General features: G+C 43.5%; 4 protein-coding genes across 4 annotated transcripts; 2 read left to right on the top strand and 2 right to left on the bottom strand.

The window, feature by feature from the left end:
• The first annotated feature begins 11124 nt into the window (after positions 1 to 11124).
• On the top strand, positions 11125 to 18713 carry FAM237A (family with sequence similarity 237 member A). The gene is made up of 2 exons (XM_075528927.1): positions 11125 to 11536; positions 18154 to 18713. The coding sequence occupies exons 1-2, from the start codon at positions 11125 to 11127 to the stop codon at positions 18291 to 18293; spliced, it is 552 nt and encodes a 183-aa protein (XP_075385042.1). The 3' UTR covers positions 18294 to 18713.
• Positions 18714 to 29683: 10970 nt separating this feature from the next.
• On the bottom strand, positions 29684 to 76288 carry DYTN (dystrotelin). The gene is made up of 12 exons (XM_075529011.1): positions 76270 to 76288; positions 72229 to 72303; positions 70078 to 70279; positions 67510 to 67595; positions 66873 to 66973; positions 62363 to 62434; positions 61541 to 61704; positions 57335 to 57446; positions 54710 to 54861; positions 39123 to 39282; positions 35995 to 36484; positions 29684 to 29787 (listed from the first exon to the last, which is right to left on the bottom strand). Exons 1-12 carry the CDS (start codon positions 76286 to 76288, stop codon positions 29684 to 29686), a joined length of 1737 nt encoding a protein of 578 aa, XP_075385126.1.
• A 16905-nt stretch (positions 76289 to 93193) lies between these two features.
• MDH1B (malate dehydrogenase 1B) lies at positions 93194 to 108168 on the bottom strand. The gene is made up of 10 exons (XM_075529066.1): positions 108147 to 108168; positions 105597 to 105709; positions 102538 to 102672; positions 102219 to 102361; positions 100537 to 101030; positions 97494 to 97635; positions 96687 to 96850; positions 95065 to 95204; positions 94729 to 94766; positions 93194 to 93245 (listed from the first exon to the last, which is right to left on the bottom strand). Exons 1-10 carry the CDS (start codon positions 108166 to 108168, stop codon positions 93194 to 93196), a joined length of 1443 nt encoding a protein of 480 aa, XP_075385181.1.
• A 203-nt stretch (positions 108169 to 108371) lies between these two features.
• Positions 108372 to 123139, top strand: FASTKD2 (FAST kinase domains 2). The gene is made up of 12 exons (XM_075529421.1): positions 108372 to 108565; positions 109897 to 110723; positions 113926 to 114029; positions 114713 to 114821; positions 115113 to 115236; positions 115465 to 115604; positions 116825 to 116997; positions 118124 to 118287; positions 119313 to 119528; positions 119932 to 120013; positions 121806 to 121920; positions 122942 to 123139. Exons 2-12 carry the CDS (start codon positions 109944 to 109946, stop codon positions 123059 to 123061), a joined length of 2127 nt encoding a protein of 708 aa, XP_075385536.1. The 5' UTR covers positions 108372 to 108565; positions 109897 to 109943; the 3' UTR covers positions 123062 to 123139.
• Positions 123140 to 144179: the final 21040 nt, after the last annotated feature.

The following is a 144179-nucleotide window of genomic DNA, read 5'->3' as shown; positions in this document are numbered from 1 at the left end:
CCTTATTCAGTGTCCAATTTTACATGCATATAAGACAATTGGCTTGGATCAGGCATACCGGAGTCCCCAAAATAACTTCCTTGCTTTCCAGTATTTTAAAGAGGCCTTGTGCAGAAACTTTACCCAATGAAATGCAGCTTTTGTTGTCTTGACAGCTACTTCATTGATTGTAGATCCATCAAGACACAAGCCTTGATAACTTCAACCTGTCCTCTATTAACCATGATGCTACCTATGGTCCAGTTGTGAGGATTTTGGTTCTTTACCCTGAGCTGTAATCCAGACTGACGGCTGCAGTCCTTGATCTTCTTCAGCAAGTGCTTCAGGCTCTCCTCACTTTCAGCAGCAAGGCTGTGTCTTCTGTATATTGCAGGTCATTTATAAGCTTTCCTCCAATCCTGGTGTCCCATTAGTCTTCATGTCATCCAGCTTCTGATTATTTGCTTAGCATACAGATCAAATAAATATGGTGAGAGGATACAGAGCTGACACACAACTTTCTTGATTTTAAACCACGGAGTGTTTCTTTGTTCTGTCACACGACTGCTCTTGGCTGATGTGCAGGTTCCTCATGAGCATAATGTAGTGTTCTGGGATTGTCCTCCTTCACAAGGCTATCCACAATTTGTTATGATTCACACTGTCAAATGCCTTAGCGTAGTCAAGGAAACACAAATAAATACCTTTCTGGTATTCTCTACTTTCAGTGAAGATCCATCTGACATCAGCAATGATATCCCTTATTCTATATCCCCTTCTGAAACTAGCCTGAGGCTCTGGAAGCTCCCTATCAATGTACTGCTGCAACTGTTGTTAGATGATCTTCAGCAGCATTCTACTTGCATGTGCTACCAGTGACATTGTTCCAGCCTTTGAGCATTCTGTTGGGTCGCATTTCTTTGGAATAAGTATAAGTGCAGATCTCTTCTAGTCAGTTGGCTTCTAAGTTTCCTGGTACAGACAGTGCTTCCTCAGCTTGGCGAAACATTTCCGTTGGTATTCCATCAATTCCCTGAGCCTTGTTTGTGGATAATGCTTTCAGGGCAGCTTGAACTTCTTCCTTCAGCAGCATTGGCTCTTGCTCGTAGGCTACTTCCTGAAATGGTGGAGTGTAGATCGCTTCCTTTTGGCACAGTGACTCTGTGTACTCTTCTGCTCTTTGGGTGCTTCCTGCATACCCCGCTATTTTGCCCATGGAATCTTTCAATATTGCCTCTCAAGGTCTTGAGTTCTTTCCGTTTCAGATGCACTGAACTTGTTCTTCCCTTGTGTTTTCTAACTCTAGTCTGGAAGCTCTGCTGAAACCTGTTTACTTTGGGTGACCCTGACGGCATTTGAAATATCAGTGACGTAGCTGGCAGTATCACGGCAACATGAAAGCCACTACAGAGTGAAAAGCTGCCGGGAAAGTGGTGGCTGAAGCCGGTATCGAGGTCTCAGCCCAGGGATGCTCCTTCGTGATGATGATGAAAGCACGTTGTCGGACATCTTTTCAGGAGAGACCTGTCCCTGGAAAAGGAATCATTCTTGTTAAAGTAGAGGGTCAATGAAAAAGACAAAGACCCTCGATGCGATGGATTGACATAGGGCTTACAACCATGGGCTCAAGCCTAAAAACAAGTTTGAAGGTTGTACGGAAGTAGGCGGTATTTCATTCTGTTGAACGTAGAGTCCCTGCTTGGAAACTGACTCCACAGTCCCTCACACCAGCAATGAAAACGGGTATCAAACTGCCTGTGTTGGAGCCATGCCACCTCCGTGTCTGTTCCCTTCGTTCTGAGATGCACTTTTTTGTTTGCTTTTTGCATTTAACACCCCTGAAATTAAGGTGTATCTTTCAATTAGTCAGTTGATGGTATCTCACGGTGAGAATGCTGGGGTTTTGTTTTTGTTTCCTTTTTATCAGTAATGGGATATATCAAGGCATGGTATTTTTTATTAGATTTCATGCTTTGAGCAGTGTTTCCTTGTCTGCAAAATAGACATAATTCTCCTCATTGGTTAGTCAGACCATCACACGTACAAAATTACGTGGAAAACAGAATGGTGTCTACCTGTAGCAAGTTTTGACAAATGCTATCTTGTGGTGGATATATTTTTTCCTCTTGCAGAATTCATCTTAATACATAGAGGAGGAAAAAATAGCCATTGTCACAAAGATTCCAGTTAGAGCTTTGTTGAGCGGATGCTAATAAAGTATAGGGATGCAAGCAAATCCAGGTCATTTGAGAGGGCGAGCTCACCCTCTTGTGAGTCTCTTCAAGACCAATCTCTTCTTAGACTTTTATCCCAGTTACTTCTTGCTTTCTACAATATAATTTATCATGATCTTTCTCTCCTGATCTTCAACTTTCAGCCTTTGCAAGCATAATCAACAACCAATTACACTGGCCTCCTGTTCCAACCTTCCCTCTCCTTTTTATTGGGTCCTCCAAGAGAACTCAATAGTGCTGCTTCCAGTTCTGCATTTTCAATTTCTGCCAGCCCAACACACGTTATTTTCACCAACTCTCAGCTGAAACTGAATAAGCTTCTCAGGGACACACTATTTTATATCAGTTGGAGTATGCTTTGTCTTTCTATTATTTTCCCCATTAATGAAGGCAGCCTAGTGGTGCTGTCAGGTGAGCATTGGGTACTAGCTGTAAGGCCAGCAGTTTAAATCTTCCAGTTGTTCTGTGGGAGAAAGATGAGAGTATCCACGTTTGTAAAGATTCCCAGTCTTGGAAACCCCATAGAGGCTCAAAATGAACCCCCATTGACTTAATGACAACGGGTTTGACATTTATTGAGGTTGTATGATTGATCTCATCCACTTTTAGGAAAATATCAATTTCATTGGCTTACAAGATTCCAGTCTCCTGATTCCTCTTGTCCATCCGCTTATTTTTAAAACAGGTTTATTGACATATATTTTGCATATCATGCAATTCATTGGTTGAATCATATTAAAGAATTGTGCAGTCATCACCACAATCTATCTTAGAACACTTTCTTCCTCCTTGTTCTCACATTATCAGCTCTTCATTTCCACCCAACTTGCCCTGCCATAACCCTAAGAAACTATTACTCCAGTTACTGTCTCTATTGATTTACTTAGCATGGATTTTACATACACAAAAAAGGAATAGAAAAAACGAATAACAAAATAAAGCAATGAAGGAACGCAATTGAACAGAAAGCAGAAAATATTGAATACCACAACAAACTTAAAATGGACCAAAAGGGAGATAAAATGATTAAACAAACAAACTCACTGCCATCAATTCTACATCTGCATTGAGCCACTTTCCAATATACTCTGTCTAATAGCAAAACCACACACACTCCTGGTCAATCATCAGCTGACATTCAATGGAGGCTTGATCCATGTAAGAACCCTGAAAATGGATATTGAGCTGTCACTATCAAAATAGGTGCTCAGAATTTAGGCTATACTATTATTTCCTCCTCTTTCTGATCTTAGATTTTATTGTTTATAATGCTTGGATCATACAGACTGGTGTGTGTCTTCCGTGTGGCCTTAGATGACACTTCAATTAACTGGCTTCTTGTTTGAAGACAAGACTTTTAAGACCCCAAATGTTATTCCACACCCCTGCCCTGATAGCCAAGCGCCATGTGGTTTCTTCACCATGCTTTGCTGTGGCACCCATAGCTTCAGTTATCTCTTAGTGAGGCCAAGTATCAAGTAGGACCACATCATAAAAACGAATTGTTCTTAGGTGAGGACGACAACTAAGTGTAAGCCCAAAACCCATTCCTGTATTTATGGCTTACATACGTCCTTAGTTCTCTCTAGAGGTATACTTACTATTTTATTGGAGAACACTATAAATCATCCCCATGTGGCATAGGGCATTCTATTGATAGAGTCATTAATTTGGCCAATGACTTTAGAATTTAAAATACTGTCGGGAAAAGGAAAGTAGACATGTATAGGATAGTTTCTTAGAATAAAATATGTGGTTGTTGACTTGTACAAATCAAAAACTTACGTGAATGAACATTATTTACCAGAACAACGAGGACTGGAGGTAGGGCAAGACTTTCAATAAAGTTCATTCACAAAGGCAGAATCGTGCCTGCTGGTGTATGGCATGTCATTAAAAACAGCATGAAAATAGCAAATCTGTGGTAGCCTTGACTTTCCACACAGGAGGCGCTCTCAAAACAGAAACTCTGAACCAAGGTCCAGTGACTTGCAAATACATTATATGGGATGGTACTCAGCTGCTTCTTTGCACATTGTGTGTTTCAGCATGAAGTCCAAGAGAGTCTTTCAGGTGCACAACATCCTTCGCAGGCCACACAGAAGGATCTGATGTACAAACCTCAAGTGAACTGACCTTTACTTTAAACACGTGTAGCAGATTATCATGTGCTCTCCAGCCTCGTTTCCATCACCAAGACCATATGTTCCAACTCCTGTTCCTTTTCGTTTTCAACTTTTGCATCCCAAGTGCTAATAATGCTTGATCCGTTTCAGACCAAAGATGTTCAATTTCTTCATCACAAGTGGTTAGTGCATGCATTTGAATAATAGTTTGTATTCAATAGTATTGATTGGATCTTCCCAAAGTCGGGTAGATACAGGTCTATCACAGATAGCATTATATTTCAAAATATACCTTAAAGTGTCCTCTTTGATGATGAATTCAATGCCATTCCTCTTAATTGTGTTACTTCCAGTATCGTAAACCATATATTTTTTTAATTCAAAATGGTCAATAGATGTTCATTTCAGTTCACTAATACCTAGGATATTGATCCTTATCCATTCATTTAATTTTTGGTAACTTCCAATTTTCTTAGATTCATATTCCATACATTGCAAGTTCCTATTTTTAGTAGATAATTGCAGTTATTTCTTCTCATTTTGAAGTGTGCCCTGTCCACAAATGAAGGTCCTGAAGGCTTTACTCACATGGACTTTATTCCATTCACATAAGTCACATTCTGAGTGCCATGACCTGAGGGGCTCATCTTTTGGCACTTCTGATAGTGTCAGAAGATACCACATTAAAACTTTTCTCTCATGGTTTTCTCTCTCAAAATTGAGAAAATCTCATATATATGCTTCTTTCCCGAATGCTCTATCCCAAGTCCAGTGCTCAATCTTCCTCTGCCTACTGAAAATCTCCATTCAGATGTAAACACATACCTCAACCTTAGCGTATTCAAAACCAAACCCTTGATTTCACTCTCTCAAATCTATTTCTCCAACATTTCCTTCCCTCAGTAAGAGGTGACTCTCATTTTCCAGGTTTTTAGCCCCATGGAATCATTTCCAATTCCTTTCTCTCAAATTCTGAGTCCAGTACATCAATAAGTTTGTTCTTTGTAATATCAGCATGTACTCAGAGTTTGATCATTTTCAGTCTGCACTGTTAACCCCCTTGTCTAAATCATCATCATAATTAAGCTGGGTTATTGCATCACTTGCCTGACTGGGCGTCCTGCTTCTATCCTGATGCCCCTTCAGTGTGTTCTCTGTGTAGGAAGAATGAATTTCTAACACCTTCTCTAACTTAATTTTCTACTACTGTGCCTGTAAAAATTCTTCTGTTCTAAGGTCTTTGTACATGTTTTTGTCACTATACATTCTCACATCTATATTTGACTTCCTCTTTAATTTTATTAGGTCTCTACTAAAATAGTTCCCCACTAGGAAGGGCTTCTCCTAGCTTCTTCTGCTCTCTATAAAATAGCTCTTCTCCGAATGTGTGCATAAGTAAGTGTGGTGAAGAAGGCTGATGGTGCCCGGCTATCAAGAGATATAGCATCTGGGGACTTTAAGGCATGAAAGTAAACAAGTGGCCATCTAGTCCAGAAGCAACAAAGCCCACATGGAAGAAGCACACCAACATGTGTGATCATGAAGGGCCGAGGGGACCAGGTTTCAAGCACCAAAGGCGAGGGGCAAAATCATCGTGAATGAGGGGAGTGCATGATGGGGACCCAATGCCCATCTGTAGACAACTGGACATCCCTTGCAGAGGGGTAGTGGGGAGGAGATGAGTCACTCAGAGTTCAGTGTAGCAATAATGAAGCTCACAACCTTCCTCTAGTTCTTAAATGCTTCCTCCCCCCAACTATCATGATCTCAATTCTACCTTGCAAACCTGGTTAGACCAGAGGATACACAGTGGTGCAGATGGGATCTGGAAACACAGGGAATCTAGGACAGATGAACCCCTCAGGACCAAGGGTGAGAGTGGCGATACTGGGAGGGAAGTGGGGGTAGAAAGGGGGAATCGATCTCTGGGATCTACATATGGCCTCCTCTCTGGGGGATGGGAAATAGTGGGTGAAGGGAGACACCAGGCAGTGTAAGATAAGATAAAATAATAATTTATAAAGTATTAAGAGTTCATGAGGGAGGGGTTAGCTGGGAGGGAGGGGGAGGGAAAAAAGGCAAATGAGCTGATTCCAGGAACCCAAGCAGAAGGCGAATTTTGAGAATGATGAGGGCAACGAATATATAAGTGTGCTTTACATAATTGATGTATGTATGGATTGTGATAAGAGTTATATGAGCCCCAATAAAATGATTTTTTAAATAGCTCTTCTCTATAACCCTATTGTAACCTTGCTTTGCTTTTTCTGGGTGATTTATTGTGTTTTCTAACCACACATGACATAGTGTGCATATGTTACAATTATCTTTCTTTTTCCCTATGTTCCATCTTGATAGATTAGCTGTCATTATTAATTCAACTTATTTAATTAACTAATTACTTGTTGGATACATGCTGGTAAACTTCCCACAGCACAGAAACTAGAAGGACAGACACACAATTATTCATGTATGTCTACATCTATATTTGCACATATTTGCATATGTAAAATTTTATAATTGAAATATAAATATAACACATACTCCTGCCTCCCTGCAAACTAATCTTCAAGTGAGCAGAAACTGTACTTTCTTCTTCCTGTATACACAGCATCCAGAATAATGTCCATGTGGCACCTAACCAACCAGTTGATTATGATTCTTGGTGAACCCTGTGTTTCAGAGTAGAACTATGCATCCCAGAATGTTTGATGGTTTTCTTCCTTAGGTGCCTCTGAATAAACGCAAACCTTGTATCTTTCAGTGAGGAGTCAATATAGCCACACAGGAACTCCATTTGACACGTACAAGCTTGAAATTAAACTATTGTCTGCATTGAAATGGACTAGAGGTGGCAACTGGTCCTGGCATATTTATAGGTTAATCTTTTCACAACTAATGTAGGTATCTATGTGTCTGAAACCGAAATTTCATTTTCATTTGCTTACCTTGTTTCCACCTGCTCTGTCTGCACTCCTGTTCCTTGACTTGGCGCTCCACAGGAGGGAGGTAGCTGCTGGAAAGCACCCCTCTGTGCCTTTGCCCAGGTTATCTTGTTTATCTAGAGGAGACACCTTTTCTTTGGCTCCAGGAAACCGGTATAACCACTTCTCCCTTTTCAGGAAGGCAGGAGTTGCCTCTTTCATGTCTTCTCTGTCCCCTCCTGTCCCTTTCTGGCCCCTCCAAGTTCTCCCATACCATCCTTTGTCTCTGTGTTCAGATTGTGTACAATGATTTGTTTCTCTGATGTTGGAGCTGTGTCAGGCAGCAAGCAAGCCCAACACCTTACCTATGTGATCTTTCCCACATACCTAGAAGTAGGTATGGATGAGCATGCCCGTTTCACAGATGGACAAACTGAAGTACACTCCAGCCAGTTTCCCAGCAAGGGAATAGCCCAGAATCCTTCAACATTCCTTTTCAGAGCATCTTACTATCACTTGGAGAGGGTGCCATTCCTCCTTGTTACAAGACTGGGTGCTTCCCTGTGCCCCTCAGGAAGGTAACCATGGATACTACTGAGCTGGCACAAACGCCTTCAGATAATGGGACCTACAAGTGGTTTTCAGGAGGTTTGGAGGCTAGGTGCAAAACCTGGAAGTATTTGCAAAGGAGGGACTTCCGCCCCAGGACTGTACTGGGTATGTTTCAGTTAAGGAGGCTTGTGCAGTTCAGCAGATCCGGCCATCCCCCCCCTCCCCCGCCTCCAAGTACCCCCCGCCCCCCGCCTCAGCCCCTGAGCCATAATTTTACTTTAACCTAAGACTAGGCTATTAACTAACCACGAAGAGACTTAAATCCCAATGGATTTCCCTTCTCTTGTAAGCAAGACACCCCCACCCTGCCCACTGTGAAATGTGGAGCCTCTTTCCAGAGAGTGAAGCCACCATGACTGGCGCTCCAGAGGTTACCCTGGACAGAGAGGCTGGGAATAATGGGGTACACTGGCCCCAGTGTTCTAGAAGTAGGTTCCAGCAGCACATGTTTCCACCCACCGCACTGCTCAGGGGTGTTCTTTTCCTAGCGCCAGGCCAGTGTTCCTGAAAAGAGCTCAAACCCAGGACATCTTTGAGAGGCTCTTCATTTCCCCAGGGAATGCCAGGAGGGTGCCCATTCCCCTGCTCCCTTCCCCAGTATCGCTGTCTTCCCTCACTATCCTTTATTCTCAAGCTAGGCATGCCTAGAGAGCAGGCACTGGGGAGCCCCCTGGTCGCGTGCATGGGGCTGATCCCAACTTCGCAGCTTTGCGGGTGGGGGCAGCGCCCCTCCTGGAGGTAGGATGAGGAAGCCCAGTCATACAAGGCTCAGTTCCCTTTGGTGGGTGGTGTCTGTGGGCCAGGGTCCTGGAGGGGGTGTGCAGTTCTGGCGCCAGAATCCTCCTGGGAGGAAGGGAAGAGGAGAGGTGCAGGATACTGACTCGGGGGCACCTAGGGTGGCAGTTTCCTCGAGCTTTGACGTAAACTTGAAGAGGCGCTGAACACTCCCACTGCTTAAGAAGAGGCAGTGTAGCTTAAGGACTCGGAGCGGGAACCCTCGCAGCACGCTCAGGTTACAGCCTGGGCATTTCCTCTCCAGGATCCCAGAGAGAACTGGGCAGGTAAGTGCGGCTGGGGGGCGTCCTTTCTGCGTCCAGGGAACAGAGCCTCAGAATTAGGAAACGAGTGATCACGAGGACAGAGAGGGTCCCAGGTAGCTCCTCTTGGAGAAAGGTGAGATCGGAGGACCTCAGCGCTGGGGGACTTTAAAAATACAACAACAAAAAACCCCTCTGAAGGTCCAGGAAAATCTCTCATAAAAGGAGCGAATCCAAAGGAGCCAATGTGAGCGCAGACCTGCAGAGACCACAGGAGTCCCCCAAGAGCTTCAACTTCAGCACCGCAGACAGCGCCCCGTCCTCTGCTTACTAATAAGTGATCAGTTTAGGAGGAAAAAAAATTCCGGAGTGCTTCTACTTGGATATTTTAATTCCAAAGAAGATACACTGAATATCATTTTATTCAGGGAGAGAGTTCATATGTTTATGATTTGAAAAGTAGACGCAAATAAGTTCGAATGCTCTTGTCTCTCAAGCCTGCCCCTTCAAAACAGGAATGTGTATGTTCAAAGACAAGAGTTGTTGAAATCTTGATTTGATGGCGCTTGCTGCGAAAAGAAAGACATGATGTTATGATGTCATCATTAAATGTTTTGATGTAGATTTTGAGTATTGCTATGAACTGTGCTTTGCCGGCGTTGATGAGCATATTAGTGGTATCTACAAGATATGAATATTTAAAATGGGTACACTGGTATATATGAGGGCTGGAGGCACAGGGAATCTAGGGTGGATGATACCTTCAGGACCAAGGGTGTGAGGGGCGATGCTGGGAGAGTGGAGGGTGAGTGGGTTGGAAAGGGGGAACTGATTACAAGGACCCACATGTGCCCTCCTTCCTGGGAGAGGGACGGCAGGGAAGGGGGGAAGGGAGACTCCGGATAGGGCAAGATATGACAAAATAACGATGTATAAATTACCAAGGGCACATGAGGGAGGGGGGAGCAGGGAGGGAGGGAAAAAAAAGAGGACCTGATGCAAAGGGCTTAAGTGGAGAGCAAATGCTTTGAGAATGATTGGGGCAGGGAATGTATGGATGTGCTTTATACAATTGATGTATGTATATGTATGGACTGTGATAAGAGTTGTATGAGCCCCTAATAAATTGTTTTAAAAAATGGCAAGTAGAATCTTTATGCCCTCCTCTAGTTTGTCTTTCTGTTAGAGTTGTTTTATATAGTCTGTGAGAAGTTAGAGAAGTTTATTTTTCTACAAAGAGAAAAGAATGAGGTCTTTATGAATTCAAGAGCGCTATTTCTCATTGTGCATTCGGCAGTGGTGTGTAGGTGGCTTGATTTTATTGCAACCAGCTGTGAAAGGCAGAAAAAACATGAATGAGTGACAAGTAATTGTCCTTACAAATCCTAAGAATTATAGTAAGAAATGAGAAAATAATCTAGATGAAAGTTACATCAGAATTATAGAATATTTTTAGTTGTTTGCAAAGTGTCTGCTAATTCTGCTCTAATAAGTTAAATGTATGTTTCTCAGTTTCCCACATATCCAGAAAAAGCAACTTTATTCATCTTACAAAGGAACACATCTTAAAAATAGATATTCCTTAGCCCTAAATATCATGGTTTTACAGAACCGAGGCAGATTATGAGGAGCTCCAGAGGTGTGGTAGATTACACATTAGACTGCTAACCCCAAGCCTAGTGTTTCGCCCTACCAGTCATTCTGCAGAGAGAGCGATGAGGCTTTATGCTTCCCCAAAACTTACAGTCTCAGGTACCCACAGGGGCAGTTCTACCCTGTCCTATAGGGTGAGTATGAGTTGAAAAAGACTCAATGGCAGCGAGCTGAGGTTGAGTCAGATAAGGAAGAGAGCCTGTGAGCTAAACACGGGTGTTAACTGAAAGTGGTTCAAAGTCAGCAGTTGCTCCTTAGAAAAAAGATGATGCTGTTTGCTGTCGTACAGGTTTACAATCTCAGAAGCCCCAAGAATTCGAATCACTATGAGTTGGCATCATTGAGTTTGGTTTGGGGGTTTAGTCAGGCAATGAGCGTTCTAGATAGATTTCTGCAAATTATATGGAAGGTGCAATACGATTTTTCTCACATTGGAGACTGGTGGGTTTTTCTTTGCAACATTCTTAAGAGGAGTTTATTTGTTTTGTTTAGTTTCGGTACTAATGGAGTCAATACAGAAACTCTCATGAATATTTCCATTCTGTGCAGCTTCTGGGCCATGGCTGACTCTGGGAGCAGAGGAAGGATCCTTCGCCCCTTGAGCCTCACTTGTTCCCTGATCTTGATGGGAATGTGCTGTGTTTCTCCTCTCTCCTGTCACAGCCAGACAGACCTGCTGGCTCTGGACCAAGCTGATCCTCAGTGCTGGGAATCCTCTTCAGTGCTCCTCTTGGAAATGCGGAAGCCTCGCATTTCCAACACCGTTTCAGGCTTCTGGGATTTTATGATCTACCTGAAGTCATCAGACAACTTGAAGCATGGAGCATTGTTTTGGGATCTGGCCCAGCTCTTCTGGGATATCTATGTGGACTGTGTCCTTTCCAGGAACCATGGCTTAGGAAGGAGGCAACTGGCTGGAGAGGAAGGCAGCGTCCCCGCAGCATCTTCAGGGCACACAAGAAGCAAACAAGGTGCTCAGCAGCGGGTCCTTTGTCTTTTGAAAAGTTAATCAAGTGAAAATATTCTGAATTGTAATAAATAGGGAAAGGGGGACCATTTTTCCATGCAGGCTTCCCCCAAGTGATAGCAAGGTAGACAGCATTTCCTTTTTCATATCATAATAGCTGCATTTATTAATATTTTTGTCTTGATTCTCCCACTTGGGGTGAACAGCAGCTAGGGAGAGCCTGAAAGACAGGTAAGGAGAAGCAAGTTCCCCCAAATACATGATGGAAACATAAAAGAATGTCCCCAAATTAAGACACTTCCCACATGAGTCTGAAGATCAACAACTTGACAGTTCATTTGCTGTGGAATTGAGAGGATTTGAATGTTAGCTCAGGGAGTATTGGCAACACTCAAATTCTTGCCCCCTTTAAACTTGAAAGAAAAAAAAGAAGAAGAAGAAAGACAAAAAAGACAAAAACATTGCTTCATGTAAATGGAGGGACTACTTGAGAGGTACTTAGTTTGAAAAATAAAGCGTAGAAAATCAACTGGCATGCAAATGCTCTCCCTGTTGGTTTTTCACATAATTCTCAAATATGTAGTTGACTTTCAGCTGAGTATTTTTTTTGTAAGTTGGAGTTTTTGATCATTAGAGATTTCCTTGGAAGTATATATCACATTTACACACAGTCTAATCTGGAGTACTAGAAGAAATTCCCTTTATAAAATGGAAGTAAAGGTGAGTGAATAAAGAGATGCCTTAGCCCAACAAGGAGCCCTAGCCGTGTAGTGGTTACATGTTGGGCTGTTAACTGCAGGGTCAGTAGTTCAAAACCACTAGCTGCTATAGGGAAGAAAGATGAGTCTTTCTACTACCATAAAGAGTTATATCTCAGAAACCCAAAGAGGCAGTTCTACCCTGCCATATAGTGTGACTGCGAGTCAAAATTGATTGGATGGCAGTGAATTTGGTTGATTTGGGTCCTACTCATAGTGTTTGTTTCATTTTAAAAGTCATATCAACCAGTGAATCCCCAACATTGCTGCAAGGACTGTATGGGTAACTCTAGTTCTTAGGATTATTTATGTATTTGAGGAAAACTGGGCCAACATTAATTCTTGTATTCATGTGTTTTGTTATGGAATTATAATATATTCATATACTCTCTCAATTAAAATAGCAATTAACAGGAACAGATCAAGCTAAATTTTTCCTAAGACATTATCTCAAGCACTAATTGCCTTTGAGTTGATTCTGATTAATGGAGACCGCATATGGTTTTACATATTTAGTTTGTTTTAACCCTTGTCACCTGTGTCCCATAATTTGCTGATAAAAATATCAGGCAATCCATTACTATTATTTATAAATTAATTTATGTTGGCAAATGGTGTATTTTTATGAAAATAACTGCTACCTTTTCATTTGTTTGACAACTGCTGCTTCCCCTGGGAGGTGTTTTCTAAAGATGTTATGCCATTTTTAAAACATGTTGCTGTAAAAAGGAGCATCATGTGTTTACAAATAGATCGCCTAAAGGGAAGGAATGGCTGGGAAACAGATTTAGAAATTGTGTTATGTGTGTAAAAATACCAAACTTGGAATTAAACAGTTTTTTTTTCTTTAGCGACAATATTCTTTCAGCAGTTTTAGATACTTAAGTAGAAATAGAAAATGGATATTTTCAAGTGTTGGTTACAAATTTAAAAACATTTTTTGAATGAATGAAGATTGCTCAGGTGGCGGCATAATTATGAGCCTTTGCATTGGTTCATCTGCACTGCTAAGCGTGGTTAGAGGGCATTCCACCATTCTCTGCATTTTGGTTGTTGGCCTTAGATTGTTACCAATTTTGTCTTCCCTTTGCGCTCAGTTTACATTTTGTTGTTGTTGTTGTTTGAAATGAACTTGTTTGTCACTAAAGACTCCAAGTCCATTTTCATTTTATTTTCCCTCATTTTTGCTACTCAGACCAATATTTAGGTTTGAGGGAAAAGGAATCTGGAGACATATTTTTAAAATAAGTACACTGTGTACATTTACACAGCCCATCGCAAGAAAAGAAATCAACAACAATATCCTGTTAGATCCCCATATCTATCTTTGCACTTACTTAAAAGAACTCTAAGAAATGTGCACAAAATGAGTAAAATAATTATCTGTGTTCAGCTGAACATAAGCATAACATTGTATTTCAACTTGGCCTGTCACTTAAAGATATATCTTTCTGTTTGCTTGAGGCTATACATACACAAGGGGGTACCCCCAAGAAAACGGACTTTTCCCCCCCAAACTATCTATTTAAATGTTTACAAAACAACCTTATCACCTTCAAAGTACTGTCCATTACACTTAATACATTTGTTAAATATGCATTCTTGGAAAAAAATTTCAAACTCATCTGTTTGGATGGCTGACAGTGCCTCCCTCATGTTTTCTTCACGTCTTTTATGTTGTCAAATCACTGCCCTTTCATGTTCCTTTTTCATTCGTGGAAACAAAAAAGAAGTTGCATGGAATGAGGCCAGGTGAGTAAGGTGTGTGAAGCAAGAGAGGCATGCTCTTTTTTTTTTCTTTTTTGCCCCAAACTGGCAAACTGAGATGGCTGTGTGAGCAGTTGCATTGTTGTGGTGGCAAAACCAGTCCCCAGTCTGCCACAAATCAGACCTTTTTGGTTGCACACTATTTTATTACACAATCTTTTCAGAACTTCTAAATAGAAAGCTTGATGAACAGTCTGACCTGGTGGAATGAACTCCTAATGCGCTACAAGTTGTCATTTTCACCAGTTTGGGAAGTTGGTGGATATCCAGAATGAGGTTTGACATCAATTGACATTTCACCTTTTTTGAAACAAGAAAATCACTAGTACGCTTGAGGTTTTTCTCATAGCGCTGTCCTTGTGAGCTGTGTTCAACATCACAACAGTTTCTGTGGCATTTTTCCTGAGCAGGAAACAAAATTTCTCATCTACACACTGTTCTCTTAAATCGGCCATCACACACAAAGAATAAGGTTCTAGCAAAACTGCTTTTACGGGGGTGGGGGGGAGGGAATTACTGTGACCAGAGAGAACCTTCCCAGGTGATGCCACTGGGTACACTAACTCAGAGTGAATTGCTTAATGCTCACCTACTGAGAAAAATGCAAATTATGAAAGCCCACTCCACCCAGCACAATTCCAGTTTTTGGTACTCTATGGCAGTTGTTTTTTTAGCTTTTTATTGTGAAAATAGATGAAGTTCTGTGGAGGAGATAATCAATTTTACATGTAAAAACTCATCAAACCTCCCCATGTCTTTCCCTGTGTCTATCTTTTTTTGCTCATCTCTCTCTTGTTGGATAGTGTCTTCCCTTTCCCCAAAGTTAACACCTGTCTGCCCTGTGGACTGTGACTTCCCCTCCCTACCCTGGACCTTCTATCTCTGGTAATCATTGAAGTCTATCTTTCCATGCTCAGTGAAGAAAAGCTTTTTTTTCCCTTTAAATATAACAGTGGTCTCACACAATATTTTTCCTTTTGTGATGGACTTACTTCACTCAGCCACATGTGCTCCAAGCCCATCCATGTCATGAGGTCAGTCGTTACTCTTTAATGCTGCATAGTATTCCAGTGTGTGTATGCACCAAAGTTTATTTATCCATTCTTCCACTCAAGGGCATTTAGGTTGTTTCTCATATTCTTGCTACTGTGAATAGTGCTTTGATGGACACAGGTGTACATATATCTGTTTGGGATCTGGGTCTCACTTTTAAAGGATATACAGCCAGTATAGAGCCATATGTGTAGTGTTTGAAGCATGCTGCAGTGTGGAATTTCTAACTTCTGGGGAGAAAAGAAAGTATTCGCTTTAACTTACACTTTGGAGGCCACTTTCTTCACCTCGCTGCAGAGTACCTATTGCCTCAGCTGACACTACGCAAGAAGTAGAAGTGCATCTTTCAGTGTATTGAAGTTGAACCTTTAATGCAAACTATTGTGTGCAGACCAGGAAACAACATTTTCCATTTGGATTGTATCGTCACTGTCAAAGAGGGTCTTGGGTCAAGGAGATACCACGTCCAGAAGTTAAATAGTTACAGGAACATCAGGTTTTCATTTCAAGAGGCTTGATTAAACCTCTAGTGATTCAACTGGGGTCTGGATGTACCTGTAGGCATCTTCTGTTATTTTTTTCTTTTGTCCCTGGGGATTTAATACACTACCAGGCTGGGACGGAAGTAGGGATGAAGAGGTGCTTGTCCCTACAGTTCTCAGTGAAGTCACATCATCAGGGCAGAAGAAATGAATAGAAGTAAGTGTCTACAAAGTACCCCAAGAGGTTGTGATTCCTCCAAATTAAAGTCTATACACACTTGAAAAATCTTGCTATGCATTTGAAAAATATATTTAACCCTCACATACTTTCATATTTTAATATATCATATTTGTTAGTATTGGGTCAGTAAATACAAAAACAAAAGATAGTATATAGAGAAGTAAACTTGGGAAAGTTAATTAAATTAGTCTTTGATTTCTTAATCTGAAAAAGAGTGTTATGGAAGCTGTTAGATGATCTCTGAACTTTCTTTTGCTTCTCGGTCCTAATGTTCTGTGGGTCTATAAAATGGAAATGTACTGAAAGTATATCAATATGGAAAAACCCTGGAAGCACTTTACTGCAAGGGAAGTTGACCATGTTGACTCATGAGCCGGACTCTGTGACTATTTATAAACATTATAAACCAGAACAGAGGGAAGTTCAGAAATCAAAATCCCGCCCCCCCCTAAAAAAAACCTGAACACGAGAGGTGTCATCAATTCAGAATAAACTAAAAACAAAAACAAAAAAACGTTGCTGTTTAGTCTAGATCCCAACCATTCTGAGGAAGCTGTAGGAGGACCAGGCAGTAGTTTGTTCTGTTCAACCTAAGGTCTCCGTGAGTTGGAAGTCACTTGACAGCAACTATCAACATTTAGTCTACGAAGACATGGGCTAGGGACTGCATCTTTACCTGGGAAAGCATGACAAGCATGTGCCTTGGCCTCGCTCCTGATCCTGATGGATGGTGTCAAGCCGGAGAGTGAACGAGGAGGACTAAGAAATACAGATAGACACTGACTGGTGCTAGATTGATTGACTGATTTAGGAAAAGAAAGGTCTGATGATAACTCAAAAACAGACAGAAACAGAATCCAGGTTAACTCATGAGCTAATATAGACACTTCCATGCAAATGAAGGCTTTTTAAAGTACATCCTTGGTTTTCGTCCATGATGAGAAAATGTAAACTTAGATTTATGAGTTGATGGTATTTGATGTCTAACAAAGTGGCATAGTAGAAGCATCAGTCAGACAATCAAACAATGGGCTGCACTGGGTGGATCTGCTCTGCTGCACAAGAGCTCCTTAAAGTATTAAACAACAAGGATATCACTTTGATGACTAAGGGGCGCATGACCAAACCCTATTTTCAGTTGCCTCATCTGTGTGCAAAAGTTGGACAATAAACCAGGAAGACCAGAGAACAATTGATGTATTTTACTTGTGGTGTGGTCAAAGAATATTTAATATACCATGAAATATTTAATATACTTGGAAAAAGACAGATTTGTTCCATCTGTGGAATGTTCCATAAAAGACATGTTTTCAGGGGGAACTACTTTCTGGATAAGGGCATCATGCTTGGTAGAGAGTCAGAGACAAAGGCAGACCCTCATTGAGATGGACTGACGCAGTGGCTACAACACTGAGCTCAGATAACACTAATGTCTCAGAAGCAGGCAGTGTCGTGCTGCTGCACGGGGGCACTATGAATCAGTCCTCACTGGATAGCACCTAACAACAACAAGCTCAGTAGACAACTCTGATGGAGAAAAACAAGTTATTAGACTCAGAAATTTCCTTTCTACCCTTACTCACTCCAGGAACTGTCCTATGAAACCTACTCAGTCATTTCTCATATTGAAATTTATTCCAAGGAATCAGAGATGCAGCACAAGACTCTTTAGGCAGTATTACATAATAGGGATAATAAACTTGTAATTTCTTGTTGATAATTGTAGGAAGTAATAGAGTTGTTGTTAATTGCAGTTGAGTCGATTCTGAATTATGGCGACTGCACATGCTATAGAGAAGAACTGCTTCATAGATTTTCTTAAGGGAAGTAGAGAATCAGAGCCTTTCTTCCAGGATACTGCTGTGTATAGCATTTGTGGTAGTATAGTAATAATATTTCATAATACAAAATTTGGAGTTAACATATATAAATACATATATATATATAGAGAGAGAGAGAGAGAGAGTGTGTGTAAAGCTTTTATCATCTCTGGAATTATTTTATGGATTGTTTGAACATTTTCTTTATTGTTTCAATATACAATGAATTTTCATTCATTTTTAATAAAAATATTTTAAGGACATTCGTAGTAACAAGGAAATTCTATTTATTATAATTCACTTCATTGGGTTGTATAATTCAATTGCAGAAATCACAAAATTTGTGTAAATATAAATTTCCATATGAACTTCTGCAATACATCTCATCCCATTTTGATGATAAAACCACATGCACAGCAAACTGTCATTAAAAAAAGTAGCTGCCATTTCATTTTGCTGAAAATAATTTTGTGACTGGATGATTTTTTTTCTACTTTCAGGTGCATATTCTCAGCTTCTAAGAATCTCTCTCCAGAAGAAGAAAGAGCTGGTTGGGGACCTGATGCACGTGCATGTACCCAGCAGTGGGTCTAGGTTCCTTGGAAAGGTGACCAGCGGTTTGAGAATAAGGAGAAAATAAATCTACACACACGTTGGAGTTAAACAATATAGACACATATTTTTCTTGAAAGTTAATGATTTATTTACTTTAAGTGGTGGGAATGTCCACAGACAAATATTAAACAAAATTCCCTCAGATGACAAGCTTAAAGGCGTCATTCATTTTAGGTAGCTAGCATGTTCCAAATGGTCTTGTTACTGCCAAATCTTCTCACTGTCCTAAAGTGTTAACCATTTCCAGAGATGATCTTGGCATTGGGAGACCCTGATTCTTGAAATTGCTTTTGATATTTTATCTTCAAACACTTGAGATGGGGAATGAGCCAGGTGTGATACATTTAACTTACATATACTGCCTAACTTCTAAAGCATTCACCCTTGGACGGCTTATGCACAGACATGCAAGGCACTGGACTCATTAATTACCAGCTACTGAACATCTCTTGTACCCGATTCCTGCTTGAAAGAATATGTTACATTAAATGAAACAAAAATAAATAAAAATAAAGTGAAACACTGAAAATGCCAAGAAAACATTCTTCTAATGGAAGCAAAATTAATAAAAACTCTGAACCTCAAATCATGTTATTTTCCATGAAAGTCTTGTTGTTTTTCTGGAAGGCTATCGTTTCTGGTAATATAAACACTAAGAAAATCATGGTCTGTCTCCTGGTGCTACCCAATTCGGTCCAGTCCGAAGTTCCAAGTTCTAAGGCACAACTTCAGCAATTAAGCGGACGTGTTTTCCAGGGGACGCTTTTCTGTCCCTTGTGCTGTCCTATTGTTCCGACCCAGGTGAAACAAGAAGGTGGGTTTCCACATTAGGCTGGTTCGTTCCTCCCCCACCAGAGGGGCAAAGTATCCAATCCACCCCAAGGGGCCCCCGGTACCATGCACCAGAAGATGCTTTCACTTCCTCACACCAGGTCTGGAGGCATTAGAAGGACTTTGCTCCTTGGCTCTGGCAAGAAGCTGGGCAGCTGTGCTTCTGGTGCTCATGGTGTCACTACGATAGTGGTTTGGATGGCTGGTCACAGGGGCATCATGTCTTCAGAGCTCCAGCTCCAGCGGGGATCGAATTTATCAACCTCTGAGCCTCAGGTAGCAATTTTATCAGCTCCCCCAAGGAAGTTTTTTCTCTATAACTATCTGCCTCTCCATGAGGAATGGTGGTCCCTTATTTATTGTTTAACATCATGGGGCAGGTGCTTGGGCATTGGGGTGAGCACAGAGGACAATTGTGTACATTACTCTACTGCTCTGTGTGCCAGGCCTCTTTCTAATGGACATGGGCACTGAGCCATCTGTGTTTTCTGGTGAATCTAGTAGGTAGCTTCCTCTCCCGGATGCACCCTTCTGACTGTGTTACAGCATGTGCTTCCAAGTACCTTGGTAGGAAAGGAGGTGAATGAGTTACTACATAAAATCCGTATAGTAGGAGCAGCATCGGAGGGGGGGGGGGGCGGCAATCTCATATACCCTGCTTCAGGCTTAGCCTTGCACCGCTACCTTCCACTGCTCTCTGTGCCATTGGCCTGCTCACAAGGTTAACCCACAGGTCAGCACACAGCGGTCTATACCGATGATTGAAGGCCAGGGCCTGTAGGAGATGCTCATCCACACGACCCTTAATTTGGCCTACTGATTGCTTTGCCTTGGCCTAGTTTCATGTATCTTTGCTAGAATCATCTCTTACTAGGCGTCTGCTGGAAACTATCCGTCCGCTCTCTGCCAAGGTGGCTCCTGCAGCATGCTAACCTGTGCTGGGGTTGGGGGTGGGGGGAGGTGTCATCTTGACATGCAGACCTTCTCAAAGTGAACCCAGTGTTTTCACTTGGGCAACCAATGTTTCCTTTCCCCCAAAACTCGCTGCGTGTCTTTGCCACGGCCCCCAGAGGCACACTTTATTATGCTACCATCTATTTATCTACATGTATTACTACGTGATCTCTCTTAAAATATGTTTTATTTACTCATTTGTTTATTTGTTTTCTTCCTGTTTTCTCACCATCCTTCCCCACCTTAACCCAGTTCTTCTGTAACTATTATGGTCTAAATTTTGGGGGATATGAAAATTCTTTTTCTTGATTTTTCCTTTGATAACACTGGTCTCCTACAGTAGTTAGTGATCTATACTCTCTACCAAACTTCCCCGTAGCATGCGGTTTTGACAGCTTGATCATTATTCTTTGGCCATTCATCATAGTCCATTGTGTACATGCACCAACACTTAGTTCATCCAGACTGTCAGTCAGTCTTTATGGGAGTAGATAGCTTACGTCTTTCTGGAGGTGCAGCTCATGGGTTTGAACTGACAACCTTGAGGTCATCAGTCAGGACTCTTTAAAGCACTGAAGCACTGGGCCAAGTAGGATCTATCTATCTATCTATCTATCTATCTATCTATCTATCTATCTATATATATATATATATATATCACAAAGGAGTCTTGGTGTTGTGAATGAGGTATTGAACTGCTAACCACCAGGTCAATGGTTCAAACCCACCAGCTACTCTGAGGGAGCAAGATAAAGTTTTCTACTCCCATAAAGAATTACATTCTTAGAATTTTGTTTTATATTTCTTCGTATTAGGGTATATACCAGGGGTACTTTGTCATTGGGGTTTACACTCTTGAAGTTGTGACATAAGTTGTTCTGTTTTGGAGTAAATGAAATCCAGGATTGAGGAACCTGTAGGAATCGCAAGTAGAACAAGGATTTCAAGGGGGTGGGGGGTGGGGTAAAAAGGAGACAATGTCAAGGAACTCAGGAAGAAATAGTATGTTTGGAAGTTGATTATGGACACGATGGTACAATTCTGCTTGACGTGATTAAGCAATGCATGGGCATGACATTTGTGTTAATGCCCAAGTAATAATAAATAAACATAACAAAACAACGCATAGATCCAGGAATGGGGTTTGGGTTTACACTAAATCCAAGCTCCATCATGGGCCCACTCAATACTCGCCCTCAGGAAAGGAAAGCAGAGGAGCTGGCACTAAATGTGATGACAAAATTAGATGGTGCCTGAATTATTGGGTAAAATAGTGTCTGGGGTCTTAGAGTCTTGTCTCCAAACGAACAGCCATCCAAGTGAGATGTCAACTCAGTCCACATGGAGGAAGCACACCATCAGCAGTCACCGAAGGATTGTGAAGCGCATAATCCAAAATCAAAGGAGAGATTAGTATCAGAGCCTACAGTGTGAGAATCTGGTTTGCAGAAGGCTGTGAATGAGAGTGAGAGCCCAGGAGTCCTTGGTGGAAACGACATAGGAAACAAGCCTCCGGTGACCTCCCTCTACCCACAATTGAGGGTAGGAGGGAAGTGGTTACTAAACGGAGTGCACTGGAGAGTTGGGTATAGCAGACCACGGGCATAAACTTAACTTGAACAGTTAAAATTTTGTCAGCAGATCTCCCCCATGATGCATGCTAGACCTGATCTGATTTCCAAATTTTTCTGTATTTTTGGTGTGTATTGCTTAGTCTGGTGTGTGTTTGTACATGGTAGGGAGTATCTCAGAGGAGTTAGGTCATTTGGGGTCATGCTCTTGAAATTGTGTTACATGTTTTTGTTTATCAATATACAAAACACAGGATTGATGAACCCATAGAGATAGCAAGTAGAATGAGGGACTCAGGGGATGCGGGGGTGATGGTGGGCGGAAGGGGGCGACGTCCAGGAGTCCAGGTAGATAAGAAGTGTTTGGAAACTGATTGTGGTAGCAAGTGTACAATTCTGCTGGACATGATCGGACTATGGAATGACATATGTATTAATTATCCAATTGATAATAATAATAAAGAATTACATTCTTGGGAGCCCAAAGGAGACTGGAAATTTCATGGTTTCAATATAGGAGTTCATTAAGAGCTTACAGATATGTGTCTCCACTAGTGCTGAGGGAAGCAGGGCTCTTCTGATGATCATGGACAAAGGGTGGCTCATTGTCAGGGCCAGAACCTTGGCGCCATCCCAGCGAGTACGGCATGAAAGTCAATAAGCAAGTGGAAGTGAACTAGCAGCAAGCAAGAGTTTAGCAATATCCAATTTCTAAAATGCCTGCAATTCTAATTAGTCCCATCTGTCTAATCACTCTACTATAATCAATGAGTGACAAGTTTGAAGTTCAGTTCTGTTAGGAATTTACTTGATCTTCCATAGGCCACCTCAGCCAATGATTTTACTTCAGGTGGTGGTGATGTCAGGTAAATGTACTGCTAACTGAAACCTGCTTGCCACCCCTCCGGGAAAGAGGCACCTATCTGCTCCTGGAAAGGGCTGGTGTGACTCAGGAATGACTCAAAGGTTGTGGGGTTGATTGTTTTTTTCTGTTTTGCAAGCTAAGTGCCTTATCTAAATGGTTCTTATCACAGTTGTAGGTGAGGATTAGCCAAAACCTAGCAATGGTACAAACCTCAGGAAAAAGCTGGAGGAGGGGGCTTTGGGCCGGTTGAAAGAATGAGCATATTAAAAATGTATCACTCACACCGAGGTTAAGGGTCATTACACAAAGAAAATTTTACACTCTACTTCGGAGAGTAGTAATTGGGGTCCTAAAAGTTCATGTAGGGTGCTAGTACGGGTCGCTCCTCCTCCAGAGGAAAGAAAAGTCGAGAAAAGCAAAAGTCATATGAAAACAGTCCAACGGCTCGTCGACCACAACCTTGAAACATGTGAACAGGTGCCCGGCTACCACTACCAATTGGCTCTGGAAAGGATCATTTTAGAAGGTCCTGGATACAGTGGGAGAAAATATGGAACAGAATTCAAAATCTAAACGAGACGAGGCTTACTGGTAAAATAGCGATGAGATGGCCCTTAGTTAGCTGGCAGGTTTGGCACTTCAATCGCCCTCATGTTAAAATAATCATCCATTGAAGGGCAGCACCTACGAGGACCAGTTCAGAGGGCAGGAAAGGAGCAGACTGGGGACAGACGCACAGGGAATATGTAGGGGAAGGGAGAGTGCATTAAAGGGGCTGCATTGGGTGAATTGAATCAGAATGTGTATAAATTGTTTAATGCAAAACTATGTTCTGTAAACCCTCCCCCAATTCACAATAATAAAAAAAATGAAAGCTGTCACCCTCTGACTACTGTTCAACATCTGTGGTTTTACGTTTCTGCTGCTGTCTCAAATGTTTCGTCACAGTCACACGCTAGTGATTGTGCCCAGATCCTGTAAATTTTGGCCGAGACAAACTCCTTGAGAATTCGCTGTGAGAGTATCTGCCTCTTATTCTTCTCTGCTCTGGTGCTTTATAGCAGGTGGTGGAAACCTTCTCTGGACACTTACTTTGTACCGTTATACCTTTGAAGAAAGAAGCAGCCATCCAAACCAAACTCACTGCCATCCTGACTCATGGCAACCCTATAGGATTGGGTAGAACTGTCCCTGTGGGTTTGCAAGACTGTAACTCTTTACTGGAGTAGAAAGCCCCATCTTGTTTGTTTGCTTGAATTCTGTGTCTGCCTCCAGGGGTGGCCCCACGTGAGCTACTGACCCTGGGCCTATGTCGACACCCTGACATGATGCCACAGACCTGGGCCCATGCCGACACCCGGACATGATCCCACAGACCTGGGCCCATGCTACACTGCATTCCTGGCCTGTGACCTCCTTGCTTCCCGCTTCATCTTTGTATTTCATCAGCCTGGGATACCTTCTTGATATGAAATTTTTCTTCTTGATATAAAATTCTTTTTTTTTCAAAAGAATAAAAATGTATGCACTACTGTTAGCTCACAACCCGTACAAAAACAGGCAGTAGGCAAGATGGCTCATGGGCTGGAGTTTGCTGGTTCATGTTCTAGGGCCTGCTCATCAAACTCGTAGGAACAAGATGGAATGAAGTAAGTGCTAGATCACTAAATAACAAAAAATATTGAATGATAGAACCCAAATTAAAGATTTTTGATAGACTGAAAAGAAATTCAAACTGACTAGTATGAGGCTGCACGGGGATAAACTAACCTCCATTCCACCCACACACTCGTGTGCCAGGTTGTCGAACGATGGCGCTTGATCATGGCTGCGATGCTGGCAGCTGTGCCACCGGTGATTCCAACGCCAGTAGTGTCACCCATGCTGAGTGGGCTTCAATGAATTTCCAGAATAAGAACAGACTAGAAAAAGGAAATTAGCTATCTATTTCTGAGGGAATAACCCCTGGAAATCTTAAGAATATCATCAAAACAATGTCTGATAGAGTAAGAAAAGATTAGTCCAGTGGCAAGGCACTCAAAATATGGGTTGGGGAAAGCTGTCTTCTCAAAGTAGAGCGAACTGTAATAATATGGATGGATACCCAATGTCACTGTACAAAAAAATGTTTGACATTCAACCACTACAAGAGGTGACATATGATCAAGGACCAATGGTGTTGAAGGAAGAAGTCCAACTGTATTAAAGACATTCATGAAAAACAAGGCTTTAGGAATTGATGAAATGCCAATCAAAATGTTTTAAAACACTGACATAGCACTGGAAACACTATGCCAAGAAATTTGGAAAATGGAATGTGGAAATTATCAAACAATAGCATTAACGTAACAAGTGGAATTTTGCTGAAGAAAATTGAACAATTGGTTGCAGTAGTGCATTGGTAGAGAGCTGTCAAAAATGCAAGCTGGGCTCAGAAGAGGACATGGCACAGGAAGAGCACTGGCGATGTCAGATGGACCTTGGGCGGAAGCAGAGGACACTAGCGGGGAGAGTACGTGTGTTTTCTTGACTCTGCAAAGACATTTGACTGTGTGAATCATAGCAAACTATGGACACCATTGCAAAGAATGGGAATTCCAGAACACTCACGGTAATTGTGCTCCCGTGGGACCTGTGCATACAGCAAGATGCAGTTGTTGGCTAGAACAAGAGGATGCTCCATGGTTTGAAGTCAGGAGAGGCGTGTTGGGACTGTCTTCTTACACTGCGCTTATTCAGTTTGTATGCTAAGCAAGCATTTGAATGACGGTGTTGGTGAAGGGTATTGTGAGTACTGTGGCTTAGGTATCTTGACAGTGGCAGCGCCCACACAAATCTATACAAGTGATAACATTGCCTTGAACGAAGTACATATGCACAATTGTGTGACGATATGACTGGTGAAATCTAAATAAGCTCAGGGGACTGTATCAATATCAATGATCTGATCGTGATATTATACTATTGTTATGGAATCTGTTACCATGGAGAAAATTGGGTGAAGAACAGAGTTTCTTGCAAAAGCACATGAATCTACAATTATCTCAAAATAGAAGTGCTTTAAAAATGTGGGTATGTCTCTCTAACAACCACATGGATTGAGTTTTACCCAAATCCTTGTGTTTCCTTTTCCTGGATGTGAGGAGAGGATGTGTGTGCTCTCCTGTTATAGCCACTGTCCTCCCTCCCTGTGGCCTTCAGCCCATAGCACCCACGAATCTGTTTTCCAACTATAATTTTTTCATTTTAATAATGTAATTATACAGGATGTATCTTTTTGAGATTGGCTTTTCCCATTAATCTTCTGATCTAGCCAAGTAATTGGTATGAATGTTCTGTTCCTTTTTATCCCTGGGTAGTACTACACGGTATATATATGTGAATTCGGGTGATACAAAGAGGCCAAACACAAACCTGGTAGCTGGAGGAAGAATTGAGAGGCTCCTGGGGAAGAGCTGAGCTGGAGCTGAGGGAGAGGGAGAAGGAGAGGGAGAGGGAGAAAGGGAGGGAAAGGGGGAGGGGAAGAGAGAGGGAGGGGGAGGGAGAGGGAAAAACAGCCAGCTAGCACTCTTCCCTGCTTGCTTGCTCTAGCTACTGACTCCCTCCCACTGCCTTCCTGAGAACACATAACCATTGCATCGCTAAGCTGTCCATATGCTTTATATTTAGTGCATTGATTTGAGATCAGAAACTGTGTATTATTTAGCTTATTTCTTTATTTATCTGGTAATCGCAGCTCTTGACAAATTGTCATTAAATGTTACTGTTGAATATATGACTGAATGAATGAATTACAGCAACACTAATAGGCAAAGACCCATAGCCAACAATAAGTGAAAAAGTAGGGTAAAGGGAAGCACAAAGTTTCTGGAGACCAATTTAATCCAAGTGGTGCTATGGGTTTGGGCGTTGGTTTGCTGAGTGCAAAGTTGGTGGTTCAAACCCAACAGCTGCTTCGGGGAACAAGAGGATATCTGCTATAGGAAAGATATAAAATCTAAGAGACCCTATGTGAGGTCACGATGTGTCAGAATTGACTCAACAGCAGGAGGCTTTGTTTGCTTTCGTTTATACAAGTTGGGAAAAATTCGTAAAAATGGTCCCTGGGTTGTTGTTTGCAATATATTTGCTATGCTTAGAGACTCTGGAATGTTTTACAACTGGTACATATTATATATATAAAAAGGCATATTGACCATATACAAGGAAATAAATATTTCCTCTTCTTCTGCTGTCATAATCACCTCCCCCCCTCAGATGTCACCATTTTTTCCCCTGTAAGAACTGGTCTAGATTTGGGGCAAATTTTTGTTTAATATGTACTAAATGATTCATATGCATTACATATTATATACAGCACATAATATAAGAAATTAAAATTTTATTGTAGGTGTGTTTTTTAAACAAGACCATTTTAAAGTGTTAAGAAGCAATGATGTCACATCAAGAATGAAGATTCTACTGATCCAAGTCATGGTATTTTTTTTCAATCATGTCATATACATGCAAAAGTTGGGCAATGAATAAGGAAAATTGAAGATTTAAGTCAAGGAAGATTTAAGATCAAGGGAGATTGATACATTTAAGTTATGGTGTTGGTAAAGAATATTGAATGGATTTCCAGAAGAATGAGCAAATGTTTTGGGAAAAGTAAACTGAGAATATTCCTTAGAAGGAAAAATGAGGGAACCATTTCCAATACTTTGGACATGTCATCAGTGGGACCAGTCCTTGATAAGATACTTGGTAGAAAGTCATCACAAAAAGATGATGCTCCTTGATGACATGGATTGACACAGTGGCAGAGCAATGGGCAGTAAGGATTGTGAGGGGCTTGGCCGTGTTTTGTCCTGTTGGGCATATAGGGTCACCACATGCTAGAACCGACTGGGTGGCACCTTCAAACAAAAGCAAAAATTGAAAAATGTAGGTGATTGACAGAGCAGAGAGAGCCTAAAGTTACTCTGAATGTCTGAGTAAACTAATTCTTATATGAAATTGAAGTCGCAGATCTTTTCTCTGTTTCAAAAGTGCAAAGCACGCAATTAGAAACCTGCTTGGGTGATGGCAAATTTCATTTTACATGCAAATTTGAAAGTTCAATAAAATATAACATTACGTTGTATAAATGAATCAGGTGACAGATTCTTGGAAGGAAAAATATTTTTTTCATTGCTAAAAAAATAGTTCACATGGTACACATTTATGAAGGAATGTCTGAACTTTTAAGACATTGATCATTTTCCCGTTTCCTTTTCTATTAAGATTTCTTCTGATGAAAATTCTAATGCTCTTTTAAAAAGAATCATTGTATTGGGGCTCATACAACTCATCACAATCCATACAGCCATCCATTGTGTAAAGCACATTTGCACATTTGTTGCCATCATCATTCTCAAAACATTTGCTTTCTACTGGAGCTCTTGGTATCAGCTCCTCACCTCTCCCTCCCTCCCCACTCCCCCTTCTCCATGAATCCTTGATAATTTATAAATTATTATTATCATGTTTTACACTGTCCAAAGTCTCCCTTCACCCACCTTTCTGTTGTCTGTCCTCCAGGGAGGAGATTATATGTAGATCCTTGTAATCAGTTCCCCGTTTCTACCTCACCTTCTCTCCACCCTCCCAGTATCGCCACTCTCATTACTAGTCCTGAAGGAATCATCTGTCCTGGATTCCCTGTATTTGCAGTTCCTATCTGTACCAGTGTACATCCTCTGGTCTAGCCAGATTTGTAAGGTAGAATTGGGATCATGATAGTGGGGGAGGGGAAGCATTTAACAACTAGAGGAAAATTCAAAAGTTCTTAAATAGCTGTGGAGTCCTGGTGGTGTAGTGGATATGCATGGGGCTATGATCCAAATGGTGAACAGTTCGAAATCATCAGAAGCTGAGTGAGAGAAAGACTGGACTTTCTATTGCTGTGAACAGCTCCAGGCTCAGAAACAACAGGGGAGGGGGGTCACTATGAGTCAGCATTGACTTGATGGGAATGAGGGGTTTTTGTTTGTTTGTTTGTTTGTTTGTTTGGTAATTAACTGTGATCATACTCTATTGTGTGTTATGGACTGCACTGTGTCCCTCAAAAAGACATGTTGAAGTCCTCACTCTGTTACCTGTGAACATGATCTTGTTTAGAAATAGGGTCTTTGAAGATGTTATCAGTTAACAGGTCATGCAGACACAAGGTGGGTCTTAATCCCATCTCAGTGCTATCTTACAAAAGAGAAGAAATATGGAGGCAGACATAGGTAGAGGAAGGACAGTCATGTATCCATAGAGGCAGCTGCAAGTCCAGGAACACCAAGGACTGTCAGAAGTCATTAGAAGCTAAGAAAGAGGCATGGAAACACAATTTCTCTCTGAGAGCCTTTCAAATGAATCAGTGTGGTTATGGCAGATACCCCAATTTGGACTTAAGAGTCTCCAACTCTTTGATACCATCATTAATTTCTGATCTTGGGAGTCGCTCCTTTGTGGTGATTTGTTACAGAAACAAAACATATTGCGTTTTAGTTTAATTCACCTCATCAAAGTAGGTGGGAAAATAATCAGTGAACTAATTTGAGCATCAACAACTCTAAGAAAACTGGAGAGGCCTGCCTCGTGAAATTGAGCTGAGGAGGAACCGTTGGCCATATTCCTCTATCAAGGGGAACGTGGCCAATTAAACAGGTCTTCTGTCAAGATTCTAAATGGAAAAAAAAAAAAAAGATTCTAAATGGTGTGTTGAGATCAATGGTTTAGGTGTTTTGTTCAATTTGAGGTGAGTGTCAGAAGTGGGGGTCTTTTTTGGGTTGCCAAGCGCGTTCTACAATAGGAACACACACCTAGAGGATTAGGTCATTGATTCAGTGCTTTGAATGATACTTGAAGAAGACAGTTGCACACATTCATGTAAATCACATGCTTGAAAATTGCTCCCAGGTTTTCGAAGTAAGCATCACCATCTGACCTAGACCCATCATGGCTAGGTTTGACTCTTGTCCCCTTTGTTCCTTTTCTCCCCACTAATCTCTGCTCCAAAGCGTTACACTGACCTGGGAAACTCAGGTCTACAACTGGGAAGATTGAAAATAAAATGTCTCTTCTTGATGCTACACATTGAGAGAGAGGTTTGACATTTTTAAGCAGAGATGTTGACAGTATGCTTCCTCATCACACCAAAGGGCCTTTGGGCCTGGGCTACCTTCACTTCAAGTTGGGCAAGGTGATGTGATCCATCAAGCCAGAGAAGGCCCTGCTCACCTCCTCAGCTCCGCCATATAGGTTCGTGTTTACTGAAGCTCTTGGACCTGCAATCGACAAACATGAGAATCTTTCAGAGAAATGTACCCATAGGTTTTCAAACTGATCTTTGTAGAACTCATTCCCCCTTAGTTTCTGAGGACAGTACTCATTCTTTCAGCTGAGCTAGCAAATAAGATGACTGCTATTTACTGAAAACACTACTGTCAATTCAACTGGCTTATAGGTTCCATTGGACTGCCATCCGCAAGGTCGGCAGTTCAGAACCACTAGCTGATCTGTGGAAGAAAAACGGAGCTTTCTACTTTCATCAAGAGTCTCAGAAACACACAGGGCCATTTCTACCCTGTCCTATAAGGTCCCTCTGAGTCATTGTCGACTCAGTGGCAGTGAACTTGGTTTTGGTTAGGTTTCTAAAGGGCATTTTCTCTTGCCTCCTACCATAGTTCTGTGTTGCCAGAAGATCGCTCTAGAACAGCGATTCCCAAGCTCAACTGTCTATTAGAATCACCTAGAAGGGTTGTTAAAAGAGACTGCTGGGTCTTTGATTGCATCATTATCAGCAGGATCTGAAGTTTCCCTTTCTTTTATTAAATAGTTTTATTAGCCTGTAATTCACATGTCATAAAATTCAATAGTTCAATCATACGGCTTGCATATTTAACAAGTTCCCAGGTGACAGGGATGTTGCCAATACAGGACTACGCTGAGAACCAATGCTCAGTGATTACTTGAAATGGTTTTAGGGGCGCCTGTGATTTGTTGTAATGGGGACTGCAGGTAGTATAGAATGATCTACATTTTGGCATTTATCAACCCAAAGTGTGATAGTCATAATTTCTAACCAAAGAGTTCTTTCCTAGGACTTGATCCTAAAGAACATATTTGCATTTGAGTAAGATGTTATAAGGATACTATTCAGCATGAGAAGCAACAAATTCCACATGGAAAATGTATACCAGCCTGTGTAATCATGAGGTGTCAGTAGGATCAGCTCTCAGGCATCAAAGATCTAGAACAAAATATGATATCATTGAGAATGAGGGGGAGTGTGGAGTGTCCAAAGCCCATCTGTAGACAATTGGACATCCCCTTACAGAAGGGTCACAAGGAAGAGATGAACTAGTCAGAGTGCAGTATAGAACTGATGAAACACACAACTTTCCTCTAGTTCAGCAGTTCTCAACCTGTGGGTCGTGACCCTTTGGAGCGGGGGGGTCACCTAAGACCCTCGGAAAACATATTTCTGGTGGTCTTAGGAACCGAGACACTGCTCCTCTATCTGCCCACGTGCAGTTACGCCCACCTATGAGTACCCGGCGTAAAGACTGTTACACATGCTACACCATGCTTCAACACAAAATCTCATTTATTTGTCCTTAGAAATAAATATTTCAAAATATATAATTGCATATTGTTTTTGTGATTAAGCACTATGCTTTCATTATGTTCAATTTTTTAAAATGAAAACACATCCTGCATATTTACATGATGATTCATAACAGTAACAAAATTACAGTTATGAAGTAGCAATAAAAATAATTTCATGGTTGGGGGGTCACCACAACATGAGGAACTGTATTAAAGGGTCGTGGCATTAGAAAGGTTGATAACCACTTATGTAGTTCATTAATGCTTCCTCCTTCCACCCCCACCACTATAATGACCTGATTCTACCTTATAAATCCAGCTAGACCAGAGAATGTACATGGGTACAGATAAGAGCTGGAAACACAGGGAATCCAGGATAGCTATAAACCTCAGGACCAGTATTGAGAGTAGCCATACCAGGGGAGTAAGGGGAAGGTGGAGGGGAGACAGAGGGAACTGATCACAGTGATATACCTGTAACCCTCTCCAAGGGGGACAGACAATAGAAAAGTGGGTGAAGAGAGACATTGGTCAGTGTAAGACAGGAAAAAAAAAATTTATAAATTTTCAAGCGGTCATGAGGGGGAGAGGGAGATTTTCAGAGAGAGGGGGGAAATGAGGAGCTATCAAGGGCTCAAGTGGAAAGGAAATGTTTTGAGAACGATGATGGCAACAAATGTACAAATGTGCTTAACACAATCGATGTACGTATGGATTGTGATAAGAGTTGTACGAGCCCCTAGTAAAATGATTTAAAATAATAATAATTTAAAACATTTATTTTAAAAGGATACTCAGCACAGCATTTTGTGACAAAAATAAAGGAATAACTCATTTGCACAAAAATCGGTACGTGTCAGTACATGTATACCCTGGGATGTCATATAGCGTTTGAAACAAAACTCAGCTCTGTGTCTAAGCTGTTTCTCTGTAAAGAAAAGGAAAACATCGCATGACGTAGCATAAGGTGAAAGGGTGACGGCACCCCGACGGGCCTGGAGAAAGTTCCAAAGAAAACTCAATAACCTGTGGACAGTGGTGCCACCTGGGCAGTCGATGAGAGGAGGGTGGTGAGGTGATGAAGTACTAAATGTAAAAAATCTGTGAGCTCCTGCCTTTTAAAGTTTACAATGAATGTGTAGTGTTATGCTTCTGTATTATTAAAAATAGAAAGGCTAATTTTGCTAGTTATCTCTTTTTCGTTATATGATGTCTATTTTGACTCCATCTGTGCTGTTTCCTATTGAACGTAAGAGGGAAGGAGTCATGGCTTCTTCTTCCATTTATTCCCCAGGACTACAAGGGGAGAGAATAAATAATCATTTCACCACCTAACTAAAGCACCGTCTCCACGGGCAAACTTATTTTAGGATATGCTGCTGCTCAGTCCACAGCGATAAAAGCCTAAAATGCATGAGGAAATGACAATCCATTTTATATTTGGGAGTTCTTTTGGGTTTACTTTGTAAACTCCAGTCTCTTGAAACATAGGAAATCGCCAGAGATGTACAGCTACTACCTATCACGTTGCTTAGCACACAGCTAGAATCCAATCTAATTAGTCAGAACATAGGAGGAAGCCTACAGAGATGTTAGGGGTGTGGAGGGGGGGGGGATGACTGTGACATGGAATGCCTGTGGCAATGCAGAAGAAATCACAGTGGGGAAATAATTCACTTGAAGGCCACTGAAAATATACGAGTTCTCTGAATGACCTGGGGATGGGAGAGGATATGGGATTGTGAGATTCTGCAGGTACAGCAATAGTTTAAAGGGCTGGATCCAGGTGGGCAATAAAGGAGCAGAATGAGCCTTCTCATCTCCACCCTTAACCACATCCTCCCTCATCTCCATCCCATTGAACCCAGTGACACATGGGTGAGAAAGAGATATGGAAGAGAATCAAAAGGTATGTGTGTAGAGGGTGGGTGGGAGGGGAATTGGGGGAGATGAATTCAAGATAAATTTTACTCACCAATAGAAGATACTTTAATTAAAAAAGTAAAACCAGAGGATTTTTGCCCTTCCTTTTCACCACAGAAGCAAGAAACATGTCAAACCTAACCCTGTCCTGGAAGTTTAGATCAGATGGTTTCCTACTGATTTTCAAGCCAACATGTGGAATTTAAAGAATCTTGGGAACTCCTTCTACTCAACTCTTCTTTTCCATTAAGCTCTCGAGGTCTCCTGAAATCCTGTCATCTGAGATCTCCATACTGAATCACTCTAATCAATACATGTCAACAGCTCTCCAAAGCTGACCATCAGATGCTGGTTTAATCAAAATAAGCTTTTAAGCAATGCAGAGTTCATCTTGATCTCCAACATCAGTTAACTCCTTAGCATATCTGAAATCCAAAGAGGCCATCGGCTTCTAGGATAATCACCGCCACACTGGGTGAATCCATAGGCGTTCTGTCTGAGTAAATCTTAGCATGTTACAAGTAGTGGGTTTTTCTAATGTGCTGAACATTCTTAAAATTAGAACATAAATGAAATCAACATGTAATGGTGAAACAAGGAGCTCTTAGGGCGCATTATTAATAATCAACCACACACTGAAAGGCCAGTGGCTCTAAGCTGGCCCTTCAGCAGTTCGACTCTGTAGGATTGCAGTGAGTTGGAAGCAACTCAGAGGCACACGCAGCAAGAGAACTTGATTGGATGCTCCCTGTTGTTATGTGATGAATCGTGACAGGGATAGAAATAAAATGAAGCTAACTAGTGTCATCATTTAGTTGATTCCCCTTTTCAATTCTTCATCAGCATGTTTATTGTAAATATGAATGTATTATGGAATGGACTTCTAGAATACACATTGACAGTGGCCATGTAAGCAGCATCATTATCAAGGCACCATTGAGTTAGGACACATCTCAATTAGAAATATCTGTCCGAGTTACAGCATTTTAAAATATCAACAGTAGTCATGAAAATTAACATAAGTCCTTATGCTTAAAGTCATAAAAGAAGGAAGAGTAATTTTGTTTTTTAAAAAACGGTACTATTAATAGAAATGTCATCAATTGGAATTTGTTATTATAGTATAGAATGCTACAGTATAGTATAGAATACAATAGTAACAAAAAAAGAAAATTATTCTCGTATCATTACCTTGTTTGTATGGTAAAGATGCATGCTTCATGCAGAAGCATCACAATGGTCTACTGAGATTGCAAGAGATGAATTTTTTGAGGCATATATATATATCATATTTTCCATAAGACTGGATATCATTAATTTTATCTTTTTACATTATTTCACCCTCTGGAATAGCTGTCTTCCAAGTGTGTCTAGTTGACCTAACCTTGTAGGAATCTAAAATGTGCAACATGACCGATGACAATTTGATGGCCAAACAACATTTCAGAAGTCAGCACCTGTTTCAAGTTCATTTGGAGGAACAAAACATCTGTGATGTTGTTTCCTCTTGTCCAAAAAGTAGCACGCCAACTCCACGCACAGTTACGTTCTTAAGTGTCACCAAATAATGATTTCATTGACTTGGCTGACAGCTCATTCACAGTCCACAACTCAAAAATATCTTAAGAAGTCCTCCTCTAACACAGACACACAGGAAAATGCTATCTTTTGTTGCTCTATAGCAAGACAATAATTGACAATGCAACAGAAAACATTTTAGGCTGTCTTAAAGAAAACAAATGGATCTAGATCTCACTGCCCTTCAGTTGATGCTGACTCATAGCAATGGATACAGATATGCGACAATAAAAAGTCAGATAATGTCACTCCAAATCAGAAGAAATAGTTATAGTCAAGAAGGATTAAAAAGAAACCAAACCAAACAACAAACCTTTAGAACTTAGCAATGAGCTATGGATTACAAAGAAGATCATGATAATGATAGCACTATTGATAGCTTGTGTGTTGCTTGCCATTGAGTTGATTCCTATTCACTGAGACTCTGTAAGACAAAGTAGTACAGCCCCAGGAGGTTTCCTAGACATGAGTCACAACTGACTTGGTTTGGTTGGTTGGTTTTTAATCTTTGCCACCATGGTCTACTGTTGGACTGCTAACCCCTAGATCCTCAGTCCCAAACCACCAGCCACTCCACTGGAGAAAGAGTTGGTTATCTTCTCCCACAAAGGTTTCCAGCTATAGAATCCCTCTTGAGGGTACCGGAGCAGATCACAGAGTCTTTTCTCCTGCAGACAGTTGTGTGGGTTTGAACCACTGCCCTTTGACTGGTTAGCAACCAAATGTTCCCCCATTGTGCCTCCGGTGGGGGTGGTGGAAAACTCACTCAATTCTCTTCTAGAAAGAGAATACTAATAATATTTCCATATCTAAATAGTGTCATCAGCCTTCCCAGTTACATATGATTAGGTCTGCTGATGATAACAAATTGCAATAATAAAATAATAAGCACTTATTAGAGATTTATTATGTTCCTGGATGACACAAACAATTAAGCGCTTAACAACGTGCTGAAAGGGGCGCCATCTGAACCCCCCAGGAATGCCTTGAAGTTTGCTTCCAGTGGTTATAGCCTTGAACATCCTGTGTAGCAGTTTTTCTCGGCATTGGAATCCACCCCCTGGCAGCCACCATCAAAACAGCTACGTGCCCCGTGGTGTACTAAAGTCTTAAGTCATTAATCACTTCCAGCGCCCACAATAACTCTCTTACATGGTTTATTACCTGTAATGTTTATAATAATTTGGAGGAATTGGCAATTCTAGGCTATAGAGAGGCACAGTCAAAATTACTGCTGACATCCAAAAGATTCAAAATTCTTACTGTTGCTCACTCAATGAATCATAACTCTTGAGACTAACCCAACATCTTGTGAAATCCTGTTTTACCAGGCAGCCTTCATTCCTGGCCTGCCCTGCCTCTGCTGACTGTGAAAATCTTACCTGATGGCATTTCAAGAGTGAAGGCATCCATACATTTTGACAGCAGTTCTTGCAGTTCTTCTTCCTCCAGCTCATCCTTTCTCTCCTCAATATTAGTGGACTCTTTCCTTTCAGCAGGTGCCCGGGCAGAACTGCTGATTTCAGCAGAGACAAACTGGGAGGTGTCCTCCAGCAACCCCTCCTGAGCACCGAGCAGGGTTTCCTTCAGCACCTTTGGGGATTGGCTCTGTGCCGTGCTGTTTTGCACTGACCTCTGCTTCAAAGTGGCTTTGGGTGTTTCTGGATTTGGTAGAGCATGCTCCGTATTGGTTTGACGTGGGTGACTTCTGGCTGGATTAGGAACAGATTCTCGTTCTGAGCCCTCCTCAGCGATGTTCTTGGTCTGGAAAGACTCTCCTTTTCTCCAAGACCTTTTAGCCAGAGAATGGTCATTCTTGGAAGTCAAACTTTGACAGGAAGAAGATAAAGGGTGAAGTGGTTGCAACACTGCCTAGATAAAGAAAACAAAATTTATGAAGAAACTCATTTTATCTTACTTTTAAAATAAATACATTAAATTGAAATATCCCAATAGAAAATGCCAGTGGAAGATTTTCCTTCTACTTTCTAAACATTGGCTATTTTATTTTTTGCTTTTTAATTCCAAAGCCACAAAACAAGGCTCCGGGAATGGATGGACTATCAATTGAAAAGTTTCAAGAGGTGGATGAAGCCTGGGAGGCCTCAGTCATCTACTCCAGGAAATTTGGAAGATGACTACTTGGCCGACTCACTGGGAAAGATTCATGTTTGTACCCATTCCAAAGGAAGGCTCAAATGAAAGAACCACAGCATTGATATTGTAAATACCACATGCAAGTAAAGTTTTGCTGAAGATCAACCAACACTTGCAGCAGTACATTGAGAGGGAGCTGGCCTCGGTTCAGGTTGGAATCAGAAGAGGGTGTGGAAAAAGGGATAGCGTTGCTGATGTCGGATGGATCTTGACTGAAAGCAGAGAAGACAAGAAAGATGCTTCCTTGTGCTTTATACACTATGCTAAGGCGTCCGACTGTGTGGATCATAACAAGCTCTGGATAGCCTTGGGAGAGTGGGAATCCTCACAACAATGATAAAGGGAGAAAAGGATGAAGTTGTCAAGGATTTTATCTTGCTTGGGTCCACAATCAATGCTCATGGAAGCATCACTCAAGCGGTCAGAAGATGAGTTTCGTTGGGTAGAATTGCTGTACAAGACTTTTTCTAGAGTATTGAAATGCAAGGGTGTTACTTTGAGGCGTCAGGTGCACCTGACCCAAGCCATGGTGTTTTCAGTCACCTCATATGCATATGAAAGTTGGACATTGAATAAAGAAGACTGAAGAAAATTGATGCATTTAAATTCTGGTGCTGGAGAAAACTATTGAAAGTACCATGGACTGCTAAAAGGACAAACCAACCTGTCTTGGAAGAAGTATGACCAGAGTACTCCTTAGAGGGAAGAATAGGGAGACTTCGTCTTATATACTTTGGACATGTTGTCAGGAGAGGTCAGTCCCCGGAGAAGGACATCATGTTGGATAAAGCAGAGGGGCAGCGAAAAAGAGGAAGGGCCTCAGGAGACCGACTGACACTGTGGCTGCAACAATGGGCTCAAGCAGAGGAACCATTGTGAGGATGGAGCAGGACGCGATAGTGTTGTGTTGTTGTGCTTAAGGTTCCTATGGGTTGGAATCAACTTGATGACACCTAGCAACAAGTTAATGTTATCGTAAAACTATTTACAAGAGTTGGCACAGTTCAGATTCACAAGGAATATCAGCCAGTAAACCATTCCTGGCATTCATTGCAAATTAGAACCATTGAGGCTGCAAATAAGACCTTAAAAGTTTAGAAACGAGTTTAGTTGCTTGTTTTTGTTGGGTGCCATCAATTCCGTTTTGGCACACCGTGACCCAATGCGTAACAGAGTCAAAAACTGCCTAGTCACCCTCTTCATCCTTGCTGTGTTTGAACCCATCATGGCAGCCACTGTGTCAATCCTCCTAGGAAGGGTCTTCCTTCTTGTCATTGACCCTTTCTTTTACTAATCATGATATCCTTCTCCAGGGACTGGTCCCTTCTGATAACATAGCCAAAGTCTGTGAGACAAGCCCTCTCCATCTTCTCTTCTGAGGAGCATTCCAGACGGGTTTATTGGTTTTTCAGGAAGTCTATGGTATATTCAATATTCTTGCAAACACCATAATTCACACGCATTAGCTCTTCTTCGGTCTCACTTATTCATTGTCGAGTTTTGTCATGCATAGAGGCAATTAAAAGTTCCATGACTTGGTTAGGTCTTAGTGGTCATATTAATGAAGGTGATTTTTTTTAAAAAAAAATGTTGTATAATAACATGGGTTAATAAAAAGCTCACTGTAGGTCCATGGACCAAGATCTCCTAAATGACCAAAGCCTATTGCTACAAATTCATGCAAGGGTAGAAGATTCATTCAAAGAGCTCGGTCAAACTCTACATTGTATTCAAACTGATTGTGATTAGACAGGGTTTCAGTTTCCACATTGTAATCATTCTTTAGGACACTACCATTTATCATGTTTTGGTGTAGTAGTAACAAAGCAGGATATTTCTAAGTCATCTGAAAAGGCTACAAAAACACCTTGTTCTTTTTCAGCTACAAATATTGTGAGGACATATTCATACATTTTATCTAAAACATCGTTCAACAGATTAAAAGCAGATGCAAATATGAGAGTCTGCCTTTGACTAAGCCAGACATTAAAGAGATTTTCAAATGTGTAAAATAATGTACTCTTCTTGTTAAGGATTTTGTAAAACATAGTTGATTTTTGAATGTTATTTGTGCCCACATGCATCAGGAGGTCATTGTATTTCTTTTTACCCCATTGTATTTCTTTTAGGAAAAACAAACCAGTAAATAAAATATTAAATAATTTCTTGTATTTAATTGTGCTTATTGTAAATAGAATTGACAGAAGCTCTTGGGGCCTCAAGACATTTCATGACCATAAAAGATCCCAAGACCCAAAGCACAGGAAGCAATGTTGTAAAGAACCTCTCGGTTAGAAGGCTCACACCTGACCTCCAGGTAGTCTACTTGGGCGGTGTGTAACACATTGGGTACCTGGAGCTCCTGTCCCATCTGCTGTAGCTTGTTCCACAGATTCTCCTGATTAGTTTTGAGCTGGTGAATCTTGATTTCCAATCTGCAACTTTTTTCTTCTTGGGAGGCATATATAACTTGCAACTTGTCTTTGCATCGGTTTAACTGCTTTCTAAGGACCCTGCCAAGAGGAGGGGTTTGAGTGTGTTGGAAGGGCAAGAAGACAGCACATTAGCTAGCAAGATGTTCTCCAGGTCCTCCTGGATAGAGCAGAAGCCGGGAGAAATCTTCACCTTGCTCAATTTTTATGACATTGACCGATACCATTTTAAACTGCTTGCCTATTCGCTGTGCACCTCTGCTCAATCTATTACTATACAATTCCACCTAAAATCTCATTGACTATAAGAAGTTTCAAAAATGGCTCTGCATTACTGTTGACACTAGACCTTTTAAGGTTACTTAAATTTGAATATGGGTATTATTCATGATCATTTGCCCTGGGGAGATCCCATATCATGATTTCCATATCATGAGCATGTCATGGGGAACCACTGAACACATCTCAAAGGCCACAAGAAGGAACAGTGGCTCAATTCAGGAATTACAACTCTTTGTCTTGTAAATGGCAGATCCCATTGCCCCTGTGTGCCAAAGCCTTTAGAGCGCCCCGCCTTAGAGTTAGTTGAAGTTCCTACAGATACCAACAAGACTGCGTAGGATGACACCAAAAGATGATGGCTCATCTCCTTCTCTATTCTCTCATCTGCTTCCACCTCGATGGCCGATGGCCGTCCATAGCACAGAGGGCTTTTCTGGTCCTTGAACACAGCAGGAACTTTCTCTCCTCCGACTAATTGTACTTCTAGTTCTCTCTGCCTAGAAGTCTCCTTCTCTCACCACTTTCTTGCCCAGAAAACTTTCTCATTTCGGTCAAGTCCTGGCTCATATAGAAAATGTACAGTAAAACCAGTAACCTCCAACCTCACTGCCACCCCATCCTTCTTCGTTTGACCAGTGTCCACGACTCTTTAACACTCCTATTTGCGACAGAGTTTGAAGAGATCTTAGGTCATGCTACCCAACACACGATATCCCTTACTTGTTATTTTACTTGGTCTTCATTGCTTTATGTCTCTCATAGGCTCCACCAGAGAATGTCTGCCTTCCTCCTTCCCTCTCTCCCTCCCTTTTCCCTTTTTCCATTTCTCCATCGCTCCCTACTTTCCTCCCTTCCTTTCTTTCCATTTGTTTACTTCCAGGCCCAGAGCTAGAAGAACCCAGGCCACACTATATGTGTAAAATCAAAATGGACTAATTAAAATGTTGTTCTTTGACCCATCTTAACATATTAGTGTAATTTGTGCAAATCAGTCCTAATTGCTAAATAGTTTCAAAAGTTCTTGGAATTTAGTTGGGGACCCACTTGAAGCAAGATTCCCCAGAAAAATAGCCCTCAAACTTCTAGATCATTAGGATCAGGCCTATAGGAATCTGATGCTTAAAACAGGTTGGTCATAATCAGAGTTTGAAGTAGATCTTTATGATCATTTTTCAGGGAGGAGTCAGCCTAGGGGGTTCTACACAGCTACATTCTAAGGTAGCCTCTCCTGACAGGATTCACTGTCCCTAACCTTTAAGGCTGGCTATCGTCACTGATAACACAACTCTCTTTCTCTCATGTGGCCCACCAACCTCAGTACCCTGCCACTAATTTCCCCTTTGCCTAACTGAAATTCTCATGGAGTATTTTTGAAAGACATAGTTTACCTGGTGTCAATGTTCCCAGCCACAGAGTCTTAAGGCAAATCTCCACAACGAATAAGCAGCTTGGCCTGTTGGACACTATCTCTCACGTGGATTGAATTCTACCTTTCAAGTTATCTCTTCATGTCTTTTCTGTCTTATGTGTTTATTCCTACTTAAGGGAAAATTTCCCCAGAGTTATATAAAAAGGAGCATTTATTAAACAAATCGTTGCAAACATTCTTGCAGAAGCAAAGTGGTGTGCCTTTGTTGTTAGCATTTGGGAATCCATATTCCGTTCTTACCCTCTTTCCTTATGCAGAGCATTAATGGAGGCCCGAGCCTTCCACAGTTCATTCTTGATGCTGATCATAGTCTACAGAAGCAAGAGAGAGAGAGTGTTTTAGGTTTCAATGACATTCACATCCTTAGAAATGTATCACATCCACTGTCATCAATTCACTCTGACCACTAGTCACCCTACTATACAGGGTTTCCGATATCGCACATCGCGGTGGGAGCACACAGCTTCATCTTTCTCCTGAGGAGCAGCGGTAGGTTTGACCCTCTGACCTTGAGATGAGCAGTCTGGCACCTATCCTTCAGAGCCGCCAAGGCTCTTTGAAATTCATCACAGGGACACATTGTAAACAATATTTTTTTCAAAGACACGAGTGTATTTTTAAAAACGTTTTATTAGGGGCTCATATAACTCTTATCACAATCCATACATAAATCAATTGTGTGAAGCACATTTGTACATTCATTGCCCTCAGCATTCTCAAAACATCCCGTCTCCACCCAAGCCCCTGGCATCAGCTCATTTTTCCTATCCCTCCCTGCTTCCCCCTCCCTCATGAACCCTCGATAACTTACAAATTCTTATTTTGTCATATCTTGCACTGTCTGATGTCTCCCTTCACCCACTTTTCTGTTGTCCATCCCCCAGGGAGGAGGATATATGTAGATCCTTGTAATCAGTTCCCCCTTTCCAACCCACTCTCCCTCCACCCTCCCAGTATCACTACTCACACCACTGATCCTGAAAGGATCATCTGCCCTGGATTCCCTGTGTTTCCAGTTCCTATCTGTACCAATGTATATGCTCTAATCTAGCCAGATTTGTAAGGTAGAATTGGGATCATGATAGTAGGGTGGGGAGCAAGCATTTAGGAACTAGAGGAAAGTTGTATGTTTCTTTGTTGCTACATCACACCCTGGCTGGCTCGTCTCCTCCCCGAGACTATTCTGTAAGGGGATGTCCAGTGGCCTACACATGGGCTTTGGGTCTCCACTGCACTCTCCCTTGCCTCATTCACAATGATAATTTTTTTTTTGTTCTGATGATGCCTGATACCTGATCCCTTCTACACCTTGTGATCATTCATGCTGGTGTGCTTCTTCCATGTGGGCTTTGATACTTCTAAGGTATATGGCCGCTTGTTTACCTTCAAGCCTTTAAGACCCCAGATGCTATATCTTTTGATAGCCGGGCACCATCAGCTTTCTTCACCACATTTGCTTATGCACCCATTTGTCTTCAGTGATCGTATCAGGAAGGTGAGCACACAATGATATGATTTTTTTAGTCTATTTTTTAAAGTTATGTCTGTGTACAATAATGCAGGGATTCATATGCTCAGAGTCCAGTCACATGGTCTAATTTTGACATCATAAGTTTCTTCAACGAGATTAACACATAAAGAAATATTTTGGGTCTTAAAAATAATTTGCAGAGGGCTTTCATTGGCTGAACCTGGAAGATAGAACACCAGGCCTTTTAGCCTAATGTTAGCTAGAACAGTGGTTTTCAACCTTCCCAATGCTGCGACTCTTTAATACAGTTCCTCATTTTGTGGTGACCCCCAACCATAAAATTCTTTTAATTGCTACTTCATCACTGTCATTTTGCTACTGTTCTGAATCGGGTGACCCCTGTGAAAGGGTCATTTGACCCCTAAAGGGGTTGCGACCCACAGGTTGAGAGCCGCTGGTCTAGCAGCTCCACTAAAACCTGTGCAGCTTCGCAGCAACACCCAGCTACCAGGGGCCCATGAGTGCCAGCTGAGCATGCAGTTCCTTGGCTGAGAATCTAACCTGGGTAGCCTAAGGGACATTTCTTGGAAAAATGTAGGGGGCGGGGGGTGGGAAGGCACATGTATATAAGGAAAATGTTCAAGAATTTAACATTTATTTATTTATTTTCCAGAAAGGGGGACACAATTCTGAGATCTACAACACCTGCCACTTCTAATCTACAAGCAAGGAGTGTTTTGCTCACTGCCTTAGTGGACAAAGTTCCACTCGGAGCAGAATAAAGGGGGATATTGGTACCAGGTTAACTGTGTTTTCCAAAAATACTCCCTGAGGGTTTAATTTAATCAAAGGAGAAAATAGTGATGGAGTTTAGAAAAGAGAGTTGCATCATGTGTTAATGATACCAAGGTTGGGAACTGCGAATCCTGTGTGGAGAGGCCTTCTCAGAATGTTGCTGTGCACAACCCCTGGTCTGACTCCATTCTGGAAAAATCTAACTCTTACTCTAGTATGAAACTATCGATGCTTTCATGTAACTGATATCCTGGTTTACTTAGCCATTCCCAATGAAAGGACAAGGAATTTTTCCCAACATTTCAAAATTAAAAAAAAAAATACAACAGCAAACAAAGCTGTATTTACCTTCTTGGTTTTTAGATGTAATAAAAATATTTCCATGTACTTGCTTTGAGTGCTTATGTACACATGTGTGCACCTACACAGACACATTTAAAAAAAAGCTTAGAAAAATCTCTGCCAAGACACAGTCCTAAGCGGTCACTCCATGGAACTGGAGACCCGGCTAGGTCTTGCTACTTATGATTTAAAGCCCTTCATCCTCCTCTATGATAGTTTAACTTTTTTTTCCTTATTAAAAGATCATTTTATTTGGGCTCTTACAGCCCTTATAACAATCCATGCATCATTGTATCAAACATATTTATACATAGTTGCCATCATTCTTTTCTAGACATTTACTTTTTAATGAGCCCTTAGTATCAGCTCCTCTTTCTCCCCCTCCCCCTGTGACCCCTTGGTAAATTATAAATTATTATTATTTTCATATCTTTCACTGACCGTGTCTCCCTCCCCCCAAGGTTTCTGTTGTTCGTCCCTTTGGAGGAAGGAGTGGTGGTTATGTGTTGATCATTGCGATCAGTTCCCTTTTCTTCCCCTCTTCGCTCCACCTTCCCACTACCCTCCTGGTATTGCTACTCCCATCCCTGTTCCTGGATTCCATGTGTCCTGAGTTCTTATCTCTTACCTGTACCTGTGCACATGCTCTGGTCTGGACTGCAGTGAAAGGCAGGACTCGGGTCAAGATAGTGGGGGGTGAGGGAGCCTCAGGAACCAGAGGAATATTGTGTCTCATTAGTGCTTTGCTGTGCCCTGGTTTAGTCATCCCTCCCTTGGAACCATTCTGTGAGGGGATGTCCCATTGTCTACAGATGGGTTTTGGGTCTGTGCTCCGATGGCCCTTGTTCTCAATAATATGCTTTTTTGTCTATTAGTTGGGTTTGGGTCTTCTGGTGCCGGTTACCTGATCCCGTCGACAACTCATGATGACATAGGCTGTGCTTCTTCCAAGTGGGCTTGTTGCTTCTCTGCTAGATGGTCACTTGTTTAACTTCAAGCCTTTATGGCCCCAGATGCTATATATTTTGATAGCCGGGCGCCGTCAGCTTTCTTCACCACATTTGCTTATACACCTTTTTTGTCTTCAGCAATTGTGCTGGTGGGCATCATAGAATGCCAGATTGTTAGAACAAAGTGTTCTTGCATTGAGGGAGGGCATGAGCAGAGGGTTTCAGTTTGTCCACTTCCTCAATGTATTGCCTTATATAATATATGTACATAGGCTAATTCCCCTATTTTTATGAATTAATGTATTTACATAGGTACACACCTATGTTTATACCTCTACCCATAGCTTTGCTTCCTTGATATTTCCTGTTTCCTTTTACCTTCCTCCTACCCTACTATCATGCTCACCTTTCTTCCACCTCTTAATAATTCCTCTCAACTAGACTGTTATTGTCTTAACCCCCCCCCCCCCCAGGATCTCTACATCCTCCTTGCTACTGATTTTAATTCCCTAGTTATTCCCCTGCCTGTGCTGTTGTTTGCTCACCACTCCCTTCTCCTTCCTCCTTCTCCCCCAAGTCCCTCTGGAACCATTGGTTCCAGCTTGCTTCCTATGCCTATCTTACATAAGTAGGCAAACCAACGATGGTTTAATTTTTTTATAAGATCAGCTGATTCATGTCTTGTTTCTATAGTTAATTTTTTAGGTCAAATAAATCATTATATGACATACATGAGATAGAATGTAGCCACTATTAAAGTAAAATGGAGGTGAGATGGAGGGGAAAAGAAAGCAAAATAAAAGAGGGAAAACCAAACACCAAAGCCTCTCTCAACTGTTTTCCCTCCCAGAACACAGAAATTGTGGACTCAGGGAGGGGGGCGGGTGGGAAGTGCCTGCCATCATAGCTGAAGCTGGAAACAGAGCTGAGCTGCCTTTCTCTTCACACAGGTTAACCCTGCCCTGCCGGCACTCTGGCGCCAATGACGGAGTGAGCGGAGAGAGCTTGGCGTGGCTCCAGCCCACGAAGGAGCTGATGCTGAAGTGTACCCACATTTCAATGTTCATGATGTTTGTTATTGGCCAGTCACAAGAGGGACTCTCTGCTCACAGTTCTACCTGAAACAATGCAAGACAGGAGCGCTCGTTTCTCGTTCATGGTTGGACAGTATTAGATGGTCGTGTCGTGAGGACTTTCCTTAAGGGAAGATGTGCCAATGACAGCCATCGACGGAAAGACTCCAAGCGGAGGGCAAATAAGCAGCGATCCCCAAAATGATCTTTTCTAAGTTCCCTTTTTCATCGTGTCTTCTTTACCTCCCTCTTCCGCTCCTTCTCTTTAAAAACCTTGAACATTTACCTTACATGCAGGTGCCTTTTTCTTTTCGAACAATCCCAAAACCGCGGTAAGAAGGTGCAAGGTAAGGGTCTGGGAGCAGAAGAAAGCCTTGTTTGCAGGTGGGTTGGCTTCAGAAGTCTCTGCGGGAGACCTCCTGACTGTGAGCAAGGGTGTCATGTGGAACGCCTTCGACCTTTAGGATGGGGACTGAGGGCCCGCTCTCTCAGAGCAGATCTGTGTCCAGGAAGGCAGAGAGCTCAACTCTCGGGTGCACAGTAGAAGTGGCAGATGTTGTTGGGGTTAGAGTGGTGCAGTTTTTTGGTGCGCTCAGAGACAATGAGGGTGGCTTAGTTGCATGCTAATTAGGATGCATTTTGTATCTTCTGAGGGGCTTTACAAATGAATCTTTCAGTGCATGCCACGAAGCACACTATAAATGATGCCGTCATTAAGTGTATGCACAACTGGACTGCTAGTGCCATTGGTTCATCGCTCCTAGCGCCACTGGAAACTTGGAGCAGAATTTATTGTTGCAAACATCCGATTAGGCTGGCTATAGCTGAGATCGTTTATCATATTACTATAGTTCTTTGCTTCTTTTTGACCTTTCCAAATAGCTTTTAATCCTGGTCATGTGTTACTGTTCTGACTGGAGATAAAACTGACCGGGGCTTTAAACAGCGCGTTGCCAGATCTTCATTTCATTATATTAACGTCTTGACCCGACTTAGTTGGGTGCAGCTAAGGAATGGTTCACCCAGACCTATAAAACGGTTCAGAATATTGTAAAGTGGCCCAGATGCCTTGCTCAGTCACCTGGGTTCCCTTCCCAGGGGCTCACCTGGTGGTGCCGACTGCTGTCATCCGTCTGCTGGGCTCGAGATACCCTTTGAGGTATCTGTTTGGAGGTCTCCTGGGCTGCTGTTCTCGTTGGTCCTGACGGACTTGGGCACATGGGTACTTTAGAGCTACTGTCCTGAATGGGGAGCCTGCGACAGAGTTTTACAAGAGGTTGCAGCTATTTTAAATTCTTAATTATGGCATTGAGGGAAGTCTTTAGAAAACATTACATCAAATCAAATCAAGTTTAAATTGATAATAGATTAGCTTATCTTTTCTTTTCCTCGATGTTCTTCCCCAGACTATTTAGTCAAAAGAGACCAAATTAGTCAATGACAAGAATGAACATTTCATTTTCTTTCCTCTTTGACAATCTAGATAGGAGAATGGAAAGCATTTCAGGGATGATTGCAGGAACCCCCATGTCATCTTGTTCAGGTCAGATAACATGGGGTTCTGAACATAGGTGTGTCTTTATTACGCCGTATAGGAAAGGAAATAGGACAGACTAGATCAACTGAAGGTCAAGCGTATGCTATTTCATGCGATTCTATTTCGGTTCACTGCTTTATTCAAATGCCATTTGGAAACCACCTTTGCGCCTTCAGTTATTAAAGATAAAAATGTAAATGCATCTTGTCCTGCTCAAAGAGAGTTCATATCTAATGAATAGACAGATCGACAATCACTTAGCATACAATGTGATAATGTCTACAAGTTTCAAAGGCCCTATAGGGTGAAAAAGAAATTATTCTGTCATGCACTTAATTATAAGATTAAAAGGTAAACATACCCATTCTGATTCCTATCCCATCTGAGACAACTTTCATTCCTTAGTGTTGTTACACTTTATATTCACCACAGCATTTACAAACATCGGAGTTCACGTTGAATTTGTTTTGGAAACAAAAATAGAATCATTCCACTCACATTATTTTTCCACTTGCTCATTTTCTCTTAACCATATGATGGTAAAAACACTTGGTAGTATGATAGATAGAATCAGAACTCGTTCATTTACAGTGATTGATTATGTGACAGCTGTACCATGTGTGTTCTGTCATTCTCCTACCAATGGATATTTAGATGGTTTTGAAAGTTTTGGCATGTCTTCAAATGCTGCAATGGATATCCTCATGCATGCTTAATTGAAGCATTCATTCTAGAGGATCACAGGCAAATGTTATACACACTTTTATTGTTTCGTAGACAGTGCTCTGCCAAAGCTAATGTCTCCACATCTAGCTCCCAACTCTTCTTGGCTGCTGAATGAGCCTGATCCATTAATCTTTTTTTTTCACTCTGAATCATCAATGTTTCTCTCTACGTGTTTCCTTCAGTGTATAAACATGCTACTACTTTCCCATTATAATATGAATTCTCTCAATCTCAGTCACCGTACCACTTATGTATTTGTTTGTTACCTCTATAGTTCAAGATTCTGGGATGAATTTCATTGTGGTATCTTCCCTTCCTCGGCCCCTGTCACCTCTTGAACTGCCTGGAGTATGGCTTTTCCTTGTTCCACTCTCTGACAACCGCCCTTTGGGCGCTCCCAGCGGCTTGCTCATTCCCGTGTCCAGTGGTCAGGTTTTGACCTCGCAGCAGTATCTGATACAGATCAAACTCTTATTCTTCTAACATGGTCTTCACCTGCCTCCAAATCTCCTCATATTCTTGGTGTTCATCAAACCTCATTCATCACCCTTTCACAGTTTCCTTTGCTAAGTATTTTCGGTGCCCCGCCTTCTTCCTTGTTAATGTAGAGGACTGCAGTACTCACTTCTCTTCCCAATAGAAACTCAAGCCTGGATTCTCAATCTCATGACTTAGGGGAAAACTACTGAACAGTTCAAGACAAACAACTCAAGCAAACAATGGACAGAGACACAAAACAACACAAAGACCTTGAATAGATATTTCACCAAAGAAGATGATCATTAAGCACATGAAAAGATGCTCAACTTCATTGGCCATTCCAAAATCAGTTCTATTGAGTCAATTCTGACTCACAGCAACTCTATGAAACAGGATAGAACTGTTCCCATCATTTTCTGAGACTAATTCGTACAGGAGTTGAAAGCCTCATCTTTCTCCTGAGCAGCAGCTGGTGGTTTTGAGCTGCTGATCTTTCAGTCAGCAGCCCGACATGTGACCCATGAACAACTTCAGCAGGGCGCCTACATTGCCATTAGGAAATGTATATCAAAACCACACGAAGATGCCATGTCAATGCTCTAGGATGACTATCAGAAAAAGGAAGGAAAAAAGGTGTTGGCTAGGATATAGAGAAACTGGAACCCCCATTCATTGTTGATGGGATTGTACAGCCACCTTGGACCTTGGTAAACAGCTTGGCCTTGCCTTAAAAAATTATACATAGAATTACAATGCAATTCAGGAACTCCACTCCTAGCTATACAGGCATCTTGCAATTTCTGAAAATTTGCTTTATACTACTTCACTTTTATGAAAAATCTACATTATGGTTGGTTTCGCTTAACAGAGAGAGACCTGAAGTGGACTTCTGACAGCTAAACGAGTGCTCAGCATCTCGTGAGGCAGTAAAGAAGCAGCATGAACCGAGGCCAGCGAGAATGCCTCTTTCCTTGGAACTGCACGCAGCATCAAGCCACCATGGGTACAGATTATGTGATGTGTTAATGTGGTTTGATGTGTTATTTATTACTAGTTGGTAATTTATTTTTTGGGTCTGGGAAGGCTCACAATCGATTCCATATTAATAGATGCTAATTAATGATTTTCTTTATACCATAAGAGTGCCCCCAGATAGTGGGGGAAACCTGTGAATATAACTTGAAAATGAGCTCAAAGTTCATTGTGGCATTATTCACAACAGCAGAAAAATGAAAAGAACTCAAGTGTCCATCACCAGATAAATGGGTAAACAATATATATCCCTATGGATAAACCTCAAACTCACTGAATTTGATTACACAATAATATAATAATTCATTGGGTATATATGTATGCACACAATGGATATACCTAGTGGATTATTATTCAGTCATAGAGAGAAATGAAGTTTCAATAGAATCTACTACACGGATGAACCTTAAAAATATTATGCTCAGTGAAGTAAGTCAGTCACAAAAAGGACAGATATTGTATGATTCCACTTTCATGAAATACTTAGAATGGGCAAATGCAGAAAGAACAGTCTTTTAGTTGTTACCAGGCATGGGTGGGAGTGAGCAATGGGGAATTATTGCATAAGTGACTCTGAATTTCTGTCCTAAGTAAGCAAAAACCCTTGAGGTGGGTCGTGGCGGCTATTAGGTGGCATGGTAACTGTAATTATGTCACGGTAAATACAGGAAGGTGAAGTGGCTAATGTTTTTCTCTATATAGTTTACTAAAATGAAATTAAATAATAAGAAGATAAGGAGAGAGCTATGGCACCAGCAGCAATAAACAAAGACAAAAATATATCCCAAACTCAACTCCTGATTTCCCATCCCCTCCACTCACTGCCCCAACCTGACCCACCTGCAATCTTCCCTTCTCAACTGACGACAATTTCATCCTTCTTACATTAGTACCACCACGACATCTAGTGTGGTATAAACCCAAGAACAGACAAGTCAATCCCAAAAGGAGACTATACAGTCCATTAATTTACTTGAGTATATAAATTAACCTATTAATTTACTCAAGTATATAAAACATATACTCCAGTATACACTATGTCATGAAGTTGGTATTTTGAATAAGTGGGAAAGGATGACAGAACTGGCTGTATACCAGTAGAAAGTGAAGTTAGTTCCTCAGCAACATGCTGAATTCCCAAATGGATTAAATTTTTAAAAACACACACACATAATAAAAACAGAGGAAACATCAGGAACATATGGATAGAACTTGTTTCCACGTTGCCTTCTACCGCTGGTCTCAGCGTAGCAGCCAGATTGGTAAGTCACATCCGCTGTTCAGAGCGCCAGACCTTCCCCACGCCGCGCTCAGTGTGCCAGAACATACCTTACATGCAGCCCACAATTTCATAACGTCAACTATCCCTGCACATGTACTCTTCCAAGATAAAATTTAAACGATTTTATCTTGTTAAAAAAAAACATTGGAAAGATATGTATATTTCATGTGCAAAGTGGACTTCCTTATTTTAGAAATTTAGTACGTCTTGTTTTCTGTTGTTTCTTATTTCAATATTATAATGTTATAATTTTTGTAATTTTTTTGGTCGAACTTTTTCCTAAATTAAAAAAGGATTTTTGCAAGTATTATCTTATGAAAGCGGTTCTCAACTTGTGGGTTGTGACCGCTTTGGGGGTCAAATGATCATTTCATGGGGGTTGCCCGATTCATAACAGTAGCAAAATTACAGTTATGAAGTAGCAACAAAAATAATTTTATGGTTGGGGGGGTCACCATGTGAGGACCTGTATGAAAAGGCTGTGGCATCAGGAAGGTTGAGAACCACTGTCTTATGGGATAAAAATACAATTCTCACTGATTATTGTTAGCTTAGTGGAGAGGTGTTAATTTGTGTATATTTATTTATTTACCACCTCTCAAAATCTGTTAATGTTAGTACTTTGGGGTACAGTTTCCTGAGGTCTCTAGGTTCACAATCCAAGGAAGTAAGTCAAAAAGTAGTGCTAGTGGGGTCCCAGGTTTTAACTCACAGGTTTGTTCCCACACAGTGTGCTTAGACAGGTCTGCAATCAGAGGTGGCTGCAGACAAGGGCTCTCTGTAACACACTGACTGGTCTTTCATAAAAAGATCAGACCAAAAGGGTGAGTTCTGAGGGGATCTGCCGGGCCAGCGACATTCAAGGCAGAGAGGTCAGCTCAGAAGGGGTTGGGGGCTGGTTTTTATTTTATTTTATTTTTTACTTCCAGAGACACAGGGTGATCATTCCCAGGGAACACGCTTATTCAGAAGAAGTTTTAAGAAACTTGAAAATTGCACTGATGACACAAAGGCCAGAACATGGGGCTGAGGAATTTCCCCATCACAACGATGCACTTGCTTGTTCTTTAAGGGCAGCCCTGAGACTCTCACTGGGAAACCTTACCCCCTGCACACTACAGCCTTGATCTTGTGCCCTCAAATGCAAGGAACATGAAGAAGTAGCCTGGCTTGGGTCCCTCGAGGATGCTAAAACTACTGTTCTGACTCGATGCAGATTGAAGAGTCCAAAATTCTTCAGGGAAGGGTTAGGGAGAAGGAAACACTGACTTCAGAAGTGTGTAGACCCAGGAAGAGGGTACGTCAAGAAAAAATCGCTTCATATTTTGACCTTTTGAATAGTGATTGCTAGGTCCAGAGGCTAGCCCTGGACAGATGGGCTGAACAGTGGCTGCAACAGTGGGCTCAAGCATGGGAACAGGTGTGAGGCTGGTGCGGGTGATGGTTTGTTCCGTTGTCCCTGGGGTCCGAACTGACTCAGTGACACCTAACAACAACAGCAGCATGATTTTGGAACAATATTTTTGTCTAACCCTCCTGTTAGTTGTTCGTGACAGATATTTTTTCTCTTCATCAATCCGTTGAGTTTCTTTTTTTACTGGATTTATAAGAACTCCCACAAGGCTTCCTAACAGTGGCGACACTTTGTACCTAGATTTTAATTACCATATATACTCGTGTATAAGCCGAGTTTTTCAGCACAAAAAATGTGCTGAAACACTGGGGTTCGGCTTATACACGGGTCAGTGGTACCCCAGCGAGGTGTAACATCTCGCTGCCACCCCCCTCCAGGTAACAGGACGAGTGCCTATTATCTGGAGGGTGATTGCCATTTCTCCACTGTTCATTCAAAGCCCCGCTGACACAGCAGGGCTTTGAATGTTTGTTTACTCACATCTAACCAATCAGAGCCATCCTATGACGTGTATCTTTGAAAAAGCCTTTAAAGACCGTGTGCGAAGGATGTGGCATGAATGGATGTCATCTGGTCAAGCCCGATTAACAAAAGGAGGAAATCTCATGAAGCCTGACATAGAGTTAATAGCAAAGTGGGTTCAAGATGCATGGGAAGATATCCCAGAAGACATGGTGTGACGTGCCTTCCAGAAATGTAGTATTAGTAATGCTATAGATGGCAGTGAAGACTGCGCTTTGTATGAAAATGACAGCAGTGATGGTGATGACGGCGATCTCAGTGAGGACAGCGTCTATGATGACCTCACACCAGCTGAAGCTCTGCATTGGCATATGGACGATGATGAGGAATCCAGTTTTGAAGGATTTAACTCTTTCCATTTTAGCTTGGTTGCTGATTGACCTCAGGGAATAGTACTCTTAAGGTATCATTGTTGATACCTTACTGTTTTTGTTAAACCTATTTTCCACTTACTGTGCTGGTTTACTAATGTTAAATGACTTGTCCTTTTATTTATGTTTTTTATTTAAAATAAATATTTAAATACATTACCCCACTGATGTCTCAATTTTTAGTAATTTTATTTTCATTTGTTTTGATTATTGAAACTCACCAATAGCTTCTGCATTTTATACCCTAGGCTTATACTCGAGTCAATCAGTTTTTCTGGTTTCCCAGGTAATAATTAGGCTTATACTCGGGTTGGCTTATATTCGAGTATATACAGTATGTTTTTTATACATGAAAATCTTCTCCACGTGAACGGTTGCATGTAAGAGAAATAAACCCACATGGAAAAGAAGCAGACTAAATCCCATGCAGAATGTCAGTGCTGTAAAGGATGAATTCAATATCGCCCTTTGACACTAACCATTCATCTCTAAGAAGATGGTCTGTGGTTGCATGGACCACTTACACGACATCAAGGATGTGTCTCTTACCTGTTGTTGTCACATTATGAAATGGTAGTGTTAGACATTCATCCCTCCTGAGTGGGCATCTAATCAGAATTTCCGAATTCATCAAGATGAAGGCTAAACTCACAATTCCTACAAAGGCATGCTCCTTTGGTGAACAACTACCATACTCAGGGTGAATGGTGGGATCATGGTTACCTCTCTTTTCCTTAAATGTGTGTGCATCTATATTGATTCTGAATTGGGCTTCCAAAACATACCAGCCAAAATTAGGGATATGAAACGCAGTGATTTAAGATCTACTATTTTGCATCTTTCTAATGCCTGTAACAGTGAGCTAGAATAGCTCAAATTATTGGATGGGTGACTTGGAGGCATGGCTGTAGATGTTTGGGGAAGTTTACCAGGCCTTTCCCTTGATGTGCATCTAAGTCCACTCAACTCTTCAACCTTTCAGTTAGCAGCTGAGCTCATTAACCATTTGCCCCATACAAGGACGGTACTGTCTCTTAGTCCTGCTTTATCATCGAAGCCTATTTCTAGAAGGAACAAGCACTCCTATCTCCTGCTTTCTGTAGGATCACCAGTTTTATGAAAGCAGTCACATAGTCCGTGTGCTGTGTATGTAACCCAATACCCAAGTCGCTCAGGTGCGACCCTTACATAGGCTCACCTGTCAGGGGAAGCCAGCCCTAACACATCATTATGGGTCCGGTAGGCGCAATTGCACAGCGATAATAAGTAAAGATCATAGTAAAGTTATAGAGAGCATGAGAGATGGAAGTATTGAAATAAATAGAGTCAGACACAATTAATGGTAACATGCTCACCTCAGGCCTCTTGGTGGTCCACGTGAAGGTTGAGAGAGATATTTAATGCTAGCCCAGGCTTTTATCTTCTCTGGGGACATGCAAACCCCCTAATTACAGGTGAGGACAAACGTCACAGGAAGGGGTTGTGCTATAGGTAATAGAGTAATGAGAGAGGGTGGTCTAGGGAAATACACTCAATAGGAAGAGGAGGGGTTGAGTGTATACATGTGACAAGATGGGTGGATCCTAGATACAGGATGGCAGCTTAACTTTGACCTGTTCCCTGGATCTCCATAGGACCCATTATCAGTAGTGTGTAAACCCCACCTAAGGGAACCAAATAGATGACTGCAGGTGCCCATTGACCTTAACAGCAGGGAGTGGGGCCTACTGCAGTCTTGAGACTGATGACTGATTGCCCTCAGGGAGGATGCCTGTGAGCATCTGACCTCCCACCACACTCACCTTGCATGCCCCTGGTTTCTGGTGCACTTTGAATTCCCTTGGTCCAGCAGCCACTGCCTTCTCTCCGTTTCTTTCTTCCTACAGCGCCCTTGGAGAAGGTTGTTCCTGAGGGTCCTGAAGAGCAGTTTTGTATTCTCCTTTGCCGACAGCGGCTGGAATGGCCAGCATAAGAAACAGGTAACAGATCAGCCTAACATAGTCTTTCCTTACACGAATAGAGGGATGCTGGTGGTGTGATGGCTTACACATTAGCAGTTGGAAACCACCAGCTGCTCCGGAGGAGAGAGATGAGACTCTCTGCTCTGGTGAAGTTAGTCTCGGGAACTGCAGGGGCAGTCCACCCTGTCTTATGTGGTCAATAGGAGGTGAAATTGACTCGATGGCAGTGAGTTTGTGTGTGTGTGTGAGTACAGGAATGGAGAATGGCCTTGTTAGGTTTCTCTCTTCGGCCTAAATCTCATCCTCGGTCCTTGGCTCCGCGCGAGAAAGATTTCATGCCGAAGCCGGGCTCGTGATCCAAGTGAATTTAATGAAAGTTCAAAGAAGCATCAGGTTTTACACGGCACCCATTGGATTCCTTTGACCTTGCGGCCTGGCAGAGACTGCTCCGGGACACGCAAGGATCTTTCCCCTCCCACGAAGACGACCAGACCACCCAAGCAAGGCAAGGCAAGACAAGACCAAGAGCCCAAGAGCCCCTCTCCCTTCCGGTCCCTGCCTTTTAAAGGTTCCCAGGGGAGGTGTGGTGAACGACCCCAGGTCGATCCCATTGGCTGAATTACAATCACCCGGCCCAGGTGGGCTGCTCCAGGTGTAACGCCCATCCAAGCCCACCTGCGGGAAAATCCAGCTTTTGTCTTTTGCTGGCTCTCCTGGGCATGCGTAATGGACTTCCCAATTCCCTAGGCTAAGCTACCTAACAGCCTTTGTGACCTTTTTTGGGGCTTATTTCTACTCAATTTTATGGCCTCAGTCAAGTCATCTTACATCCTTAATTACGTCATAGTGTCTCTACATATACGCACACACAGTATCACTCTCCAGATTGTGTACTCCAACTTCCTCAATACCACCCCATTCCTTAGAGAAACCTTAGAGGAATTAGGAGGGGTGCATGAAAGAGAACCAAGTTTGTGATTGTTGACATTTGGTGTTGTGCAACTTATTGATAGCTGGAGGATAACTCATGGGGTTAGGTCCAGAAAATAATCCTCCAACATTTGAATCTGTATTCAATTTCAGTAGATTCACCCATCACCCAAATCTATTCACAGATCCTAGGTTAAGAATCTCAGCTAACAGGAAACAAAAAGACGGTGAGATTCTTCAATTAAGTCTTTCTGCACCTGAGGTTTAAAATATAATAACAAAGTGACCACATGGTGTCACTCTAACATAAAAATACCTGTTGCTGTTAAATCCTCTTGACTCCTCATAATCACATTGGCCAAATGAGAACTATCATAACTAACATGTTGGTTTCCAGGGATCCTGGTTGATAGCATAGTGGACTACTCACTTAGCTGTTAACTACAAGATCGGCAGTTCAAATCCCTCAGCCACTTTGTGGTCTAAAGATGAGGCTGTCCTTTAAGTTCATAAATTATGAGTAGGAAGCAATTTGATGGTAGTAAGTTTATAAGTATAAGTTTTCAAAGTTGTGAATCATTAAGAAGCAGCCTTCTCCATCTTTCTCCTTTGGAGCTGGCTGGTGAGCCTGTTGACAACCAATTGCTTAATCAATGCATTATCAGGTCTTCAACATAGATAATGCCTATTCCTCCCCAGACTTTTATAACTGGAAAGATCACAGTAGGTCAGTGGACTGCATGGTCTCGGTGAACCCACTCTTTAAAAGGCAGCGCCCACAGAAAGTCTTTGGGAACATCTTGACACTTGGCTTCGGTGGTTCGTGAACACAGGGAAACAGGGTAAGTGGTCCGTGGCAAAGGTCAAAACCGAATGTCTTTGCTGTCCTGATAAGTGAACGTGGTCCCTCCAGCCTGGAGACACAGAGCGGTCGGCACTTAGTGATGTACGGAGAGAGGACCGTCTAGGAGAAATGGAAATGTTCTTTGCTGGAAAATTACTATCTTGTGTCTCTGTTTTTTCTTAAGAAATAGGACTTAATTCTCATCTGGGCACTTGTGATTTTCTTAAAAAACACTCAAAAGGCAGCTGTGATACTCTCTGAGATGAGACTAAATAGAATTGCTTCTCTTTTTCTCCCCCAAATTAAAAAAATACTTGAAATTTAGAGCTCAGGAAAATCCATGTTTAAACAACAACAGCCATAACCCAAATAAACTTGTCAGAAATACATTAGCAGCTAGAGACCTTGTGGCATAGTTTTTACTGAATAAGAGGGATTCTATTTTCCCTCTGTGCATTTCCACTGCCTCAACCCCCTTTAATTCTTCTATCTCTTATCTCTATCAGTTTTTATTAACTTCTACAGTGTAAAGAACGCTTAAGTATGTTGAGAGACCTTTAGGAGTGAGCTAACCATTTCTTTTGTCCAAATGCTACCAAATAGAGTAGGGTGGAATCTGCTTTTGTTGCACGGGGTGTGGGTGTGGCCTGCAGGTGCTAGAGCTGAGCTGGATTTAATTCGAGGCATAGTACCTGGACGCAGTGCTCAATCACAGGATGAGACTTCTGGTGGGACTTGCTGTGAAGGCCGAATAAGAAACATACCTGGCAGATGTCAAAGTTGAAACATTTCAGGCAGCGGTACCTGCCAATTAAAGAACAAGTGACGTTCACATCACTCCCGGTAGGGGAGCAAAGACAATCAGGATTGGGTGGGAAAGCACATACCAGGGCATCCAGGAACCAGAGTCCGAGCTGTTTAGTGACCACCCACTTTCTCCCAAACTTCCCAGGGATTTTTAAATGATTCTGACATACTGATGTTTTAGATAGAAAGAAAATTGAAATGATACTTTAAAAATAATGTGGTATTATTTGCAAGGGTCTACCCAATAAGCAAGGGCACTAAGAAACAGTGTTGCATGGAGACAGTGATACCTAATGTTTCTGAGGAGCAACCATGTGAGCAGGAGTGTTCATGTGGAGACAATTCACCCCATCACAACACCTGGACGCCAAGTATTCTTTCTATTATTCTACTTTTGCAGAGGACGAGCTGCAAATTGCACCAGGTCACACAACCTTCAATTTCCTGAGAGCCAACAGCATACATTAAAGTTCATATTGTGACCATCACTCTCCATGATGCTGACAAACAGAAGAACTAGATGTTTCCCCAGCTCCTACCACTGCTCTGCCAGAGATCGCGTTAGCAGGTCCTGGAGAGTATGAGAGAGAAGGAAGAACAAGACTCAGAATCGTGCAAAGTCTACTGATTAGGCAGAGGCTGGGGGAGGCCCAGATTAAGGACCTTAGTCATCCTTCAGGTCTGGAAATAAATTCAATTTTCAGTCAAATAGGCAAGTTTATAAAGGAACGATAACACAAGGGGAGTATGTACCGCACACCTTCGAATGAACCATTCAAAATTTTAAAAAATGTTTATCTCAAAAGATACCATGGGGAAAAATGTTTATCTCCGTCCCACCAGAAGTCCCCTCCTGTGATTGAGCAGTGCGACCAAGGGACGTCCAACATTGCCATCCAGCAGCATTTGCCCACGGGCACACCCCATAGGGCTCAGGAAAGGAGACCAGGAACCCAGAAGCCCGGGGAGGAAGTGGTCTTACAATTGTAAGGATTGCAAGCCCTGAGATGAAGCGAAGCGAGTCTGGATTGTTGAATGGGAAAGGAATCTGGCGCTGTGCACCTTCCCCCAATGCACAATTGAAAGCTTAAACAAATGAGGCTCATGATGTAGCACACTCAGGCTATTTTTATAGACTCAAGACACCTCAATCATTGTTTGATCCCTCCTTTCTGTTTTACTTACAAGGAAACTCAGGTCCAGAGAAATGAAACAACAGCTTGCCCAAGATCACCAGCTATCTGTATATATGTGAACTCCCTTGGATATTTGGAAGCAAATATTAATCACATGGAGGAAATGAGAGCAGTGAAATCTCATTCTCAATAAAAATCCAAACTCACTGCCATCAAGTCAATTCTCACTCTTTTTTTTGTTTTATTTTAGTCATTTTATTGGGGGTTCAAACAACTCTTAACACCATCCAGACATGCATCCACTGTATGTTAAGTGCATTTGTACATTTGTTGCCCTCATCATTCTCAAAACATTTGCTTTCTACTTAAGCCTTGGTATCAGCTCCTCATTTTCCCCTCCCTCCCTACACCCCCTCCATCATGAACCCTTGATAATTTATAAATTATTATTATTTTGTCATATCTTACACTGTCCAACGTCTCCCTCACCCACTTTTCTGTTGTCCTTCCCCCAGGGAGGAGGTTATATGTAGATCCCTGTAATTGGTTCCCCCTTTTCTCTCACCTTCCTCTTCCCCTCCTGGTAGCTCTACTCTCATTATTGGTCCTGAGGGGTTTATCTGTCCTGGATTCCCCATGTTTCTGGCTCTTATCTGTACCAGTGTACATCCTCTGGTCTAGCTAGATGTGTAAGGTAGAATTGGGATCATGATAGTGGGAGAGGGGGGGACATTAAAGCACTAGAGGAAAGTTGTATGTTTCATTAGTTCTGACTCTTATTAGCCCTAAAGGTCAGAGTAGAACTGCCCCATGTGGATTTTCAACACTAAAACTTTGTGGGAGTAGAAAGCCTCATTTTGCTACCATGGAGTGGATGGTGGTTTCTAACTACTGACCTTAGGGTTAGCAGATCAGTACAGCTAGCCCTCTGCCTTTATTATTTTTTTCAAAAGAGACTTGGGCAAGTCACTCAGATTCTTTGAGACTCCATTTTGCAGTCTTCTGAATAGGAATAATAATATTTGCTTTATTCTCTACATAGTGATTTTTAAAACAATGCCAATTTCTGTAACATGCAGGACACACCACGACTGCTTATTACCTGTTTATGGGCGAAGTGATTATAAGATGTTTACAATATCATATTCATGCTCCTCCACTGTCCAAAACAAAAAGGAGTTTAGCTTTCGTTCTAGTGTACAGATTTCTTGGGTTCCTCTTGCTTGATTCCCAACAATCCCTTCTTTGATATGTTGTATTGTTTAAATTCAGATGGTTGCAGAGAATTTCGAGAGGGAGGCTGCTCTGGGCTCCCAGAATTCTCTGCGAACTCCATTCATTTTTCCAGTGGTATGAAACTAGACTAGACTAGATCTCTGTGTTTCAGGCACCCAACAGCCTACTTGTTCCCCGCGTGAGGAGTGTGGCTCACATCTGGCTGGTGGAGATCTCACACTGCAGGAAGGGAAGGCAACAAAGTGAGTATGAACGGAGCCCCGAGGCCCCTCCCTTCTTGCCCCACCTGTGGCTTGTTTTTAGGTCCCTAGTTGTCCAGCTCTTTAGTGCTGCATCACTTGTAGCCCCAAACCTGTGTTCCTGCACTGTGAAGAACCCCATACCTGGCCTGACCCTTCCGGTTTTGTCTCTAGTTTTCTTTCCCTCCCTTCCTTGTTCGCTCCTTCCCTCCCTAAGGTCAGAAGTGCAGACACCTCAATCAGTGTCTGGTCCCTCCTTCCTCTTTTACTCAGGAGGAAACTCAGGCCCAGAGAAATTAAATAGCACCTTGCCTAAGATCACTACCTCCCTTCTTCCTTCCTTCTCTCCTCCCTTCTCCCCCACCTCCTCTCGCTCTGATGGGATTATGACTGCCATGCTCAAAGGTGTGGAAAGATCTGAATCTACCATCCAACCTGTCTGTAAGGTGCCCAAAGCCGGAGCTCCCATCGAATCTGACCATTGCCCTGGGGGTGAGGTCTTGTCCTCCGTTATCTGCGTGCAGAGGCAGCATGTCCCCATGGCCTCTCACTTCAGACCACCAACCACGGCCACTTGCTAACCCTGCAAGCTCTGTCTCACTGTCCCCATCTGTCATCAGCAATAAGAACACCACCTTTTTTAGGGGCATCAGGAGTGTACCTGAAGTGATCCAGGCAAGCCATTCAGGCTACCACTTGCTTTAATGCATAATACATATAAGCTACTCTGATTATTAAACCTCCCAGGGGCAGGGGGACACAGCGGACTGAGCACTGGGCGGCTAACTGAAAAGTAGGTGATGAGAAGCCACCGGCCACTCTGCCAGAGAAAGACAAGACCTCGGGCTGCTATGTGTTAGCCTCGGAGTCCCCAGGGAGCGGCTTGGTCTCCCATAGAGCTGCTGTGAGTCAGAAGTGACCCAAGGGCAGTGGGTTCCAGTTGTGCTTATTGTTATTATTGATGTCTCCAAAGGGGTGGGGGATTTAAAGAAAAACAGAAATCAATGAAAAAATATTTTTTCTCCTGGTTGGGGGGGGGGGGCGGCATGGGGATCTCCATTGGTCTGAGTAGGGTAGGAGTTGTTGGTAAAACAATTTAATATTCTTATGAATTGTGGGAGATAAAATATGATTATGAGCCAGGATTTTTTTCAGTAACTCAATCCTATTTATTTATTTTAACATTTTTATGCAGAAAAATATTGAACCACAAGAAGTAACTGCGTGGGGCTTAGTGGATTACAAGTCGGGCTGCTAACCCCAGGGTCAGCAGTTTGGAACCCATCAGTGCTCCACAGGAAAGGGATGAGGCTGTCTACTTCCATAAGGACTTACAGTTTCGGAAAGCCCCAGGGGCAGCTCGACTCTGTCCTAGAGGGTCGCTGTGAGTCAGCACCGACTTGATGGCACTGAGTTGGATGTAGAGACGGTCTCAGAAAGAATGTGGGGAGAGACACCGAGTGCTCCTGAGGGACCTCACCTGAGGCCCGTGATGGGGAAGTTCCTGCAGATGCTGCACCGCACGGGGTGAGTGACCATCTCAGAGACAGACAGTCGGTAGAAGGTGGGCAGCCAGAGGAGGATGGGCGGCTCAGACTGCAACCAACTTAAGAATTTCTCTTCTTTGATGGCTGGGCTCAACACCTGAAACAATATGTTTAAGCATGACTTTGGTATCTAGTAGAGATACATTTATTTCCATCTTCCCTGGATCCTCCCGTTAGCAGCTGTACCAGAGAAGTTTATCGCGTGGAAAGTCAGAGGCAAGTCTACCTCTTAGATCAGATTGTCTGGGCGACTGTGTGGAGTAATAGTCAGTGATTTCAATCTGTCAGAAGGAGGATTAAATCTGTCTTGGAAGAAGTACAGTCAGGATGCCCCTTAGAGATGAGGAGGAGGCAGAGACCCCGTCTCTGGTATTTGGGGCATGTCACCAGGTGGGAGCTGTCCCTGGACGATGGCTGCACCAATGGGCTCAATCCCAACAGCTCCGAGGACGGGCAGGACCGGGCAGAAGGGAGGATCGAATGGCCCCTAGCCCTGCTGGTGCAGTGGTTACCAGTGGGCCTCTGCCTGCAAGATCAGCGAGTTGAGACTCCTGGCTATTCCAAGGGACAAGGAGAGGCTTTCACTCCCGTCAAGAGTTCCAGTCTCTCGGAAACCTGCGCGGAAGCTCTCCCCTGTCCTGTAGGGTCCCTGTGAGGTGGCATCTCCTTGATGACAGTGAGCAGGAGCACGACTTTTAATCAGTCAGCAAAGGGCCCGGCCTGTCTGCTCCCGACTCCCCGGGTATCGCACTCACCCCTTGGAAACAGCTGCGGGTAGCACTTTCCACAGAACAGAGAGCACGGCTCTCACCCACCACCATTGGGATCTGCAAGAAGCGAGAGACCGTGCCAGCTGTAAGCAATTGCAGACATAGGTGTCACCAGCTCGCATCCACGGGGCCACCAGTATGTGGGTCTGAGACTGAAGCAGCTGTCTCAGCCCACGCTAAGAAAAGCAACATGTGGTGTTTGTGTAGTGCTTGGATGGAGACCACGAATGCCCAGCTGGGAGGAAGCAGGGGTGGCAGGGAACAGGGCCAGAGGCAGATCTTGCACCTGGGTGATGAAGGAATGGCTGTGGCAGTGTCACTTCTTATGACTCTGAATCACGTTCTTTTAGCCTTTGTTCTTGGGAACCTATGAAATGCAACTTGCATTGATCCTGTATTCAAGTTCCTAGCAGTTTTAAAGAAAATCCTTTCAAATGCCTTTTGAGTTGAAGGGTCAACTTGAGGATATCGACAGTGAAAGGTGGAGTCTAACCTGCCAATTAGGTCGCAGCCTGAGGCCTCCTTGTGGGGGTGACCTAATCATGAGGATTCTGGGAATTTCCTCTCTATTTCTCCTGGGAGGCAGACCACACTGTCTCTATGCCTACACATTCCTATTGACAAGCCACAAGGAGCCGAGCTGATGGCAGCTAGAGCTCCGGAGATACTTCCACCACTATTGGATCCACAAGACTTTTCACCCACCAGTCTGTGATCTTCCTGCATTCAGCACCATACATGTGGTGCGTGAGTCTAAAGAGGACTGTATAGATTGGTATCAGACATATGGTCTAATATCAGACTTATGGACTTGAGCTGGACTGGGATGTTTTCTCAGCATACAATTGCTCTTTGTGATAAAGCTCTCTCACACACATATCAGTGTCTCTGGATTTGTTTCTCTAGTCAATCGAACTAACATAGTTTCCAATCATCTCATTTTATCAAATTACCATCTGGGGCTAGATTAGCAATCATTACCCTCGGGTAAAGCCAGGGCTGATGGAGATGTGATTGCTGCATTGAAGTCTAACTCCAGGACTCTACTCTTCATGGAGGGTTTTCACAACGCTTGGCTACACCCAACACTTAAATGGATTCCCTTGGCTCAGTCTCCACCGCCTAACTGTGGTTGACACCTTTCAATGACAGCTACCATAAGGAACCTCCCTAAGAACTTCAGGGACCCCCTAGGATCCAGAGACATGGCTCAAACTTGACATACATGTGCAGTTATGTGTGCCTGACACCTTCACTTAATCCCTTTCTCGTTCAGTCCTGTCCCTACTGGTAAATCTGATTTCTTCTATAGCGCAGGCGTGCCTGCCACCTCAGGCGGCATTTCAGACACCCCCTGTTGAGTCCATAAAGTGCAATAAACATTCTTCTAATGAGGAAAGTGCCACTGAGAACCTCTCTGCTGACAATTAGCCAGGCAGAAGTCAACAAACATCTGTGTAATGGGGGAAAAGATGGCTCCTACTTTAAATAGATAATAACCCATCGCTATCAGATTGTAAGTAACTGCTTCATATGGCCTTTGTCTGGAAAACAACTCATTGCCCATCTTCCAGCTGGCAAATGCTGATTAAATAACTGAACCACTGGCATAGACTGGCTGGCTGACTTGCCGCTTATATTCTTCGGGGTCCTGAAGCCTTGAGTGGGAGCTCATTATAAAGCGAGTGAGGTGGATCCGAGAGGACTGACATATCAGCTCCAGAGCCTGACTCTGGTGATGGGAAGATTCCCTCCTCTGGTGTCTTCTAGTCTACGTGTTTGTTTTTTAAGTCTGGGCACAAGGATTTTGTGGAATAATTGCCCACTTGGCTAATTTCTTGCACGTGTTCAATGAGGGAATTAAACATGGCTGGAGGACATGCTGGCACAGAGAATGCCACTTGAAATGACACTTAGGATTCTTGGGGCAGGGAGATTTGGTCCCTACAGTGGGTACTGGCATTTTCTATCTCTGAGTTCAGAATAGAAGTCAATGGGATGATCGTTGGTAGATATGCACATCTCCACCTTCCCAACAGCTCTCTCCAGAGATTACTAACCTTTGACGGGGACAGAGTGTTTGTGTTACAGCCGATTCCGCAGCTCACTGACTTCAGCTGAGCTGAGAACGAGGGCAGACACAGAGGGACTGACGGGCAGACTCCTCGAGCCACTCATGAGGGGAACACACACATTTCTACATAAGAAGGGAAATGCCCCGTCCACCATCTCCTTTTGACACATCCACTTTCTAAACAAACCTGAAGCTCCCTGGTCAGTGAGGACACGGAAGCAGTGGCTCAGGGCAGAAGGATGTGGCCAGCTGCTTCCGTGAAGATGAAGATGATCACCGCGACAAACCCTATAGGGCAGCTGTTCTCCCTCACGTGGGGTCACTAGGAGTGAAAATCCACTTGACCACACCCACCATCGTTCTCTAATGAACACTCTGGTCTTTCCAGGTGGATGTTATGTAAATGAGCGGGTAGATTTCCCACCCTCTGCTACATCGATGGCTCCCCCACATGCCTATGAGCCAGCAGAAAGCCCCAGATTGGACACACATGCTGCTGCAAATGCCAGAGCAGCCCCAGGGTCTCTAGGTCTGAGGCTGAACCCCGTACATTTCTTAGAAAAATCATGATTCCATTAAAGAAATACGAATGTCTAAGTCTCACTTGGGATGGTCAGATAAATGAGATATTAAAATAAAAATTGATATTAAAAAACCCTCAGGTCAGGTCAAAGAAATCCAGGTTACTGTGGGATAAGTTTTCCAAGCCACATTCTTTGTCCAGAGATTCTGATCAATCCTTCCTGCACGTTCCTGAGATCCTCATCAGGACTGCCTCTAGTTCAGAATCCGTGTCCTGAAGCAAAATGAGGGAAAATGACTGACAGAACATCTCTGTCCTCAGAGTTCAGGAAGCCTCACTTGGAGACTTTACAGGGGCTAGAAGACGACTCTGGTGATGTCATTGGATAAGTGTTGGACAGCTAGCCCCCAAGTTAGTGGTTTAGACCCACCAGCTGTTCCAAGGGGGAGCAATGAGGCTGTCAGCTCCCCCTAAAGACTGGTAATCTTAGAAACCATCTAGGGCCACTATGAGTCAGACCTGACTCCATGGCAGAGTCATCTTTGTACAACAGCTAAAGAGCACATTGGAAAAGGAAGCAATTGGAGATGAGACAGTGTGTGGCCTGCTCTACCGATTGGAGAAATTCCTGCTTGATACCACCAGCTGACATCATTTTAATCCCTGGGGAACATGTCGACTTTACCCACCCACACCGACCAAGCCAGACTCAGCGTGGCGCTGTAAGCTATGTCTTTACGGAAGCACGTAGCCTCATCTTTCTCCCATAGAGTAGTTGGTGGCATTAGAACCACCGACCTTGAGGTTAGCAGTCCATCGTTTACTCAACAGCAGTGACTTGACGAGATTCAATTCCCTTGCGCGGTAGAAATGACATGATAATGACATGTTCTTGACACAGAAAATGATGGGATGCTTCACCATTTGAGCCTTTGGCTTTGCATTTCCTCTATGCTTTCATGAAGCACATCATTGCAGACCTTCTAGGATGGGGCACTGTTGAAGGCTCAGGGCAGAAACATGCAGGAGATATTAATCCTTGCTCAAGAGAAACCATCTAGTGGGAGAAACCATTCAGTGGGGAGGTAATCAGTGCAAGAGAATCTGGCAAGTGATCTAACACATGTACATATTGGGGATGAGTACAGTACGGGACGTCAAAGAAACCTGTCAGGAGGCGGTGACTGATAGTTCCGTGAGCTTGAAAGATGAATAGGATTTGTCAACTGGAAGGGCACCGAGCAGTCCTGCGGGGAGAAGGAAGAGTGGAACTCAAGTGTGAAGAACTTGGGCGTGTCAAGCCCAGCACAGTGAGCGTTTGTTATTCAGGAGGGCAATGCTGTGAGGAGGGTCAGGAAAGAGGAAACCCAGGGGATAAGCAGAAGAGATGGCTGGATCTCTTTCCATGGGGATTATCTGACCCTAGGGAGGTAGGATTGGCTAAATTATCTTGCACATCTGCAGCCATTCAATGGCGTCCCTGGGTGGGACAGATGATTGACAGGCTCAGCTCCTAAAAGAATGGTTAGAGGTTGGCTGTTTGGGCTCTCACAGAAGCACCTTGGAAGAAAGATCTGAGTGTGAGCAGCTTCACAAAGCTCAACGATTGAAAAGCCTAAGAGGGCGGTTCTACTCTGACCACCATGCAATCACTGTGAGTCAAAATCGAATCAGCATTAAAAAAACCAACAACATCCAAACTCCCTTTTTTTCAATGTGCATACTCACCTTACTGTATAGTAATGGGTAGAGAGGAGAAAGGCTGTGGGGGGTGAGGGGGTGGGTGGGGGGAGATTACATGCTACAACAGCAAAGATCAGGGTTTGGTTTGGCCTTGCTTTTTAATACCAAAGGTGTTCTAACCTGGCAGACTTCATTCTTAAGTATGAGGAATTTACCTGCTGTAGGTCAGTTAGGAGGTTCCTCAACATCCTCCGAGTCATGCGTGCCCCAGCCTCACCGGACCCTCTAGCATTGTCTGCATAGAGCTGAAAAAGAGCTGGGCCCACGAAGGGGGGAAGGAATCTTTAAGTTGATGACACACGATAAGCCTTTAGAAGGACTGTCCTTTGCATAAATAGTTTCTTTTGAGGTATAAAGGGAAAGGTATATTCCGTATTATTATTATTATTAATTTGAAGGTCTCCCACACTAGATACATAGATGACGAATGTAAATGCATTCACCTTTCACCTCCCTGGTAAGTTGGTACATCGAAGATGAAGGCCAGGGTCTTGGGCTAGCCCTGGCCTTCAAAGGAGTGCTTTTGATAGGTGTCTGCATGAGCCCAACCCAAATGGCTCCCAAGCACAGTCAAGTTGTGAATAATTAGGTACACAGCATGAAATGTCTAACCTTTCCACATTTTCCCTCATTAGACTTGTAGTCATCCTGAGCACATACTGAAAAACAGCTATCACAGGAGGGACATGGGGGAGTGAAGAGATGATGTGGAAAGGCTTTAGGGACCCCTATACTTAGACACACACATACACACACACACACACACACACACCAGGCTCCCACGGGTGTTACCTCTGTACTTTGTGAGAGGACTGTCCCCGGAGAGGGCAATCAGGGCAGCAGCAGCCGGCACAAGCTTGAGAACACCGGTTCCCATGCTGCATAGCAACAAAAACAGAAGAGACCAGGATGGGGAGGGCTGGTTCCCTTGGTGGCACCGTTCACAAAAAATATATAACCTTTCATGGATATTTCTTACATGTTCCAAGTTATCGCTTCTCATGACCATTTTTTTGCCTGAATTGAGAATTTGCCAGACTGGAGCCCGGAATTCCACCTGGTGTCTGTCTGTCTATGTGCCGCACGCACTAGGGTACCGTGCATGTGACTGTGATGCTGGCAGCGATGCCATGCTTATTCCAAATACCAGCTTCCCCAAAATAAATAGTCCATGGACAGAAGAGAAGAAAAAGAAATTCCACATAGCTTTCCTAGAGCTTTGGAACTCACTTTGCCAAGTCAGTTCTGATTCATGGGGACCCATGAGTTGAAGGGTCCCACAGGGTACTCTAGGCTTAATTTCTAGGGGAGCAGACCACCAGGCTATTTCTCCAAATATTTGACAACGTCAAATGGATGGACAGGTGTCAGTGGAGCTTTTTGCAAACTAGGCAGGAGGAGACCGTCTGGATGACAACAGAACACGGTCTGCCTCTCTTGCTTTGGGCATGTCGTCAGGAGAGGTCAGTTACAGGAGGACATCACAGTTGGTGAAAGAAGGGCCAATAGGGCAAGGAGGCCCCATCAGGTTGGAAGTGGCATGGATTGGCATAATGGCTGCACTGGAGGGTTGACTCAGTGAAGATGTAAAATTGGACAAGGTTTCTGTGGGAGACAGGTCTTCACACATCAGAGCAGATTCCATGACAGGTACACACACACACACAATTAAAATATTTCATCATTCATTTATCCATTCATGCATATGTTTAGAGCAGCGGTTCTCAACTTGTGGGTCACAACCCCTTTGGGGGTTGAACGACCCTTTCACATGGGTCACCCAATTCATAACAGTAGCAAAATTACAGTTATGAAGTAGCAACGAAAATAATTTTATGGTTGGGGGGTCACCACAACATGAGGAACTGTATGAAAGGGTCACGACATTAGGAAGGTGGAGAAACGCTGGGTTAGAGCTATTTAGTACGAAGCACAGCGCTGGGCACTAGGGGTCCCTGGGCAAACCCTGTCTTCTTGCAGCACTTCCTTAGAACTCAGTGGCCTGGAAATGAAACGACAGAGAAAAGGACCAAAGGACAAGTGAAGAAGCAGATATTCCTGCAAGTAAAACAAACCAACCCCCCGGTTCACTGGCTACTCAGAGCCTCCTCACTTTTACACGTGGCTTACATAGTACCCAGCCCTGTAGCCTGTAAAAACATTTATGAAAGGCAGGGAGTGCTACCGGCAGGTACTGAGAGGAGAAATAAGCGGCAGCTGAAAGCTAATGCTTAAGGAAGCTAAAGATCATTCAATATGACTTGTGTCTATTTCTATATTTTATTTGAGCAATAAAAAAATTAATAATGAACTAGAAAACAAAACCACACTAGGGATTTTGCCAACTAGTTAAACTGCACTTGCCTCTGGAAGATAGATTCTTTCTTTTTGCTTTATTCTTTTCCACTCATTCCCAGGGCTTTTGCATTCAGTGTGAATTTTCACAAGTCTGTTCTGTAAGCGAGGCCTTCTAGACCAGGACCACAAAGTGGGCCAGGGGAACGGTAAACCACATACACAGGCACACACACACACTGATGCACACAACCATCGGTTTCCAAGAATATAGAGTCACCCCTTTCACATGGTTCAAATGCATTTCAAGGTCAGCATCATGCACAGGACATTCATCTTTACTATGGTCGAAACAGAAAACAAAAATTGGTTATGCATAACAAACAACTGAGAAAAAATTTTAAAAAGGCCACCTGAGACTCAAAGCAAAGTAGATTCCTTAGGGACAGATGTTCAATCGCCCTAGCCAGAGGTGGAGAACAGTTTGTAGGAGAGAAGAAGCAATGAGGAATGTATTGCCTTCCCCTCGGTCCTTGGAGCCTTCGTCTTAGGATGGACATAGATGTCTTCATGTCGCTCCTCCAGGCACAGTGTATTTGTGGGAAATAAACCAACAAACGTGAAGTGTTCTTATCTCCCAAATTCCAAGCAAGCATTTCACTCCTGGTAGCCACTCATGGTGACCCAGGTATAGCCGAATAGAACTATGCTCCCAAGAGATTTCGGTGGCTGACTTTTTGGAAACAGGTCACCCAGCCTTTCTTTGTGGCATCTCTCAATTAACTAGAACCTTCCACCTTTACAGTTAGCAGCCAAAGGCCTTCAGCCTTTGCACCACCCAGAGGCTCCAAGCAAATCCCGAGTGATGGCAAGCAAGTCAATTCCGACTGATCAGAACCGCATGGGACAAGAGTAGAACTTCCGCACAGGGTGTTCTAGGCTGAATCTTTATGTTATGGGAGCAGATTACCAGGCTACTTCTCCAAACAGTCGGCACAGTCAGATGGCCCATGACCAGGAGTGAATGATTACTGCCCGTGAGTTCAACAGCACCCACTCTCTCACCTGTCGTACATCGCTGTGAGGAGGCTCAGGGTGAGTTCCGAAGCTCGAGGAAGCATCTGCCCTGGTGTTTCCACCCTGACTCTCTGAAACAACCCCTGGAGGGCCTGGAAGAGTTGCCGCACCGAGAGGGAACCTGTTCTCGCTTCCTGGAAGTGTTGATGTAGTAGGAGATGCTGGATTAAGTAGCTGTCAATCAGGTCCACTGCGGGGAGCGTGCAGAGAATTGAACCTTATTTTCTGATCAGAACCAAAGGCTTCAATGAAAGCAAGTGTCATCCACTATTTAAGGAAGACTGTCTTTTTATGACAGCGATGCTCTTTGGAAGCGATTTCAAGTTGCCCATTGTTTAGACACCAATCTTTGGTGTTATCACTTAGAAATACTCTTCTGAGTCCTTGATCTGATTTTGGAGAAGTGAGTTAGTTAAGCAGAGTTGGAACATGATGGTCAATACTCGTCTAGCCTCCAGGCTGGCTACTTTATGGAATGAAGCTCAAAGGAGAAGTGAGGAACTTGAAAAGTAGTCCTCTGAGCAAGTATGAACGCTTCCATGGAAAGTTGGAAGAAACTGGTTTCCACTCGGTAAGTGGATTGAGAGCATTTGCCTTTGTTGTTCATTTGTGCTCATGTGAATATATGCTGAGAGAAGCTTCTAGCCTCACTATGGAAGGATGCCGTGTGTTGTGATGGAACTTGAAAGTAAACTGGTGGCACAGCCGCTAAGCACGTGGAGATGAACCAGAAGCTCGCTGGTTCAAACCTACTGGGCAGTTCTGCAGAAGAGAGAAGACACACAGAAAACCGCATGGGGAAGTTCCACTCTGCCACCCAGGTCACTGTGTGTCAAATGGGTACCACGTCCCCCTAATAACAGCAGCAGCAACAACATGAGATTAGAAAGCCGGGGATCTGTATTAAAAGGGCAACTGCTGAAGTGCCAGACTCTTCAGGTCCCATCCTGGCCTCAGTAATAGCTTTTTTTTTTTTTTTAAATCTTGGTTCCATCAGTCTTATCTAAGGCGGTCGCTCCATAAAACCAGAGGTGCTTATTTAAAAAAAAATAGGAGAGTTTGTTTTGTCTGTGTTTTTACCACCATTTCCTAAAAATGTTACTAGACAGCAAAGCCTAACACAGAGCCAGTTCTCTCGTTTTTTGAGGACAAAGGATGACTGAAAATCCCCACTTTTACTCTCAGAGCAGCAGGGTGTCGGTGATAGCAAGGCCTAAGAGGTGAGCCGTGGGTGCTGCTGCTATAGAATGACCAAACCCGTGGGTCTCTCTACTTCATGAACCAACCTCTCAGATTGAAAACAACGATCTGGCAAATGTCCAAAGCTTTCCTTTGTTTGGTACTGCTCTTCAGGAGAGACTCTCAGGAAGTAAGGAGCGTGCCGGGACTAGAGCACTAGAGCTTGAATGAAAGCATGGCGGCAGGCAGGTAGCAGCAAACTCTTTGGTCATTATCAAACTGGAAAACCTATCCCACCCTCCCTGTCATGCTATGTAGATATATATGTATATGTATATATATATGTCTTCTGCTGAGATTTCTCTGTACAGCAACCTAGGTAATGGTGGTGTCTACCCATCCCCCCTCAACTCTGATCCAGGACACGCAGCAGAGTGTGCTCCTGAGAGCTCATGTCATGTACTTGGGATATTTTGCTGTTGCTATTGGGTTTTTATTAAGATTTCTTCCTCGGTGTCACCGAGGTGATTAAAAATATACTACAAAGATAGAAAACTAGCATTCTATGTGAAAAAATGCTATTGCAGAATAGCAGTTCTCAGGGGATTCTCAAATTAGTTTTGAAATTGATGACCCATGAGTTATTCATTTTAACTTACTACTGGGTGTTCCAATGTATATTAACAATACAAGTTTACGTAGAAGTAAACTTAAGTTCTCATACTTAAATCTGTCAGTACAGATTCTGAAATACTTTATTTTGTACCTTAAAGATGAAATCAATGAGTTCCTATGGCTAGTCATCAGAACCATGCTCTCCACAAACCTTTCTGTCACAAGTAGGGTTCATGCCCAGGCCCAGCCTTCCCTCATAACGGGGTAACTCAGATGGCGGAATTCTCCTTCACATCCCCTGCAAGGAGCAAACTATTCCAAGGACTTCAAGTGAGCTGTACTTACATTGGCACAGAGTCTGCACGGATCGTAACTTGAAGGCTGTTCTATAAATGGAATTCTCAATACTATTAAGAGCATCTGTGAAGAAAACATGGAATATTATGAATAAAGGATGGTCTTGTATATAAATTCCACATCCTAGAGAGGAATTCTGGAAATCATGTTAACAATTAAATGAGACCTCTTACCATGAAGGTCATGTCGACTCAAATGGCACTATAATGACATATTAGAACTGCCCATAAGGTTCCCAAGGCTGTCACCTTTACAGGATAAGATCATCAGTCATCTTCTCCAGTCTTACTGAGAGGTATTAAAGATTATATGACTAAATGGATAAATCTACTTTACTCATAAATAGAAATATTAGTATTTCTGTGTTTTTCAAGTATTTCAAGTTAATTCCATCCCTCAACAACCCTATATGTTACAGACTCATTTTGCTTCATGGGTTTTGTTGTTTGTTTGTCTTGACTGTAATCTTTATAGAAGCTGATTGCCAGGTCTTTATTCTGTGATGCCACGAAGTGGGTTCAAACTTCCAACTTCTAGGTTAAAGGTTGAGCACAAACCATTGGCCTATGAGGATTGCCTCACCAGATGTGCGAGTTGGACATTGAATAGGGATGATCCAAGAAGAATGGATGCATTTCAATTATGGTGAAGCATATTAAAAGTACCATGGATTGACAGAAGAATAAGCAGATCTGTCTTGGAAGAAGGACAGTCAGATGCTCCTTAAAAGTGAGGCTGATGAGAGTGCATCTCAGGTTCTCTGGACACGTCATCAGGAAAGCCTAGCCTTCAGGAAAGTACATCATGCTTGGCAAAGCAAGACTGTAAAGAAGAGCAAGACCCTTGACCAGATGGACTGACCCAATGACTGCGACAATTGGCTCACACATAACAACCATTGTGGGGATGGCGCAGGACTGGTTTGTGTTTCCTTCTGTTGTACATAGGCTCACTATGTGTGATAGGTAGGATCATTGTGCCAACCTGGTCAATAAACACAGGTGGGGTTAATAAGGTTGCAGTTTAATTGAAGGGCAAGGAGATAAATGGCTCTGCAAGCTTTCGCCTTTCTGTCTCTTGCTCTCTGATGATGGGACCAGGGTGCCAGTTCTTATCTAGTTCTCTGCTTCAACTTGCGAGCTACACTACCTGTGGGACACCCAACCTGTGGACTGTGTTGCTATATTTTGAGGTTCCTTCAAGAACTGCTTCGCCACACTGCTGGTGTATACATCACTTGAGCTGAGGACTCTCGGACCCTGTCATCTGACTGACTGTTGGTGACCTGCCCTGATGTTTGCTGCCTGTGGCCAGATTGCCTGCATTGCTCTACAGAAGACTCAGCTGTCTGCTTCCTTGACTTGCACTGAACAGCTCTTGTGAGTTGAAAGACTGCCAGTGTATTAACTGTCTCACGGAAATGAGTTGAACTGAGCCATTTGTACTGCTCTGTGGACTAATTAGCTGTTTATTTCTTACATTGTATCTGTCTATCTATAAAATCATAAGTGTCCTGGTTTTGTTTCTTTAGAGAATGCTGTCTAACACACTATAAGTTGCAACTGACTCGATAGTACCTAACAACAACAACAACAACACATATATGGATATTAAGTGCCATGCACTATGCTAAGTCACAGAGGGGTGGCAGGGCTGGGCCAGGACAGACCCCTTTTTGAGGTGGTAAAGCACACCTTGAACTTCTCGATGACATCTGCCTGAGCAACATGAGTTGGGAACACCTATCTCAGGTAAATATGGGCCCTGTTTTAAAATGTCACCAACACAAGACATCTTGTCTGACAACCTGCAGTTTACCAAAGAGGCACAAACATATAGGGAATCTACAATTCACCCTAAAATATTTGTGATTCAGTTTTTTCTGTATATTTTTAAAAGGTGCCTTGTGTTCTGGCTTGATTCCAAAGTTCAAGTATAGGATAAATTAAGGAATGCCTCTGGAAAAGGAAAACAAAGATAAGATAACCATAATATATGGAAATAATGTGCCAAAGTTTAATGCTCAGTATCTTGCCTCTCCTCGCTGCAAAGTGGCCAGGTTTCATGCCTTGGCCCCACAGATAGAGAATCAGCACAATGGGCCTCGGTGGCTCCCAAGATGCTGCTCATAGTAGAGGGTGACTCCGGAGCTGCACCACCATCTGGCGCACCAGATGCTTGTCCAATGATGTTTGCAAAGTCATCTGATGAACGTGTGCAGCATAACATGGCAAGCTGTGATACAGTGCATTGGCCAGAGAGTGCGTGAGCCTCCCAGGCCAGTGTCGTGTCCCTGCCGGCAGCCCTGTCTCCTCAACGCTTCATTTGATTTCATTCTGCTGGCCAGAGATAGCTCAAGAAAGGAAGAAACCGCTGGCTGCATAGGCTCACAGCTATAAACACAGAAGCTTTAGATGCTGAAAGAAATAAGAGCACCACTGATGTGTGTTCTTATTTGTGGGAGCAATCAGGTTGAAATGCTCTTACATTTTGTCTCAGTCAAATACAGGCAGGTGTTTTCATGGCAACTAAGACGAATGTCACAAACCCTCTTTCAAGTTCATCAGGAACCTTTGGGTGGTGTGCAAAGAGTTCCACACTCAACTTCCAACCCACTCAGAGGCTCCGTGGACGGGAGACAAGCCTGACGATGTGCTTGTGGGCGGCCACAGGCCTGAAGACGTTGTGGGTAATTCCTCCGTGCACACACGGGATTCCCATGGATCGGGATCAACAGTTTGGCCAGCAGAAGCAACAACATCCATCCATCATCGAGTTAATGGTCTAGAAACGGATGCTTTAGGTTAGGTAGGAGTCCTCACATTGGGGTCCCAAGTAAGCAGCATCGGCGTCACCTGGGAACTTGTTAGCTATGCCAGTTCCTTGGACCTCGCTCCTGATTTACCTGACCTCCTGCAGCTGGAGCCCAGCAGCAAGCAACTGTTCCAGGGGATTCTGATTTACGTTAAAAAACCAGTGCTTTGCAGGAAGAAGATTGATTGCGCATCCTATGGAGTCATCTACTTGCTAGGTGTTTAACCTTCTATTACGAGGGTCCACACTTGAGAAACTCAAAGACCATTTGACCCACTCACAATGTTGTTTGAGATAAATGACTGGAGATGCTATAGGATTTCAGATTTTAAAAGTAAGTTCGACCATCTAGATTTCAGCGAGGGGAATAAGCTGTAAATAGATTCAGCAATCCAAACATCACCGACTGCTCCTTGGTCTAACTCAACATTCAATGATGTTGGAAGAAAGCAGAATTGGTCTCCCTATCAATGTGTCAAATGTTCATACTTTCACATTGAGGGCACCTCAAAGTAAAACATAAAAACATGAGATGCCGCCCCCTGTGTATTTGAACAGCCATTTAAAAAGTAATTATATGGGGGACTGGGTGTTTTGTTGAATGTGTGTATGTATGTGTGTGTGCATGTGTGTGCATGTGTTCATGTGTGCTTGTGCTTTGGAGATAAAAGACCAAATATTCTTCCATAATGATTGCTCTCTGTTTATAACAGAGAGAAAGGTCTTTTAATTACTTTGTATTTTCTTTTTTTTCTTTTTTTACATTTTATTAGGGACTCATACAACTCTTATCACCATCCATACATATACATACATCAATTGTATAAAGCACATCCATACATTCCCTGCCCCAATCATTCTCAAGGCATTTGCTCTCCACTTAAGCCCCTTGCATCAGGTCCTCTTTTTTTTCCCCCTCCCTCCCCTTTCCCCCCTCCCTCATGTGCCCTTGGTAATTTATACCTCGTTATTTTGTCATATCTTGCCCTATCCGGAGTCTCCCTTCCCCCCTTCTCTGCTGTCCCTCTCCCAGGGAAGAGGTCACATGTGGATCCTTGTAATCAGTTCCCCCTTTCCAACCCACTTGTATTTTCTTTTCCAACCACAAATTACATAAATGTCTTCATTTCTGTGATGGAGAACTCAAAGTGCCACGCCTGTGCCTGATTTCCTTTGTTTACAAACTGGACTCAGACATTTGATAGTAACGCTCACCTTGCTTGTCTGGGTCCATTTCAGGAAGGACAGGTGGGCAGGGAGTTCTGCTCACTTGGAAGGAATCAAGATTTTAACCAGAGGGGCTTGCAGGAGTACTGTAGGGAGAGAACACAAAGGCAAGTGAAGAGTCCTTTGACCCTGGGAAGAAAGGTCACACAGGGTGTGAGAAGACTGGGAGCACCTGTGGAGCAGAAGAAGGACCAGAGATTTCTATTCTGGCTGCATTTCTAGGAGCACATTCAGGGATTCCCAGAAGAAGTATTTAAATATATGCATAGATAAGTAGATTGGTCTACTTTTCAAATAGATGCACAGACCTCTATCTACACACATATACTACTGTCATCTTTATCATCATTATCTACACAATTCTATTTTAATTGAAAGGAAATATGGACTTAAAGGGTAATAGAATGCTTCCAGGTACTTCATGAAGCCTCTCCATCAATGCCTGTGAGGCAGACTGTCTCCTCTTTCTTCTGAAGAATGGCTGAGAGCTTGAACTGCCAAGCTTGCAGTAAGGAGTTCAACTCCTACCTCTCTCACAACATCACCAGGCCTACTTCATGTGGATATTAATATATATGTATTTATATTTTAAAGAAAACTCAGTAGGATAATGGGATACAGTGTTTGAATTGACAGTATGTGATTAAAATGCAGAAATATTTAGCAGAATGTTTAATATAATTTAAACATTGAAGAGCTTCAAATTTTATCTTTCAAAATTCAAGTAAATTTAATTTTTTTTTGAAATGAGACTCCAATCCACTACTAAAATTATAACGTCTCAAACACACACCCATACACTTTAAGTTTCAAAAAGCTCATGTAAAAATTGAATTAAGAGGAAATGGAATTTTCTCATAGACTTTTGGATGCAAGCCTATAACTGGGTCTGGGTCTAGGACAGAGAGCAGTCAGCAAACTTTTGAGATGGAAGTGCCAATCTTATCCCTCACAATTTAAAAATTATTCTGGAGCCATACATATATTTTTAAATCATATGAATGGATCGTTACCTGAATAATATCCTTTAATTTTTTCAATTTTATTTCAGAGCCATTTGTACATAACAAAGAGCCACAGTTTGCCAAACCAGGTCTAGATCTAAATAGAAGGAGCACAAGTGAGCCCAGCGGCATGGTGCACTGGGAACTACAAGGTCAGCATTTCAAACTCGCCAGCTGCACTGAGGGAGAGAGAGGAGACTGCTCCTGTACAGATTTATATCCCCCCAAGTCCCGTGTAGAGCCACTATGAGTTGGAATTGACTTGATGGCAGTGGACCATATAGGAACATTATATAAATACATAAAGTTCATCTATATCTACTTTAAACAAAAAGAATAGGTCACACTCTGAAAAAGCTTCATGAGGCCATAGAAAGAACACATGATAGTCTTTAAGAGCAGTAGTTGAAAATCACTGTAAATATTATATGATTGTTTTAAACAGTTATGAATGAATTAAAGCACACATGAACACATTGTTTGATCAGATAAATGACATTTTACAGAGAGAGAAGCTAATGCAAACATTCATTTGTTTCTGTTAGTTCTTGAAAAACGGATGGCACCTGTGATACTATCAGACTTACTGTATCTAAAAAGTAAGAATTGTTTTGAGAAGTCATAGGAAGGGACATCAGGTTAGAGCTTTTCTAGGCGGAGAAATGCTGTCCTGGGCTCTACCTGATGTTCCCCAGGGCAGCTGGCATGCTGTCTACCCGCCTCCACAAACAGATCCTTACCTTCCCGTTTTCCAGGCGAATACTCCTCACGGTCCCCTGTTCTGCAGTACTCAGCAGGTAGGAAGGCAGAATAGGTGATCCTGGCTCTGACTCTCCAACAATTATATGCAAAGCCCAGCAGTTGCCCCTGCTCCCACTCACAGAAAGTGCATCCATTAGTAATAAAGATCTTGAATAATTGAAGGCCACTCCCAAGGTTGTGTTTCAAAGGGCCATTTCCGTATTAAGGCTGTGTGTTGGAGAGGCAAGATGCTTATCTCCAGGGTGTGGGTGAACTAGGGCTGCCCACTGGACAGATTAGGAAACAAGAGGCAGGACGTGACAACACCCACTTTACCAATGAGCCCAGATTCCATGACCGGGGGAATGGCATTGAAGTCACTGTGCTAATTCTTTTATATAGCGACACGTTTTTTAAAAAGCACCAATGACATTGCAAATGTTCAAAAAGTCAGCGTTGAGGAAGCTAATATTGCTTTGAATGTACCATTCCCTTTACATTTCAAACACATTCTGAAAATGTTTTTTTATTGGTTTACATGTTTGGATTAAAAACAAACCTTTTATAACCTCAGTGAGGTTAAAAACTACCATCACCACCACCAAAAAAAACACAAAGCACATGAAACATGACGTATCCCGTCAAAGAGCAAACTGGAGCTTCTGTTACAATGACAGAGTTTAGTGGAGCAAAGCCACGGAGGACAGGGAGGCTGCTCAGAAGGACATGCCCAGAGCTGAAATAACCGAAGACTCAGGAAATGACAAGAAGAAAGTGCTGAATGGTTGACAGCAACAAAGTCACGTTTAACAGACAATAAGACAATGGCAAGACCCTGTAAACATTTTTTGGCTAATTGTGAAGTTTGAGTCATTTATGTTTATTCTGTGAATATTTCAAGAGCCAGCTTGAGTGAAAACAATCCTGGAAGGAGGCAAGGGAAGAAGGGAGAAGGAGGAAGGGAGAAGGAGGAAGGGAGAAGGAAGAAGGGAGAAGGAGGCAGTGGGAGGAAGGGAGAAGGAGGAAGGGAGAAGGAGACAGTGGGAGGAAGGGAGAAGGAGGCAGTGGGAGGAAGGGAGAAGGAGGAAGGGAGAAGTAGGGAGAAGGAGGAAGGGAGAGGGAGGAAGGGACAAGGGTGCGGGAAGGCTTCCTGAGGTGAGCTGGCCAGCCAGCTTCCTAAACTTAGCTCAGAATAAGCAGTTAAAGGTGAAGAACTAGAGTCTAGCCTCCATCTCTGGCAGCAACTGCTTGCTCTTTGTGCAAAGTGCCTGTCTTCTGAGCTCCTTCACAAGGTCATGAACAAAGGTAAGTAAATAAGTATGGCTTTTATGGTTCCAGTTTATACTGTACAAGTACCCCCCCCAACAAAACATGTTTAAACATATCTGTGTGGTTAGTGGATGGTGCATACAAGTTCTCTAAGCAATGCACGTGACTTAATCTCCTTCTCAGAAACAGCCAGTGGATTCGGACTCTTGGTGACCCCGTAGGAGAGGATAGAACTGCCCCTCTGGGTTTCCAAGACTGTAACTCTTCACAGGAGTAGAAAACAGAATCTTTCTCCTGCAGGGAAACTGTGGCTTTGAACTGCTGACTTTGTGTGTAGCACCCCCATACTGTAACCCACTATGCCATGAGGGCTCCTTTCACCTCATTAGGTTAAAAAATATCCAATAACAGCAGTGTCTTCCATGGAGCTGGAGGTCCATTTAGAAGGTAGTGGAGTCTGATGTGTGTGTGTGTGTGTGTGTGTGTGTGTGTTGTTCCAAATGAGCAATCGCGGACTATTTTCTGGCAGGAAACAAGGTTATACAGGAGAACTTATTGTGAGGAAATTTTAAGAAAATTGCAACCTGCATTTCATGAGAAAAAGTCCAGGGAAATGGCACCAAGGAAATTTTTCTCATCACAATTGGTTACAAAACCAACAACCTAAGTATACATGGATCAATAGCTCTTCACTAAGCTGGCAAGAATCAGTGAGCGAATGTCCTCTTTTTTTTTTTTTTTACCACATTTCAAAAGCTTTAATCTTTTTACCACCTTTAAAAATCTATTAATGTTAATATTTGGGGGCAGAGTTTCTTTGGGTGTCTAGATCCATAATCCAAGGGGGAAAGTCAAAAAGTATTGCTACTGGGGTTCCAGTTTTTACACTCACAGGTTTGTTCCCACACAGTGTGCTTAGACATGTCTGCAATCAGGCGGCTGCAGACAAGTGCTCTCTATAACACACTGACTGGTCTTTCATAAAAAGTTCTGATCAAAAGGGTGAGTTCTGAGGGGATCTGCCGGGCCAGCGACATTCAAGGCAGAGAGGTCAGCTCAGAAGGGCATGGGGACTGGTTGTTGTTGTTGTTGTTGTTTTTTACTTCCAAGGACACAGGGTGATCATTCCCAGTGAACACGCTTATTCAGAAGTTGTTCTAAGGAACTTGAAAATTGCATTGATGACACAAAGGCCAGAACATGGGGCTGAGGAATTTCCCCATCACAATGATGCACTTGCTCATTCTTCAAGGGCAGCCCTGAGACTCTCACTGGGAAACCTTACTCCCTGCACACTCCAGCCTTGATCTTGTGTCCTTCAGACTTCTTCTTGTCTCTCAAATGCAAGGAACATGCAGAAGCAGCCTGGCTTGGGTCCCCTGAGGTTGCCCAAACTGCCATTCTGATGCGGTGTGAAGGGAAGAGTGCAGGCTTCTTCAGGGGACGGTGCCACTACTAACTCACTGCCATCACGTCAGTGCTGACTGGGTGTGACCCCTGCGAGTTTCCCAGACGGCAAATGTTTAAAGGAGTAGAAAGCCCAGTCTTGCTCCCGAGGAACTGCAGGGGGTTTCAAACCGCCAACCGTGTGAATCACAGCTCAGTGCAAAACCACTCCACCACCAGGGTTCCTTCAGGGAAGCGTTAGAGAGATAAAAATACTGACTTCAGAAGGGTGTACCCAGGTTGAGGATATATCAAGACATAATCGTTTCACATTTTTACATTTTTGTAATAGTGGTGTATATGATTTTGTAGCAATACTCAACAATGTAACCTCCTGTTAGTTGCAAATGACTCTTTCTTCTCTCTTCTTCAATGCTTTTCCTGTTTGATTGTCCTTGCAAGAACTTCCACGTTATTTCATAACACTTTTGCATCTAGATTTTAATGATATTTGTATAAGTGAAAATCTTCCCCGTGTGAACTCTTATGTACAAGATAAAGAAACAAATCTGCAGGAATAGGAATGGAGCCGAAACCCCTGCAGAATTCTTGACGGGGAGAGTTAGCAAGATGGAAACACTGCCTTCCGAAGTGTGCAGAACCCAGATGGAGGATGTGCTGAGAAACGATAGCTTTGAAATATGCTCTTCTTGTATAAAAACAATTTCTCTGATTTGTAGCAATACTTTTTATTCACCGTCCTATTGGACTCAGACCAGGGGCAGCCTCAGACTGCAAAGGAGGTCGGCTGTCAACTGGAGTGCCCTTTTCAAGATTCAAGCCTAAAGCTCAGGCCTTTGACTTCATGAACAGTTCCCAGGGAGCCAATATTTCTGCACGTCCATGCCCCCCACTTACAAAAACTCTGATAGGTGGGCACTAGTCGGCCCTAGAATTCCCCGTCATGAAAGTCAGCCTTGGGACGTGTGCAACCCACTTTTCTTTCATTCTTCTTCGGTTTAAAAAATATTAATGGCACACTCTTGATCTCTTAAAAATGGAAACTTTGCACCTTTTCAAAAATGGAAATCGATGAGTACCGGGGCAAGCATGGGACCAGGAGCGGGAGAAACCTATCAGTCATTTGCCTTTCTGTTATCATTGTCTGGGGATGGACAAGATAAAAGTCAAGTCTGACAGTTAACGCTATCTCAAGTGAAGTCTGTACCCATTGAGGACTGCAGAGTCCATGCGTATCTGAAAGATTACACCCCATTCTGTTTTCCCAGGATGTATCATAGTACGCGAGGTTCTGGCAAAGGATGGAGGCTTGAATGTTTTCTGCATACTGCCATACTGAAATTTGACCAGGTCTCTGGTAGCAATTACATGGATAAAGAATCTGGGATCCAAAGAAACAATTGTCTGAAGTTCCAGTCAACATGACATAATTCAGCAGACAACTGCTTATGCAACCCTGGAGTGAGTTGGAAAGTAATTTAAGTCAAGCGGGAGTTGATAGTCCTGAGCTCTTGACCTGGCTAGATTTGAGAGAGGCTCAGATAAAAGATCAGAGGGCTCTGTTGGTTTCACATTCTCCTGTTAACTGACACTTAGTAGTTACTGTTGCACCCCTAGATTCAAACTCAGAGAGGCCTAAACATATAGAACTTTATTTTAAAATAGAATGTTTGTGTTTATAAATCAAAATCCATTTTTTCCATTTTAGCACATCATGGGTAAATGATGAGGGAGAATTTTTTTTCTAGCAGGACATCGATTGTAGACATCACAAATGATATTGACACTGTTGTTACACTCTGAAACAAAGTCACTCCTCCTGAGGAAGCTGGTTTAGGAGGAGGGTTCAGTCTTCCTATCCATTATACTGCTTATACTTTGTGCAGAGATTTGTGCAAATGTCCTGCTCTGCATCAAACATTCTCCCAGTCCTTTTATCATCTGTTGTTGATTTTTAGTAAGGAGACATTGTTAATGATCATGTTTGCAAGTTCTTAATTTTATAAATTCATCATCTTAGCAGGCACGCTGCAGGGAGAAAGAACCGTTGCTTTCTCTTCCTATGGATGTCAAGCAATTTTGACTCATAGTGAGTGACTCCATAGGACAGGGCAGAACTGTCCTGTGGCAGCTCCCAGCTGGTCATCTCGCTCCTGCAGAGAGGCTGGGGGTCAAAATGCCAACCTTTCATTTAGCAGCTAAGCACTTCACCACTGTGCCACCAGGGTTCCTGATTCCTTAATCGTTTCATTTAAGCCAATAAAAGCCCCCAAAGCTGGCATCTAAATTATCAAAAATAAAAATCATGTGCACCCATTAAAACCAAACCTCTTCCTTATTCTCTGGATCAACACTGACCCAGCCCTGGGGTGGATTTTGACTTGTTGCTATCCTTTACAGGATTTCTGAAGTGGTAAATCTTTGTGTGAGTGGACAGCCTCACCTCTCTCCCCAGGAGCCGTTGTGATTTTTGAGCTGCTGACCTTGTGGTTAGTACCCCAGTTCTTAGCCCGCAGCCATAAAATATAATCAGGTTTATGTTATGATTTTCTGGCCTCAGTCCTAGAGGAACACTTTTCTCTAAGAAGTCCTAGATTTTTTTTCTTAGTAGAAATTGTTTCATGAACTACAATCTGGACACTATATGTGAGTTCACTATTTTGGGAGTGATTTTTGTTGTTATTGTTAGGCTATCTTACGAATTCTTTATGATACTCCCATATTTCTGATCCCAGTCCTACAATTGCAAGCCACAGAACTCTCCCTGCCTCTTCCACTTCATTACTTGCTTCCCCCCCATTCAACCACAGCTTCCAGAAACATTGGCATGAGGGGGTGTCCAAGAATTCCAGTACCTTTTAGGTCCCCATTCCTGCAAATGTTTTGAAGCCCCTCGTATGCCCACATTTACTCATTTGCTTATCTTTGAAGGACTCTCTTTCCCAAACCACTGGCCTTGATCCAGAGCTGAGCCCCTTTCTGTCTGTCCCATGGCCACTATCTCATGCTGACTGCAAAGCTGCAAGCTTCACATCCAGGCAGGGCAGCAGTTTGAACAGGAAGGAAGTAGGTGGTGGGGGTGGAGGTCAAAGAGCTTTCTCTTTGCATACAACACACTCATACTTTCTCTCATTCTATGTTTAGGGAAAAGCAATCTTTTCTATATGCCTCCTTACATATCACTGTCTAAACGGTGTTGTCTGTCTGCCCCTAGGCCCATGTCTACTGAAGTCCATCAAGATTCATGCCCCTGGATTGGATACGATGGTCATACCAGCCCAACTATTATGAGTCAAGAGAACAGGGACAGAGCCATTGTGCCAACTCACAGCAATTACCGAAGCTTCTCATTTATAAAACTACTCAGCTTATAGTTCAGTGACCAATAAAGTAATGACTTTATCCATTTGATGACTTTCTCTGAGTCGTATTCTAAATTTTATACTGAATATCCACCCCTCCTTTCTGCCCGCACCATGGTAGTTTCAGCAATAGAGGGATTGTCTTTAGCAATGTCATATTAAAGTTATATTTAAGGGGAAGATCAGGAGTGAGAGGATAGGGTTATACAGCGAGAAGGAATATGACATCTAATTAGTCAACACAGCAGTACAGATGGCTCAGTTCAACTCACTTTTGTGTAACAGTTAATCTACTGGATGTCATACAACTCACATGGGCTGCCAGGTCGACGTCAAGGAAGCAGATAGAGGCGCCTCCCTGGGTTGAGGCAAGCATAGTCTGCCCACAGGCAGCAAGCACCAGGGCAGGCCAGCAACAGTTAGTCACTCAGGAGCTTAGCAAAACAGACCCAGGTAGGGTATTGCACTCAAGCAAGGCAAGGTGACAAGATCCACCAGCTCGAACTCAAGTGACGTATGCACCAGTAGCATGTCGAAGGAGGTCTTGAAGGAGCCTCAAGCTCTAACAACACGATCCATGGGTTGGCTTGGCCCACAGGTAGTGTAGCTCACAGGTTGAGGCAGAGGACTAGCTAAAACAGCAGCACGCTGGTCTGATCACCAGAGAGCAAAAGAGGGGGGGATGGGCCTAGCAGAGCCATGTATCTCTTTGCCCTCCAAGCAAAGTGTAACCTGATCAATCCCACATGTTCCTATTACCAGGTTGGCACAATAAACCTAACTATTACAATATCAATCACTCCCTTGTGCCTGCACCAGGGAAGTTTTAGCAACATAAAGAAACTGTCTTTAGCAACTTGAATTAAAGTAACATCTAAGGGGAAGATTAGGATTGAGATTTCCCAAAGTGGTTCATTATACATACAGGCGACTGTGAGAGGAACTATACTGTTCAAACAAACAAAAACTCCCTGGAAGACAATCTTGAAATGTCTTCATCATTCCTTTTAAACAGTAGCAAACATTAAGACTTTTTTCCTAATGTAATTCTATATATTGGGATAAATGCGTAAGACTAGATGATAGTTGTGTTAGTCCAGGTTGGCTAGATAAACAAGTTCAGAGACACTCATATGTGTGTTGAGAGAGCCTTATATCAAAGAGCAATTGTATATTGAGAAGATATATTAGTCCAGTCCAGATTAAGTTCGTATGTCTGATATTAGCCCATATGTCTGATGCTAGTCTATAAATTCTTCTTCAGACTCATGCACCACATGCAATGATGCAGAATGCAGGAAGATCAGAGGCTGATGGTGGTAAAGTGTCATGGATCCAGTGCCAATGGAAGCATCTCAGTGCTGGTGTGAGTATTCACATGGCTTTTCCAGATCTCCAAGTGTCTCAACAGCAGGAAAGTGAGCGAGCGAGAGAGACCCACATCCAAGGACAAAGAGAGGAAGTTCCCAGAATTCTCATGATAAGGCCACACCCACAAGAAGTCATCATTAGACTGTGACCTGATTGGCAAGCTAGACTCCACTCCTATATTTATTTATCAAGTTGACATGAAATTGTGCAACAACCACAGACCATTCCTTGTCAAACTGACACCTTCACCCAAATCTCCAGCTGAGGGCAAACTCCACTGTCTGCTTCCTTGACCTGGGACTGACAGCCCGCATGAGTTCAAGGACCATCAGTACACTAACTGTTCCACAAAAGTGAGTTGAACTGAGCCTTCTATACTGCTGTGTGGACTAATTCACCATTATATTCATTTTGCCATACAAACCTATCCTGTTATATATATGTAATCATAAGTGTCCTGGCTTTGTTTCTCTAGAGAACCCCGCCTAACACAAAAGGGATTAAAGTCAATTGGCTCAGTTTTTCTATGGGAATCTATCTTAGAGACTCCTGGTCATCCTATGGTCGTGTGAGCAGTGATAGGTGACAGCCATGCTGGAAAGGACAGACGGCTGGGGTGGGGCTGGATGTGGCCACGTGTTCTTACAGAGGAGGACACTTCTGCCCACACTCCGGTATTTCTCCCCAGTGCCTGACTACAGGTGAGTCTACTGGAAAGCATGCTGTCCATCTGCTTGGTCAGAGTTTGACACCAACTGAGAACACTCCTGATAAAAAACAGGGCCACTGTCGTGGAAAGTGGTGTGTGTCCATGGATAGTCTCTGCTCCAGCATTTCCACTAGGTTCTGAGTGGTTAGGGATTAGGGTACATGATGGTAACAAGTTGGGTAACAGAGCAGGGGCATTGCTTGGGCATCATGGCCAAAGTTGCATTTTCCAATCTGGCTCAATTTTGCCAAGAATAAGCCCTACACATTAAGAGGCAACTGGCACTTGCCTGGCCATGGGTTAAGACCCAGTAGCTTCCCCATTCAAATCGTGGTCTTTGTGGTCACATTCTTTTGCGGGAGGAATTCACAAGGGCAGATGGTAGGATGAAGGGACATAACCTCACTCCAAAGTTCATAACACCGACATTAAAGGTCCTCCACAATGACATCCCATGGTGGTACTGACTTTGGAAGCAAGCAACAGTCAGCTATGACTTTGAAATGACCCATAGAATGGGTTGTTAATGGCCTAGAAGGAGTGGAGCAGCATCACACATTTCCCGGGGTGATTTTGTATTTTATGCGTTGCTGAAAAATACAGAGAAAGCACAGATGTCAGCAATTTTCTGACATGACTGCTGGCCTTTCAAACCCCCCCTAATTGGCATTTATAAAGGGTCCCATTAGCTTGAAGACAGATGAGCACACTGTTTTGGCTACTACCCTGTAATGAGAGACTGTAATTTTTCCTTACAGCAGACCATTATATGGTAAAAGAACTGTACTTCTCTTTCAAATGTTAGTTTAGTCAAGCCATATCTAAGCTAAAATAATAGTGGGATTTGTTGTAAGGATGTTTATAGCAAGGACATAGGACAATCAGGGGATACCAGGTCTCATGAAGATGCTGACACTTGCCAGCTCTGAAGACCTCACAGACAGAACTTCTAGGCTTCTCTGGGTCCCCATAAGCAAGATTCGGACCCCATGTGTCTCATATCAAATTGTGAGAGAGAATCTGATTGGTTCTCCTTCAGTAATGTGTGCCTATCCTGGCCCAAGGTTAAAGGCCATCTGAGCAAACGTAGTCACCAAGGCCTTAAGTGTATGCAGCGTGTCAAAATAGGTACTCAGTGAAGCATGTACAGGCAAAGATACTCCAACTGACAATTCTATTTTAATGATTTTTTTAAAAAATAGCTAATTATACCAAACTCTTTCTGAGAACATGCAAATATAAACTAACATATGCATGAACACAAGCACGAGGAAGTGACTGAATTCTGACAATTTATTTGTGATTTCACTGCTGCTTAATTGGCAACTTCCTGTTACCCAGGACTTGAGTTATTCTTCCCTAAACACAGATGCTGACCGGCCTCTGTTTGTTATGCCACCAAATCACTTTCTATTGGATATAATTTGATCATCTACTGTTCCATGGGGTTGACTTCAGAGTCTGCAAAAGGAAGAAAACAGAAATGTGTAACTATGTTGTTTTTTCTTTAAAAAAATCAATAACTTTTGGTTCATCAGGATTTTGTTTTCTGACTTGTTTTGGGGTGTTTTCGCTCCCCTCTTCCTTGGCTTACTGGAGTCCTGTGTGGAAGCTGATTCTATGCGGAGGGAATGCACGTGGGAGGGCAGCTAGGGAGAAATAAAACCACAAGAGCAGCCTGAGAGATTTGCAAACAGCAAGACAGAAGGGTCGCCTTTCAGGGAGCCTCTTCCCTTTTGCACCTGGGCACTGCGCATTCATTGAGCTGCCGTGCCCGCCCCTGCCCTCTTGTTGGCCCACTTTCTCCTCTAAGTAGCAAGGTTAATTCCCCAACATCCTTCACTCTGCATTTCCTGAGGGCACAGAGGAAGCAGGGGCTGGTGTCCACTTGGTCAGATACTTAACGGTGGCGTGGAGGTGTCGGCGCAGACCCGGATTGGTGGGCCGCAGGGAAAGCAGCATCCACCGTGTTTGCACAGACTGTAAGGCACACTCACTCATGGACTTTGACAATCTGGACTTGCTGTCCGTTTTGAGGGAAAGGTTAAGTGCTAAGGACCGCAACCTAGGCTACAAAGTGGGATGCTAGGCTTCAGAAATGCGGGCGAGCAAAGCTGGCTGCCCAGGGCTCTGGGCCTGGCAGCGGGGACGTTTGAATTGAATTGTAGCTCAAGGAAGCTTGATCCTCTTCTCTCCAGTTTCATTTGGAGACAAAAAAAGATCAGCTAATATTTTGGTTACAACCCATCACTTGGGGGGATTGGGCTATCCCCCTTTTCCGGGTTGCTTTGAGGAGTCAAAGCTACAGCATCTTCTTAAGCATAGACAAAATGAAAAGAATGGAGCATGTAGCATGTAAAGCACATCATGGTTTTGCAGTTACTCCCATTTCCTCCTTCAAGTTCCTCCGAGGATCTTGCTCTGCTAGGAGCTACAAGATACTAGACCACTCTTCATCTGCAGTCAAGAGCTCACAGCTGGAGGGGAAAATCTGTCTTGTCCCAGGCTCTGGGGGCAATTGGTACAGAGCTTCTGCTCAACAGCCAAGGCTTGTTTCTTCCTACAAGCTTCCCGTGAAGCCTGGATCCCACCACAAACGTCACCGGGAAGCTCCTCGGGGCTTTCCAGCTCCCTTCTCTGTAGACAAAGAAGGGGTGAGCACGCACCCAGTGCCGGTTGGTTGCTGTAGTTTGGGATACACAATTGATATAGGGGAACTCGGAAAATATCCAGGCTTCTGCCAAAACGTTTGTGAATGGTCTCCTTGTAAGGGATAAAAGGCTAACACGTTGTTTCCCAGTTTTCCCTTCTTATACAGAATTCCAACAGAAACAGACTCCGCACCTACCGACTGAGGAGAAGCTGCCACATCTGCTATGTTGGGCTTGGTGAGGAGGCACGGAGAAAGCAAAGGAAAAGGTGCAGGAAAGGAAAAGGCTGAGACACAGGGGCAGGGGGCAGTTAGCAGTGCTTACGGGTAGCGATAGCCCAACACTGCTTGATGGGACGGGAACCTTGGGATGGTGTGATGTATGAATTGTCTCCTAATAAGATGGTTTGGAAAAAAGAAACATAATTTGTTCCAAGAGCTGGAGGTAAGTGTGTCAAGGAAGCGATGTCAGGATTTTAAAAATGGGTATTCTTTATCTCCTTTGGAATTGATTTATGAACTATCAGAAAATCACGGAAGTTATTTTAGAATTATATCAGTGATAAAACGATGTGCTTCTGATCACAACATCATCTGAAGTCTAGACGGGTGAATCGTGGCATTAGCACCACAGAGATTATTGATCCATCAAACAACTTACTGTGTGATAAAACTTGATCGTTTCCTTCACTTTGGACGACATCAGAAGGTAACTTCTGTTTATGGTCTGAAACCGAAAATGGAATGTTTCCAATAAAACTACTAGCCTATAAGATGCTACTAGCCTATAAGATGCTAGCCTACCAGCATTTTTTAAAACTTTGTTGTTCATGACCTACAGCAATAACGACCAAAAGAGCATTGCCATTGTAGTCCAGAGCATACAGGTGCAGGTGTAAGGAAGTACAAGAGGTTATACAAAACAATATTTACCCTTTCGAATCTATTTTTACTTCCCTTCTACCCATGTTTTCCTTACCTTTTCTATTCTATTCTTTTTCTGTTTCTATTTCTTGCCTTTTCTATTCATTGAGAAGGTGGAATGTTGGTCTACACACATTTTTCTTATCCTTTCTTTTTACCCTTTCACATCAGTTTCACTTTAGTTCAGGGGCTGGGGGTGGGGGTGGGGGTGGGGATGCTAGTCACAACCTATTAAATGGATTTTGTGACTCACTAACCTTTTTTTTCTTTTTACAACCCGCTGCTCTTAGGCACCAGTGAGTGGGTTCCACCCTCACAGTGACCCATGTACAGCAGAATGAAGCACTGCCTGGTCCTGCGCCATCCTCACCATTGTTTTAAGCTTAGCCCCATTGTTGCCCCCTTCGTCAGCAGCCTGCTTCTGTTTTGCTTCCTCTCTCTGCTTTACCAAACGTGAGGTCCCCCTCCAGGGCCTAGTCTCTCCTGGCAACATAGCCTCTAGGGAGCATTCTGCCTCTAAGGAGCATTCGGGCTGTACTTCTTCCAAGACAGACTTGTTTGTTTCTTTGGCAGTCCATGGGACTTTGAAGACCCTTCACCAGCACCAGCGCTCAAGTGCACTGAATTTTCTTTGATCTTTCTTATCCAATGGCCAATTTTCACATGCAGATGAGGTAAGCGGCAATACCATGGCTTGGGTCAGGCACATCTTAGACCTCAAAGTGACATCCTTGCTTTTCAAAACTTTAAACCTACATAAAGCTTATTTCCCACAATGTGGAAAACACTGTAGTAAATTACATTTGAGCCCAATATCCACTTGGGAAATGAGCTGCCAAACAACCTGAAGATCAGCCCATTTCTAAGTTTCTTCATAAATTCTTCCATCTGTATAAGACTATGACTTCCTAGGGGAGTCTAGCAACTTAAATCATTCTGAAGTCTTGGGAATACATGATGTGGTCGTTATATAATCGTTTGCCACTTTGAGGAGCAGGAGTGAATGGGGTGGGGTCTAGTCTGTCAATCGGGTCATAGCCAATGAGGTCTCAGTGTGGCCATGGCCTTCCCCTGTATTTCCTCCTTGGAGTCGGGAGAGACTCTCTCTCTCTGATCACTTCCTGTGAGGCATCCCTGAGGAGAACCACGTGGACCTACCCTGATGCAGCCCTGGGAACTGGAGGAGACACCTGGAGACTCCTGCCAGCACTGAGATGCTTCTGCTGCCACTGACTTCCCACCCACTGGCCTGTGATCTTCCTGCATTCGGCATCGTTGCATGTGTTTCATGATTCTGAAGAGGACTTCATAGATTGATGTCAGACCTATGGGCTAATATTGGACTTATGGACTTGATCTGGACTGGGCTGGGACGTTTTCTCAATATTCAACTACTCTTGTATCTAAGCCTCTTTCTTATGCACATATGAGTGTGTCTATGGACTTATTTCTCTAGTCTACCTGGACTAACACATATGAGAAACACTGCTCTGTCATTTTAGCGTCTACTCATCCACAGGAGAGAGCTCCGGTCCCCTTCTTCAAGAGGACACACCTATTGTTTCCCACTGGTTTCCTTGGTCCCTGCCTGGAGTATCCTGCTTGACAGCTGATGGATCAGCGGGAGTTTTGCTGACCCTCTGACACCTAGAGACACCATCTATCTGACCAGACTTCTTTCGGGCCAAGTTCTGGATGGCACCATGCTTTCTGTGCTCTTCTGGACAGTAATTTGGGCTGCTAGAGTGCCCTCACCAGGGCCAACCACATGGGCAGTTTAGTCATTTAAGATGGACTTCACCTAGTTCATGCTTTGCCCCTTCATCTTGCGACGTCGTCATCAATCACGCAGTTAACCAACATGTGGCTCTTATCTACCTTCCCAGTTTGACTCAGTTTCCACCCATGCTCTGCTCAATGTCTTCTGGACGTAATGCCCTGTGCCCGTGCTTCAGGTCATGCCCAGTCATGTGAAATGCCTCCTGAGTCCATGTTGTTCCTTCTGCTGGGACACTTTTCCCTCCCACCTTCTTATCCACACTGCTACCCATCATTGTGTGGGTAGGTGCTGTAGAGTTGGTTCTGACTCAAAGTGAGCCTACGTACCACAGAGCAAAATGCTGCCCTGTCCTGTGCCAGCCTCATAGTGGTGGGCACGCTTGGGCCCACTGCTGCAGCCATTTGGTCAACTCATCTCATCGAGGGGTGTCCTCCTCCTCGCTGACATTCTACTTTGCCAAGCATGATGTCCTTTCCCACGATGTCCCTTCTACACGCACACTTCCTTTTCAGCAAACTACTTCCTACTCATACTTCTAGACTTGGCCCGCACATGCCCCCTCTTCTGGAAAGTCGTTGCTGTCTTCCTCTTTGATGTCAGGAGACCTCCTGTGTGGTCGTGTTAAACCTTGGATCTCGCTCCATCAGAGCATTTCTATTAGGTTTTTGTTTCCGTTTTAATTGCGGTTATTTCCAATGCAAGGTTGTAAGCGCTTTAAGAGTAGGAACCAGACTTTATGCATCTTTTTGGTTCCTAGCTCCATCACAGTTTCTGAATATATAAATGCCCATTTGCTTATCTTTAATGATCTGAAGTCCCAACTAGATGTTTCTAGCGGTGATTCAGTTTCCTCCTTCGTAATCACAAAGATCACGTGTGTGTGTGTGTGTGTGTGTGTGTGTGTGTGAATTCGTGGATGACTGACAGGGTACAATCCTTTCTGTGGCCCTGTCCTTCGTATTTGTTGCAGGAGCCCTGGTGGCGGAGGCGTTGTGCGCCGAGTGGCCAACAGAAAGGTCAGTGTTCTGGATGCAACAGCTGATTCCTTGGAGAAAGATGCTGTGGCTGTGCCCGCAGGGTAAAGAGGACGGCCTTGGAGATCCGAGGGAATAGTTCTACTCTGCCCTGTAGGGTCCTTGTGAATCAGAATCAACTCGATAGCAATGGGGTACAGGTCCTGTCTGCTGAGCCTATAAATTCATGGTTTGTCTTGTCATTTACCTGGCTCCTTTCCTAAGACACGTTTCTGTGGCCCCAACTCCCTTATTCTGTTTCCTGCAGTTCCTCAGGAGGCCCATACTTGGAAGATGGCCCATGCTTTAGATTGATGTTAAACACGATCTGACTTTTGAGTAAAGGGACAGAGTGAAGGGGGTGTTGAACCCCCATTTTATGGCTAATAGGTGTTGGAATTTCTGGTCTTTTGTGTTAACACTTAGGTCAGTGATTCTCAACCTTCCTCCTGACGTGACCCTTTCATATAGTTCCTTATGTTGTGGTGACCCCATAACCATAAAACTATTTCATTCCTACTTCATCACTGTCATTTTGATACTGTTATGAATTGTAATGTAAATATTTGATATGCAGGATGCATTAGGTGACCCCTGTGAAAGGGTCATTTGACCCCCCCAAGGGGTCGCGACCCACAGGTTGAGAACCACTGACTTAGAAGCCTTTTCCTTCCAGTTGAGTTCACCAACCATCTGTGGAGCTTTCATCGTCTTGGTTGTCCTCTTTGATGGGTAAATTCTGTTCATAGTGTCCAGCCAAGTCAGTTCCTAAAAAGCAGTGAATTAAATATTCATGTGATCAGAAAGAATAAACATATCTCCTACATGAAGCCCCTCACTGACTGTGATGAAGAGCAGGCCTCTACACACTGCAAAAGCATGCAGAGGACTAATTATCTCCTATGCTCTGATTTTGGAATCCCCACAACAGTGACCCTGGAGTGTGGTTGTATATGATGCTCCCTCTGAATGGAACGGGCTTCTCGTTCAGTCCCACTTCGGCTAAGGCAGCAGTTCTTAATCTGTGGGTTGTGACCCCTTTGGGGGGGGTCAAACAACCCTTTCACAGGGGTCACCTAATACATCCTGCATATCAGATATTTATATTATGATTCATCACAGTATCAAAATTACAGTTATTAAGTAGTAACGAAAATCATTTCATGGTTGGGGATTACCACAACATGAGGAACTGTATTAAAGGGTCACGGCATTAGGAAAGTTGAGAACAACTGGGCTAAGGCCTCCTTTCCTTTCATGACTCATTGGGGAGGGCACATCCTCCAGGAAGCCTTTCCACCTGTGAAGAGTCCTGCTTGGTTCCTTCTCTTCTTTCTTAAGCACCAGGCACATACCACTAGGCCACACCTCTACACACACTGGCTTGCCCTGTTTCAAATTATTCTCCAAACTAATAGCAAACTTGGGCAGGTCCCTCTCCACCAAAAAGCAGCTCTCCCACCCACTCCTTCCAACTCAATCTCTCAGCTTCATCTTGTTAGGCTTCAGCCACTTAGTGTCTTGCCCTTTTCCAAACAAGTTGGTGTAGCTTTCTAGCCTCAAGTCATGCCTTAATATTCTTAGATATAAACTCCCACAGCACAAGACCCCACGCTCCTCATATTCAGTACCCCTCAGAACTGGGGTCATTTGGATCATGTATAATCACCAACCATAGGTTCCAACTCAACAAGATTAGTCTGCCTGATTCACGCCTGCATTTCTAACTCTGGCTTACAGCAGCTGCTTAATAAATATTAGTGGTGAAAGAGATCTTGTGTTCCCAAAAGGCACTTCAGGCTTCCTGCAGAAATTAATGTGTTTATCTTTCCTTTTCTGTTTCCATGCATAGGGTGAGGTTTTCTTTAAGGCACAGGAAAGAATGACAGTTGACAGTACTCCCTTATGATTGGAGAAAGTGCCAAAAAAGACAAATAAGATTATTATAACTTATTTTTAGAAGCTACCTAAAACATGGCATATGTAAGATTAGTAAGGTTAAAATGGTTTTAAGGTTTCTTTAACACTCTTCTGAGACTTTTGTCTTAATGGACAAACAGAACTTGGCAGTTTATTTTGTCAACAGTTTAGTTTAAATGTGATAAAATAAAATATGGGTTAGAATAACCTGCAATCATCTATTAATTAGTAATTCAGTTACATCAAATATTTTTAATTTAGATATTCACATCTATGAGATTACCCAAACTATATGATTGATAATCAACCACGTCTCCAAATGCAACAAGTTTTTCCTGTGGGGGGGAAAAAAAGCCACAATCAGTTAATTAACTGAGCAAATAATTTTAAATAGGAAAACACTTTGATTCTTGATATTAAAATAACTAACATATAATTTTAATAGATCAGGAATTAATAACCAAACGAATAATAGTTTTCTGCTGAGTTCTTCCATCTTTTATTGATTCCTAATTGTGTTTAGGAATAAAATCCAAGATTGAACCCAGAGCAAATCAATGTAGGTAATGGTCAAGGGCAATTCATTTAAAGCCATTATCAAAGCCCTTACCTTGCTCAGGTTCCTGACATTACCTGAATTATATCGTTTTTCATTCTGGCCATTATCTCTTCACTTATTTCAACATCTTCAAGCTCTGTAAGGACCACCCAACTGCCCTTCTCAAATTTCACAGGCATAGAGAAAACAAGCCCCTGAGGAATTCCGAATTGGCCTGCAGTGATCAAGCAGACACACAGTCAAGCACAGTGAAAGACTCAGAAACACACACTCATCCTGTAAAGACAATACAAACAGGCATAGTGCACAACTTTCAAAAATAATAATAACCAGCAAGCTACGTGTCTAGGACTCTCTCACTCAAGAGCTGCGTTTCCCAAGGTGGGTGATACGGCCAAATGCTAGGTGAGTAGAGAGACGAGACAGGTCCATTCTGACCAGGGAGATTTCAGGGTTTTCCTGGAGCTTCACCTTGGGGTAGCTAGGAGACTGGTGGCTCAGTTAAAACGCATGGAACACAAGACTAAGAAGTCAACAAGGAGGAAGCCAATACACTCAGTCTGGTGCACGATGAGCTTGAAGTGACCCATGATTCACAGGGAATGCTTCACAGGCTGGAGCTCAGCACACACCTGTGACTCTGGGAGGGGCGGAAGTGATTCAGGAAGCAGATGTAAGCTCAAAAGGAGGACATGTCTTAGACAGAGTCCTCTGAGGGCAGAAGCGCTCCTCTCTCCTTTCTGGTTTTGTGGCTGGTAGGGTTTTGTTTTGTCCTCCTCTGAAGATCCCCCACCTCCAAAGCTTTATTGGCATCTAATTCACATATCATACAATTCTATATTTCAATCACATAAAGAGTTATACAATCATCACCGCAATCGGTTGCAGAACATTTTATTCATTCTTGTACTCATTTTTATTAGCTCCCTATTCCTCCCCAACCTCCCTTGCCCTACCCCTAAGGAACCATTAATCCAGTTGCTGTCTCTGTAGATTTACCCATCCTGGATTTCAGATACAAAAAACATTAAAAGAAAAAGGAACTAACAACAATAACCAAGTGGTTGGTTGTTTTCTTTTAATGCTAGGACTCTCCTGACTAAACTAGTTTCCCGAGGATGAAAACAGGACACAAGCTTGCTGTCTGTTCCCACTGCTGCCTGCTCCTCTGAGAGGTGGGTCGCTAAGATCTGGGTCCTGAAGTGCTCTGCTCACAGCCTGTCCTTGTGCTTTCACTCGCAGGGCTCCCTGTGCCTAGACGTTCTTGCCAAATGTGTCTGCCAGGTAAGCTCTGCTCATCATTCAGGGCGCCATCTTCTTTCTGACGTCAACTCCCCCTGGTCCTGGCTGCAGCTGACCATACATTCCCGGTCTTGGCTGGGTCCCAGGGAGGAGAACTTAACAGGGCTATTGTGTTGACAGACCTGGCTCAGGTTGCTTCCTGCAGATTTCCTGTGGGCAGAGACCAGGTCTAATTCCCTTGTGTGGTCCCAGCAGCTTCCCATTACATAGCTGGTGACTTTCAGAATGTATGGGTGAGTGAATGAGTGGATGAATGGTCAAAGTGATGAGGAGTTGTCAAAATCCAGATAGCGTGCAGATGTTGAGTGCAGGCAGGTGGAGATGCAGAAATGGGAACCTAAGACATACATGAAGGTTTTAAAAATGTCACAGGATATGAACCATGCCCGTTTACCTTCACTCTGGACCCCTACCGACACAATCTCCCCAGGCGGAGAGCCGTGGTACCAGTATCTCAACGTCGTGGCGATACTGTGCGCAACGAGGGTGCTTCCCAATTGTTTTCCCGTGTCGGACAAGCTTTTGAGAGTTGCAACAAATTCTTTGTTGATCCACTCGCTGTGGGAGGAAAGGGCGGATTTTATGATATGAACAGGAATGCAGGCATATCCCAGAAAGGCTAGTTCTCAGGCAGGTGAGGCAGAGTGAATGGGATCCTGTCCACTGTCAGACGAGAGGCAGCTCTTGGCCTTTTTCCCCAGCTGCTTCAGTCCCAGAAAAAGTTCAAGCCACAAATCATGAACCAGAGCAGAAGTTGTCTCAAAAGTTCAAACTAAACTCACAGTGCCAGAAACACGGGCACAGGGAAGCGACTCAAGAGTGAAGGAACAATGACTCTCCTAGCAAAAGAATTCAATCCCCCTGTGCCACCGCCTGAGAAGGGGCCAGGGTGGTGCTATCAGGTAAGCCAAGGACAACAACCAGAAGGTCAGCGGTTCAAACTCTCCAGCTGTTCCTCCGGAGAACATTGAAGCTATTTGCTACTGTACACATGGACAGCTGTGGGAATCCTGTGACTCTCGGTCGGAACTTAGTGGCAATGAGTTTGGTGGGTTTCTATTGTCATGGAGGCAGGGGGGGGAGTCCCAGGTGCATGCAAGTTATTTCTGTGCAAAGCTGTATGAAATTATCTTAAAGGTTCCAATGACAGTTATATATGGATCTGCTATTGCTATCCGATTTCACTTCAAAATAAACCTACTTATCAAAGATCAGGTTTAGAATGGGGCGGTAGTAGTGAGGTGGTCCACAGATAGCACTCTTATATTCGAACACTTTGGCTTTCCTCAGGTCCACATAGTTATTGCCACTGATGTTACCCCAAATGATCACATCTTTGATGGCTGTAAGGAAAAAGAATAAAAAACAAAGTATACATTAATGTGGGGAAAAAAGCAACTCCTAAAATCTTTTTGTTTTATTTTTTTCTGCTGGAAAATGGATTTGCTCATGTTCCCGCACAAGGTGCATGTGATATGGGTCAGTCACCTCATCGCCGGGGCCTGGCAATCTCTAATAATGCTCCGGTGACACCATGGGTTCAGCAGTTGGCTGCTAACTGCAAGGTTGTCAATTCAAACCCACCCGCTTCTCTCTGGGAGAAATTTGAGGCTGGCTGCTCCTGTCAAAATTTACAGTCTCAGAAGCCTATGGAGCAGTTCTACTCTCCATCTATGGTCTTGTAGAGTCCTATAGGGTCTAATGGGGTCACTGTGCCCCTATGGTTTTCAAAGCTATACGTCTTTACAGGAGGGGGGCAGCTGGCAGATCTGTACTGCTGACCTTGTGATTAGCAAGCCAACTCATAGCCCACGATGCTGTCAGGACTTCTTTCTCTTTTGCAGGACTCTTTTTAATTAAGAAGTTTCTGAAACTGTTGACTCCAAATTGCAAATAAGCAATTTTAGGAGGCCTGGTGGCAAAATGGGTGCTCATTGGGCTGCTAATGTCAAGGTCATCGGTCGGAAACGACCGGCCACTCTGAAGGAGAACGATGAGGCTTTGCACACCTTAGAGAGGGACACTCTTGGAACCCCCTGGGGGCAGTTCTGCCCTGTCCTACAAGGTTGCCGTGAGTCAGCACCAACTTGATGGTTGTGAGTTGTTGTTAATCTACTCATTCATTTACTTATATTCACATAATTGCTTGAAAACTTTATGGCCTTTTAAGGCCACAACACTTCCTGTTAAATGATTTCTAATTATTTGGCTTACCAGCTAAGAGTTTACGGTTCTCCTATATCAATGTCTAGAGGTAGAAACTGACATGGGTGCTGATTGAACAGCTCAAAGATGGGATTCTCTTGGCCTTGTCTCTTGGCGCCTAAACTGGCTGCGGCAGCTCTAGGGTCACACACTCACCCAGGTGTGCCCAGAGCCTGGCAGCAAGTAGTAGCACCGGGCAAAGGCTGTTTACTGCCTGTGCATTTTCTCTTTCCAGGGAGTGCAATAGCTTTCGTGGGAGAGTCAGGGTAGGCGACATCGCTCAGCCAGCTTCAGCTAGAAGAGAAGCTGACTGCCTGAGTGGTATTGTGAACTTCTGCGGTGGCTGAACCCTGGGTAAAGATAGCATATGAGACTCTGCTTACAAGCCCAAGGAATGCCAAGAAATGCCCAGGGTTCCCAGAAACTAAGAGGGACAAGGAAGGGTTTCCCCCTTGAGCTGACCACAGACCCAAATTCCAGGAATACGCACTTCTAGGCTCTAGAGTTTAAGAAAATAAATGTATTTTGAAAGCACCCACTTGGTGGTATTCATGTTGCAGGACACTAATGCATGCCACTATGTTTTCCTCTGCCTTTGTTATCCCTGGTCTCTCCTGGCTGCCCACAAAGATCATCCTGGCCCTCTTGGCTCATTCTGCCTTGTGGCACAGCAGACCCTCAGGGGAGCTGCTTTGGAAATGAGAGCTGGCTCTCCCGGACCTTGTTTTACATTTCGTATCCCTGCCTTTTCAGGATGATTTTTGTCAGTGTGTCCTGGACGGTTGGTGATGGTTCCTTGTCAGACACACGATGAGGAAAGATTGCCTGTTCCTAAGGAGGACCTTGAGCATCCACTTGGCTGAGTTTCACCCTGCTGCTACGACACTGACAGCTTACATGCAAGGGCTCCAGGAATGGTTCGTTCCAGGCCCTGGTCATGAAGAAATGGACCCCACAAATGTGTTAGGGACTCCCCGAGATCCAGTATTTCCCTGACTTAGGCTCACATTTTGCTTGAGGAAAAATTACCCCTCCTTGTACAAAGGGGCTTCAGGGAGATTGTGGGAAATTCCATTATCAGCTGATAATATTTTCCATGAACTTTTGGAAGCCCCATCGTGGTCTCAATAAGAAGCCCTGCTGATGCAGTGGGTTAAGCATTTGAGCGACTAACCACAAGGTCTATGGTTTAAAAACCACCAGATACGCCTCAGGTGACAGGTGTGACTGCCTGCTCCTATAGAGATGTATAGTCTTTAAAGCCCTATGGAGAAGTTCTGAATTAGAATCAACTCCCCAGCAATGTGTTTTGTTGTGGCTGTTTTTTGTGTTCTAACTGGGCGTTGTTCTATCAGCTCTCCTTGGGGCACAAATTCTTCCAGTGTGTCATAGGTGGCCTCCCTTTGTCAAGAAAACACCCGGTTTTATCCTCCTAATCCTGAGGCCCGCCAGCTCAAAGATTCATAGGAGCAGAAACGGATGGATGACATCATCCAGTTGGTTAATGTTTATCATGTGGTGGGCATTCTTGTAAGCACTTTAGAAACATTCTCTTGATGGGCCCCCACATCAGTCCTTAGAGGCTGTCATTGGTACCCTCCCTAATTTTACAGATGAGGAAACTGAGGTACAGCACAACTCCCAAACCCACTGCCACATCATCGACCCTATTGGGGGTGTCCAAGTGTTTTGAATCTTAAATGGGAGCAGGCAGCCTCATTTTTCTCCAGAGGAGCCACCAGAGGTTTTGAACTTACAACTCTTCACTTGGCAGCCGAAGACTTCCCCAGCAGGGTCACCAACCCCCACCCCCACCCACTTCCTGGGAGCCCAGAAGCTGCATGGTTTGTTTTTTATTCATTTCCCCCAACGCTCATGCAGAACGCTTATTTCTTAAGTCCTAACTTGCCGCCCCCCCCCCCCCCCCCCGCCCCTCGGACAGCCAGGCTGCTCCCGGAGGGCCCGGGGACCGGCGTTCATTCTTCCCAGCTGCTTGGAAGGCAGGCTGCTGACGACAACCAGCCCAGTATTTTCCTCACCTGGTGCAGTGGTTTTCATTTTTCTCGCCAGGAGACCTCTGGCATGCCCTTCCACCCCCATGGCCACGGCGATGATGTTGCGTGCGAGGCTGGGGGCGTATCTCATGAGCAAGGCCGCCTTCAGATTCACAAAGGATTTCCCTCCCACGAGCACTCGGACGGACGGGTGGGCGTTTTTCTCGATCAGGTAGCCATAGAGGCGGCACAGCAGCACCTTGCTCCGCGTGCACTCCTCTATGCCGAACACCTCCTTGTCGTAGCTGTCGTCCAGGACGATGACCACGTGCGCCTGGAGGAAGGCCTGCTCCACCTGCCTGCACACGGCGATGCTCCGGAGCAGGGGCGCCGCCAGGTCCTGGCTGTGCATCAGCACGGCTTCCAGGCAGGCTTCTTGCTTGGTGTCTAAGAGGCTTAAGCTTATCTCCGTATCTGTCCCAAACACCTCCCCGCTGGCCAGTAAGGGAATGAGGCTGTAGCAGGCAGGAGCAGAAGCACTGGTTTCAAAACAACAACAACAACAACAACAAAAGTAGGGTGGGGCTGGTTTGTGAGTGATTAAATCTTGCACCCCTTTTAACCCTCCTTCTTAGGAGCCGGTCTGCCTAGGCAGTAGGCGACCATTAGGTGCAGAGACATTGCTCAGACTAGGAGCAGAAAAATCCTCATTCTGAACTCTCTTGTCGGGTCAGTCATGTGAAACACCACCCTCCCCCACCCACACACAAATGCATGTGCTTACTCTGGCTTCAAATAACACTTTGCCACAGGCAGCCAGCCAAATTCCAAAGAGCAGGCACCGGTTTACTCCAACTGCCCATGTACAGGTCCGCTTAGACCAGCGGTTCTCCACCTTCCTCAGGCCGCCACCCTTTCATACCGTTCCTCATGTGGTGGTGACCCCAAACCATAACATGATTTTTGTTGCTACTTCATAGCTGTCATTTTGCTACTCTTATGAATTGTCATGTAAATATCTGATATGCAGGCTGTATTTTCATTGTTACAAATTGAACATAATCAAGGCATCAATAAAGGCGAAAGCTGAGGCAGCATTTCTTAAATCTCAGCGATAGCATCACGGATGCTGATGAGAGTATGCTCAATCCTTTTTGTCTTTGGATTGGCCGCTGATAAACAATTTTTAGAATGCGTGAGTCTGTGACAGTAGACACAATAGAGCGAGAAGGGCTGGGTGAGAGCCGGAGAGGAAAAGTGACACTCGTGGAATGCTTCCAAGGTTGAGAGGCACGGGCACAGTGTGAGGTGGCGAGAAGGCCAGGAGGCACCACAGCATGGGGGGAGGTCAAGGAAACACACTGCACAGAGTCAAGCAAAGATGTAGTAAGTGGGAAAGAGGAAGGGAGCCATGGTCTGCTAGGGGCAGTGCCTGGGAAGGGCAGAACAACTGGGCAAGTTGAAGAGTGGCAGAAGGCCTGAGACACAGAAGACAAACAAGTGAGTATCAGAGACAGTTAAGGAACCACCGCCCAGAGGAGAAACAGGCTCCCAACAAACAGACGCCCACACTGGCAGGTTCGCCTTTGAGTATACTCATGCACGTGTATCTCCGACTGGATAGTCGTGCATTCTTCCATCATGGCTGTCAACCATAATCCCACTTCACTGTGCTTTCTGACTATAACAAAGCCAACCTCAGGATTCCAGGGGCGTGGCCACCCTACCTGGTGATCCAGACCTGCAAGGGGGTGATGAGTTCGTTGAGGGTTTCTTTCTCGAGCTCTTGTTCTAGTTGTGCCTCCAGGTTTTCTTGAGCAACGGTTAGCATCAACTTACTTGTCATGCTGGAGGTGACGCCATAGTAAAGCTACAGAGAGGGATGGGGAGGGGAAGCCCTGGTGAGCGAATCGATGAGTTTTTCAAAGTGGCTAGACTAGAGGATTTTTATGTACAAGTCTAAATAGAATAAGACGTGAACAGAGAGAGTACCTTGAAAACAAAAAGCAAGACATTTGGGAAAGACGATCAAGCAGCAGACATTACCTGAGCATGCTCCAGGAACTCATTATAGCCGCCCAAAAGCATGCCCTTTCCGCCACGGTCCAACAGCTCTCTCCAGATGATGGGGGATTTCGTATGGCTCCACTTATTCTTTTCACAGACATCCTTCAGCCACTCCTACGGAAAGGGAAGTCCAAGGAAGTCCGATATTAAATCTACCTCAACTGTAGCATTCAGACACGGGAATGCAAGTGTGCCTTAACAATTCCGCTACCATAGCACAATTGAGTCATCTTTCAAAAGTAAAATCTAGAAATAAAAATAGCAAGGAATTCACCAAATGAAAAGGAATCTTCTATCTACCCATTGGCCCTCTTGGGGAAGGAGAGCGGGGTGCAGGCTTTAGCAGAGATACCTGGTATTTCAGTCCAACTGATATGAAAAATTAATTTCCATTTTTGTTCTTGGATCTGAGATGTTTCTAGTCTTTGAACCATATGAATTTATTGATTTTCAAATCCTTGGGTTATGTTTATATCATTTGATGGAATTAGGGAGCTAAAAGTTATATGGGACTTTCTGATAATATTTTGTTAGACAAAGCTTACATGATTATTATCTAGTTTCTATAGACCACCAACATGGAAATCCATATGATGTCACTTCGAACCAAGGTTGTATCCTTCCATCATACCCATATTTCTATTTACAGAAATAAAAGTGCATTAACAGGCACATAATCATGAGAGCCAGGGGCCCTGCCATATATTGCGATGTCCAGAAAGTGGCCTGAGTGAGGGCTGGCATAATTTACTCAAGGTGCACCTGAGGTACCAGCTCAAAGACAGTGGCACTAGCTTTCAGAATACAATACCAAACCCACTGCCATCAAGTCAATTCTGATTGCTTGTGACCTTATGAAGGGTTTGGTGGCCATAAATCCGTACGGTGAAGAAAATAGCCTCATCTTTCTCCCTAGGAGTGTCTGGTGAGGTTGAACTACCAACTGTAAGGTGAGCAGCCCAACGCTTCTTTGATAGCACTGCCAGGTTACTAGGGCTCCTTTGTATATATAAATCTTAAAGTAGGTAGGATAATACATGAATCAAGGAACCAAGGCATGGAATGAAGAGTGACCCTGCTTATCATCACTGCCAGTAACCAACGTGGGGAAATGTTAACTTCTAAATCCGGAACTCCAGACTCTTTGTCAGCCTGGAGATCAGATCAGAGGGGACATGGTTCTACTTGGGAAAACAGAATGAGCACCACTAAGCGTTAAGCTAACTTGTACACAGACCAAGAGGCAGTGATCCAAATATAAAAGGGGACTCTTGTGTGGTTTAATCTCAAGAAAAGTATGTATCAAGGTTGTATTCTTCCACCGTACTTAATCAATCTGTACCCTGAAGAAATAATATGAGAAGCTGAGCCATCTGAAGAAGGTGATATCCAGATTGGAGGAAGCTTATTAATAATAACCCATGATATGGAAATGACACAACCCTGCTTGCTGAAACCAGGAAGGGTTTGATACAAAATTACTTCTTCATATCAAGCTCGTCCCTATACCTAGCTGAGTGTCACTGGTTTTGTTTCGCTAGACAACTCAGTCTTACGCAGCACCAAAGAACAATGACATTCCCCAGTCATTTTGAGCTCCTGTGCAAACAAAGGACTCTCAGGCATAGGGGGCCCTGATGATCAGGAGCTTGGGTGGCAATGCCTCAATGCAGACAGGGAAGAACACTTGGCATCTAAGTGATCCATTGGGTATCGTTTGCCTACTTTTAATAGTAAATGGACAAGTGCAGTGGGCATATCCTGGAAAGGGAATGGCGAGTTGAGTTCAGAGCTCTTAAAGGTGCAGGGCTTAGTCACCATAACTGGTATGCCATCTGGGCCCGCAGAAGGTGAGCACCATCTAGAAGGTATAGAGGAGAGAGGTGATGGGTGTCGGTGCAGCCCTAAAACTGTCGTTCGTCCCACTAACTTCCTTTTAAGAAAAGTTCCCCAAGGAAACATGCCAACCAGAATCATACAGGAGCTATTCTCAGATGATGTGCACATGTTCTATGGGAAATGTAGATCCCAAAGGTCCAATGGATGGATGATAGCAGACGCTGACATGTGTCATTCAGACTCTGCCTGCATGCATTCCCTTGCTCACAAGGCTCCACGGTGAGGAACCCTTTCAGCCAGAGGGACTTCTCACACTCAAGGTTAAGTCTCTTCCCCAAAGCAGTCTGCGCTCATGACAAGATGACATGGCCCCTTGCCTCAGTGTGCAGCATCTCTGAAGGGATATCCCAGCTCTCCAAGGGACCCCATCGAGACCTGTGGTCAACTGTTGTTCCCTCTGTCCAATCCTGTGTCCCTCATCCCTTCCCAGCATGTACCCCCAAGAGCACTGCCCAGCAAAGTTCTTTCACCTAAGTCTCTCTCTCTCTCAATGTCTGTCTCTGGGGAAGCACAGTTCCAAAGGGAGGAATTGAAAATAAGTAAGTCCTTTGTGTCAACAGAAATCGATATGAAGGAGAATAGAAATTAATCAATATAATGTAAGTTATTTGGACTCTAGGGCAAGCATTGTCATTTTTTTTAGACAGAAGAGCTAATCCTGTCCCTTACAGCAATTTAAGATTTTAAAAATGATTCAAGGGACATAAATATATTTTAAAAAACAAATGAAATCACCATTATCTGAATATCCTTAAAACTTTTTATTTTTACTCCAGAGCCACATGTACCTACTAGAAGAGCCACATGTGGTTCCAGAACCAGTTTGTGGACCCCTGGGATAGGGGATGGTAGGCAGCCAAATTAATTCTCCTTACTTGTTAGGGACTCTTTTGTGCTACTCAATTAGGGGGAAAATAAATAAATAATAAAATAACAAAGTAAAAATTAAAAATAATTTTAAAACAACCTCTTCAATAATATTTTGAAACTGTTAAGTAGGAAGTTAAATTTTAGTATTTGGGTATCAATACTATATAAACATTCATTACAAGAAGTCAACCTAAAGCACAATCAGCTAATAAATAAATCATTCAATTAGAATACAAGTGTGCATTCAACAAATTGTAAAGGTTTCTTACCTCCCAATTATCAGGATGCTGTGTAATTTTATGTATCCTAAAATCAGGAAGATTCTTCTGTAGATAGTCTGCCAGAAGTTCCACTTTAGCATAGTATGGACAATCGGCTTTACCTAAAAGACTTCAAATTAGGAATGCTTCCTTTCATCACACAGAGATTACCATGAAGTCATAAGTTGCCAAATAGCCATAGAAACAATTAGATAACTGTAATTTTCTGACACACAGTTTTATTAAAATCATGCAGCTGCACAAACTTTTCATTTTAATTACATTGACGAAATCCATTGCCTAGGTGGTCAGAATCTTAGGCACAACCCCATGCCTCAAGCTAAAACTGTTCTCATTTTCAACTTCTCTTTCTCATCTTTCACATCTCTGCTTCAGAGTGACTTCCTCTGGGAAGCCTTTCACAGGCTCAACAAGCTTACTATGACCACAGGGCCTTGTCCTTCTCCTGTGGTGCACAATTGATCTTTGTGAGTTTGTTTAACATGGGATTCTCTGTCCGGTCTTAGTACACAGTAAGTGCTCTACAAATATCCTCCTACATGAACTACAGAGCAAAAGGTTGGAGATGCCAATTATTCTCAGTGTGCTCAATAAGATAAGGCTTCAACAACTGCTATGGAAGTCGTTGCTCAGTAGGGATCTGGAAGCACAGGGAATCTAGGATAGATGAACCCCTCAACACCCGTGGTAGGAGTGGCGACACCAGGATGGAAGGGGGTGTAGAAAGGGAGAACCGATCTTGGAGATCTATGTGTAACCTCCTCTCTGGGAGTTGGGCAATGGGGAGGTGGGTCAGGGGAGGCGCCGGGGAGTGTAAGATAAGATATAATAATTATTTATAAACTATCAAGGGACCAGGGGGAAGGGGGGATTGGGGAGGGAGGGGGAAGGGGAGGGGGAAAAAGGGAAACCGAGCTGATTCCAGGAACCCAAGTGGAAGGTGAATTATGAGAATGACGAGTGCAATGAATGTATAAGGGTGCTTTGCTCAATTGATGTATGTACGGATAGTGATAAGAGTTGTATGAGCCCCAATAAAAAGATTTATTAATTAAAAAAAAAAAAGAAGTCGTTGCTGGCTCTCTTGTGTCAGTCTCTGGAAGGAGGCAGAAGTAAAAGCCAGACGGCAGTAGAGGAAAGTCATGGAGAGAGGAGAGCAATCTGGTCTTTGGACAACCTTACTGAGAAGGGAAGACGCTAGGCCAACAACCTGCTGTACAAACAGTCTTCTCAACTGGTTTCCTCGCTGCTAGTCCACATTTCCAGTCCATCTACCCGTCCATCCTTTCCGCGACTGCCACAACAGCCTTCCTAAAGTGCGAACTTGTGAGGGCTACTTCCCTATTTTAAAACGTCCATGACACCTCACTGTTCTCAAAATAACGTTCACACTAGAATGCTTGGTGCACTGTGAGCCATAAGGAGCTGCCTTCTGCTCTTCTTCTCGCCTAGGTTCTGTCACCCCCTCATATCCAGACCAGCTGTTAGACCTCGAGGTTCCTAGGCTGAGTCATTGTCAGGAATGGTTTCCCAGATCCCCAACCTTCGCAGCTAAGGTCCAGGAACACTGCCCCCGGTGCGCTAGCCTGTGTCCACTCTATACACTCACAGAGATTAGGGGCCTTTTACATTGATGCTCCAAGAAGCACTGGGGGTACAAAGCTTGAGCTCTCAGCTGCTAACCTGAAATCAGGCAGCTGGAACCCACTAGCCTGTTGTTCATCAGCTGTTCTGAGGGAGAATGATGTGGCAATCTGCTTCCCTACAGAACAATGGGCTATAAGAGTTTTTCCCAAATCAGGTGATACTGCTTCTGGAGGGGCACTGGAATGATGGGATATGTGTGTGCGGAGGGTGGGTGGGAATGAGAGAGGGTGAGTGGGTACAATAGAAGAAACCTATGCTTCTTCCTGGGTTATGAGTTATGGTACCAAAGTATGTCATTGTTAAGTGTGCGCTGGGTATTTTTTTTTTCTGAAAAGGGGGCAATGGGCTAAATAAGTTGGGGACTTGTGGAGAAGGTAGATAGGTGTTAACTTGGATTAAGGGGAGGACAGCATTCTACACGATGCCAAAGAGAAAGAGGGCAAATTATTGAGAGATTTGCTATGTGGTTTAAGTTGTTAAATACAAAGATGATCCAAAATTCTGAAATCTAAACCCTTATTTAATTCATAGAAAGTTCAAAAAAACAAAACAAGTTTGACTATAATATTAAAAATAAATGTTTCTGTTAAAAAAAGAATTCAACCTTGGGGGGAAAAGCGGGCTGTGCAAATCTCTTTCGGAGCATTAACGACACTGTATCAAAATTTCTTCTTTACATGATTAGGAACCCTATGAGACTGACCGCGCCTCCAAGGCCGGTTTAGTTGCTCCCGTGCCAGCCCTGGCGTGGCCCAATGCTCTCCCAATGGATGGATGCACAGAGACTAGGGAAGCGGAAGAGAACGCAGTTAGGCTGATTCTTGCTCTGGCGTTACAGGTGAGAGGCTGTCTGATTGAAGCGATCTGCGGACGAGAGGCGGGATCACTCACCCGCAAGCACGAATTTAGCCATTATCACTCACAGACCAGAGGCAGCGGGTTTGGCGTCGCGGTTTCCAGGCAACCATGACGCTAGGGGCCGGGCGCATGCGCACCAGGAAACTGACCGGGGTCTGGCCCCTGGCTAGGCTTGGGGAGAGTCATGGCTACGTGGGGACCCGTGCACAGACATAGACATCCATACATTCCTTTGGCGAGCTTTATGACTTATCTTGTCTCCGTATCTGCATTCAAGAAAACCAACTATCTTCCCATCAAACTTTTACTCCTTTAAACAGATCTTTCTCTGGCACCTGCGAACCTAGAGAATTTTGACCTGAGTACGGAGCCGTAAAATCTCGCGAGACGCGCAACTCACGCGGGAACTGTCATGGCCGCCCCTGCAAGTAACCATGGGACTCTGCCGCAAGGTGAGTGCATGGGGGACCAAGGTAAGTCACGGTAGTTTTCAGTATCCCCCTCCGCCGAACTTGAGAGCTACGCTTTACAAGAGAAGGTCTCACAAGTCGCCTGACGTTGAGTAAGAGAAGAGGCTTAGGCGCTCCTCGCAGAGGAGCTGAACCGTCTTTGGGGCTGGGGAGGCTGGCTGGTTTGCATGTAACACAGTGCTATGCAAGCTTCCGAATCGTTTTCTGCTTTTTGTATTGAATAGTGCAGTTTGACGGTTGGCACTCCCTGGTGGTTCAAAGTGTCCACATGAAGCCTTCATTTTCATAGACGCTCTCCCCGTGGTAGTGATGGATGTTAGGTGCCATCGTGTCCGTTCGGACGCAGAGCGACTGCGCCAAAGAACGGAACAGAACAAGTCGTATACTGTCTTTACAATTGGTCTTATGTGAGCCCATTGTGGTAGCCACGGTGTCCGTGCATTTTTGTCGAAGATCTTCCTCATTTTGCTGCCCTGCTACTTTACCAAGCATGATACACTTCTCCAAGGTCTCTCCTGACAATATGTCCAAAATGTGTGAAATGAAGTCTTCCATCGTTGTCTCTAAGAAGGATTCTGGCCATACTTCTTCCAAGACAGAGCTGTATATTCTTTTGGGTGCTCAGTAGGGTCGGATTTCGCCGTGACTTTTTGTGCCTAACAGAAAGACTTCCCGCCAGCACCATACTCTGCATTGCTACTGACTGAGCCCATTGTTACAGCCTCTTTACCAATCCAGCCCATTGGGCGTCTTCCTCTTTACTTCCTTCGGATCCTCTTCCAAGTATGGTGTTCCCCCAGGGCTAGTCCCTCCTGATCGCATGTCCATATTTGAGACATGTCTCCTCTCCTCTCTTCCAAGCAGCATTCTGACTTCACTTTCTTAAAAAGATACTTATTCTTCTGGAAGTCCATGGCACATTTAATATTTTTTGCCAAAAGGCTTTGGCTGATTCTTCACTTTTCCATATTCAGTGTCAGCTTTGGGGTGAATACGTGATGATTGGAAAACATAACGACATTTTCTCCAAAAATACTGATGAGAGTATCCCTCTGGTAGAAGTCTTTTGGAGCACTTCATCAAAAATAAGTTTGTTTTAAACTATTTACACAATGGTTATTTCCAAAATATCCTCTTCACTTTATAATGGTGTGTACACTGTGGTAGAAGGAGAGGAAAGCTAGTTTTGCCATTTCAATGTAAATCTTTAATAGTAGGTTTCCCATTTGAGTCCTTGTTGAATGTGCCACGTTTCTTATAAATACAAATTTTGCTTTAATGTTTATTCCTTTTATAATTCCTTCCCCATACAGGAAAACAACTGCCTATTTAATCTCTCACTGGTCAAAGTGAAGTTTGCATGCTATTGACGGCTTTAAAGTCATTTCAAAGTGGTTCACTGGATGGCAAAATGAATAACAAAACAACTTGCTTTCTGTGGAGCCTCAGACAATTCAGTACGCTAGCTCCGAGGAGAACGCTGTGGCTAGTACATCCTTGGGGACTTTGCAGACGACAAATTGCTCATCCGAGCTGGAACCCAAGAAACCCACTTTTACATGACTTTGATAATAGATCGCAGTCCTCTGTCCACTATCTCTTCCAGAATGCGCTGAATTTTAAATCAGTCAATGGTGACTTGCAAACAAACGGCATCCACACGGCCACGGTCCCTGCAGTTGTCAGATTGCTTTGCTCTAGAAGATTGTCCTTGGACTCAAAACACTCTTTTTTCTCTGTGGGTCAATCTGATGATGGATTGTGGAAAAGACACATTCATCATGAGGCCTCCAATGAGACTGCTCTCATCAAGGAAACACAGCCAAACTATAGGGACAGGTCTCAGGAGTATAATTCCCTGAGTGATGTATTGGATGCATTTTCAAAAGCCCCAACATTTCCCAGTAGTAGCTATTTTTTGACAATGTGGAAAATTGCCAAGAGGATGTCCAAAGACCAGAAACACTTTGAAAAACAGCTGATGTTTAACCACCCTGCATTTAACCAGCTATGTGAGCACATGATGAGAGAAGCCAAGATCATGCACTACGATCACCTGCTGTTCGGTCTTAATGCTATGGTGAACCTGGGGATCCCCCAGAATACTCTGCTGGTACAGACGTTGCTGAGGATAACTCAGGTAAATTCCAAAGGACGATTGAATTTCCTTTTAGTCTAGAGTGGCTGGCGGTGGTTAAGCACTCAGTTGCTGAACAAGAGGCTGGCGGTGGTGATTGAAACCCAACAGCTTTGAGAAAGATATGGCGGTTTGTACTTGTAAAGATTTTAGCCTTGGAAACCTCATGGGTCAGTTGGACCGTCCTACAGAACCATGATGACTTGGAATCAACTTTATGACAATAGGCTTATATTTTAGTTTTGTTTTGGTGGCATGGCGGTTAAGCTCTTGATTGTTAACTGAAAGGCTGGCAGTTTGAATCTACCAGCTGCTGTGTTGCCGAATTTAGAAGCATCCATTCTTCTCGGGACTTCCGTATTCAGTGTCCAGCATTCTCTTGCTTAAGAGACAATTGAAAATACCATGCTTTGGGTCAGATGGTTTAAGCCATCTGTGTTTGTTTGATAGGCTAAGTATTAGTTCCCTAAGACAGAGCTTTCTAGTCTTGTAAAGAGTTGCCTTCTTAGAAACCCACAGAGGTAGTTCTTCTCTGTCTTATATGGTCACTATGAGTCGGTATCGGCTCCATGGGAGTGAGGCTTGGTACAATACAATTATTTAAAATAGATAACACTGTTGAGTATGCATGGGACCTCAAGGTTGGTCATTAAAACTCACCGACTGTTTTACAGGAGAAAGGTGCAGCTGTCTGCTCCCATAAAGATTTGCAGCTCAGGAACCCTACATAGGGCCAGTATAAGTTGAAACAAATTTGATAACTGGATATGATGAGTTACACGGTGCGTTACTTCATTTGCCAGTGATCCTCTTGGTAGCTTTTCCCATCAGCGTAGTATGAAGTGTGAGCAAGGGACATCCAGAGTAAGAATATCTGTCCATGCTTGTGTCTCACTAAATGTTGTGAAGACATTTAAGCTAGAGATGAGGGGACAATGTACTATCAATACATTTGTGCTTCATATATGTAGTCAAGGGGTCTTTCACAGCTGATATTGATGGAATGCCCTAAATGAGTCGTTTCTTATCCATTTCTCACTACCTCTTTCTGACTTACAACTCTGGTCATGTGACTTAAACTTTTCATTATGTACCTTTTTCAGCCCTAAGTTTCTCTGAGGAACTCACAGCCATTCTGATGATCAGGTGCAAGAATAGCTGTGATTACAGTTAGGGTGCTAAGTAAGGGCCAGGGCTCCTCAAACTTTTTAAATGGGGCCAGTTCACTGTCCCTCAGACGGTTGGAGGGCTGGACTATAGTTTTTTAAAAAAACTATGAACAAATTTCTATGCACACTGGACAAGTCGGCTGCTAAGCAGGACAGGCAGCGGCGGCAAAAACACCCGGTGGGCCGGATAAATGTCCTCGGTGGGCCGCATGTGGCCTGCGGGCCGTAGTTGGTGGACCCGTGACGTAAGCTCTGCCATTAGTACTCACTTTCTTGATTATACCGACAGCCGTTTCTGACGTCCAAATTTGTATTTTAATCCAAGAACCTGAGCGAAGGGACTGTGGTGCTTGGGGTTCTTAAAATCCAATTCCCCCAAACCCAAAGTTAACCCATTAATGTCACGTTGATTCCAACTCTTAATGACCCAAAAGCGTGGAGCAGACTTGCCTCACAGGATCTCCAAGGAGATACTCCTTATGGAAGCAGACTGCAACGTCTTTCTTCTGTGGAGTTGCCGGTTTGAACTCCTGCTCCTTTGGCGAGCAGCTGACCACTTAGCCACGCCCCCGCCCCGCCTCCCTAGACTTCCAGATGGTGGTGGTAAAACATGGCAGCAAATCTGACTCAGAAGAACCACAGCTGAAGTTAGCGCTTCATCCAAAGGAAAGGATACAGGGAATTAGTAAGACTCTTCAGGACTGAGCAAATTACCCTGTAGATGAGGGGGCTTCAGAAAGCTCATGGAAAAATTCCACTTTTAATTTCCGTTTTCCATGAACTGTGAAGCCCTTTCATATCTCCATGTGCTGCAGTATACCCAGTATACCCATTCGTCCTTTAGGGGTGGATTGTATCCAATCCTTAGATCATGCAAGCAGGTGTACTTCTTCCATGTGAACTTAGTTGATGCCTCGCTTAGTTGGCTGCTTGTTTGAAAACAAGCCTTTAAGACCCCAGATGCTATATTTTTCTGATAGCTGGGCACCACCTAGTTTCTTCACACTTTGCTATGGCACCTGTATCTCTAGCAATCTCTTCATGAAGTTAAGCATGAAGCAGGGTCATGTCATAAGAACTAATTGTTTTTAGATTGGGGCTAGAATTAAGTGTAATCCATTCATGTAACAGTGAGATGTAAATTAATTTATCTTAACATGTCACTGGTTCACGTTAGAGGCATCATTGTCATTTTTATGTTCAAGAAAATTATCAGTCATCCCCTGGGGCATCACTTTCACTGCTAGCAGGTCATTGCTGACTCATAGTGACCCTATATCGACCCTATAGGTAAGGTGACCAGGCATCCCGCTTTTGGTGGAACCATCCAGATTTTCAACAGTTTTTCCCATGTCCCGCGGTGTTTTTTAAAAAAATCCTGATTTTTGGAAAGAATGCATGACAAGCTAGGCTATATGGTTATCGGGTGCCATGTGGCTGTTTCTCCAGGATATGAGTTTTATCAATGGTGTCCCACTTTACCGATGTTAAAATCTGGTCACCTTACCTATAGGGCAAGGTAGAACTGCCTGAGTAAGTCTCTGAGGCTGCAGAACTTTACAGGAATAGAAAGCCTCATCTTTCCCAGGGGGAGCTGACTGGTAGTTTCAAACTGCTGACCCTGTAGTTAGAGTCAGTTTTGACTCAGTTACCCTCCAGGACAGAGTAGAACTGCCCGCCCCTGTGGATTTCTGAGATTACACATTTTGATGGGAGTAAAAAGCCTCATATTTCATCTATGGAGCAAATGATGGATTTGAACTGCTGACCCCATGGCTAGTAGCCCAGTGGTAACCCACTTCCATTGGCAGCAGATCTAGTTGCTAGACAATGTGCACACATCTCTTGTTTACATAGGCAAATATTTTGAATTTATTAGAAGCCCTGATTATTATACCTGATTTCCCAGAGGCCTCTTGCTGTTGACTGAATTATTAGTTTCATACTTAATTGAAAGCATCCATTTAGCGGTGTTGCTTGACCGAGAGAGTCTGTTGGTCTAGTCACCTGCGGTGTTTGCCATTGTACTTCCTCAGGAACGTATCAATGAGTGCGATGAGAAATGCCTCTCCATTCTGGCAACTGCTGTAGCGTCAATGGAGCCGTGCAAGAATGTGGATGTCCTTCGAGCAGGACTGAGGTAGGAACTCTGGATTTCCTCACGGATTTGCCTCTGTCCCTCTTAACTCTAGAATACAGAACTGAAGCGAACACTGAACTGCTTTGTGGGGGCTGGAGGGGGGCTGTGCGACGGAACTTTATTGGACATTGAGCTCTTCAACTCAGCACCTCACTAAATTTAGAGAGTTGGCGCAGGGTTGTGTACAGCTTAAAACAATACTGCCTTTAGAGTCTGCCATTAAGAAGGTGTGGGTAACAGTGAGATAAATTAATTCATCTTAAAAGGTACTACTGATGTGGCCTGGGGGAGAATTGGTACATTTATTCCATTCACAAAAGCTTTTGGATACATGACACTGGTGGGCTTGGAAGGTTTCTTGAGTTTCATAATTTATATAAAATAAATGCAACGGATCCAATGTGATAGATCAGTGAGTTACTTTTTAAATTGCCCATGCATTAATGTATCTTACTATAATCACGTGATCTCAGTTGTTCATTAACAAAGACAGCACAGTAGTTTGGGAGGTAGTAGCACTGGACTGGTTCTGGAACTTTCTTACAGCTCAGGTCTCTCTGCAGTCAGATCATTTGACTGACGTGGGTGTCATGTTCCTTGCTGAGCTGACCAAATGACGTTTTAAGATTTTGATTCTGGTCCTAAGATTCTAGAATTTGGATGCTCATTGTGTTTGATGACAGGATACTAGCCGATCAGCAAGTTTGGAAAATAGAACGGATCTTCACATTACAGGCAATGATGAAATGTGTTGGAAAAGACGCACCAATTGCTCTTAAAAAGAAACTGGAGGTAAGCATCTTCTGAATTTTCTCCCCTGGATGAGACAGAACGAAATTTCTTGTGATCTGCTACCACTTCCGACTCTTGGTTTTATGAGAACATTGCTACGCTCTTAATTTTCTTTTGCTAAAGGGAAATGCAGTAAATTTGTATTCATCTGGGTACATACATAAATACTTGTGTACAGTTATCTCTCCATATTGATTATTCTGACTCTTTGCTCAGACTCTCTCCTTTTTATTGAAAAGTAAGTCTGGCTGATTTTGCCACAGATGATAACTCTGGGTTTGTTTTCTTCAGATGAAGGCCTTGCAGGAATTGGACAGATTTTCTGTTTTGAACAGCCAGCGCATGTTTGGGGCACTGGCCGCCATGAACCACCGTTCCGTTGCACTCTTGAATGAGTGCAGTAAGGTGGTCCTAGGTAAGGATAATGATTTGTAGCATCTGACCTATTTGTTTTGTTTGTTTTAACCTTTTTACTTTGAAAATATCTGATGATGTGGTTTCATCTACATTGTTTGGGGTTTTTTTTTTTTTGCCTGTAGCTCTTTTCTAAAATGTAATGCTATTTTTCTCTAAAGAAACAAAAACCATCGACTATCTTAAATCTTACAACAAACGTTTCTGTCTATTTAACACCATTTTAAAGAGAACATCCACGGCTGCCCTTCTAAGATCCTTTTCAGCATATTGCAGGCCTGCAGAGACCTCCGCTACCGCAACGTGGCTCTTCTCACGGGGATAGCAGATTACGTGGCTGCCACTTTTGACATGTGGAGGTTGAAACAAGTGAGTGTGGGAGCAGTTCGTGAAGCATGCTCGTTTATTTAGCAGTCTAGATGTTGCTTTGTAGACGTTAAGAAGCAAACTGACTTGTTACAGAGTAGGTCTGTCCAGAGGTACTTGGTAATACGCTATTTAATCCTCTGTTCATTCCAGTTGAAAAAAGTGTGTGTGTGTGTGTGTGTGTGTGTGTATACTGAAAAGTTCTCATTTTTCTGTTTTCTAAAGGTTGGATGGTATTTGGTATATGGTTAGCATTGCTCCAGCCATTTCACTTTACCTCTTGGATTGAGGATCATGAAAATAGGCAATATGACAGATTATCTATTTGGGGAATAGATTTCCTGTGGTTCAGATGGGAATTTACCAAGCACATTTGCTTCCCATTCAGCAGCCTGTGCACACTTTGTTTCATACCATTAGTTGACAGCCTCTTGGTGTCACACCACTCTATTTTGCCCCCTTGGGTCCCCAGTTCCATTTACCCTTCATCCCCGCCCCTTCCTGCCTTCAGGTTAGCAGCCAGAGCGAATGACCCCTTCCTGCCATCTGAACCTCGTTTCTGGGCCACTGCTTCTCCCCTCTTGGTCTCCCAGGGTTGGTTGCTGTTGGGAGCACGATCCTCGCCTCCTGACCGCTCACTCTCTAGGCCTGTTTGACTGAAAGCTGACACCGCAGGTGTGGGCTCAGTTTCAGGTTTGAAGAGAGGCTTCATTTGGAAGAATAAAATATTATTACTCAACAGTCAGATCTAGTTTCTCTTCGTGGACCGTTTGCTGCTTGTGTCCTGCAGCGTCAAAGCCTTTATAGTCTGTGTTAGTGGTCGGTGTCAACATTCACATGAAACTGCTGGTAAAAATGGTTTGCGGTGAGTCCTGGGCTCCGTGTTCTGTGATGAGGAAGGTGTCAGTACGTTGAGGTTGCCATGTTGCCATGGGAAAGAATAACCGTAAATGAGAGAGACCAAAAGGCAACTAAATCGGAGGTGAACTATATTTTATAGAAATTCACATTTAATGTAGAGTTTTTTAATTCGAAAAGAACATTGCTCATTAAATTGATAACAGAGTGTAGACTCGAGAACAAAATTTTAGAAGAAATCATTAATTGTTCCTTTTCAAGGAATATTTTGTTGACCTGCATAGTACTAAGGCTATTGAGATTTTACAGTTGCTGTTAGCGTGCCACAATTATCCAAAGCGTCTCTCCCTTTCTTTCCTTTGAAGGTTCTCTCGTTCCTGCTGTTATTTGAAACCTTTGGCTTTCGAGCTACTCACTTGATGGACTTGTTTATGAAGAAAGTGGTGGATGAACCCGAGTTCCTCAATGTGAAGACCGCTGAGGCCATTCTGCACGTGTATTCCTCCCTCGGCCACTGCCACCGAGGCCAGAACAGGGAGTATGTACCGCGCTCGAGCTCTTCCTGACTGCTGCATCTCACACTTAGAGAAACGAGGATAAGCCGGAAGCTTAGTGAACTGTCGCCAGTGAATGCACAGCGTTAGCCACCATCCATATGAGAAATAAAACACATGTCCCTACGCAATAATGAAAGTAAACAGGATCTTATTTTCCCTTACCTTTGGTCTTCCTGGCCTGGCTGTCTTTCTGATATCTTTGTTAATTCGCTTTAAGAATTTTCATTTTAAATGCTCCCAACTTAGCCTTCCCCTCCTTCATTCATAGTTCATGCCTAGCCCTAACGATTCATTTGGTTGCAAGCTACTGCTTTCTTGCCTTTTTATTTAACTACAACTGGGACTCGGCTCATTCTTCTCCTTTGGAGGGGCTGTTCTTGCATCCCAGAACACTGATGGAGAGGGAATTGCCATCGTTGCTCCAGGTCTCACAGACATGCTCATGATAAGAATCTAAAGTAGAAGTTAACGCATGGCCCTGGAGCTTGACAACTTAGGTCACAATGTTTTCTCTGCTGCTTCCTGCCCTGCATGTACAGGCTGCATGTTCTTGTCAAAGTTACTCAACCCTGCTGAACGTGTTGACTTACCTTTACAGTCAGGATAACCGTGGCTGACTCCGTAGAACTGTAATGAGAATTCAAGAAGTTCAAGCTTGCACCCATTTGTTCTGAGCGAGACATAAGCGAAAAACAATCCCGTGGCTACTAAGTCGATGCTAGCTTATAAAGTGACCCCGTCAGATCGAAGAACTGCCACATAGAATTTCCACGGTTGTAATCTTTGTGGGTGCAGACTGCCATGTCTTCCTCCTCTGGAAGGAAACCAGTCACCTTTCAGCCAACAGTTCTGTGCTGAACGCTGTACCACTAAGGCCCCTTATACACAGAGCGGTCACAGACATTATTAAGCACTGTACACTTAAACTGCCTGCCCTGAATAATGTGTGGGTTCACTTAGGGACAGGTGCCTTAAGTGTATTTTGCAAAGTTGATTTTTAAAAAGATATTTTTTAGACTCTAGCTGCTGGGTCTGTGGCACGTGGCTAGCTGGGGTGTGACTTTACTTCTTGTTCATAAGAAAACGGCTTGCCTCTTTTCCCTGAAGGTTCCTGGACAGGATGGCAGGTGCTCTGACTGGTAGCCTTCACCAGATCTCTTCTGATGAGCTGCTCCAAGCCGTATGTTCATGTTGTGTGATGAACCATTTTCCCCTGGCAGCGATTAATCAGCTTCTCCAGAAGGACGTCGTCAGTGAGCTGCTGACATCAGGTAAGATGACAGTTTCTGGAACCCGAAAGTAAAGGACCAGTAATAGTGCTGTCAGGGGTCAGTGCCTCAAGCTACATAAGCGTTGGAGCCTCCCTTGAGGACAGCGTCATCACAGAGAGGTAAAGGATAAGGAAGGGCTGATCGCCATTCTAGTGGCTGAGCTCAGTGCGAACAGTTGTTCTTTATCTTGGCCAGAGGTCTTTGCCTTTCCTTGTCTTTGGCGTGCACTGGAAAGCCACCTAAGCCAGCTGTTGCAGTTTGACCACATGGTCACTCGTGGCCTAGAATGACAGCCATTTAGATTAAGAAACCAAACTGTTTCAGTTAATGAATTTATTTATTCCTGAACCCAAATTAAATGTTGACTTTAATTAGGAAGCCACAATTTCAGGATAATAAATTTGATGATGCAAGAGTAAAGTTGTTTTGGGTTTGTTTGTTATTTTAAGTGTTAGGAATTTCCAAAACTGGGTTGCACTGAACGACGCCATGTGCTAATTTTGTCAAGAATGCGGTGTGGGAGGAGCAGCTTTGAGCCAGGAGTCATTCTGTCCTCACTTTGCCTGGAACTGATCAGGAGAGTTTGTAGTGTTCCTGGACATTCCTTCATGTGTCCCAGTGTTTCCCAAAGCGGGTGATAGCCACACCCGGGGAGTGGTGCTGCACCATTGTGGTGCAGGGGGACCCGAGCACTGTCTGCTTTGAAAAGGAGGTGGTAGGACCACTACGTTTGGGAACCTGCGATCTTTACAATGAAGTGCTGATACCAAGAAAGGTGTCAAGTAAGTAATCTCTAAAGAAATTCTGAACATTGAAACCATTTATCAAGTGCACGACTCTGGTGATTAGGGAGACAGAGAGAGATTCCACCTGGAAAGAGACATATCTAGAACTAGCGGTGCATTAATATACTTTTTAAAACATCACATTAATATTTTTCTTTAATGACACTATGTATATGTAAATGACATATATATACACACACACACACACATATGTATATGGCTTTTTCCTTTTTCTTTCAGGAAATGTGGAGAGGAATATCTACAAGCTTCGTCTTTTGAAAACTTGTCTGGAACTTGATGACACTCCTTACTGCAAGTCCTTGGACATCCCGTTACCACCAGTGCCGGCCGCCCCCCAACATCCCAATGCAAAGGTGGAAGGGGCACTGAGAAGCCTTCTGGGGGGTGAAGGATGCTTCTCCACAAACGTACAGTTGCCACACAATTGTCGTATTGGTACGGAACGTTACATGGTTTCCTTGTATTTGCTCCTGCTGCGGGATTAGGCATTTCCTGTGGGAAGTTACGCGCAGTGGTTGAGAGCACTCGCAGGGGAGCCGGGCTGGCTGGGTTTGGAGTCTCCCTCTCCTCCACTCTATTGCTGTGATGTTAGGTTCTTAGCTCGTCCGTTGTTTCCTTTTCTGTAAAATGGCAATACCACCGGTGCCCACCTCATCGAGTTCTTGTGATGAGGAAAGGAAAGCATGCTGGTAAAACCCACCCACTGCTGGCCGGCACCCAGTCAGCCCTCAGTGTATGGTAACTGCTGCCGTTGGTGATAGTTATGGCTTCTACGTGCTAAACCCAAAGTCACTTTGAGCAGTGATTGGAAAATTAAGATTGATTCATTGCTTTTCAGACTTTGAAATTAGAATGGATGCTAATAGGAGTCAAGTCCTTCCATTTTCTGATGCGGACTCGTCTGCTGCAGATACTCAAAGGTTGGTTAAATGTACTCCCGTGTGGCCTACACAGTCGAATCTTCCTTCTGAGAGAGCGTGCGTTAGATGACAGGAATCCTCGGGAGTGAGCCCTGATGTCCGAGCAGCACAGGCGCTCAGCTCCAAGGGCTGGAAGGGGCGAGGCAGTGGCGCAGTCGCTCACAATGTCCCTGGGCCTTCCAGGGGGCGGCCAGTGTGGACAGGGCGACGCTAAGATAGCAACGGGCTTTGGCTTTGTTTTCTGTTTCCTTCCCAATGAAATTTTTCCAAAAGGGTGTTTCTGTTAGGTTCCGTTGACTCGGTTCCGATTCATAGCGACCTTACGTGTACGACAGAACAGAACACTGTCTGATCCCACGCTGTCCTCATGATTGGTTTTGTGTTTGAGCCCAGGACTGCAGCCACTTTGTTAACCCGTCCCCTTTATTGCTGTTCCGCTGCTTTCCCCAGCACGATGCTCTTCTCCAAGGCCAGGTGTCTCCCGACAGCATGTCCACAGTCTGTGGGATGAAGTCTCACATCTTTGCCTCGAAGGAGCATTCTGGCTGTACTTCTTCCCAGACAGATTTGTTGGTTCTTATGGCAGTCCATATACTGTGAATCTCCTCCACCAGCACCATAATTCAAATGCCTCTGCTCTTCAGTCGTCTTTATTCCTTGTCCATCCTTCACATGCATGTGAGGTGATTGAAAATGCCATGCCTGGGACAGACGCATCTGACCTCAAAGTAGCATCCTTGCTTTTCAAATGTTTTAAAGTGGTCTTGCACAGAGGATTTTAGGCAATGCGGTATATTCTTTGATCTCTTGACTGCTACTTCCGTGAGCTTTAAAACTAGCTCCAAGCAAGAAGAAATCCTTGACCACTTCAGTGTTTTCTCCATTTACAATGATGCAGCCCATTAGTGCAGTTGCGAGGATTCTGGTTTTCTTTATCTCGAGCTATAGTCCATACTGAAGTCTCCAGTTCCTGATCCCCGTCGCAAGTGCTTCCAGTCCTCCTCGCTTTCAGCAAGCACACTTGTGTCATCTGCATACTGCAGGTTGCAAATAAGTCTTGCTTCAATCCTGATACTTGGCGATTTACATGATCGGATTTTGCAAGATCAACAACGACTTCATTGCAAAGAGCTTTTTCCACTAAAACATGTGGACTTCTCTAATGGAATACACAAACACAAAAATCAAAGTAATTACGTCTGTGGGAAGAACCCATGGAGAAGCTCAATATCAGCCGCTAAAATGGGGCCAAGGCTGACTGTGGAACAGAAAATCATTTGCGCATTATGTAAGTTCAAGTTGAAATGGAGGAAAATTAAAACAAGCCCAAAAGGATAGGAACAATTAAAAAAAAAAAAAAACTCCATTCATACCTTTGTTACCCACAAAGCTTTCATCGTCTTTGTAGTCCTGCTCGCTCTCTGAGGGCTTGCCTCTTGGTGTGTGGTCTCCTTGTTTCGGTGTGCTAACGATCTGCTCTGTACATGCGGCAGCACACGTGTCATTTGGTAAGCATGAAGCAGGGTGCATGCAGAGATGAACATGTGCTTCATCGAAACTGGCCATCCTTAGAGATGGCAGAGCGACAGCTGGTGGGCACAGCGCTGTGAGAACTTGACGATGAGGCTGGCTTCGTGCGGAAGTGGAGGACCGTGGCAGCCTGATGAGTGGCTGGGCCTGTAGTCAGCAGAGACAACAGTTATGAAATGCCCCAGAATAGGGATGCTGCTCAACGACTGTGCACGTAGCCGCCTCCATACTGACGTGTTTTCCTGTTGTTCAATCTTTTCAGAGTAGCTGTGCTTTGTGTTCGTCCATCTAGTTATTGTTTACAGTCAACCCACCCCAGGGGCTTACTTGCCATGAAGATGCGGCACTTGAACATCATGGGCTTTCATGTGATACTGGTAAGGAAGGAAACTTCAGTTACTGAAATGCTGGTGTTTGGAAAACAAGGCAGGCTGGTTGCCACCAGGTTGATTCTGACGTACGTGGCCCTGAAGGACAGAGTCCACCCTCCCCGGAGGCTTTCCGAGATTCTGAGCAGAGTGTAAGCGGCTTGCTAAGGGGCTTGTGGGTTGGAACTGCTGACCTTGGGCTGCAGCGCCGGACTCCATACCGGTTGCGGTTGCCTTGGTTACTAGGAGTTATGCGGTATTGTCAGCAGTTTTAGATTGCTTATTTTAGCCACAAAAGAACATTCCTGGTACATACTTTGGCCTCCATGGAAATGCTATATTAGTCACCTTTTATCCCTTTGCTTAGAGAAAGAATATAAATAATGCATTAACAATTTTTTAATGTTACGACAAACATAAAAATGTTCATTTCCAGATTAATTTTAGCAAAACTAGAAAAGATGCTTAAAATCTGGTTTTCATCGACCAAGGTAGGGCTGGTAGAGGAAGTTTGTTATTAGGAGAAGCTTACTGGTTGAGAGAAGGCGATTCTTCCCAGACTTCACTTTGACTCTCGGCACTGCAGCTGTTTCTCTCCACCACCACCCCTTTAGTATCTAAAAGTAGATAATATGTGTATTACTAAGGTGAACATTCTGCGTTTCTATTTATGGACTACTTGAGGCATATTGGCTAACTGTCGGAAATCCACAAGCGCAGTTCTCTGCTGTGTACAGTCCCTGTGGGCTGCAATGGCCTCCGAGGCAGTGAGATGCTTTGGTGGAATAGGGAGAGAAGTCGTTGCTCCATAGAAAAGACCTTTCGCATTTTCACAGCTTTCTGAACGAGTCGCTTTCTTCAGCCCCAGCAGATGTCTGATCAGGCCACTAACCCGAGTGACTCTGAGACACTATCTGCTTCACAAACAGTTCACTTGTGCTGTTTGGCATGCTTCCGTCCATCTGTAAGCTGGGTTTCATTCTGTGTGCCATTGTCCTGACAAGTGACTATTTTGTGCTTTCTCTGTAAGGTCAATACTTCGGAGATTGAAAGACTGGAGATGAAGGATGCCATCACGTTGCTGAAGTCTAAAGTCTATTCCACTGAAGCCCTTCCTGCTGCCGATGTGAATTTGCAAAGCCCGTGCTGAAATCAAAAGCACCTTTTTGTATTGAGAGAAATGCATTTGTAAAAATGATTTTAATAAAGATGACAGTTTAATTTTCAATGGAATTCACCTGACCGCTCACTGTCATAAAAGTTATCACTTCACTATTAAAGTCGTTTTCAGAATGAAGAAATGTTGCTGCTGGCATTTTAGAGCGTGTAGGGCGGGGGGAGAATTCCAGAACCGCACTGATTTCCTCTGGTGCCTGCATATTTGACGAAACAGTGAGCTGCTGGTCCGGCTTTTTATTAGCCTGGTAACGGAATGTTGGCCTCGTCCTTGCCATGGGGTGACCAAGGAAGACCTTGTGTTTCGGAACCTTCACTGTTTTGTTCCTATTGTGAGCTATTCTAAGGTAACTTGAGGGCTGTACCTCCAAATTGTTTTCAAATATTAGCCAGCTAGCAGTTGCCCCAGGCTCTCGGAGTGAATAAGAGTCAGTTGCGCAGCGGATTGAAATGTAGTCCCCTGCGTTTTGTGTGAGGACCTAGTGTCTGCATTTGTACCAGGTGTGCTGGACAATGCTGTTGAAAGCTGCGTTGGGGCCGTCTTTCAGCAACACTGATGAGACAGCACATAGGTGGAATGGAGTCCACATTTATCAAGGCTGATAGTCTGCTGGTTGCTGACACTGTAGCTTGCAATTGTTGAGGTCCCTCTTTTTTCTGAAATTTGTTTACCTCTAACTCTTCTACTGTTTCACAGTCTTTTAAATATTCAGCTGACCTGTGTTGTGAGTCTGCAAAAGTAGTTTTTCAACTGTGTTCTTCATGGTTTTGTTCAAACAATTGTTCATTTGACCCCCTGAGGATATGTGGATGAATCAGCATGGTCCCTTATGGAACCTACAGCCTTGGTGGCATGCAAATTGCTATTACTCTACCCCTAAGCGCATGGCCTGCCCTGCAGAGTGTGAATATGTATGACCGTATATACTCGAGTATAAGCCGACCCAAATATAAGCCGAGCCACCTAATTTTACCACCAAAACTGGGAAAACATTGCCTAGGGTGAAAAATGCAGTAGCTACTGGTAAATTTCAAAACAAAAGTAGATACCAATAAAATCACATTAATTGAGGCATCAGTAGGTTAAATGTTTTTGAATATTCCAAAGAAAAACAGTAAACTAGCTCTGTAAGTGGAAATAAGGGTCAATACAAACAATATGGTATCAATAATAACTAAAAGTACATAAACCTTAGCTCAATCAGCAACCAAGCTAAAACACAAGAGTTAAAATCCTTCAAAACGGATTCCCCCTCCTCATTTGTCTGTCCAAATAGATCTTCAGCTTTAGCTGGTGTGAGGTTGTCAGCACAGACAATGTCCTCATCACTGAGTTCACAGTCATCACCATCACTGCTGTCGTTCTCACACAAAGCGCTGTCCTCACTGCCATCCACAGCATGACTGATGCCACATTTCTGGAAGGCATGTTGCACCGTGTCCTCTGGAATCTCTTCCCATGCATCACGAACCCACTTGCTATCAATTCTTGCCAGGTTTCATCAGATTTCCAACTATTATCAGTTACGCTTGACCAGATGACATTCATTCACGCCACATCTTTCACACACGGTCTTTGAAAGGTTTATTTAAACACATCTGGCTGCGATGCAGATGTAAACCCACCTGGAATAAAGGCCAAAGTAACTTGAGAAGACTTTGCCAATGTTTTTATGTCATCAGATGTGTGAGCTCTGAACATATCCCAAATTAGCAATGATGGTTTTCTCGTTAACGCTACTCCTGGTCGTCCATTCCAAATTTCTTCCAGTCATTATTTTGTTCCGTCTCCATCCATCCAGCCTGTAATATGTGCGCACTGTAACTCGTGGTGAGAATTTGACCTTTATAGGCAAGGTCTTTCTTTTAACAATAATGACAGGCCACAGCGTAGTCCCATTAGCCAAACATGACAGAACAACTGTGAAACAGTTTTTTCATTCCCTGTGGTTCTGAGTACGAGTTTTTTTCTCTCAAACTTGCCACAGTACTGTGGCTTGGAAGATCAAAGGTCATAGGTGTTTCATCCATATTCCCAATATCACCCAGGTCATAGTTATGGATCCTTCTTTATTTTATGATGAATGAGTGGAATGACATCACTTTTTCATCAAGGTCATTTGGCAACTTCTGGGAAATCTGTTCTTCGCCACAAACAAGGCAAACCTATTTGTGAAGCGGGTATACCATCCTGCTGACACAACAAAATTTTCAATGCCTGGTACTTTTAATTTGTCGTCCTTAGCCATTTGAAGGGCACATAAGTGAATTCCCATGCATGTTACACAGTTATAACCATAACCCATTTATGCAATTCCATCTCTGGAGCTCCATATGAAGTCATTAAACCATGTCAAGCTATTTTTTTGCCTTTGGAATCTTTTCCAAGTCAGCTTTCATTTTCCACCACTCCCTCACTTGTTTTCCATCAACACAAAATTCCCTAATTGCAATACTGTTATTGCTTTCTTCTGCTCTTGACACAACCTTAAGTTTGAAACCAGATTCGTATGACCTGCGATTTTGTTTTGTTCCAGGACTAGAATTATTGGGATCCATTTCTAACAGGATAAATAAAAAGACTTTGAAAAAGAATGCCGTATCATAGTGAATGAATTCTCAAAATAATGTAAGCCCTACTCTAAAAATAAACCCTAGTTATAGGTCTTAAAAGAGGTCAATTTACAGTAAAAACTGGTGTTTAGGCAACTATACATATAAACAAGTGAAATTAACTGGCAATAGAATGCAGCATCACATAGAATTCACAATGAAAAATAGATATACCCCCCAAAAGAATCACACTCAAAAGACACCATGAGACACAAAACATGCTGGATCACCAAGGGAGTGGACAGTAATCCAGGGTTTGGAGAGTTGGTATGATGATATTCCAGAATGTGATGGCATGGCTATGTTTGCATAGAGCAGCCTGTGTCAGGGCTCATACTATACACGCTGTTACTGCATGTGCTGCATTACTGCATGTGCTGCCTTACTGCATGGAAACAATGCATCTTGTATAGTTTGAGGCTTAATGCTGGCTGATGATATTCCAGAATGTGATGACATAGAGCAGCCTGTGTTAGGGCTCATAATATGTACACTGTGTTGTATATGCACTGTGTTACTGCATGTGCTGCGTTACTACATACACAGCATTACTGCACACATGTGGGAAGTGCTAACACAACACATGCAGCAACACAGTGCATACACAACATAGCATGTGTATTATGAGCCTTAACACAGTCTGCTCTATGCAAACATAGTCAACACTGGGTCCGGATAGGGGTTAATAAGAAAATTAAATATAAAATATAGCAGACTAAGTGCTGTAAATAAACGTATTGTATTTCCAAGACCAGAGATATACCAGTACTTGTATTCAGCAATGCTTGGGTGGAGCAATGGGTGTAACCAAGCACAGGTAAGACTGTAAAGGGGACGTCATTGGTCACAGGCCTGGAGAAGAGCGGGAGAAGAAGAGCAGCTGCATCTGACAGTCATCTGACAAGGATGCGGTGCGCCCCAGGTGCCAGCACACAGAAGTGGGCAGGTTCATGCCCAGTACGGCGGGGTCAACACAGGCTGCCGGCGTGCAGGAGAAAAGAAGAGCGGCGAGGGCAAGTGTCAGAAGTTTTAGAAGGTATCGCACCCATATTTAGAAAGAGCTAGAGCTAGAAGAACACTTCGTGACTCTCTAGTCCACAAGGAGCCCTGGTGGTGGTGTGGGTTCTGCACTGTGCTGCTAACCCACTCGTGGGATAACGATGAAGCTTTCCACTCCCACAAAGAGTTACAGTCTCAGGAAACCATAGGGCAGTTTTACCCTGTCCCGTAGAGTCACTATGAGTTAACTTGATGGCAGTAAGTTGTTTTTCTTTTTTAAGCCCACTCACTAAACTCCAAGTCAGCAGTTCAAACCCACCAGCTGCTTTGCAGTAGAACCCGGAGGCCATCTGCACCAGAAAAGATTTGTGATCTCAGAAACTGCACGGAGCCACTCCACTCTGTCTGATAGGGCAGCTCTGAGTCAAAATGGACCTCATTGGATGAGCATGAAGGCTGTCTCAAAAAGGTGGGATTTTCCAGAGACCTCCACTATATCATTGGTTTCTACATCATTTCACCTGCTTTTGCTCTTCAGTGTGTGTATTTGGCCAAGTTATTTAACCATTATACATTTCAGAACATGAAATGGAAACAATCCATTCTTCTAGTGGCTGATCATAACCCAGGGTCAAATGAACTGGATGGAGCAGTCACATTTATGAAAACAAAGCCAGTTCTGGGGATGGTAATTTCCTTGAGTTCATACCAAGGACATTGACACTGACAGATAGAAGGTTTTCCTGTTTGACTATCATACTTCATTCCTTTGCTGCTTTGTGGTCTAAATTATCTTGTAGGAAGCATTGCTTTTGAACATTTATTCCCAGTTCAGGAGAATGTGCAACTACTCTCCTTGTGTTTATTCACCTCAACAACAATGGAAAGAAACAAGATTTGTGTGTCATTCTCCCATCTTACAAGGAAGAAGGAACAACTGATAAGAATTGGGTGTTCAGGGACCAGGGAACAGCAAGTGACTGAAAATCGATGGCGAGGAGGGCATAGGAGGTCTGGTAGGACTTGATCAAGGGCAGTGTAATGGAGAGAGATTACTGAAACCTAAATGAAGGCTGAACCTGATCGTGGGACAAGAGGAAAATAAAGAGAAATAGAGGAAAGAACTAGGCATTTATAGAGATCTAAATACAGGCATGTACATTTGTGAATATATATATGACAATGGGGAAATAGATCTAGGTGCTTATGTTTATAAGTTTAGTATTAAGGAAGCAGGTGACATTGGGTCTCTACTCAAGTACTCCCTCAACACAAGAACACTTTGTTCTAATAATCCGGCACTCTGAGATGCTCACCTTCCCGACATGATCACTGAAGACAAAGTGGGTACGTAAGCAAATGTGGTAAAGAAAGTTGATGGTGCCCGGCTATCGAAAGATATGCATCTGGGACCTTAAAGGCTTGAAAATAAACAAGTGGCCATCTAGCTCAGTAGCAACAAAGTCCACATGGAAGAAGCACACCAGCCTGTGTGATCATGAGGTGTCGATGGGATCAGTTATCAGGTATCAAAGACCCAGAGCAAAAAAACATAATGTGAATGACAGGGGGAGTGCGGAGTGGAGGGCCAAAGTTAGTCTGCAAGCAATTGGACAGCCCCTTACAGAAGGGTCCTGGGGAGAAGACGGGCCAATCAGGGTGCAGTATAGTATCAACCAAACATAGTTTTCCTCTGGTTCTTTAATGCTTCCTCCCCACCACTATCATGACCATAATTCTACCTTACAAATCTGGCTAGACCAGACATGTACATGGATACAGATAAGAGCTGGAAACACAGGGAATCCAGGACAGATAAACTCCTCAAGGGAATACAGGACAGATAAATTCCTCGAGACCAATATTGAGAGTAGCCATACCAGGAGGGTAAGGCGAAAGTGGGAGCAGAAAGGGGGACCCAATTATAATGATCTACCTATAACCCCCTCCCGGGGGATGGACAAAAGACAAGGGGGTAAAGGGAGACTTCGGACAGTGTAAGACATGAAATAATAATAATTTATAAATTATCAACGGGTGGGGAGGGGGGGGGAATTAGCTGATACCAAGGGCTCAAGTAGAAAGAAAATGCTTTGAAAACAATGATGGCAACATATGTACAAATGTGCTTGACAAAATGAATATCTGTATGGATTGTGATAAGAGTTGTATGAGCCTCCAATAAAATGATTTTTTAAAAAAGAATTGGGTGTTTAAACCATAGTCTGACTGTTCTTGAGTAAATCACAGAATACTTATGGTCTAGTATCACCAGCTCCATTTCAATAAGGATGAAACCAAGCTATTTCATTGTCTTAGCTAAGACCCAAAGCATGAATATCAAAACTGGAAGTTGACATTTATATGTATATAGTTTACTTGTGATGCAGGCTTAGTAAGCCAGCAGACTTGGGAGAGGTAAGCGATTGTGAAAGACTTTACTGGTTTTATGTCTGCTTCTGTGTATGGGGAGTGGTACATAGTGGGTTATGTGTAGGGTTGCAAACCACCAGGTCTGAAGTTCAAACCCACCAGAGCCTCACAGGAGAAAGATGGCCCTTCCTGCCCCATGAAGGTTACGGCCTCAGCAATGCAAATGGGGCAGTTCCACTTTGCCTTCAGGGACCCTTAGGAATCTGAGTTGACTCGATGGCAGTGATTTTTGTTCTCTGTGTTCTGACTTTGGACTTGCTTTGCTTATACTTGTTAGGGAGTGATAGTAATATATAGTTCATTTTTGATTCTAGAACATCTTTAAAATGTCAATTCAAGTCATGATTACATTGGGAATATAACTGGGTGTATATAAAGAATACGTAAAGCTAAAGATCGTGCCTGGGGCAGAGGGAAGTGGCCCATTTACAGCAAATATATACATAAAGAATTACAACAATTTGATGGGAGATACACAAGCATTACCATAGAAAAACAAAGAACACGAGCTGATCAAGATGAAAAGAATTCAGTCAACACATTCAAACCATATCTTTGCCTTTCAATATGGAGAATTTTTCTTTAAGACCAACGGAACCGTGAAACTGTCCAACAATGAGATGCATTCTTGCATGTGTGGCTCAAAATCAGAAAGCTGGAGTCACTGCCATGGAGGCGATGTCAACCCTTAGTGACGCTGATGGTCAGGGCGAGACTGTGACCCTTCACAGGGGTGGGGAGCCCCGCCTTTACCTTTCTCCTGAGGAGCAGCTGGTGGTTTCCACCTGCCGACATTGCAGTTCCTGGCCCAGTGGGAACCCCTGGGCCACAGGGATGCTTGTTGCTCGGGGGGTGGAAATTCACACCACATTTCTCACATCGACTTTGGGACTCCTCTCACCCCCACTCTCTCATTTAAAAAATTATGATCAATGTACAATTGACATACATTAAACTGTACTTGTCTAAAGTGTCTAATTTGATGAATGTTGACATATATGAGGGAGGTTAAGGAGTTTATGGAAAAATCCCCTTATTTCTCCATTTCATTTTTCCACAAGCTTTGAAGGCTCCCTTTATATACAGCCACCAAATCATGATCACCATGATCAAGATAATGAAAATACCGGTCACTCCTAAAAATCTCTACCCTATAAAAGTATATAATTAAAAATAAAATCAGTAAAACCCAAAGTATTAGAAAAGATTAAATATTTACTTAACATAAAATTTATAAATACAGTTTTTCTTTTAGATTTCTTTTTAAAACTTTTATTGGCACTTCATCCACATGTCATATAATTCAATATTTTGATTATATCAAAAAGAGTTGTACAATTAGCACCATATTCAATTCTAGAACATATTTTTCTTCCTTGTACTCATTGTTATTCATGTAATTATTGTTTTCTAATTGTGGTAAAAATTTACATACCCAAGAAAACATTTTCCAACTCCACAACTTCTATATATATAATTCAGCACCATTGATACTCTCCTTTTTTGTGTGGACATCACCTTTTATTTTTATTTAATTTTAAAAATCATTTTACTGGGGGCTCATACAAGTCTTACATCAACTGAATCAGGCATATTTGTACATATGTTGCCCTCATTCTTTTCTAGACATTTACTTTTTATTGAGCCCTTGGTATCAGCTCTTTTTACCCCTCTCCTCCCGCCCCCGCATAACCCCATGCTAGATTATACATTGTTATATTTTTATCTCTCACACTGACCGCTGTGTCCCTTCCCCCATGTTACTGTTGTTCTTCCCCCTGTAGAGGGGTGCATGGGTATATGTCGATCATTGCGATCGTTTTCCCTTTTCTCCCTTCCTTTCCCCCGCTTCCCCCTCCTCTTTTGGTATCACTAATTCCACTCATGTTCCTGGATTCTGTATGTCACGAGCTCCCATCCCTTTCTATACCTGTGTGCATGTTCCAGTCTAGTCTGAATTGAGAAGCCGCACTGGGGTCATGGTAGTGGGGGGTGAGGAAGCCTCAAGGGACCAGAGGAATATAGTGTGTTTCATCGATGTTTTACTGCATGCTGGTGACTCATTCCCTCTGTGGGCTCTCTATGGGATATTGTTCCACTGTCTATAGATGGGCTTTGGATCTCTGCTCCAGCCCCCCTTGTTCTCAACAATGTGTTTTTGTTTGTTATGTGTTGTTGATGCCTATTAATCAGTCTCTGTGACTCCTCATGATCGCACCGGTGGTGTGCTTCTTCCATGTGGACTTGTTGCTTCACTGCTGAATGGCAGGTTGTGTAACTTCAAGCCTTTAAGAATAGCCAGTCACCATCCACCTTCTTCACCACATTTGCTTATGCACCCATTTTGTCTTCAGCGATTGTGTCAGGAGGGTGAACATCTCAGACTGCCGAAAGGTTAGAACAAAGTATTCTTGTATTGAGGGAGGGTATGAGCAAAGGCCCAAAGTCTATCCCCTACCTCAGTGTATTGCCATATAAATATATGTACATGGGTCAATAACTCTATTTTTGTGGATTACTGTATTTACATATGTACACCACTAGGCTTATACCTCTATCCATTGCTTTGCTTCCTTGGTCTTTCTTCTGTTTCCTTTTACCTTCTTCCTGCCCCACTGACACTTTCCCCTTATTTCTGCCTCTTGGTACCTCCTCTTAGCTAGTTTACTGTTGCTCTGAAACTCCCTCCTCCTTGGATCCCTATCTCCTCCTTGTTATTGACTCCAACACCCCAGTTGTTTCGCTTGTTCCCCTGTCCATGGTGCAGCCTGCTCACGTGATCATACTCTTCTTGTTGTACCGCTACTATTGATATCCTTTCCCAAATTATTCCACCATGATTAACATAGTAAACTCAATGCCCTCTAAGCAACAACCCTTTCTCCTTCACCCATGGGAACCATTGGTCAACTTGGCTCTTTTTTTTTTTAAAGTAGGTTTCTTGTTATAGTATTCACTTATCATATACTTCCATGGTTAAATAGCTTTCAAAAAGTTGTATATACATCATCAAAGTCAATTCTAGTGTTCCTTCCCCATCCCTCATTTGCTATTTGCTCCCCAACACTCTCCCCACCCCCAACCCCCTCTACATCCCCAATAAATCATTGAATCAGTTATTGTCTCTATGCATCCACTCCTTCTTTGCTTCACAAACTAGGAAATGCAATAGAACAATAAGAAAAACAACAAAGCAAATGGCAAGAAGAAAATAATATAAAGATAAAAATAATGTACAGATGTGCTTTATACAATTAATGTATGTATATGTATGGATTGTGATAAGAGTTGTATAAGCCCCTAATAAAATGTTAAAAAAAAAGTTAGAAAGAAACGATCACCATCAAAATCTGAAAGGCCAGAGAAGAAATTTCTCTCATGGAACAGGTGAGAATATCTTTTAGATTCTCAATAACCTCTCTTTCTCCCTTCCTGGAAACCACTGACATACACACCTTGGCTCTATGTCTGTATGTATCCTGAGTCTTGAAAATGTTATCTGTTGACCCTGACCTGGTAGATTTTTAATCATCTATGCATTTGTTAATGTAGTATATACTTGATAGATATTTATGTTATTCCTACATATGCATAAGATTACTCACAGCTTGTTTATATGATATTTTCAAAACAAATGTTAGAAATAAAATGTTCATCATTAGTGGACTGGTTAATTCTAATGGTTCATTCAAGACCTTACTGCTAAGAAGCTTGTTAGCAATACACAATCCTGGGACCTGTTTCAGACTTTCTGAACCAGGTGATATCTATGTGTTTGTAAGTTTGAGGGCACTGTTCTGAGACAGCACTTTAATATTTGTAATATATTATCTGTTCTCTAGATATGCCATAATTTGTCTAACGGTATCTAATGAAGACCTCACAGGGAAATCAACAATACCTGTGTACGAGGCTTTAAATTTTGCTTTCTAAAAAAGCTTCATTTGAATAATGCATGGAAGTATAGTCACAAAAAGTTGAAAAGTGTAATTTCTGAGTAAGTTCTGAGATTTCGGAAATGTGTGTGATTTTGATTTCCTTTATACTTTGCTTTTGCTAAAATGAATATGTATTGCTTTTATAATTAGAAGACAAGTCTTTTATCCCAATGTCTAATTCCCCAGACAGCATTTGAGCAATCAGTGGTGCTTAATGATACTGAATATGAACCAAGAGCCACAAAGGAATGGAGACAGAGGCCCTTTCAAGGAGCTTACAAGCTTGTGGGGGAGAGAAGGTGTCACTGCCTGCCCAAAGATCATCTAGGGCACAACAAAGCTCAGCCAGAAGGGGAGAGGCAGTAAGAAGGGAATGAGATCATTGGATGAATGCGTTTTGGCAATATAAACAAAGATGATCTCTGGTCTGAGAATGAGTCCTTCCAGATATCTGTGGACTGAAACAATGGCGGAGGTACAAATGATAAATTCTGATGCACAAAACAAACCCACTGACATCGAGTCAATTACAACGCATAGTGACCCTATACTGGTTTTCTGAGACTGTAAATCTTTACAGGAGTGGACAGCCTCATCTTACACCCAAGTAGTGGCTGGTGGATTTGAACCACTGTGTGGTTGTCAGCACAATGCTTAAGGCTAAGTACCACCAGGGCTTACATTCTGATCCTTAGATTTTGAAAGGTAAAGGAGCGAAGAGTGTTACCTACCCTCTGCCTGGGAAAGTCAAGTAAATAATTGTAAATTGGCTGATTCTACTCCATGTCAATTCCTGCCTTTTCCATATTGTACATAGAAAGTGGTTGTGTTTCCATAATTCTACATCAGAAACTACCATTTGTCTGCCAGTCTGTCATCCTGTGGTGGCTTATGTGTTGCCTGAAGCTGGAAGCTATGTTACCAGTATTTGAAATGCCAGCAGGGTCACCACAAGGGAACTGGTTTCAGTGGACGTTCCACACTAAGAACAGACTATGAGAAAGGAATTGGTTGCTCACTTTGGAGGACATCTCACTCGCTGCCATCAAGTTAATGGCGACTAACAGTGTCCCTACAGCATAGCACAGAACTACCTCTGTGGGTTTCCAAGACTGTTTATGGGAGTAGAAAGTCCTGTCTTCCTCCTGAGGAGTGGCTGGTGGTTTAGAGCTACTGACCTCGAGGATGGCAGCCCAAAGCACAATCACTATGTCATTAGGGTTCCCTTGCCACCAGGGCTTGGAGGAGGCATAGAATCCAAACAGTGTCTTATACGGACAGTCTAATGAATGAAAGCAGTGCACTGTCAGAGAGAGCACTGGAGGATGGGTCCTCGGGTGGGACGGCTCTCTAAATGTGAGCTGCTTTCTCCCAGTAGAGTCCCACCACGATGCCGTGAGTGGAGTAAAGTTTGTGGGAGCAAGGCCTTCGAGATCTTCATTTGCAGATGGGGCACAACTCAAACTGAAGAAAAAAAACACAGTTGCAACAATCTATTAATTAGAACTTGGAATGCGTGCAATCCCAGTATCAAGCTGGGCAAATTGGAAGTTGTCAAAATGAAATAGAGAGCATGAACATCAATATCCTAGGTGGTGGCTTAATAGCTGGGCAGTGAAAGAGGAAGGTGAAAGAGATGGATTGACAGAGTGGCTTCAGCAATGGCCTCAAGCATGGAAGCCATTGGGAAGTGCAGAGCTGGGCAGGGTTTCCTTCTGTTGTGCATAGGGTTGCTTTGGATCGGAACCAACTCGATAGCATGGCACCTACAACACCAGCAAGTCGGACAGCCTCTGGGGTGTCTACTTGGGGCTAAAAGGAAAAATGGTTATATCGTCTTTATATACTTTAACAACAAATAAAATAAGTAAATTCCCAAGTATTATGGAAGGTATTAAATACTGATTTTGAGTAAAATTTACAAATAATTTATTTTCAGATTCTTTTTAATAAGCTTGATCTTACTGTCTAGAAACAATAACCAAATGTCAAGCTGGAGGCTAGAAATGGCTATATTCACTGCTTGATCAAGATATTTTAATAACAAGGTCTGCAAATTCATAGTCCACATGATTGACATGAACACAAGTAGCAATTTAAACCACTGATGAAGCAATTTAAACCACTTTAAACATTTTAAAGTTATAGCTAGAGCTAACAGATCTTCCTTTCTGTTGTTGACAAATGTCATGTTAATAGTTTTGCAATAATACAAATGGATCTCATGCAAATGCATTTTTCATATCACTTAAGGTGAAGTTCTGATTTACAGAGTGTATATGTGTTAGAATACATGAATGGGCCTTGCACACAGCTTGGTTATCTCTACTCAAGTTGACATCAACATGTGTTAACGAGGCTTTCTGCATCCCTCTGGAGTTGTACCTCTGAGCACCTGGGCTTTACCAACCCTTGATTCCAGCTGCCTGCACCTTATCCACCAACTGACGTTATTATTGTTCGATGCCATCGAGTCGGTTCTGACCCACAGTGACTCAGTGCGCCACAGATGAAACACTACCATCGTCCTTCACCAGCCTCAACACTGTTCGTATGCCTGCACCCATTGTGGCAGCCACCGGGTCAATTTGACCCACCAAGGACCTTCCTCTTTTTTGATGCCCCTCCACTTCACTAGACATGATGTCGTTCTCCAAGGCTGGCCTCTCCTGACAAGGTGGCCGCAGTCTATAAGACAAAGTCCTGCCATCATGGCCTCTTAAGCAGCAGTCTGCACATGCTTCTTCCAAGACACTTGTCCTTTTAGCAGTCTCGGGTGCTTGCATCACTCGTCTCCAGCACCACAATGAAAATGCACCACTTCTTCTTTGGTCTTCCTTGCTCAGTGTCCAACTTTCCCATGGTAGGGGAAGTCATGGCTTGGGTTAAATGCACCTTGGTCCTCAAAGGACAGCCTTGTTGTCCAAGACTCTGAAGAGGTCTGGTGCAGCAGACGTAACTAATGCAACATGCCTTTTGATCTCTTGCCTGCTGCTTCCACGAGCATCAATTGTGGATCCAAGCAAGACAAAATCCTCGACAACTTCAACTTTTTCTCCACTTGTTGGTTCACTTGTGAGGATTTGGGTCTTCTTTACATTGAGTCGTAATCCAGACTGAAGGCTGCAATCCTTGATCTTGCTCAGCAAGTGCTTCAAGTCCTCCTCACTTTCAGCAAGCCAGGTTACTTCCTCCACTCTTGATGCCACATTCCTCTTCATACGATCCAGCTTCTCTGATGATTTGTTCTGCATACAGATTGAACAAGTGTCCTGAGAGGACACAGCCCTAAGATACTCCTTTCCCGATTTGCACAAGTATTCCCCTGTGCCATTCACGCAACTGCCATTTGATCAATGTACAAGTTCCACAGGAGCACAATGAAGTGTTCTGGAATTCCGATTTTTCTCAAGTTTATCCAGAGATTACTATGTTCTACACAATCAAATACCTTTGCGCAGTCAATGAAGCACAAGCAAGCATCCTTCTGATATCCCTTGTTCTACATCCTCTTCTGAATCTGGCCTGAACCTGTGGTCCACCCTGACAATGTAGCGCTGCAACTGATGTTGGGTGAGCTTTAACAATAATTTGTTTCTGATGGTCTTACACGACCCCTGTGAAAGGGTAGTTCAAACCCCACAGGGGTCGTGACCCACAGGTTGAGAATCGCTGGATTGGAGCATTCCTTAGCCATGATGGTCACTGTCATGGCCTGCATCAGGCTGCAGAAGTTCGTTGGTGGAGGCTGTCCTTGGCTCACACACATCACAGCAACACATCAGAGCAGGGCAGTGCGGGCCATATACCTCGAGTGCTCTTTGTACTGAGGGATTGAGGTGTGCACCATCAGACCCCAATGGGTGGCCTGTCTTCTGGTGCTCCCTAGAGAAGGCTGCCTGCAGCCAGAATTGACTGACTAAAGGCTTCCCCAAACTTTTGTGGCTACTCGGAAGATTCAGGCTATAGATATTACTGAACACACCCGTAATCCATGTGTGTGTGTGTGTGTGTGTGTGTGTGTGTGTGTGTGTGCATGTGTGTGTTGGGTGGTATACTTTATTAGTGGTTCTGGAAAGCTGAGTCTACATTTCCCAGCCTCTCTGCGAAACTACAAATCCAAATGAGCCCTGCTCCTTCCAAAGAGCTGGGCCTGTATAAGACTGGGAAGACTGCAGGATATGCAGGATTTTTCTAGCACACAGCAGCCAAGGTCCCTCAGCGTTGTGTGGCGTGCCCCAGCAGACTGGGACAAGAGACAGGGCATTTGCTGATGGGAATGGTGACTAAGGTGATCAAACAGCAATGAAAGCAGCAGCTTCTTGAATCTCCAACTTCTGGATCACCAGCGAGAGCGGCAGCAACTGTGGACAGCCTGTGCTGGGGGGTAGGGGTGGCTCTCGAAGTCACTCCCAGAGCTACATTAATAATCATAGCCACGCCCCTCACATAAGTCAAGTCCTGATGTGAAAGGTCTGAAGTTAACATGCAAGCCCTTCTCATTTAAATTAGATAGAAGGTTTCTTTGGTCAGAATTGGCATTAATACAGACACTATAATAGGTGTATATATGGGTGTTGCACACCCAAAGAACACAATACTTTTTTAAAAAAGGTTTTTAGATTATGCTTTGAAGAATGTCACTCAAGATTAGAGACATCTTCATGGATCATGTTACTTCCACCCACGACGAGATCCTGGGAAGTGCAGAGGGTTAATGCATCCAGCTGCTAACTAGAAGATTGCAGATTGGTGTCCACCAGAGGCTCCTCAAATGGAGGGCTTGGAAATCTGAAAAATCAGCCGCTGGAAGCCCTGCACGCACACTTAGGGTCACCAAGTGTTGGACTCGACGGCTCATTGGTGACTGGTTTTGGTTTCTAAGATGCACCTACACTGGCAGTAGGTTTTACATATGATCTTACCATGCAGCTCTTCTCTAGAGAGCAGGGGAGCTTTGCTCCCCGGGAAGGGAAAAAGTCAACCCGCCTGCCTATGTCTTCTCCTCAGTCTCCTTGCACCCAACAGGCTCCATCCTCGGCCATTTGTCCTTCCCCACTGATTCCACCTCTGGTGATCTTTCATCCTGGGGTTCACATGATCGTGGAAGAATGAAAGGAAGATGTCATCCACAATTTTCTCACGCAATCCAGTCTTTATTTTTGCCCAGACTAAAACAAACAAACAAACAAACAAACAAACAAACAAGCAATATAGACAAAATGTATTATTAAATACATATTCTTTTCACCTTGTCATTGTAAAAGTTAAACTAGACAAAGAGCTAAACATTATCATGTTATGAAAACTTTGAAAGGCTTGGAGGCTGCTTAGCTGTGTCAGAAGATTACCTCTCTCCCTACCTCCTATTTTATTATAATCTAGTCTTGAAAAAAAATCGCCAATTTGATTGAAAATAAAAAAAACAGAGGCGCAGAAAGAGTTACATCCACTGCTTGCTCCTGCTGTGGGTATGGGCTGAAGCAGTGGGCCCCACATCATCTCACCCACAGGCTAAGGATGGGCCTCCTGGGTCCCCAGCCACCCTACAGAGCACTTTATGTAAGGTGGTGTCATACAAGGGGTTACCCCCACAAAACCGGAATTGCACTGTGCGGAGCAGAACTTGTGTAGTATGCATTTTTCCCGACTAGGTGAACATCAAACAACTCTCTCTGAGTTAGTGCACATAGTGGCATCGCATAGGAAGGATCTCTGGTCACACTGAATTTTTATCGTAAAAGCAGTTTTGCTCAAACCTTGTTTTTTGTGATAACTGATTTAAGAGAACAGTGTGCAGCTGTGAAATTTTGTTTGCTGTTTGGGAAAACCGCTGCAGAAACTCTTGCAATGTTGAACAGAGCCTACAAGGACAACGCTATGGGGAAAACTCACATGTACAAGTAGTTTTCTCATTTTCAAAAAAGATGAAATGTTGATTGATGACGAACCTTGTTCTGGAGACCCGACAACTTCCTGAATAGATGAAAATGTCAACTGGAAGTGCATTCCACCAGGTCAGACTGTTCCTCAAGCTTGCTATTTAGAAGTTCTGGAAAGATTGCATAACAGTGTGTGACCAAAAAAAGGCCTGATTTGTGGCAGACAAGGCCCAGGTTTTGCCACCACGATGATGCATCTGCTCACGCAGCCATCTCAGTGTGCCAGTTTTTGGCAAAAGCAGCATGCCTCTCTTGCCTCCATGCACCTGACTCACCTGAGCTTGCTCCATGTGACTTCTTTTAGTTTCTGAGAAGAGGGACATGAAAGGACAGTGATTTGACAACATAGAAGAGGTGAGGGAAAAAACGAGGGAGTCATCCAAAGAGATGAGTTTGAAAAATGTTTCCAAGAATGAAATCGCAGATTGACAGATGTATGACGTGTAATGGAGAGTTCTTTGAAGGTGATAAGGTTGTTCTATTAAAAAACAGACAAACCAGAAAACCCTTAAATACATAGCTTTTTGGGGGAAAAATCTGTTTTCTTTTGGGTACCCCCTCATACACCAGCCATTTTTCTCACAGCAGCCTTCAAGGCCAGTTGGTCAAGCTTTCTAAGTTAGGCCCAAACGAGCCTTTATCCCTTGAGAGTGTAGTTGGGACTTTGATGTCACCTCCCCAGCCCAGGCTCCCTTTTCTGCCCTGTAGGTCTGTCCCTGGTGTGTTTCTCTGTCCCTGAACAGAAGGATCAAAGCTTTGAGTAACAAAATTAAAAGATTCTTCAACTCTTTTCCTCAAGGGGTCTTCTGGGGAATTTGCCCACCACTCCTCAGTGACGCCAGGACTCAGCACACCAGGGGGCTTTCGGAGTGGTCACCTTTGATGAGCTTCTTCCCAGGACAAGGGGTGCCTGCTTCAAGGGCCCACAAAGAGACTTGACAAACAAAATTGCTGTGCACTGAGATGACTTGTCTAGTTCAAATGTATTTAAGTTTAGTGAGAGAATCTGTCATTTAAGACTCTTGCATAATCAGGCATAGTTCTATCATTGTAGTATAAAAAAATTAAGCAAAGCATATACATAGTTTCCAAAATTACTAATCTTTGCAAATAATGATTCAACATCATTATTAAAGTCCAGTCTGCTCTGAGTGTGCGCTGAATGCTTTCAACCTGAGGGCCTCATCTTTCAGCGTGGAGGCAGCGAATGTTCCACTGTGATTCATTAGGTTCTCACTGCTGATTATTTTCACAAGTAGGTCTCCAAGTTATTATAACTAGTCTGTCTTAGTCTGGAATCTTCACGGAAACTTTCCCACCATAGGAGACCCTGCTGGTATTTGAAATATAGATGATATAGCTTCTAGCCTCACAGCAATATGCAAGCTATTACACTATGAAAAATGTATGATAAAAACATTATGCAGTTAAGGGGGAGAAAAGGGTTGAAGGTTAGAAGTCACTGAAGAGACAAATTGCTCACATGGAAATGATTGGCATCACATGCTATCTTTAGCAGATACTCATGCTATTAGAGCACACTTCAATAACAAAAGGGGGCAAACCCTTGCACATGTAGGCTGTGTGGTTCAAACTCGTGTAGTTCAAGGCTTAGTCTAAGATATACTGTGCTGCTCACTCACCAAAAGTATTCAATAGTCTATGTCTGCACCACAATTCAAATGCACCAATTCTTCAGTCTTGCTTATTCAATGCCCAGCTTTCACATGCATATGAGATGATTGAACATACCATGACTTGGGTCAGGCATACTGTAGTCCTCAAAGTAACATCCTTCCTGTCACATAAGGACCCTATGTAGAGTTTCTAAGGCTATAAATCTTTGTGATATCAGATTGCCTCCTTTTTCTCCCCTGAAGCAGTCAGTGGGTTTGAACCAAGGACTTTGCAATTAGCTATTCAATGCTTATGGGACAGCACCAGTGTGGCTCCTATAATTGGAAAAAGATCGAGCCAGAGCTGGAAGCAGTCTTTCCAACTCCTAAACTCATGCTTATACAATTCCTGGGTCACTGTCCAGGTGTAATGAACCAGAATCTCAGAGGAAGGTTCTGGAAAGAGGATACCGCATGACACCATGGCATCTCCACCACGTTTCTGTTAAACAGAACCCACGAATCTAACATAATGATATGATGTGTGCCATTCACAAGTAGCCTGAAGCCAGTTCTCACAACAAAGCCTCAGAAATGTCTGCCCATTATTCCCTGGCATGGGAGCAGTGACTTCTTTGAAGGACAATGTAATTCGGACTTCCTGCTTTGTAATCACTACAACGAGCAGGATCATTACTATGTATGCGCAACTCACAGAACGATGAAGAGAAGCCGTCCCTGAATGTGGAAACAGCAAGTCAATCCAGATTCGGGATCTAGCAAGAAATGAATGAACATGGCCCCTAGGTGGTGCTGAATCATCGTCAGAATACAAGTGAGGAACTTGGTAATTTTAGAGGTGACTTCCTTTTGGCTTGAATTTCAAATAGGAGGAGGACAGCTCCTTGGAATGCCTGGGAAAAAATGAACGGGCAGAAAGAGTCCTTTTAGAAGGACTGAATGCACAATGCCTTTGCCCGTGAGACCCCACTGGGCCTGGAGTTTGCTTTCCCTGGAAACAGGAAGCCGGACAAGACCAACTTCCATTCATTTGCTGAGAGCTGTCTCAGCCAGGATTGGTTTTGACAGATCAAAAACCTCTTCTAAAACTGCCGTGGGGATGCTAGTCCTGGCCGCTCTAGGGACTGGATGGTGGGACCGCTGGATTAGTGAAATACGTGCATGGATGAGTTTTAAAGAGCGGAGCCCGTTATTGTTCTGGGCATTGTACCGCTGGGCACTCCATCACCTCTATGCATCCTTCCCAACCTCAATTACTGGGCAACCTATTTTTTCTTTCGGCATCAGAAGCGATAGCATCTGGGAGGCAAAGCTGATGAATTCTGTCTGGCAACCAACGTCCTCCAGCCTGCCAGTTCCTGGGGTCGGAAACGGAGCCGCTCAGGCATTGGTTCGGGGCCAGCTCTACCTGTCCTTGAGGTCCCGGTGATGAGAGGAGGAGGCGTGCCAAGTGGAGGACTTCTGAAACTCCGCTTCCCAAGTTCATTTCCATTTTGGCATAATGTGACTTTGGTTTCCAAGGGAAAGACTTCACATGTACTAAAATGTCTTCATTGCTGAAGTTGCCCTGTGTTGTCCATGAAAGCCTTCTGCCATCCATCCCTATCTCCCCACACAGTTTCAAATGTGGTGTCTTTGGAGGGTAACCATAGCAACTAAGCTAATTCGGAAATGGCGGAATCCAGGCGGTCAAGGGGAAGGTAACTCGTGAGTAGTTTCCATTTAGAGCCCACAGGAGTTATTGACTCTAATAATAGGATAGGCTGGCTACTGTTATCTTTGTTCTAGATGTTTGATTCTCACAACCACCTTGCAGTGCAGTCCTGTATTTCCGCTTGTAGCAGCTGAGAGAATTGCAGCACAGGGATTTCGATGACGGCTCCAGGCTTGCTTCACCAGCTAGATCTGCTCACCCCTGACCGCGGTCCGTTTCCTTCAACGGGAACTTGGAGGGAAGCCTCGCGACGTCCACCAAGTAGGTAGCAAAAGCGAGTCACAGAAACAGCAGCAGCACCGTAGAACCTCTGTCCCTTGTGCTAGGCTCGATGCTAAGCGCAGCACACAGGCTGCCCCACGCAGCCCTCCCCACCATTCTCTACAGTTGCTATTAATAAACACCCCCCTCCACTCTGTAGATGAAGAGGCTGATGGGCAGTGGCTCTGCGCGCTCTTCCTACTTCCTTCACCGCGATCGCGTGCTTCTGATGCAGAACTCTCAGGATTGTTCCCTTGCCTTGTGCGGAGTTGTCAGCTACTGATGAGGGTGCGGAGAGGTTAAGCGTCTTCTTCAAGGCCCCTAGTATATTGAGAAATAAGACATCAAATCCAGATCTCCAGCTGCATTCCTAAATATTCCCAAGCCCCTTTGCCATCAGTCAATTTGAACTCAAAAGAACCCTGTAAGATAGAGTTGAGCTACCTTAAAAGTCTTCCCAGGATGTCTTTATACGGGCCTATGACACATTCTTTCCCCATAGAGCAACTGCTGGGTTTAAATTACTAATCTTTTGGTTAGCCGCCAAACACCTATCCGTGGCACCACTGGATTCCTGTTCCAAATGAAGACTCTTTCAAAAACATCCCATCCATCCATCCAACCATCCATCCATCCATCCATCCATCCATCCATCCATCCATCCATCCAACCATCCATCCACCATCCATCTATGGACTCACCCATTCTGTAAGCATTCATGACTATATTGTTGTTGTTAGTTGCCATCAATGAGCCTATGTGCTACAGAGTAGAAGAACTTAATAGGGTTCTGATCTTAATAAAACATATTGCCAGGGCTGTCTTCTGCAGGGTGCATTGGAACCACCCACCTTTAGATCAGCAGTTAAACACAAGTCATTAGACACAATGGATTGTGTGTGCTTGACAAGGTCTTCGGGACCCATTTTAACTCATCAGAGACACATTTTCCTAGACACACTTTCCTATCTGTATCATGAGATTACCTTTGATTTATGTTTTGTGTGTTGTGTTTGTGAGTCTACATTCCTATATGTGAGAAATATGTATTCCAATAAAGATTTAAAAATCCATACTTTATGTACTGCTGATATGTTATGATATGGTAAGTTTTCATATCTGCTGAGCCAGGGGGCCCAGTGCAGAACCTCATCAGGAAGACAGGATGACCAACCTAGGTGGGCTAGCTAGTGGCTTGGACTCATGGTTTACTCAGTGGGGTAGAGCCAGGATTCTTGAAGTGACACTCAAAGGTCTGGGTGCAAAATTCCTTTGAATGCATGCTGTGAGTCCTTGGAACATTGCGGGGTCTGCAGAGAGGAGACTGACTCTGCTCTAGAAAAGGCACAAGCTTCTCTGTGGCCTTGAAAAGGTGGCCTGGTGCTGTTGCGGAAGACAGAACAAACACAGGTGGCATACATGAGAAGGCTTTAGGTTTCCAGACTTTTCTGGGGAGAGCTGATGACATGGACGCATAACATTTCCACTGGATCAGATGATGAGAGGACGATTAGATGATGTGTGGAAGCTAGCAGACTTAGGGCATCTTGAAAGG

Source organism: Tenrec ecaudatus, chromosome 13, assembly GCF_050624435.1.
Source record: "Tenrec ecaudatus isolate mTenEca1 chromosome 13, mTenEca1.hap1, whole genome shotgun sequence".
Taxonomy (NCBI): Eukaryota; Metazoa; Chordata; class Mammalia; order Afrosoricida; family Tenrecidae; genus Tenrec; species Tenrec ecaudatus.
This window is presented reverse-complemented; position numbering and strand designations above follow the sequence as displayed.

Excerpts from the sequence above, each read along its gene's own strand:
- DYTN (XM_075529011.1), bottom strand. Across the intron at positions 57,447-61,540 it reads TTCCCCATCACGGGCCTCAG|GTACCGCTGCCTGAAATGTT; the intron begins GTGAGGTCCCTC and ends TTTAATTGGCAG. Across the intron at positions 54,862-57,334 it reads TGATTGAGCACTGCGTCCAG|CCGCTGTCGGCAAAGGAGAA; the intron begins GTACTATGCCTC and ends TGGCCATTCCAG.
- FAM237A (XM_075528927.1), top strand. The coding sequence starts at position 11,125 with ATGGCTGACTCTGGGAGCAGAGGAAGGATCCTTCGCCCCTTGAGCCTC. Across the intron at positions 11,537-18,153 it reads GCACACAAGAAGCAAACAAG|GTGCATATTCTCAGCTTCTA; the intron begins GTGCTCAGCAGC and ends TTCTACTTTCAG.
- MDH1B (XM_075529066.1), bottom strand. The coding sequence starts at position 108,168 with ATGGCTAAATTCGTGCTTGCGG. Across the intron at positions 97,636-100,536 it reads AATGAAAACCACTGCACCAG|CCATCAAAGATGTGATCATT; the intron begins GTGAGGAAAATA and ends TTTTCCTTACAG. Across the intron at positions 95,205-96,686 it reads GGTAGGGGTCCAGAGTGAAG|GCCAATTCGGAATTCCTCAG; the intron begins GTAAACGGGCAT and ends TGATCACTGCAG.
- FASTKD2 (XM_075529421.1), top strand. The coding sequence starts at position 109,944 with ATGCTATTGACGGCTTTAAAGTCATTTCAAAGTGGTTCACTGGATGGC. Across the intron at positions 116,998-118,123 it reads CACCGAGGCCAGAACAGGGA|GTTCCTGGACAGGATGGCAG; the intron begins GTATGTACCGCG and ends TTTTCCCTGAAG. Across the intron at positions 118,288-119,312 it reads CAGTGAGCTGCTGACATCAG|GAAATGTGGAGAGGAATATC; the intron begins GTAAGATGACAG and ends TTTTTCTTTCAG.